We start from the raw sequence: 114,225 nt of genomic DNA, 5'->3' as shown, positions 1-114,225 counted from the left end.
GATTTGCAAATCCTGTTAAATTACGGTAAAAACTGGCAGCTGTGGTTGCCAGAAATACACTGTAAAAAATTCAGCATCCATGTTTCAGGCTTTATGGGATGTAATTTTGATGCCTTTATATTTTATGATGCAATACCGTCGTTTATGATAGTTTTATTATTAAATAATAAACTTGATATATTAACCTTCTTAAACAGTAAAAATCTACTTTTATCACCGTAGTAATTATAAAAGGGCAAATGATGACATATAGTTCATCAATACTGTAAATGATTAATAAACATGTAGAGTGTTCAGTGTCACTCACACAATGTGAAATTGAAATAATGCAATAAACATTAACTAAACTAAATTAACTGTTATTAAAAATAAGAAAAAGCATAACTATTCCCATAAAATATAATGAAATGATCTGGGTCAACAGGGAATTCTGGGAATGCCTGATTATTGTTTTTTACCATAATTTTAACGATAATATACTCTCTTGTTAAACATAATATAAATTTGTATTGTTAATTATACTGTCCTGTTAAATCATACTTTTCCATAAATAAATAAATAAATATATTGTGGCAGCGGGGGCGTGGTCAAGTGACCATCCGGGAGAGGAAGCGGTAAGGGCGCTTGCACCTGAGCTAAATTATGTCTAACACCTGTCTCTAATTTCAGTGAGCACGGGGAGAGCGGCATAAGAAATCAGCCACAGAGCCTCCAAGAGAGAGAGAGACAGACAGATATGTGTGAAGCTGAAGGCTCAGTGCTGTGTTGTATATCATTGAAGCTGTCTGTGTGACATTGTGAAAAACATTAAAAGTGACTGACCTGAACTGCCTTGTTAGAAGTTCTCTTAAACTGGTGCCGAAACCCGGGAAACGTTATCCCAGTCATGGAAGGTAACCGCCCCATAGAGTCCTCCCAGCTGGCGGAGGTCCTCCAGTCCCTCGCTGCGATGCATCAGAGCCACCAACAGTCCCTGCTTGAGCTCTGGCAGGACCAGGATCGTCGGTACTTTGAGAACATGCAGGCTCAAGCAGAGGATCGGCTTGCGATCCGGAGTCTTCTCAGCCAGGAGGCCGATCCAGCCACAGCCGCGACCCCCGCGCCTCTTTGCCCCCACCTGCGTTACAGAAGATGGGGGCGGCGGACGATCCAGAAGCGTTCCTCGACCTCTTTGAGTGCACCGCGGAGATTTGGGGCTGGCCGCACGACCAATGGGCAGCTCGCCTTGTTCCTGTGTTGTCCGGGGAATCCCAAGTAGCGGCTCAACAATTGCCGGCAACGAGCCTCCTGGCCTATGCTGACCTCAAGAGAGCCATCCTGCAACGGGTTGGTCAGAGCCCGGAAGAGAACCGTCAACTCTTCCGGGCTATGAAGCTGGAGAAGACCGACCGCCCATTCGCTTTTGCCCAACGGCTCCGGGACGCCTGCCGGAGGTGGCTGCAAGTGGGGGACCGTGAACGTCGAGGGACTCATCGACCAGGTAGTGCTGGAACAGTTCATCCAATGCCTGCCCAGGAGAATGGCGGAGTGGGTCCAGTGCCACCGCCCGGCGTCGCTGGAGGCTGCTGTCCGGCTCGCGGAGGACCACATGGCAGCGATCCCGAGGGCGGAGGAGCCCTCTCTCTCTCTCCCCCTTCCCCCTTCCCCTGTATTTTCCCCTGTTCCCTCCCCTTCCTCTCTGCCTTCTCGCTCTGCTCTCTCCCCAGGGCCTGTTCCTGCCCCACTTAGGCAAGGAGGATTCACGAGACCAGCTTCCCAGCCATGGGAAGCAACATATTCCCCTTCCCCAACCTTCAGCCGCCTTCCCCCTCAGGTGGGGGCGCCCACCGACGCAGGTACGGGCGTAGCGGCTGGGCCGGCGTGTTGGAGATGCGGAGACCCGGACCACTTCCGGGATTAATGTCCGCTGATGGAGGTGGGGATGGTGGTGTGGGTCTCCGATATCCAGCAGGCTGCCCCCAATCGGGCTGGAGCGTACCGGATTCCGGTAAGAATCAAGGGGGGTACTTACCAAGCATTGCTGGATACAGGTTGTAATCAGACCACCATCCACCAACGCTTGGTTCAACCCGGGGCTTTTGGCACAGCTAAACTGGTGAGGGTGAGGTGTGTGCATGGGGATGTTCACAAGTATCCTATGGTGACCTTGGTGATCAAATTTGTGGGGGAAAAACATAGAATGGAGCCAGCGGTTAGTTCCCGCCTCACTTATCCGCTGATTTTGGGGACCGATTGGCCGGGCTTTAGAAATGTATTAGAGGGAGTTTGCGCGGATGGGTCCTGCACTAAAATAAGGAGATGTGCGATGTGCGATGCGTTTGCATCGGAAGGACGAGGGAGGGGGCGGGGTTACCGCCCCTCCTCTCAGGGAATTCCCTGAGGGGGATTTCGCTTTGGAGCAGTCGAGGGACGAAACCATTAAGCATGCCTTTGACCAAGTGAGAGTAATCGATGGTCAACAACTCCGGCCGGGCATCGCCATTTCATACCCTTATTTTACCATTATAAATGACCGGTTATATAGAGTGACGCAGGATGCTCAAACAAAGGAAAATGTAACACAGCTGTTAATTCCACGGAGCCGCCGGAAAATGGTTTTCCAGGCAGCTCACTATAATACCATGGCGGGTCACCTAGGAGAAAGGAAGACACTGCTCCGTCTAATAGCCCATTTCTATTGGCCGGGCATTGGCGGTGACGTCCGCAGGTGGTGTGCGGCGTGCCGTGAATGTCAGCTGGTTAACCCAGCGTTCACCCCAAAAGCGCCATTGCGCCCCCTTCCACTGATCGAGATCCCCTTTGAAAGAATTGTAACGGACCTCGTCAGGCCATTAGAATGGACAGCACACGGACATGGCTTTGTATTAGTCCTGGTGGATTATGCAACGCGATATCTGGAAGCAGTGCCCCTAAGCAACATCTCAGCACGTAGTGTTGCAGGGGCACGCTTCAAGATAATCTCCCGGGTGGGGATTCCGAAAGAAATCCTCACCGTTCAGGGCACAACGTTTATGTCACGAACACTTCGCGAACTTTACGAACTGTTGGGCATTAAGTCGATTCGCACTAGCGTGTACCATCCGCAGACCGATGGCCTAGTGGAGCGATTTAATGAAACGCTCAAAAATATGATTCGTAAGTTCGTACACGAAGACGCTAGGAATTGGGATAAGTGGCTCGACCCAATGTTATTCACAGTACGAGAGGTCCCGCAAGCCTCCACTGGCTTCTCACCATTCGAGCTGCTGTATGGGCGGCGCCTGCGCGGAGTGCTTGATGTCATCCGCAAAGCGTGGGAGGAGGGACCTTCGAATAGTAAGCATGAAATTCAGTACGTTCTTGATCTTCGAGCAAAACTCCACACACTGGGGCAATTAACACAGGAGAATTTGCTCCAGGCTCAAGAACGCCAATGCCGGCTGTATGATGGGTACTCAGCTAAGGGAATTTGCACCGGGAGATAAGGTACTCGTATTGCTCCCAACATCGAGCTCTAAATTACTCGCCAAGTGGCAAGGACCCTTTGAGGTCACACGACGAGTTGGGGATCTCGATTATGAGGTTAAACGTACCGATGGGGGGGCGCGCGTCAAATATATCACCTCAACCTCCTGAAATTGTGGAGGGAGGAGGTCCCTGTGATGTTGGCCACAGTAGTTCCGGAGAGGGCGGAGCTCGGACCGGAGGTAAATAAAAAGCGTAATCATAGCACCCCGGTTACTTGCGGAGACCACCTCTCACCGCGTCAACTCACAGAGGTTTCTGAATTACAAAAGGAGTTTGCAGATGTGTTTTCCCCTCTACCGGGTCGTACGAACATCATCCAGCACCACATCGAGACCGAGCCGGGAGTGTAAAAGGCTCCCTCTGCACTCCTTCCCTCTACCGAATTTTATATAACTTTTATATAACCCTATAACTTATTTCCATTTTGTAGAAATGTTCTGATTTTCTATTCTATTCTATTCTATTCTATTCTATTCTATTCTATACAATGTATTTGATTCTGTCATGACAGCAGTGTTCATTCCACCCACAGCGGTGTTCATTCCAAATAAAGTGTTTGCTCAGGAACAGTGGACAGCTTTGTCTAACATTAAACATCATACATGTGTGCTTGCACAACACAATGAGACATTCCAAGAGTGACATAATTCACCACAATCCAAATCCACAAAACATCCACAGGATACAAGCATGAAAACTTTGCTTTGTCTCCACCCAACACACCCACTAATTCAGAACATTCACGATACACAATACACCCACAGAGAAGCAGATAATGTGAACTCACACTCATAATATTACACATGCTAAACATAGTGTATACTAAAGTGCTAGAATGTCACATGCAACATAATGTTCTGCATTTACTCAAGGCTCAGCACTACACCTCTAACACGTACTATCACATCCTTTACAGATCCAAGAGAGGGGGGTGGGTGTCTGTCAGTGATGGCAGAAATAATATAATGTAGAGTGTATGTTGGTCATGTTTAGCTTTCATTGTGGTGAGCAGCCAACGCTCCCAATGGTTTCTGTGAGGGTTAGGTTTAGGAATAGGTTTAGGTTTGAAAAATCTAATTTGCTCAGTATACAAAATCATTTAAGACAAGATGACAATGGAGCATGTAATAGTAAAATGCGTGTGTGCAGGTATATCTGCATTATGAGAACATCCAGAGTGTCCCCGTCTTTCAAACGGTTCAACATACTAAATATTTTGGAATGAAAATGTAAAAATGCACAAAAGGTTTTTGTGTGGGTGAGGTTCATTAGCTCACTAAAACAACTACTAGAAGTCAATAGAAAGTGAGACCATTGGTGATACAAAACATTACTCCTCAGGAATTTGATTAGACGTTGTGTGTGATGATATTGTTAATTGTTTATATGGCTGAAACAGTTTACGTCACTTAACTCTTTAGCTGGCAGGTTCAAAAGCCTGCAGTGTGTGTGTTTGTGAGGAGGTCATGCAGAATTCACTTTCTACTAACGTTATAAATAAATACCTGTTAAGAAACTGCCTACACTCATACCACATACCACAATGTTTATGTTGAAGGCATAATTTTAAAAAGATCATAATCCGATAATGATAATTTTCTGGATAATAATTTCAATTCATACACAGATCTTATACAGGGACAAAAGACTGACAAATATATTTATTTGACACATGCCTCCAATTCTTTAAAAATTAATATGAATGATATTTCACATTTGTGTTTGGTGTTAGCATCATTAATATTTCTGAGTGCTTACTATTACTTTTAGTTAAGCTGTTTCTTAACAGGCTAGCTTCCTTAGTCATTAATATAAGTCTATATTCAAAAAATTATTTAAAAAGCATCCTTTCTGGATTCCTTATATGCTGAAATCTTTCAAATTGTTTAAACCCAATGTCCTGCTTGACCTAATTTTATATTATACAAATCTCCCTACATGTGAAAACATTTTGAAAACTGAATGTTTACTCTATATATAATAAGTCTGGTTCATCATTGGGAGCCATTTACAAACATCTGAAGGTACAACGATCATCTGTACAAACAATGGTACGCAAGTATAAACACCATGCCATTTTATCACTCAGGAAGGAGATGCATTCTGTTTCTTAGAGATGAACGTAGCCAGATTACAGTTTGCAAGTGCACATGGGGAAAAATATCTTACTTTTTGGAGAAATGTCCTCTGGTCTGATTACTATTTGGCCATAATGACCATCGTTATATTTGGAGGAAAAAGGGTGAGGCTTGCAAGCCGAAGAACACCATCCCAAATTTGAAACATGAGGGTGTCAGCATCATGTTGTGGGGGTGCTTTTCTGCAGGAGGGACTGGTGCACTTCACAAAATAGATGGCATCATGAGGAATGAAAATTATGTGGGTATATTGAAGCAACATCTCAAGACATCAGCCAGGAAGTTAAAGCTCGTCGCAAATGGGTCTTTTAAATGGAAAATGACCCCAAGTATTCCTCCAAAGTTGTGGCAAATTGGACAACAAAGTCAAGGTGTTGGAGTGGCCATCACAAAGCCCTGACCTCAATCTGATAGAAAATGTATGGGCAGAACTGAAAAAGCATGTGCGAGCAAGGAGGTCTACAAACCAGATTCAGTTACACCAGTTCTGTCTGGAGGAAGGGGCCAAAATTCCAGCAAATTATTGTGAGAAGCTTGTGGAAGGCTCCCCAAAACGTTTGACCCAAGTTAAACAATTTAAAGGCAATGCTTCCAAATACTAACAAAGTGTATGTAAACTTCTGACCCACTGGGAATATGATGAAAGAAAGAAATGCTGAAATATATAATTCTCTCTACTATTATTCTGACATTTCACGTTCTTAAAATAGAGTAGTGAAACTAACTGACCTAAGACAGGGAATTTTTTCTATGATTAAATGTCAGGAATTGTGAAAAACTAAATGTACTTGTAATTGTAAACTTTTGACACAAACTATATATATATTTAAGATTTAAAGATTGAGTTGTTGGAAGGCTGAGACCATTCTTAGGTGGTCTAGAGACTCTGAAAATTAGTCAGGTTCTTTTTTGTTTGATTATCTGTCTTGGAAGTAAATTCATGGCAGAGAATATTATAAAAGCCTTAAGTTTCATTAATTTTAACACAGGTAAGGGATGTTCTTATCCACAACTCACTGCATGCTGTATCATCAGTGGAAAACTGGAAAGAAATGGAGGAAAAGAGACATGGTGAAATTATTGAGTTTGAGGCAGGACTATCGGCTTGTTTGATCAGCAGAAGACTAGAGGCCTGTACCATGAAGGTTGCTGAATGAACTCAGGTTTTCAGGATTGGTTTCAGGTTGACAAATCCAAACCAATCCAATCAGGGTTAATTGTTACCATGATGCAGCTCATCAACATTCTCTGTTCACTCAGGCTTCGACTCTGACATTAAGATTAGATTATACGCTCGTGCACATGAATGAGTGACTTTTGCAGCGCACAATCAATCGTGTGAGAGAAAGTGATTCACTTCTAGTGAGAAACTCAGCAGGATTTACCTCTCTGCTGAAAGCTGATGATTAGGAATTTAAATTAATTTAAACTGTGCAAAAGAGTGATGACTTAAAACACATGATTTACACAGTAAAGGGATAACTGTAAAATTATGAAACAAAGACATTCACACAACAAGAAGAGACAGCGGCTGCTAAGAGAGCTCAAGAGGACTGCTGCAAACTAAATCTTAATGTGATAATTTTTTAAAACAGCTAGCATATCAATGCATATCTAGGCTCACAACAAGAACACACAGGCTTATTCATTTTAAAAGCTTAAATTTAAAATACCCTGCCCTTCTGCCCCCCCTACCAGCAGGCTTTTCCCCGGCTCTCTAGGGATGGAGAGGTGGACAAAGGAAAAGCAAACCCCCCAAAAAAAGAGAAGAGGAGAGGCGGAGCAGTAAGACAGTAAGAGAGAGAGAGTGAGGAGAGACAGAGAGAGAGAAAAATGTGCTCGCTGGTTCCAAGACATGCCGTCGCCTGGTCCCAACCTCTGGCGGACGACAGCCGCTCCTCCCCAGAGACAGTCCTCCGACCCCCTGGCGGATGGAACGCCCCTCCGCATTTTGGTGGCCAGTAGGGAACTCCTCCGACCCCCTGGCGGATGGAACGCCCCTCCACATTTTGGCGGCCAATAGACAACTCCTCCGCCCCTGGCAGCAGCTCCACCGCTCCAGGCGTCTGGCAGCGAGCCCCCCCTCATGGACAGTGGCCGTTCCTCCGCGTCCAGGTGGCCAACATCAACTCCTCCATCCCCCGGCAGATGGCTGCGGCTGCTTCTTTGGGTGGATGGCTGGGTAGCGAGGACTCCACGACAGCGCATCCCCCCTCCTTGGTTTGGAAAGGAGGAGGCGGGAACTGGCTAAACAAACTTAAGCTTAAGCTCTTATTTGAAAGCATTTATGAATAGGTTTGAGCATATAGATATATGGAGGGTTAAAAATATAAATGATAAAGTGTACACATGGAGCAACAAAGACTCATCTAGGCTTTTGCGGATTGATTTTTAGTTAGTCTTGACAAAGATAATATTTGCATTGATATAACGGCAACTCCGTTAACAGGTCATAAGGCTGTTTTAAAATTGTACTTTCTCCTGAAGCTAGATACAACAGGATAGTTCATTAATGAATAGTTCATTACTTAAGTATAATGAGGTTAAGTTAGAGCTGAAAAGACTTATACATTTTTACTGGAATAAAGCTAAATATGAAAATCCATTCAGATGCAACAGGGAATTGTTAAAATTTGAAGTTGGGAAATACTTCATAATAATATTCAGTTCTAATTTGGCTAAATCAAAAAGTCTTGAAGAGATGAAAGTTGTAAGTGAAATTTCATCTATTACCAATACCTTACCTGATAATCTGTCAGATGGACAGAGCGTATTTAGCTGACCTGCAAATTAAGTTAGATGATTTGTATAAATTAAGAGCACAAGGTGCTTTCATTAGGTCAAGGCAAAGGTGGCTAGAATATGGAGAACAGATGTCTACCTATTTTTTTAACTTGAGAAAAATAGGGCTAAACACAATTCCATTTTTCAATAAAATATTGGGGTGGGGGGTCTGTCTCATAAAACTCCAAAGAAATTTCCCAATTTTGTCATAACTTTTATTTGAATTTGAATGTAGCTGATTTGGATATTTTCTGAAAGCACATTGGTACTGTTAATTCTATTACTGTTAGGGTTACCTTGTCTTGTTTTACCGTTGCCCCTTTGGTTTCCATTTTTGTCCCTTTTGTTTTCCATAGGTTCACTTTTGTCCCTTGTTTAGCTCCACTGTCTCACTAGTCTATTGTTTAAAGAACTACACTTCCCAGTATCCACCTGTCATCATCACTGCCATTTTGTGTCTTTGTTCACACCTGTTTATCATTTGTAATCATCCTGTCCTTGTGTATTTATATCCTGGTTTTTGGTTCAGTCTTTGTCTTTCGTTGAATGTTGTTAGCCCGGTGTGTGTGTTCCCTGCCTGTGTTTTCGGTGTTATGTTTATTTTTCCCATTGAGGGTTTTCCTTTGTGTTTTTGTGTTTGTAATAATAAAGTAAGCTGCACTTAGATCCGCTCTCCTCAGATCCGCTCTCCTCGTCTGCCTTTGCTGTCTGCATTCGTAATAGAACGAAAGAACACAAATGGATCTAGCAGCTTACCTCATGGAACTGACCCAGGCGGAGTTGACCATCCGTGAGTTCTCCCACTTCTTTTCCGCTGTTGCCCCCCACACCGGCTTCGACGACGCATCCCTAAAGACCATCTACCAGTTCGGGCTACCAACATACCAGCTGAGGGAATTGCCGAACTCCGGAGACCTCACGTGGAGGGAATATGTGAGTTTAGTCTTGGGAGAACTCGCTGCCGGGGAACCACCTCTCTCGATCCCGGTTTCCGCCTCTGGGCTTTCCGTGCCTGCCACGGCCAACGAGCCAGCGTTGCCAGCTTCGTCCGCCCGGCGGAGGAGGAGAAGAGGAAAGGCTTCTGCTCCCCAGTCTCCGCCTGCCACGGCCAGCGAGCCAGAGCCCACGCCTGCCACGGCCAGCGAGCCAGAGCCCACGCCTGCCACGGCCAGCGAGCCAGAGCCCACGCCTGCCACGGCCAGCGAGCCAGAGCCCACGCCTGCCACGGCCAGCGAGCCAGTAGCCTCCGACGTCAGTGAGCCAGCGCCTGTAGCCTCCGACGTCAGTGAGCCAGCGCCTGTAGCCTCCGACGTCAGTGAGCCAGCGCCTGTAGCCTCCGACGTCAGTGAGCCAGCGCCTGTAGCCTCCGACGTCAGTGAGCCAGCGCCTGTAGCCTCCGACGTCAGTGAGCCAACCCCTGTAGCCTCCGACGTCAGTGAGCCAGCGCCTGTAGCCTCGACCGTCCGTGAGCCAGCGCCTGTAGCCTCCGACGTCAGTGAGCCAACCCCTGTAGCCTCCGACGTCAGTGAGCCAGCGCCTGTAGCCTCCGACGTCAGTGAGCCAACCCCTGTAGCCTCCGACGTCAGTGAGCCAGCGCCTGTAGCCTCGACCGTCCCTGAGCCAGCGCCTGTGGTCTTGTCCGTCCCAGTGCCAGTAGCCATGACCGTCCAAGAGCCAGCGCCAGTAGCCATGACCGTCCAAAAGCCAGCGCCAGTGGTCGTGTCCGTCCAAGAGTCAGCCCCTCCCGAGCCTCCCGAGCTTTCCAGGGCTCCGCCTCCCGAGCTTTCCAGAGCTCCGCCTCCCGAGCTTTCCAGAGCTCCGCCTCCCGAGCTTTCCAGAGCTCCGCCTTCCGAGCCTCCCGAGCTTTCCAGAGCTCCACCTTCCGAGCTTTCCAGAGCTCCGCCTTTCAAGCTTTCCAGAGCTTCACCTCTCGAGCCTCCCAGGGCTCCGCCTCTCAAGCCTCTCAAGCCTTTCAGGGCTCCGCCTCTCAAGCCTCTTGAGCCTTCCAGGGCTCCGCCTCTCAAGCTTCCCGAGCCTCCCAGGGCTCTGTCTCTCAAGCTTCTTGAGCCTTTCAGAACTCCGCCTCTCGAGCCTTCCAGGGCTCCGCCTCTCAAGTCTCTCGAGCCTCCCAGGACTCCGCCCCTCAAGTCACTCGAGTCTTCTAGGGCTTTGCCCCTCAAGCCTCTCGAGCCTTCCAGGGCTCCGCCTCCCAAGCCTCCCGAGCCTTCCAGGGCTCCGCCTCCCGAGCCTCCTATGGCTCCGCCTCCCGAGCCTCCTACGGCTCTGCTCCCAGAGACTCCAGAGCTTTCTAGGGCTCCGCCTCTCGAGCCTCCTACGGCTCTGCTCCCAGAGACTCCAGAGCCTCCTACGGCACCGCCTCCCGAGCCTCCTACGGCACCGCCTCCCGAGCCTCCTACGGCTCTGCTCCCAGAGACTCCCGAGCCTTCTAGGGCTCCGCCTCTAGAGCGTCCTACGGCCCTGCCTCCTGAGCCTCCCTCAGCTCCGCCTCCAGAACCTCACGAGCCTCCTACGGCTCCGCCTCCAGAGCCTTCTACGGCTCCGTCACCAGAGCCTCCTGATCCTCCTATGGCTCTGCCTCCTGATCCTCCTATGGCTCCGCCTCCCGAGCCTCCTACGGCTCCGCCTCCAGCGCCTCCTACGGCTCCGCCCCCAAAGCCTCCTGAGCCTCCCACAGCTCCGCCTCCTGAGCCTCCAAAACTTCCCACGGCTCCGCCTCCAGAACCTCCCGAGCCTCCTACGGCTCCGCCTCCAGAGCCTCCTACGGCTCCGCCTCCTGAGCCTCCCACGGCTCCGCCCCAGAGCCTCCTGAGCCTCCTACGGCTCCGCCTCCTGAACCTCCTACGGCTCCGCCTCCTGAGCATCCTACGGCTCCGCCTCCAGAGCATCCAAAGGCTCCGCCCCCAAAGCCTCCTATGGCTCCGCCTCCAGAGCCTCCTACGGCTCAGGCCCCAGAGCCTCCTGAGCCTTCCTCGGCTCCGCCTCCTGAGCCTTCCTCAGTTCCGTCTCCTGAACCTTCCTCAGCTCCGTCCTCAGAGCCTCCCAGGCCTCCTGACCCGGCCCCTGTCCTGTGGCCTCCTCCCAGGGGCCCTGACCCTGTTCCTGACCTGTGGCCTCCTCCCAGGCCACCTGACCCGGCCCCTATCCTGTGGCCTCCTCCCAGGCCCCCTGACCCAGTTCCCGTCCTGTGGCCTCCTCCCAGGCCACCTGACCCGGCCCCTATCCTGTGGCCTCCTCCCAGGCCCCCTGACCCAGTTCCCGTCCTGTGGCCTCCTCCCAGGCCTCCTGACCCGGCCCCTGTCCTGTGGTCTGCCCCTCTTTGCCCCCCGGACTGCCTGTCTGCCCCTCGTTGCCCCCTGGACTGCCTGTCTGCCCCTTTGTGCCCCCCAGGACTTCCTGCTTGCCCTCTGTGCCCCTTGGACTTCCTGCCTGCCCTCTGTGCCCCATTGGACTTCCTGCCTGCCCTCTGTGCCCCATTGGACTTCCTGCCTGCCCTCTGTACCCCCGGTGCCATCATTTTGTTTTCTGTGGGTTCCTTTTTGTCTTTTGGTGTTTTTTCTTTTAGGATCGTCTGGGATCCGATCCTTGGGGGGGGGGGGCTATGTTAGTGTTACCTTGTCTTGTTTTACCGTTGCCCCTTTGGTTTCCATTTTTGTCCCTTTTGTTTTCCATAGGTTCACTTTTGTCCCTTGTTTAGCTCCACTGTCTCACTAGTCTATTGTTTAAAGAACTACACTTCCCAGTATCCACCTGTCATCATCACTGCCATTTTGTGTCTTTGTTCACACCTGTTTATCATTTGTAATCATCCTGTCCTTGTGTACTTATATCCTGGTTTTTGGTTCAGTCCTTGTCTTTCGTTGAATGTTGTTAGCCCGGTATGTGTTAGCCCGGTATGTGTGTTCCCTGCCTGTGTTTTCCCTGCCTGTGTTTTCGGTGTTGTGTTTATTTTCCCCATTGAGGGTTTTCCTTTGTGTTTTTGTGTTTGTAATAATAAAGTAAGCTGCACTTAGATCCGCTCTCCTCGTCTGCCTTTGCTGTCTGCATTCGTAACAATTACTCATGATGAAAAAAATATGTGTGACTCTCCAATTACTGTTGATGAAGTTTTCTCTCTTAAAAGATAATAAGTCACCTGGTAATGACGGGATAACGGCTGAATTTTATAAGCTTTTTCTGAACCCCTTTCCTTTTAAAAGTGTATTCAGAGAGCCTACATTGTTCTGAGCTCACAGCTAGTATGAAGCAAGGTGTCATTTGTTTAATACCTAAACCTAAAAAGGATCCTCTTTTCCGAGACAATTGGAAACCTATCAGCCTTCTTAATAATGTCTATAAATTGTTTGCCCTTATTTTCTCAAGTTGATTCAAGCTGGTTTTTAACTCCATTATGGATGAGAATCAGTCAGGCTTTATGAAAGCCGTCATATTTTTAGTAATATTAGATTATTGATTCCACAGATCTTATTCTGGATGATAGTTAAGTTTTAACTAGTTTTTTTTAAGTTTTTTGAGAGATTTTTGGTTTTGGGCCCTACTTTTGTAATGCTATAAAACTCTGCATACTGGAGGAAATAGTTCAGTGAAATTTGGACATGGTACAACACAGAGATTTGTTTTAGAAAGAGGAATTCGGCAAGGCTGCCCAGTCTCAGTATATCTCTTTCTTATTGTAGCTCAGACCTTTTGGCATGTTATTAAGGATAGTAAGTTAGAAGGAATTTATATTGCTGGTAGAAGAATTCTGATGAATAAACTAGCAGATGACACCGCCTTGTTTTAAAATAAACTCTTGCCAGTTTTATCAGGCAATAAAAACTATTCAATTATTTCTCCTCCCTTTTATCTGTGGATGGTATTCCTGTTAAAGAAGCTGTTAATTATTTAGCCGTTGTTGTCTTGAAAAGCAAACAAGATCATGCCATTGAAAAGATAAAAAACAAATGTAATCTTGGGTTATTATGGGACCTGCCCCATAGAGGTAGAGTTCTTTTGTCAAAAGCAGAAGGAGTTTCTAGACTGACCTATGTTGCTTCATCTATACACTTTATTGGCTTGGAAGCTGATCTACAAGCACAATTTTTCTCTGCAACGTTATTTTATTTGGAATAAACGTTTTTTTTTTTTTTTTTTTTAAAGCTGGTTTGATAGAGGTATAGTTTTAGTCCATCAGTTGTTTAACACTCAGGGATACCTTATGACCTATGATGAATTTCTTTTGCACTTTAATGTTCCTGTGACTCGCAGGGAATTCTCTCTTGTATTTTCTGCCATTAATTCTGGGGACATTTCTTTATGTAGAGAAGTAATAAAGCCTGCTGATATGCCCCTAATTAACCTAACTGACACAGCATGTGGTCAAGTTTGCTTTTTACAATCCAAAAACAACAACAACCTTCCTTGTTTTTAAAGGAGGTTGCCACCAAGTGTTACACTACTGCTTATTGAGCCAAATTTGTTAATGACCTTCATTGGGAAAGTGTTTGGTTATTGCCTCAGAAGTATTTTGTTACAAATAAGGCTTTAGGATAATGCAAAAATTCTACCCTGTTAAACATTTTCTTTGTAAGTTTAAGAAATACATTGATGTCAATGGCTCTTTTTGCTCTTTGTACTTGGAAACAGTGCCCCACATTTTCTGCCATTGTAGTTGTGTGAAAAAGATATGGAAAGATGTGTCTACATTTATTAATGAAAAGATACTCTTTAATTTAGTAATTTTTGGTTATTTAAAGTATGACAACAGTGTTAATAGTGAAGCTTATTTAATTAATCTGTTTATTTTATTAGTCTGAAATAATTTTAGTAGTAAAATTCACATTCATAAATGTATGTTTTTGAGCAAAAAAACCCTTTTTCAGTAGTTTTTAAAGAAATGTATATATTTTTTCATACTATTCAAAATAGTACTAATAGAAAAGCTTTAAAAACTGTTCACATGTGCTCTCTCTTCAAAATCTCTGAATAAATCAAAGGTCAAGTGTCTTTGTGAAAGTATGTACATTTTTTTATTTTTCCAAAGCAGGTTAGCCATGTATGTAGGTAAGTTGCTATGGCGATAAACACAGCTAAAAGCCAACCAACTTTCATGGTGCCTAAAACCTGGGGTTGAGGGACCAAACTAAAATAAAACTTACCTGGCCAATCACTGAACCAGCTTCATGGTACAGGCCTCAGGGATGTGTATTGTAACTGTTTTTAATATGTAGTTATCCGAGAGGTTTAACGAACAGTTATACATGTTTCAGCAAATGAGCTATAAGCCTATACATAGATCTTCAAATTATAAAATATCACATTATAGTCAATCAAAAATAATCAAAATGACTCTGTCTGTATATGCAGGCCAATGAGGACAATAATAATAATAATAATAATAATAATAATAATAATAATAATAAAAGAGATGCGAGGATACTGGAAAACTGGTGCTCTCTGATCCCCATCACACAATGAAGGAAACAGCTGTGGGACTTTTCTGCTACTGGTGGTAAGACATCACAAAGCTCCGTGTCCCAAGCTTGTTTGTGTAACATGTTCTTTTCTATACAGTAATGGACTTGTTTCTAATGAGTATGTGATGAGGAGGGTGCATGGCCAGCGCTGAATCAGACAATCAGAGGGAGAGTGAGATAAAGGGGAGCTGGAGATGCCAGTTCAGGAGAGAGAGGCATGTGGTAGCGCAGCATGAGTGTCCGTGTGTCCTTGTGTTTTATGTTGTTTAAGTTTGTGTTTTGACATTAAACTTACGTCGACTGTTCAGCCGGTTAGATGCTCTAACCCTGACTAGGAGTATCCATCCCAAACAACTGATACAATACCATGACATGGCAATGAGGATGTTCATGTACAACAAACTCAAGCAAAATGCAAGCACTCCAGTTGTAATGTTCAATTCCAGTATTTGTGTGTTAATACATGTACTCAAATGTATTGTCTTTTGTAATTGTATGCATTTTTGTAACCAAAAACAAGCATACCTTTTAGCGAACAGATTTGCTTTAGTGTTAAAAACAGACACTCTTTAAAACCTCTCTTTACATCAAAATGCCTTAATAGAACTCAATAAAAGATTTGTCAATTAAATGACAAAATATATCTGTCAAATTAGTTTATTTATATAAGTTAATTTATACTCATATTCATGTTGATCCAAGCTCAAACGACTGACTTTCCTCTGTGGGAACTCAAATGGAGATGTCAGGAATAATGATAGGGACTGACAGCCTCACTTTCTTTCAGCCTCATTAGCAGCATCTCCATTTTACAATGTATTCTCATATTCTGCAGAAGAAACTAAATAGTACACGTTTTCAAAAAACATGAGGGTAAGTACATGTACATAACCGAATTTTCATTTTTAGGTAAGTCAACCCAAAGACAATGTTATGTTTATTTAAATTTTATATTGCACTTTAATTTCAAGTCAATTATCACTGTCAGAACATGATGCTGTATTTATGAAGGGATCCCATTACAGAAACTCCTAAAACATGCACACAAAATTGCTCAAATGCAAAATTCTAATAAATATTACCTTACCACTGCTTTTATTAAATACATGAACATAATTTGAAACCAAATTATTGGCATAGCAGATCTTGTACACTGTGTAATATAGCGTATTCATTTATGGTTTGTGCTCCTAAGATCATCTAATATGATTCATGTTTTATAAAGGCACTATCTGTACTACTACTCTTTTGTAGTGTCTTGTAGTGTGTCTGTTTGGATCTGCCATGTGACATTAAGAGTAAAGGTTTTGACAACACATACATACCTTTTCCATTATGTAGCTAGGGGTTCCAGTCAAGAAAAAAAAAAGTTAAAATTAAAATAGCAGACTCATACAGTCAGCCAGGTTAGCTATAAAGCTAATAAGCAGAACACTCTACAAATGGGCAATTTTAACAAGACGCGTTTATAACTGAGAAAATGATACAAAACTTAAGTCACAGTATTTCTCTGATGACGTCTGTTTCTTTAAATGTTAGCAGCCTTGGAGCGTGTCTGAAAGCACTTGATTCCATACCCATGAGAGCTCTGTGACTCTGGTCCCACCCTGATAATAAAACAAAGCGTGATTGGTCAGAGTAATGTGGCCAATATCTGATTGGCTTTATTAGACGATTGGTGGAGTCCACCTATTTGTGGATTGTCCGCAGCTCTCGCCCAAGAAATGTTTCAGAATTCACAAATGTGAGCTGCAATCCACAATTGCACAGCAAGCGATCCACAAATAAATGCTGGACAGAGTTGTGTTTGTGAGTTTAAAAATTTTTTTATTTATTAGTGAATTCACTTAATGTTTGTGAATTTTTTCCATTGGTCTATGAATTAGAAACAATTCTAACTCCATAGAAAAACCTGAAATCATGTTAAATGCTGTCCTCTTTGCAACATAAAGGAATAAGTTTGACTTGCCCCACCTTTTCTTTAAAAAAAGACCAAAAATCTGGGTTCCATTTACAATGTAAGTCAATGGGGCTAATCTGTAAACATTAAAATACTGTTTCAAAAGTTTGTTATAAAATCACTTACAAACATTTTCTGTGTAAAATTATAGCAGAAACTATTTAGCAGAGACGGGCCACTTGTATTAAAATGAACAGGAGAAATTGGAACGCCCAACCAAGAAGCTCACACCAAATGGTCAACAGATGTAGAAAGGAAGTCCCGCCTTACAGGTAAAAGAACCAATCACCTTTTAGATACAGCAATAACCTGTCAATCAACTCGAGAATGCGCATGCACATTAGCTATACAAGCCTGGATAATTGTGCTAATTTTTTTTTAGCATAATCAGAGTTAAAGACACACAATTTATGATAGCAGTTTTGTCAGATTTTCCACCGATATAAAATATGTTCTTTGATTGTAAACTTCACCAATAATTTTTGAGATTTCGATGTTCCCCCATACAAGCAGATTTGAGCTGCACTTGCATGACTGGAAATAGTCTCCAGAGTGCATTCCAAAGAAGGCCGACAGTGGACTGACTTGCTAGAAAGACTTTTGTTATAACCAATTTTACAGCTTGGTTGCCATGACGATGTCATGATAATATCAGAAAACCCTAAAATGATTGTAAAAATGTCAATTTGAACAACTTTACAGATCAATTAATTCATGAGTTTCAACAATGTAAGTGTTTTTAAAATTATAAGCTTCATATTTCTGCTTTAAACAGTATAAAATTGGCCCCATTCACTTCCATTGTAAGTGTCTCACTGAAACTCGAAAAGGACGACTGAGTCGAAATAATTTTTTTTTGGTCATGAATATTTTGCCACAAATGCTGTTGAGCCTAACTTGTATTGAACCTGGAATATCCCTTTAAAAATCAGCACAACAAATGAAACACAAATTGAGAAAACTGACCCAAACCAGACGGTTTGTCGGCACTCGTCGAGTTCAGTTCGGGCTGAAGACTTCTATTGCACATGTAGAATAATCAAATAGTGATTTTGGCATTGAACAGTAAACCAAACCATGGTTTGGAGAAACCCTGTAGAAGCTGGGCGTATTCGGGAGGCTGTTTGAAATTATTATTTTTGCAATGCTGTTCTGTGGCGCAGAAATTACACAATTCAAGTATGGATGATTTTCATTTATTTAGAGAAAATTGGCATAAAAGGTAATGTTTTGAATTATCTACGTCAATATGCAAGTAGCCTTATAACAATGAAACTCAAAAATATTTCGAATTACATTTGAGGTCTAACTTCACACTAAAACATCCTGTCTTAAATCGAAATCTCTAATTAAATCATGTCTCTGAAGCTACATGAGTCTCTTGGGGTCGATCTTCTCCAGGTGCACCAGAGGTTTCAGCTGCTCTGCGAAGCTCCTCATGTCTTCAGAGACAGTGTCTTGTCCCGCAGGCGCCAGCACGCTCAGCTCAACCAGATAAGACAGAGACAGCGGCTCCGTGTTCTCAGTGTTTCCCGGCACCAGTACGCGGGACAGTTTGTTCACCACCACCTTCATGGCGCCCTTGCGGAACACCTGACCCTTGGCCACGAACTCGTGGTCCATGCGGAAGCCCATCTCGTTGAGAAATTCCGGCAAGCTGTGTGAGGCGGCCACGTCCACGCAGTTGCGCACCAGGGCGTGACGGCTCTTGTCGCCCACCTCAGGCTGGCCCAGGTAGCGCAGGTGCCAGGGTGCGGTGGGGTGAAGCAACGAGCGGCGGGCACGCAGGAGGAACGGGTTTCCCTGTTGACCCTTCAGGAGATACACAAGCTCATAATCAGCAAAGCTCTCGGGCTCCATGTTATCGCACAAACCTCTGAGTCGATGTAAGAGACTCTCCAGAGACTGGTCCAGTACACTGCCTGTAACAGAAAGAGGACATAAGTCAACAAAGTAAACATCAGAAAGTTACAATCAGATGTCTTAGGGTTACTGAAAAGTAAGGCTGAAAAATAATCTTTGCATTCATGTTGGTGTCATACATTTTTGAAAAAAGACTCATGACACATGAAAATGTCAAGAGTGAAAGTGTCCAATATCAAGACAGTTACTGAGATTGAACAAGTAGTATTCAGCAGGTCATGTGATTTTAAAATGGCAGCCCACATGAGGGCACCCCTGCCCCATGTAGAATAACGTATTGGTTACCTAACGTAACCTCGGTTCTCTCTAGATGAGGGAACAAGTATTGCGTAAGCTAGTTTACGCTATGAGCCCCAGGGAATTAAGGGGGGACCCGGGGGAGCCCTTATGAGTGGGGAAATAATATTTGGCCGGCAAGAATGCGGGTCATTGATTGTGTAATACATAAGCACATAGTGGGAGGGGAACAACAGAGCGGCGTTGCCGGTCTGTGTGGAATGTGACCCATCAGTGCAGCTCACCAGGGGAGCTGTAGCGTATTAAACCGCTAGTAGTTTTGCCTGCAGAGCGGGCACTTCCATATTGTAAAATCTGACAAAGGTGGAGGGGGAAGTCCATCCCGCTGCCACACATATGTCGTGAATGGAAATCCCGCTGGACCATGCCCACGAGGATGCCATGCCTCTAGTGGAGTGAGCCCTAATGTCCAACGGGCATGGCAGGTCTTTTGACGCGTATGCAGCAGCAATAGCGTCTACTATCCATCTAGATAGTGTCTGTTTCAAGGCGGCGAGACCTTTGGTGCGCCCTCCGAACGAAACAAAAATCTGCTCAGAGCGTCTGAAAGTGGCGGAGCGCGCAGTATACAATCTCAGTGCTCTGACCCGGCAAAGGAGATTGGCGTCGCGTTCACTATCGGGTGCTGGCAGCGCCGATAGGGAAATGACCTGTGCTCTGAAAGGAGTACCGATCACCTTGGGAACATAGCCGTGTCTAGGCTTTAAAATGACCTTGGAGTCACTTGGTCCAAACTCAAGACACGCAGCGCTGACAGACAGCGCGTGAAGGTCTCCCACACGTTTGACTGATGACAGGGCAGTCAGAAAAACGGTTTTGAGTGAAAGGTATTTCAAATCCACGGATTGTAGTGGTTCGAAAGGGGGGGCTTTCATAGTTTCGAGAGCTATAGAAAGATCCCAGATAGGAACCGATGGGGGGCGCGGGGGGTTCATCCTTCTAGCTCCCCTGAGGAAGCGGATGACCAGCTCGTTTTTACCCCATGACTGACCGTGCAGGGGTTCAGCAAACGCCGCAACGGCCGCCACATACACTTTGAGCGTGGATGGGGTTCTGCTCTTATCCAGCAGCTCTTGTAGGAATACGAGCAGCGACGACACCCCACATGTCCGTGGGTCCAGGTCTCTGTCGGTGCACCATTTTGAGAACACAGACCATTTTGACGCATAGAGTCTTCTCGTGGAAGGGGCTCTAGCGTGTATGATGGTGTTTATTACTCCTTCTGGCAGAGCGACGGGTAGTCGTTGATCACCCACGCATGCAGCGCCCAGCGCTCTGGGTGGGGATGCCAGATTGTGCCGCGAGCTTGAGAGAGGAGATCTGCTCTCACTGGGATGGGCCACGGCGCTGTCAGTGACAGCTGCATAAGCTCCGGGAACCATGTCTGATTCTCCCAACGCGGGCTATGAGGAGCACTGAGTGACGCGTTTCCCTGATCCTCTGCATTACCTGTGGCAATAGCGAGACGGGAGGGAAGGCGTAAAGCGGGCGTCTGGGCCAGTCCTGGGCCAGCACGTCCTCGCTTTTCGAGAAAAATATTGGGCAGAGAGAGTTCTCTTTGGACGCAAAGAGGTCTATCTCTGCTCTGCCGAATAGGTGCCATAATGTCTGGACTGTTTGAGCGTGCAGGGACCATTCCCCTGGGGGAATATTGTCTCTGGACAGTCCGTCCGGGCCGTCGTTCAGGTGGCCTGGCACGTGCGTCGCCTTCAGCGAGCGCAGGTGGCACTGGGACCAACTCAGTATGCGTTTCGTCAGATGGAAGAGGTTCCTGGATCTGACACCGCCCTGACGGTTTAGGTAGGATACCACAGATCTGTTGTCCGAACGGACCAGGACGTGGTGACCCTGAATGACCGGGAGAAAGCGCACAAGCGTGTACTCGACCGCTATCATTTCCAGACAATTTATGTGAAGGAGCTTTTCCTGAACTGACCATAGGCCGAAAACCGGAGAGCCCTCGCAGACTGCGCCCCAACCCGTGTTGGACGTGTCTGTCGAGATGACTTTTCGGCGAGATACAGCTCCCATTGTCACTCCCCGCTGATACCATTCGGCCACTGTCCAGGGCTGCAGAGCTGATATACAGGTCTGAGTCACCTTGATGGGCTGGCGGCCATGTAACCTAGCACTCTCTGGAATTTCTTCAGAGGCGTGAGGCTGTTCATCTGAAAAGATGCGCACTGTGTAGATAAGCGAGCCGTCATTGCCACGGAGTCTAGTTCTATTCCAAGGAAGGAAATTGTCTGACTGGGCTGTAGTGAGCTCTTGGTCCAATTGACTGCAAGACCCAAACTGTTCAGATGGCTGAGGAGAACTGCTCTGTGAGACAGAAGCTCCATATGTGACTGTGCCATAATCAGCCAGTCGTCCAAATAGTTCAAAATTCGCAAACCCTGACTCCACAGGGGTGCGAGCGCCGCATCCATGCACTTCGTGAAATTACGGGGTGCTAAGGACAGGCCGAACGGGAGGACGGTGTATTGATAAACCTGGCCATCGAGGCTGAATCTCAAGAATGGCCTGTGACGGGATTTATCTGAATCTGAAAGTATGCATCTTTCAGATCGAGAGAAATAAACCAGTCCCTCTGGCGCACATGCGCGAGGAGTTTCCTGATTGTAAGCATTTTGAACGGTCTTTTGCAAGCACCTTGTTCAAAACCCTGAGATCTAATATGGGTCTGAGGCCGCCGTCTTTCTTGGGAACAAGAAAATAACGGCTGTAAAGCCCCGACTCAGCTCAGAGAGGGTGGCACTTTCTCTATGGCCCTTTTGCACAGAAGGCTTGCTATTTCTGAACGAAGCATGCACGCTGCTTCCGTGTTCACAGTGGTTTCGAGCCATGCTCTGAAGCGAGGGGGGCGGCGATCGAACTGTAGCAAATAGCCCTGTTGTATTGTGCTTAACACCCACTTGGATATCCCTGGAATAGCTTCCCACGCTTTGAAGCGTAACGCTAGAGGGTGAATGGCCAATTCGCTCTGATTGCCGCACACAGAGCGCTGAACAAAATGTGTGAGTGCGTTTAGTGTGTTCATGCATGATTGCTCGCAGACAGCATGAACAGGCTGTTTTGTGAGTGACTTCCCGATTGGAATGAATGGGGAAAGAGTCACATCTGTTACGTGATGCGCAAGCATAGTCATGGGCACGGGACTTACACACAGAGGAATGTTTGCTGGCCGTGTAACAGAGCGGGCAGAGAATGGGCGCGCGCATGTATTCGTGGGCGCATTTATTGACTCTAGCGCTTGAGCGGTTCGTAACCACTTTATGTGAGCGTGCTCTGGTGGGGACACGAGACATGCAGTGCTTGTGTGCAGAAGTGAACACTGGATTGTGGGCACATTTTCTACACATAGGGCTGGTCGTGTGACAGAGCGGCCAGAGAATGGGCGCGCGCCTTCATTGACTCTGACGCTCGAGCGGTTCGTAACCGCTTTATGAGAGCGTGCTCTGATAGGGGCACGGGATGTGTTATGCTTGTGTGTAGCGGCGAACACTGGGTTGTGGGCACATTTTCTACACATAAGACATGTTTGCTCTTTACAAGATTTATTTGGGTCGCCGTGGAAACGGCGTTTGAGTGCAGGCAAGCGGGCAGTGTCACCGGCTTGTTGGCTGCTAAATTCACCACTGTAGTAGCCTGAGAGAAGGGGACTGACAGGGGGCAAAGCTTTGACGGTGGTCCGGCCGCGGCGGGACTGAGCCGTCGTTTGTTCAACAAAGTTAGGAAGACTTCGGTTGCTCTGGTTTCAGCGTTACCTGAAATCGAGGCCCGCGGGGGGGCGGCGGTCTGCGGCGGCTGTCTGAGCGCGATAGAGGGCGGCCGCCCTGTCGACGCTGAGAAGTCTGAGATTGTTGAGCTGGGCGCTGTGAAGAGGCTCGTGCAGGAGGCTGATCACGTGAGCGGCCTGCAGAGGAGCTAGCGCGACGAGGCAGAAAGAGATTCATGGCTTGTGTGGCTTTTTGGACCTCTGAAAACCGGTCAATGATACCACTCACCGCGGAGCCGAAGAGACCGGATGGAGAGAGCGGTGCGTTGAGGAACGTAGAGCGCTCTGCTTCTCCCATGTCGGCTAGCGTTAACCACAGATGTCTCTCGGTCACAGTCAGCGCGGCCATGCACTTCCCTATAGCTTGGGCTGCAGCTTTGGTAGTGCGGAGGGCGAGGTCCGTAGCACTCCGTATGTCTGCAACCGCCTCTGGATGCCTACTTTCCTCATCCCACTCCCGCAGAAGGTCCGCTTGGAGGATCTGTAGGACGGCCATAGAGTGCAGAGCAGATGCAGCTTGGCCGGTGGCGGAATAGGCGCGGCCAACACAGGCGGAAGTTGTTCTGCAGGCCTTAGACGGGAGCACTGGTTTAGACCGCCATCTCGCGGAGGGCGGGCAAAGGTGTGCTGCTACCGCATCCTCGACCGGAGGGATGGAAGCGTAGCCCTTCTCAGTGGCGCCGTCCACCGAAGCAAGAGAGGTGGAGACGTGGGATCGGACCCTGGCCGAGAAAGGCGCTGCTCCATAATTTGGAAAGCTCGGCGTGGAGTTCCGGCAGGAAGGGAGCGGCCCGGTAGCGGAGTGCTGCAGCGGCGGCTCTGTAGAAAGCAGCCGTCAAGTCTGTTGGGTGCCTGCTCAAGGGGCGGTGACCACTCGAGCCCGAAGCGGTCGACGGCCTGTGTGAGGAGGCGTGTTAGTTCCCCTTCGACTTCGGCACGGGTCCTGCTGGATTCCTGGGCCGAGGAGGAGGCGTGTGAGTCTTACCACTCCTCGCTGTCCGAAGCCATGATGGAACAGCCCTTATCCTCCGCTTCTTCGTCCGAGATGGCAGCAGAGCAGCCGCTCGGCGGCAACTGCGCGTCCCGGGTGGGCGGGGAGGGTGAAGGCGATGCTCGAGGGATGGGCTCCGGCGAGGCAATCGCTTCTACCATTGTTTCCGGCAGCCTTTGAGAGCGGCGCTTTTTACTGCGCGGCTGAACGGAAGGTGGCGCGGCGGCTTCGGTCCTGAGCGCTTCGAGTCGAGCCCGCAGGGTCGACATCGGCAGCTCCTCGCAGAGATCGCATCCACCTCCGCCTTCGGCGAGGGCGAGCTCTGCATGACCCAGTCCCAGGCAGAGAGCGCAGATGAGCATGAGAGTGGAGCGAGGCATCTTAAAAAAGACGCTCGTACTCTTTTGTGAAGTTCTTAAGAACTAGCTTGCTTTTAAAAAGGATACGTCGCCGGATGGCGTAGCTCGCAGTACGGCTGAAGGTGGCGAAGACGGCCGGCTTCTTCGAACGCTGTCCAGGCTTGCTTGATGCCCCTCGAACGGCGACGCGGCTTCCAGTTCAGTGATGCGAAGAGCTTCGCGGAAGAGATGAAAATCAGGGTTCCAGCCTACGAACTACGCTTATATGCACTCTAGTCACGCCCATTTTGGCGGGCTTTGATGCAGTGAGCGCGCGGACGCCTCTCATTGGATGCGAGTTCGCCCAAGCTCGTCTATAGGCTGCAGCAGTTGCCGCAGAGCAACCTATGAGCTCGCTAGATAGCCCGCTCAAGGTCTGCAGCTGCCGCACTGCGTTGACAATGGATACAAAAATTAAGGATAATTTTTTTGGCTTCAATATCTCAGAAAAGATTAATCTTTCCCGTAGCGTAAGCTAGCTTACGCAATACGAGAGAACCTCTCGTAAGAGAACACAGCTTTTATAAGGTTAATGAAATGACTAGAGTCTCATGTGAACAGTCACAATTGTATAAATTTGTTTAAAAATTTCTATTCATTTTGTTTAGGAGAAAAACTTTTTTAATGAGTAAAAATGACTGAATGCACCTTTAAATCTACTAAAATAGATTAAATCTATGAATAATAACAAGTTTTCAAGACTCATTTTACATCAAAGACATGTAAAAAATAATTTTTTACACAAATATGCTAATGTTTTGAGTCACAAAGAAAGACATTTTCTTGCCTTGTCATTAACTGTCAAAATATCTACATAAATGAATAAATACATAAATATGCCTTATGAACTCATCATGAGTGTCTAAATGGGAGCTGTCGGTTTTATGGTTTTCTTGACCCTCGACAACAAACTAACGCCACACTAACTTTGATTTGGTGGAAACATAAATGTTTTCAAATATTAATAATAGCTTACAATTAAACTGCTTCACTGTTTTTTAAAAAAAATAATAATAACTAAAAGGTCATGTAAAAACTTACCAATATTTATTTTTTTCACTAATATCAGCCTTTCTTAAAGGAATTGCCTAGAAACGGATCAATATTCAAGTCATTTTTTTTACTCTAAATCTCCACTTTCAAACAGCCCTTTTAAGTGGTCTTCTCTCCTTAAGAGTTCTTACGTTTATGGTGATTCACATTCTTCGTGCATATCACCACCTACAGGGCAGGGAGGAGAATTTATAGTAATAAAGTACATATTGATCAGTTTCTCACCCACACCAATCATATCACTTCTAAAGACATGGATTAAACCACTGGAGTCATATGTTTTGCTTTTATGCTGCCCTTATGTGCTTTTTGGAGATTCAAAAGTTTGGCACACATTCACTTGTATTGTGAGAATCTACAGAGCTGAAATATTCTCCTAAAAATCATAATTTGTGTTCTGCAGAAGAATTATTCATGAATACTGGACAATAATTTTTACAGGACAAAAAACAAAAATCATTTTATACAGGTTGCACGACTTACAAACAGCAATTTCTAACTTATGAATTATTTTACAGCTGAGGATGCCTAGAAAAAGTACAGCTGCTATATTACTATGACTTTTACTGGCCTGCAAATCTTAAAATTCCCTTTTATTTCCGGGGTTTCCATGACCGTAACGATACTGAATAATTACGTTTATTCATGTACCAAGGTATTTATATGGTACTCAAATGTAGATCAAAGATTACCATGGTAATTCTGTGGCACAGGTCCAAAAAACATGGTTCCATGCCCAAAATAAAGCATGGTACTTTAGCATATAAATTTTTTTAAGAGTGAGACGTCAAAGCTATGAATCCGAAATCTCCATAAATATATAAGCAGGTTGAGGTTTAAATGGTAGAGTGATGGCGTTTACCTTGCAGCAGATACTCCATCATATTGATGGTTCCACCCGTGACGGGCATCACGGTGACCGGCGGAGCCTCCATCACCCGATCACTCTCTGATCAAACTAAACTAAACCACAAACTGATCAACATGAACAACAAAAGACTTGTAAAGACTGTGAGAGTTTAACAGCAAAACACAGTATATCAATATAACAAAGACTGAATGGAATAATAGCAAAACCACATAATTTACTTGACATAAAAAGGCAAAAGTCAAATGAACACAGCTATTATGTTTGTGTAAAATACGTTCGCCTCTATGTGTAGACCGCGCATGCGCAGTTGCCCATGGCAGGTAGCGCACATGCGCAGAGTTTCTTCTGTTCATACACGAATGGTTGCAGTGTGACTATAGCGCCATCTACTGCCATCTCAACCTGTATCATAGGAAATAATTTATATAAAATTCAACATTCGTGTAAATGTTATTTGATTAAACTAAATGGACATGAAAATGTGTGTGTGTATGTGTGTGTGTGTGTGTGTACGATGGCGGCCAAAAGTTGGAATAATGTACAGATTTTGCTCTTATGGAAAGAAATTATTACTTGTATTCACCGAAGTGGCATTCAACTGATCACAATGAATAGTCAGGACATTAATAACGTGAAAAATTACAATTTGAAAAAAATGTTCAGAACTTCTTAAATTACTTCATAGAGTTCTCATCTTTTTGTCTTTCTGTTTCAAAAGTGGCATTTTCTTTGCAATTCTTCCCATAAGAATCAGAATCAGAATCAGCTTTATTGCCAAGTATGCTTACACATACAAGGAATTTGTCTTGGTGACAGGAGCTTCCAGTGTACATCAATACAAACAATACCAAAAACAGCAGCAAGACATAGGTAATTAAAAAAAAGAAAAAAAAAAAAGAAAAAGAAAAAGATACATATACGTACATACGTACCCACATACACACACATAGTGCAAATCTATTACAATCTGTTATATAAAGAACAAAAATACAGTATATTATGTACAGAGCAATGTAAGTAATGGCAGAAATGGATATGTTGGATAATATAAATAGACTTAAACTGTGTATTGCACATAATTATTGCTCAATGGGGCAATTTATTTGTTCATTAGATGGATAGCCTGAGGGAAAAAACTGTTTCTGTGTCTGATGGTTCTGGTGTTCAGAGCTCTGAAGCGCCGGCCAGAAGGCAACAGTTCAAAAAGGTAGTGGGCAGGGTGAGTAGGGTCCAGAGTGATTTTTACAGCCTTTTTCTTCACTCTGGATGTGTATAGTTCTTGAGGGGGTGCAGGGGGCAACCAATAATCCTCTCAGCAGACCGAACTGTCCTTTGTAGTCTTCTGATGTCTGATTTCGTAGCTGCACCAAACCAGACAGTTATTGAAGTGCAGAGGACAGACTCAATGACTGCTGAGTAGAACTGTTTCAGCAGCACCTGTGGCAGGTTGAACTTCCTCAGCTGGCAAAGGAAGTACAACCTCTGCTGGGCCTTTTTCACGATGGAGTCGATGTGTATCTCCCACTTCAGGTCCTGTGAGATGGTAGTGCCCAGGAACCTGAATGACTCCACTGCTGACAGTGCTGCATAAGTCCTGCACCCCTGAGTCTTCTCTTTACTGTTGTACATGAAACTGGTGTTGAGTGGGTAGAATTCAATGAAGCTGTCAGCTTAGGACATGTGAGGTGTCTATTTCTCAAACTAAAGACTCTGACGTACTTATTCTCTTGTTTAGTTGTACATCTGGCCTTCCACATCTCTTTCTGTCCTTTTTTTTTTTTTTTGGCAATTTCAAGCCTTCATTCCTCAAAACAATGACTGACTGATGAGTTTCTAGAGAAAGCATTTTTGATCTAATATTGACCTTCAGACATGCCAGTCTATTGCATACTGTGGCAACTAAAAAAAACAAACCCAAAGACAATGTTAAACTTCATTTAACGAACCAAATAGCTTTCAACTGTGTTTGATATAATTTTTCAAATAGTGATGGTGCTGTTTTAAAAAATTAAAAAATTAAAAATTAATTCAATTAAATAAGAAATTAACGGGATGAAACATATGTTTAGAAAGTAATTTAACTCTAGTCTAAATTCAAACCTTTTTGGAACTCAATGTATAATCAAATTGAATGGAAAGAGGTCTGGAGTTTACCCAGCAAATACTGTCTTACTAATAAAGTTAAAGAAGTTACATATAAGATTATTCACTTGATTTATCCAGTGAGACAAGTAGTCTCAAGATTTGTTAGAGACATGGAGACAACATGCATCTTTTGTAACACAGAAGAAGAATCAATAAAACATTTATTCTTTGAATGTGTATTTACCCAATTGTTTTGGACTGATGTTGAATATCTGATATTTAAATTCACAAAATTAAAGATTCGTCTTTCTGGTAAAGATATTTTTTTGTTATACAAAAATAAGAGTTTGGAGCAAAATTTGGTGATTAACTTAATAATTATGTGTGGAAAATACCATATTCACAAACAGAAATGGACCAATAATAAACCTAACATTATATTATTAAAAATTGAGCTTAAACATTATATTGAAGCCCTAAAAGATGCAAGAAATAAAAAAGCGAAACGGATATATAGAATTTTTGAATCCCTTTTTGTAATGTTTCCCCTGTATAGTTTATTTTTTTTTTATTTTTTTATTTTTTCTTGCTGTCTATTGTTTCTTTGATGCTATTATGAATGTAATAGATAATAATAATATGATGTGATCCTCTGTATGTGTATATTGTATATTGTTCTTGTTATGCAATAAAAAAAAATAAAAAAAATTCAATGGACTTTCATTTGGAGGTTATTGCCATCACAACGCTGAGATGCCTTGTGATCAGCGATCTTCTATACCTTTTACAACTTCGGCGTTTTTACCATCTGATAGAGTTTATCGATTAACTCGCGTGTCACGACAGTAAGTCACAGTTTGCGGATACGATACAATTGAATGGGAAGCGCCGTAAAGTAGTAACTGACTGTCGCAAAATTGTTGGTGTTTTCTCTTAAAAAACTAGTAAACTCCACACATAGTTCATTCCAAGAGTATTGTTTAGTGTAAAAAATATTGAAGATTAGTGGAATGTCAATGTGAGCTCAAAGCAATTTATTTAGCACCGCCGCGTAATGCTATTATAAGTTAAGCTTGTAGGCTCCAATTTATAGACGGGCTCTGCTGTATGTTATCGCTAGTGTGAAGATGAGCTCAACTGTTATGTTCGCTGTCGACGCCTAATAAATGTCATTTATTCATCTGCTTTGTGGCTGTTGTTCGTGTTCAGACGCAGGAGGTGATATGATTTGTAGGACATGGCGTTTTTTTTTTTTTATCGCTTTAAGGGTGTTTGTACGCGTCTAATAGTGTGCTATCAGTGCTAGCTATATTAACATGCATGTATATATTTATTTACAGCTTCATAAACATGAATATATTCCACAAATAATGTAACCGTGAGTTCAGTATTTCGTTTAGTCTGTCAGTGTTATCCTATTTTTCATAAATAGTTGAAATGCTGACAGTAGACTATTAGCAGAGATAATCTTTGACTTCATGAGAATCTGACGTTTATTGTTGATTCATATAATACTCATGATCTCTAGAAACACTCTATTATTGGTGCATTCAGTTATTTAGAATGTGTGTCTGTATTTCATAAAGCTCTTGAAGAGATATGAAACGAGTTCGTCTGCTGCTAATATTTGTGTTTATAGTTCATGTCAGTTCATTTCCTGTTTGTTACAGTAAGTGAAATAGTAAGAAGTTGGTTAAAAAAAAAATCATCTAGTGTAGATATTACCTAGATATGCCTATTTTTAGGCAGTAACAAATCCTTAGTTTCTCATTAATGTAATGCAGGAGTTTGCTGTATTAAAACAAATAGCCTAGTATAAAAAAAATAAAGCCTTTATATATAGATTAAATGTGTATCTCTGCTGTTTTGTGTTGTATTATATGTCTTATTTAAGTTTATACCAATTCATCTTGATATCCTGATCTTATGGGATTTCAGTGCTTTTAACACAATGCTCACTGTATCCTGAACAGATCAATAACTGAAGACAATATATGTGTCACCTGGAGAAAGGAGATCATGGCCGATGACAAGGATATCCTCCGAGATGTTTGGTTTGGAAGGATACCTGCCTGCTTCACATTGTCTCCAGAGGAGATCACGGAGAGAGAAGCAGAACCTTACTATGTAAGTTAACCCTTGTGTGTCAATAATAAAAAAAAGTTATTCAGAGGTCCTTAGAGTACAAAAATGTACACCTCAAAAAACTGCCGTAATAATTTATATATTAATATTACTTTCCACTTTCAATGACAATTTTATTTTTTATCAACATCAGTCATGACCATAACTACCAAATATTCATTCATTTTCAGGATCTTAACCCTTTAAATGCCAGTTTGTTTACATTATGCCACTGTTGTTTTACACACACACACACACACACACACACACACACACACACACACACACACACACACACACACACACACACACGTAGTGTTTCCATGTTTTATGGGGACTTTCCATAGACATAATGGTTTTTATACTGTACAAACTTTATATTCTATCCCCTAAACCTAACCCTACCCCTAAACCTAACCCTCACAGAAAACTTTCTGCATTTTTACATTTTCAAAAAACATAATTTAGTATGATTTATAAGCTGTTTTCCTCATGGGGACCGACAAAATGTCCCCACAAGGTCAAAAATTTCGGGTTTTACTATCCTTATGGGGACATTTGGTCCCCACAAAGTGATAAATACACGCTCACACACACACACACACACACACACACGGCACACACACACACACACACACACACACACACACACACACACACAATTTTAGCTGCATCATGTATTCAATTGGCCTGCAGTTCTCTTTAATACAGCAAACAGAAAATAGGAAAAAAGCATTTATTTGCTCCATAGGCTAAACTTGAGAAAAATGGCGTCTTCTGGTGGAATATATATCGTCATAAATTATAAATCATAAATCATTTTTATGATTTTTATCATTTTAATTTATAAATCATAATCATAAATTATATATATAATTTTATATAAATAAAATTTAAGACAGGGCTCCAGAATGAAAACATAATATTATAGAATTCATGATTGTAAGCTTTAATGGCTCTGGGATCTCAAATTGCAGTTTTAATAGGTTTCAATGTGGACATTTTTGTCCTGAATGTCCAGAGTGTGACTATTTTGTGTACACCGTGTATAGATGAATTATAGGAACTGAAGTTGAAACATAAAAATTCCCCCAAAAATACACACCTTTGGCAAAATGTATGCCATTGGCATTAACACAGCCAAAATGATCAAAAAAATTTAAAAGACAAAAATGTCCGGAAGGTCACACAAGGATTAAGACAATGGACACTTTCTTTCTTCTGTATAATGGTTTATTTGATGTCACCTGACCTGTTCTCCTCTCTTCTGTCAGCTGCTCCTCCCACGGGTCAGCTACCTGATGCTGGTCACTGATAAAGTCAAGAAACATTTTCTCAGAGTCATGAAGGCAGAAGACGTGGAGGAGATGTGGTTTGAATATGAAGGAACGCCTCTTAAATGGTGCGTTTTGGTGATAGTATGTCTGCTGCATGCTTTGTATGGTGAAAAATATGGTGTGTCAACATGTTTGATCCAAACATGAAAACGTTGCTCTAGGGTTTTTTTGTTGGTTCTTCTGGCGATGCAAGCCTTATTTACAATATTTCATTGTTAAAAATATATGTTTATTAATAGAGATGCACCGATTGCAATTTTCTTGGCCAATTCCGATTTCCGATTTTTTACAAGTGTGACCTGCCGATACTGATTTTTTCCGATTTTCTTTCTAAGAACTATTGTTGACCGCATATACAAACAAAATCTACCTTACTTCAATGCAAAATTTTATTTTCATAATAAAATAAATTATTAAACATTACAATTTCCCCCAAACTGCACTAAGTTACAGGATCTTCTCTCACTTAAACAACTCTCAAAATAAAGTGCTCTGTGACTGGAAAGAGGTAGAAATAACAATTAACTGCAAATGAGTTGCTTTATATAACAGATGTCATTTTCCACTATTTTTATAAATTGACCTTTTTCTCTTTATTACTCGTCTAACAAAACCATTCCAAAGATCTGAAAACCATACATGTCAACACTCCTGTTTTTCCCGGGAATCTCCCGTTTTGTTATTTCTCCCCAAAAAACTCCCGTAATTTGTATTAATTTGTAAACCACGTTATATGAATAATCACATCAATATATTATTCCAAGATGGTCCAGTTGCCAGATCTTGAATGAAACGCATCCTACTCACACAATCGACACATCATACAAATTACAAATCATTTATGACCTCAACCTGGCAACCAAAACCCATTTGCGCTGTTGATATCTGCGCAGGCAGTAGACGCGGGATGTTAAATCAAGCTTTACTGGTAGATGGGAGAAGAAGACTCAGCTGGTGCGCCGGTGGAAAAACAAAATATACATGTAAATTTAACAACAGCTGGATGGACGAATTTAATTTCATATCCCGAAGCCATATCAACAATGCCCACGCCTTTTGCAAAGTTTGTCTCACTGATTTTAATATCGGACACGGTGGGAAAAATTACGTTACTCAGCACATTAAATCACAACGGCACAATTTGTATGTATTTAGCCTGCCTCTGCCATCCAGCACCCCCCTTTCCCTCTTTCGGATTTGTGTACCCAAATGTTGACAGGTAACAGGCTGCATGTGTGACATGACACGAGATTAAACAACTCGGGCAACGTGAAGTAGGAAAAGTATCACCTACTCTGTATCGAGGAAATTTATGAGATTTCTGAACCCTCTGTCCTCAACTATGGAGAACAGCTGGTCATCCAGGGCCATGAATTCCATAATTTTCCTCATAATTGCTTTGGTCTTTTCGCTGCTCATTCCAAGGAATGATAGGAGAGGCTGCTGACTTGTGACTGGCTCTGAGCTCTGACTAGCTTTAGCCGCTTTCCCTTTTTAGCTTCTTTTTTAAAATGGGCATTTTCAGCTGGGTGATGTTGTTTTAGGTTTGTTGATCCGAAAGTTATTGTGGTGGTTCCCCCACGGCTTACTTTGGCCTTACAATTATTACAAATTGCGAACTTTATGTATTCTTCACTCACAGTGAAGATCTTCCACGCCAATGACATGTTTACGTGCGGCTGTGACGTTATTGCCTGCGCCGCTGGCAACAAAACGGACCGGCTTGGGATCGGAAAGACGTGAGGCTGACCGGCCGGTCACCGATCCGGGCGAGCATGCGGAAAATCGGCTAATTCCGGTCCCTGGCCGGTCGATCGGTGCATCTCTATTTATTATACAATCAATACATCTGATACAGTAATCCATCAATACAATTGATGCATTCATATGCTTATAATAAAAGTGCTGTAAGTGAATTTAGCTTTCAATTAGACAAACATCTGAATTTGACCACATTCATTTTCCAGAACCCAATAGACCCAAACACACAAGTTTCTGATTGGCTTAGAAAGTGTGGGCCACTCCCATTTTTTCTTTTGCCATTTAAAGAGTCTACTGCCACAGATCCCACTAGAGGACAAGGAGGGATTTTTTTTATATTCAGAAAAAAGTTTTGCATCTCCATAGCTTTATACATCCATTACGAAAATTAACAGTGGTTCCCCTTCTGTCGCTCTCTCCATGTTGTGTCGGAGAAGCGACACTAGGGGTCTCTCTTGAGCGCCGATATCTACCTCTGATCTATGAAAAAAGGCCAATGAGAGTTGGCAGCCGGTATTTGCATGTCCCGCCCCCGGACATACGGGTATTTAAGCGGCGCAAATATGGGAGTTCATTCAGAAAATTTCTTCGGAGCCGATGGTCTGTTTGCAGTCTGCTGCGAGAATACACACCACTTTAAACGTTCCTGTTTCCTCTGACGATCTGCATGCTGTTGGATCTTGACGGCGCACAACAGCGGCTTTCTCCTTCACATTGCACGGCGTGCATTGTTGCCCCTGAGCACTTCGACAGCGCAGACACACACACACATTGTGTATTTAAAAGAGTAAATTCCTATTAAAAGAGTAATTTCTCTAAAAGAGCAAAACACAGCGGCGTTGAACGTCCTTTTCAGGACGCGTCTTTTTCAAGATGCCCTTCCGCCCCTGTGTTGTTCCTGGATGCGGTAGAGTGCTCTCCGCTTCAGACGGCCACAGGCACTGTCTCGTGTGTTTGGGCCGCGATCACACCGAGGCGGCGTTTGTGGATGGCTCATGTTCTCACTGCGAGAACATGATCATGACCACGTTGCGGTTGCGGCTTGCTTTCAACAGAGAGCAAGCCACCCCAGCTGCACCCCGCATTGCTCCTTCTTCCCACGGGATTGAGGACGATGCGGTTGGCGCTGGGGGCGATTTGGGGGCGGCAGCGGGTGCAGTTTCGCCGGGTAGCCCCCCACGAACCTCCCGTTCCCCGACACGCTCGCTGGTCCCCGTCTACGCTCACGGTGATAGCGGCTCGCCTCACGGCCTGGTTGTCTATCCTCCCGAGCCCGAAACAGATGAGCTTGCCGCCGCATCGGAGAGTGTGATGTCTGATGCCGAGGACTCCCCTGGACTGTCGCCTTCGGGCCAGCAGGCCCAGGCTGAGGCCGACGCTCAGATGTCTGACATGCTTTCCCGGGCCGCCGTGAGCGTGGGGTTTGATTGGAACCCTCCATCCTCCCCACAGCCTTCACGGTTATATGACTGGTTCCTGGGGACAGCGCGCCATTCGCGGCCTCGCATCCCCCCGGTCCCGTTTTTCCCGGAGGTGCATGACGAGCTGACGTCTACGTGGAGAGCCCCCAGGTTGATAGGGCAATTGCGTACCATCTATGCCCCAGTAGCCCTACCTCCTGGCGTGGCCGCCCCGTACTCCCATCCAAGCCCTGTAGGACAACATCCTCGCTCAACGCGAAGGCCTACGGTGCGGCTGGACGCGCTGCCTCCGCCCTGCATGTGACGGCCCTCCTGCAAGTCCACCAGGCCAAAGCACTCAGAAGCATGCACGGGGGTGGACCTGATCCTGATGTGCTGCAGGAACTGCACTCAGCGACCGACCTCGCCCTGAGAGCGATGAAGGCCACAGCGCAGGCACTCGGACAGGCGATGGCCACCCTAGTGGTCCAGGAACGCCATCTCTGGCTCAATCTGGTCGAGATGCGTGAGGCTGACAAGAACCGCTTCCTGGACGCACCTGTCTCCCAGATTGGCCTTTTCGGCGACACCGTCGAGGACTTCGCCCAACAGTTCTCCGCGTTGAAGAAGCAGACGGAGGCCATCTCTCACATCATGCCCCGCCACACACCTGCTGCTATGGGCCCTGCCCCGTCTGCTCGCCGAGGGCGTCCCCCTGCGGCGAAGAAACCAGCTCCTGCTCCGCCCCAACCTGGGCCCAGCTCTCAGCCCCAGCGTCGAGCACCCCGCAGGCGGCATACGCCCCCTGTCTCACGAACCCCCTCTAGGACCCGAAAGGCTCCCAAGCGTTCCTGAGACAGTCGACCCAGAGCCGAAGACGTTAGCTCCGGAGGTGGTAAGACCGCTCCGTCCCCCGGTGGAGGGCCGGGTGGAGAATCCTTTGTTTTTTCATTTGCCACACCCCCTGACGGGGACTGTGGTACCCACATTCTCAATAAAAGAGCTATTTCATTTGCCTCTGGGTCACCTGGCCCGCAAATGCCATTCTCACGGCAATGTGCTTTCAGATTACGACAGTCCCGGTACACCGGACGCGGCGATCCCGCCTTCCGCCTGCCCACGACTGTCCCCCGGCCGACCGGTTCAGACGAGTCCAGAGGACGCCAACATCAGACCTCCTCCTCAGTCATGAACCCGCCCCCTGCCGGGCGCGCGGAGCAAGGTAAGTGCTTTGAGTCTATTCTCAGCACCTCAGCCTCAGGCCGCAACGAAACCGCCCGACGCTGCATTACCTGTTCCGCCCCGCTGCGAGGCCCCGCTGGGTATGTCCAAAATACTCGTCCCTTTGTTGCCCCTAGTGCAGAGCTGGGAAGCGTGGCTTCCGCTTCCCAACGCATCACGCTGGCTGCACCGGACCATTCGACTCGGTTACGCAATTCAGTTTGCCCGGCTCCCGCCCCCCGTCAGGGGCGTCCGCTTTTCCGCAGTATACGGCGAGCATGCCAGTTCCCTGCGCACGGAAATCGCGACCCTCTTAGCCAAGGGCGAGGTAGAGCCCGTCCCTCCAACCGAAATGAGGAAGGGTTTCTACAGCCCTTACTTCATTGTACCCAAGAAAGGCGGCGGCTTACGACCAATCCTGGACCTGCGAGTTTTCAATCGGGCCTTGTTAAAACTCCCGTTCAAGATGCTCACGAGTATTCTGGCTGGTGTTCAGCATCTAGATTGGTTCGCAGCGGTAGACCTGAAGGACGCGTACTTCCACGTCTCAATTCTGCCACGACAACGACCCTTCTGACGGTCCGTGTGCGACGGCCAGGCGTTTCAGTACAAAGTCCTCCCCTTCGGCCTGTCTCTGTCCCCTCACGTCTTCACGAAGGTCGCAGAGGCGGCCCTTGCCCCGCTACGAGTAGCCGGCATCCGCATTCTCAACTACCTCGACGACTGGCTCATCCTAGCACACTCTCGAGAGTTTCTATGCGCACACAGAGACCAGGTGCTCCGGCACCTCAGCCGCTTGGGGCTTCAGGTCAACTGGGAAAAGAGCAAGCTCACTCCGGTTCAGAGCATCTCTTTTCTTGGGTTGGAGTTAGACTCAGTCTCAATGACAGCACGTCTCACAAGCGAGCGTGCTCAGTCGGTGCTGGACTGCCTCGCTTCCTTCAAGCCAGGCACAGTGGTCCCGCTAAAACTTTTCCAGAGGCTCCTGGGGCATATGGCGTCCTCCGCGGCGGTCGCGCCGCTGGGGTTGATGCATATGAGACCACTCCAGCACTGGCTCCAGACTCGAGTCCCGAGACAAGCATGGCACCACGGCACGCATCGGGTTAGGATCACCCCCGCCTGCCTCAAAACACTCCGACCCTGGACAGACCTCTGCTTTTTACGGGCAGGAGTGCCCCTGCAGCAGGTGTCCCGACGCGTTCTGGTCACAACCGACGCCTCCCGGTCCGGGTGGGGTGCCGTGTGCAGCGGGCACGCAGCAGCGGGCCATTGGAAAGGGGCCCCACTGCGTTGGCACATCAACTGCCTGGAGTTGCTGACCGTCCTTCTTGCTCTCAGGAAGTTCCTCCCGTTAGTTCAGGACAAACACGTCCTCGTGAGATCGGACAGCACCACGGTGGTGGCGTACATAAATCGCCAAGGCGGCGTACGCTCCCGCCACATGTCACAACTCGCCCGCCGTCTCAAGTCGCTGCGTGCCACTCACATCCCGGCAAGCTCAACGTCGTAGCGGATGCGCTACCACGACAACGCCTGCCCGGCGGGGAGTGGAGGCTTCACCCCCAGTCGGTCCAGCTGATTTGGGAACGGTTTAGCAAGGCCCAGGTAGACCTGTTTGCCTCCCAGGAAACCTCCCACTGTCCTCTCTGGTACGCCCCAACAGAGGCTCCCCTCCGGACAGACGCGCTGGCACACAGCTGGCCCTCGGGGCTGCGCAAGTACGCATTTCCCCCAGTGAGCCTTCTTGCACCGGTGCTGTGCAAGGTCAGGGAGGACGAGGAGCAAGTCACTCTGGTGGCCCCCTACTGGCCCACTCGGACTTGGTTCTCGGAACTCAGACTTCTCGCGACAGCTCCTCCCTGGCAAATTCCCCTGAGAAAGGACCTCCTCTCTCAGGGACGGGGCACGCTCTGGCACCCGCGCCCAGACCTCTGGAACCTCCACGTCTGGTCCCTGGAGGGGATGCGGAAGAGCTAGCCGGCTTACCGGCGACCGTTGTGAATACAATCAACCAAGCCAGAGCCCCCTCTACCAGGCACCTTTACGCCCTAAATAGGCGCTTGTTCGCAGATTGGTGTTCTTCCCGAACTGAAGACCCGCAGAGATGCGCGATCAAGTCAGTGCTCCTGTTCCTACAGGAGAGGCTGGACAGGAGGCTGTCCCCGTCCTCCCTCAAGGTGTATGTTGCCGCCATTGCCGCCCACCACAATCCTGTAGACGGAAGTCTTTGGGTAAGCACGACCTGATCCTCAGGTTCCTGAGAGGCGCCCGGAGGTTGAATCCCTCCCGGCCAGGCCTAGTTCCCTCCTGGGGTCTCTCGGTAGTCTTGGCAGGACTCCAGAGACCCCCCTTCGAGCCACTTTAATCAATTGGACTCAGGGCCCTCTCTCTTAAGACGGCCCTGCTGATCGTGCTCGCCTCTATCAAGAGGGTCGGGGACCTGCAAGCGTTCTCTGTCAGCGACACTTGCCTGGAGTTCGGTCCGGCAGATACGTCTGTGATCCTAAGACCGCGACCGGGCTATGTGCCCAAGGTTCCTACCACACCCTTCCGAGATCAGGTAGTGAACCTGCAAGCGCTGCCCCAGGAGGAGGCAGACCCAGCCCTTTCGTTGCTATGTTCAGTGCGCGCCCTGCGCATTTACCTGGACCGCACACAGAGCACTAGACGCTCTGAGCAGCTCTTTGTCTGTTTTGGGGGACGGCAGAAAGGGAATGCCGTCTCCAAACAGAGGCTCGCCCACTGGGTTGTCGACGCCATCACACTGGCTTATCACACCCAGGCCGTGCCCCTACCCTTGCGGGTCCGAGCTCACTCAACAAGGGGTGTTGCGTCCTCGTGGGCACTGGCCAAGGGCACCTCCCTAGCAGACATCTGTAGAGCCGCGGGTTGGGCAACACCCAACACCTTCACGAGGTTTTACAACCTCCGCATTGAGTCGTTGCGTCTCGTGTTTTCTCAGGTCCGAGCCCGTAGAACTCGGTAACACGTAGACCGACCGGCCGGGTGGATCGCTTGCGCCCAGCGCCCTTTTCCTGACGTCAAGGTAAAGTAGTGCGCCTTCTTCCCAGGGCGCCCCACTCCGAGTCGGGACCCTGGTCGATTTCTCCCCAGCCCTCCGGGTCCGCGGTTCAGCGGAGGAACTCGCTGACCCAAGCCACTGCGGGTACCCTGATGGCTACCCTGTACTGGTATAGGTGCTCCACAGGTAAGGCCTCCTGCTCGGACTCCCCCTGTGTGTAATTCCACGGTTCTGTCCCCTTACGAGCGGACCCCCGTGTCTCCCTTAGGCAGTTACAGCTGCCCCGGTCGCCGTGCTGTAGCAACTCCCCCCTTTCGAGGCTGGATCTACCACCGCACCATACTTTCCACACGAGCCCTAAGACGGCCGTGTGACGTGTCTACCACTTTTCCTCCCCAAGAAAAAGGGCAGGTGTGGTCTCCGCAGGGTCTGGGTAAGACCCCCTTCCCTATATGCATGTAAGGGCCCTGGCCGTGATTGCTCTATGCGAGAAACATCGAGAGAAAAGAGGCCCAGCCAGGCTGGCTCGTTCCCATGTTGGCAAACATTGCCTTGTTCCCCTCCCAGGGTAACTAGAAGAATTCCGATGTTCTTATGGGGCATTGGGGAAGGGTACATGCAGCCAGGTACAGACGATGCGCGGTACTGGATGAAATCCCTGCCCGCCTCTGTATCGGCGGTTCACGTACACGGTTCAGCGCATGGCAAGATTGGATTGGGTCCCCTAGTGTCGCTTCTCCGACACAACGTGGAGAGAGCGACAGAAGGGGAACGTTTGGTTACGTATGTAACCGCCGTTCCCCGAGGGAGGGAACGACACGTTGTGTCTTTCCTCCGCCATGTCGCTGAACCGGCTCCTCAGAAAAATTTCCGGCTCCTCAGAAAAATCCTGAATGAACTCCCGTATTTGCGCCGCTTAAATACCCGTATGTCCGGGGGCGGGACATGCAAATACCGGCTGCCAACTCTCATTGGCCTTTTTTCATAGATCAGAGGTGGATATCGGCGCTCAAGAGAGACCCCTAGTGTCGCTTCTCCGACACAACGTGTCGTTCCCTCCCTCGGGGAACGGAGGTTACATACGTGTAACCAAACATTTTACTTCAGTTTTCAGCCACCCTGACATTATGTATCCTTTTTACGCCACACATAGTGCTGCATGTTCTTTCCAAAAAATTCAACCTTAGTTTTATTAGTCCACAAAACATTTTCCCAATAGGATTGTGGAGTATCCAGGTGGTCAACGTGGCAAGCTTCCGGCATGCAGCAATGTTTTTGTCAGAAAGCAGGGACTTCCTTCATGGTGTGCTGCCACGTTCACCATGCCTGTTTAATGTTAAACATCTTCCATATAGTAGACTCATGAACAGAGATGTTGAGCAGTTCCATTGATTCCTTAAATTCTTTAGCTGTCACTCTAGGGTTCTTTTTACCTCATTGAGCATTCTGCTGTGTCCCTTTTGAGTCATCTCGGCTGGACGGCCACTTCTTGGGAGAAGTACTAAATTATCTCTATTTATAGACAATTTGTCTAAATGGAAAGATGAATACCTAAGCTCTTAAAGATAACTTGTAAACCCTTTTTCAGCTTTATGCAAAGCAACTTAGATGAAGTTCAAACCAGATTTGAAGACAAAGTATATATAGTATTCCAAAGGGGTCACATTCTTTTTCATGCTACTTAAGTAAAAATATTTAAGCCATGATATTTGTAGTAAAACCATAGTAATAATACAGGAAAACCAAAACTGTGGTAATAAAAATGATATAAAATAAAAATACATACTGTATGTAATATATTATAATATATATATAACATTTATAATGAATTAAAAAATGACACCTTTTCTATATTAACACCATGGTTAATTTGTGGTACAAGTATGATTTTTATACACACACACACACACACACACACACACACACACACACACACACACACACACACACACACACACACACACACACACACACACAAACACTTGAAACAAAATCCCTCCTTGTCCTCTCAAGAGACTTCTTGTTGGTCTGTCACAGAGACGGGTGTTATAATTTAGATTAGTTAGTTGGGACATTTTATGCATGCTATTCCAAACATCATTAACAGCACCTTTAATTAGATGTAATTTATTACACACTCCAATCCTGACAGCTGTGTGTCTGTTGAGGATAGTGTGCAGTTCTAAGTTTGCATTAACCACAAGGTGGCAGGAGAGATCAAGACTTGTACAGCAGATGAGAACTTGCATTTGCCTGGATAACTGTCTATTTCAGCTATGCCAACCCTGAAAAACATCAACTGTTCAGTGGATCACTGTATGAACTATACATGTGTTGCAACAGTTATCTTCATTGTTTTATAGGCACTACCCTATTGGCGTGTTGTTTGACCTCCATGCTTCAAACTCAACTCTCCCCTGGAATGTCACTGTGCACTTTAAGGTGTCTAGCCCACTTGACTTATTTATCATTCATCATGCACTTATTAATGTGTCACAGTTGTAATTGACTTTGTTTTGTAGAACTTTCCAGAACAAGACTTACTTCACTGCCTGTCAAACTCTGTGATAGAAGCACATTTCATGTCGTGCATTAAAGAGGCAGATGCCCTCAAACACAAAAGTCAGGTCATCAACGACATGCAGAAGAAAGACCATAAGCAGCTGTGGATGGGCCTGCAAAATGGTAAGAACTGCCTTCATGTTCCCTTGTGTGATTGACCCTTCACCTGCATTCTTTATACCTACGGTTCTCCAACGCTTTTGCTTCAGGTTTAACTTTAGACATCAAGTGGTGGGCCAACACTGTACCAGTATGTGCTGTGTACATTAAAAAGGCTTTTACAAAAAGTGTATTACAAAAGATGCATTTAAGTTCATTTTAACATTTTGTATACAGCCATATGATAACAAAGTCTTTGTAATGTTATAAGAGTGCTATGGTTATTTGGCTTTTTTGGACTAATTTGAACCCTTGACCTTAACTTTATACACACTTTTGTGGCACTCTCTTCTCTCTACTATTTTTTTTAGTCCAATATTGTTTAAATAGAAATGTCCTTAAAATCAAACATTGAAGTGTATTATAATTGCCATGAACTGCATTAGCCCAACAAAATGCGAAACTAATAATACGACAGAGGAAACAAGAAAATAAAAAAATCCTAGACAGCAAAAAACTAAATAAAATATGAAAAGGTGTGATTTACACACATGGAACAAACACTGGACCAAATATTGTTCAAATACATGAAAATTTGTTTGTCATTAACTGAATATCTGGCAAGTGTTTTCTCCTTCCCTAGAAGTTGATAAGCCTATTTATTATGCTATCCTAAATATGCACAATCATTTGATTAATTGCATTTTTATTATGCATTCAGCAGTGTTTTTTTCCCCATGTTGTTCAGTCCCTGTCAGATCATACCTTTGAGAACCATTGCTTTATATGCATTATCTCGACTCTAGATTCTAGCTTTAAATAGAGCTGGGTATTGATACAGAGTTCCTGATTCGATTAGTTTCTTATACACACTCTCGATTTGATTCCGATTTTGATCCAATTCGATCTGATTCAGATTTGTTTGGGTATGTTTCAAATAAATTGTCAATTTTGCTTGCATATAAAATAAATTGTTCTTTCAGCTAATGTTAGTAATTATTCAGGGGACCTGTATAATAACAGGTCCCCTGTATATAACTTGCCACATTATAAAAAAATTGACATTTTTACTATTATTAGTTTTTACCATTTTGACCACATTTAAGCTTTTTATATGTTGTCTTGAAATTGCATATGATTTATTACATATACAGTATCCTGTGTGTCTGTGTGTGTGTGTGTGTGTGTGTGTGTGTGTGTGTATATATATCGTTTTTTGTTACATCACTGATTCTTGAGATAAGGCACAAAATATGTTTAAAAGCTGCACTATGTAAGATTTGTTTAGTTAAAAATTAAAACATTGACATTATTGATTGAGTACATAAACAATCAGTGTTCAAAACAATAATGTTCTTATCTTACCCCCGAATCTTTACGTTAAACCTATAAAAGTGATTTGTATTTGAAGCTGTCGGGTTCGATTTGGTGAGAAATCGCTGGTTTATGGTGTTCATCTTGGCGTCATTACGTCACGTCTGCACAATCGTGTTCTGGCAGGAGAAACTAACTACACCGTTCAGTCTCTCACACTCACACAGTTCAGGACAGCATCACAGCAGTCTAGATAAATGTTTATCTGTTTAATGAAGTTGTTTACCTGCTATAATGCTTGAGTATGTTTTCTGGTAGTGTTGTTGAAGTATATATTGCTTGTCATGCTTTTATGAATCAAATATTACTTGTGTGTTAAACGATCACGATGTGTCTGTGTCATCCGGTGAAGTTACTGTGTGACATGTTTAATATGGATGAAATTGACTTCTTGTAATTGTTATATTGCATTTTCAAGCATATTTTTTTTTTTACATTTAATAAAGTATATTTTATCCCCATAATTTTTTAATCCTTGTTTTATGTTTTTAGTTTACGGTGTCAGGGTTTCCCGCAGAAAATGTGTTAGTTAAGGTGGTGGGTGGTGGTGGTGTGTGTGGGGGGTGTATTTGGAATTGCATAACTCCTGACACAAATTAAGACAAATACTGAAACTTGAGTCATATCTTTTTAATGATGTATTAGTTTGTCAAGGTAATAACATTACATCTAATAGTCCGTCAAAATGTGCAAAGCTTATTACAATCACTGCTTATGGCAGAGCTGACACCTAGCATCGCTACAGGCTATCCTCCTTGGTTTAGAAAAAAAAATTCAAGGGCCCTTCGGTAATTGCACTCTTTTACGAGTGGACCATTTATGCATATTTTCATGCAGGCTGTCAGACTGTTCCCCTGCAGTCTGTTCTACAAGTCTGTCTTGATCTATACATGAAAAGTGAATGAAGCCTGCATTAGTAACAGTTAATTTTGTTATGGTATGAACTTAATCCTAGTAAAGGCAAAAAATATATAATACATTTGTAACGAAATCCAGGACTTTGTATACCAAATCCAAGGCTTTTAAGGCCTTAATTTGAGATTATTTTTCAATGCTTTTAAGATCCTGCGGGTACCCTGGTTAATGTGTCTTGTCCCCTCACAATGACAGTAAATTAATTATTAGGCTACATTACATCAGTCACGTCACATAGTGGTCTATTTTCAGTTCAAAATGGCGAAAATAGACAAAAGTTTATTAATTTGCCTGATTATTTTTGTGATTCGTTTAACATTTATGACCTAAAAAAACTGTCAAATAGCAAATGTTTAGTTTAGCAACTTACATCTTATCTCGCACTTGACCGACCGTAAACTGAAGCGCGTCGAGTCGCTCCTTTACTGTCGAGTCGCTCTGCTAAAATTCGCGCTGTGAACATAAAGCCCGCCTACTTTGATTTGATTGGTCATCTCAAATATTCTGACATTGACGAGCAGTGACAGACCAATGAGGCTCAGATGAACACACACACACGCTCGGCGCTGCTGCGGAAGAACGCGCTGATAACAAGACTGAAGCGAACACGAAGGCTTATCACATATTTAAAGATGGAAAGGGAGAAAACAGGACAGAGTAACACGGCGAATATCGCTCATATATATTTTTTTGACGACGTAGTTAAGGCGGCAGGCGTGTGTTGCTTAGGCGGCCGCCTTAGTTTCAAAGTGCTGCGGGAAACCCTGGGTGTTATTGTGTGCATTCATAGACGTGCTATTGTAGTAACTGATGCTGGACAAGTCTTCTATTGAACTTGTATCAGCCATACCATGAGTTTCACCCCTTAAATTGAAAATTGTAGTACAATTCAAACATTAATAGTAGGTAAAACACCTAATAATCATTATGATATACTGGTGGTGGCTGAGGAGCATGCCCTGTTCTCTATTTAAAAGTGCTTTAGTGTCAGAAAAGTGATTTAACTGTAAAATTAATCCAAAAATGTAAATAAGAGTGTTGTTTATCTTGAAAAGCAAACATGTAATATTTCTATTTTAAATATTTTATTGTAGTAACATAATATCAATGCAAAAATAGCACGTTATGACTCCAGCTCCAGTCATGGTCACACACAGGCGATGTCCAGATAAGCTCAATTTGGGAGATTCATCCGCCAGAAGAGCAGTGCCAGAACACGACTGATGTAATATATTCTTCCGCAAGTTGCTTGCAATTTAAAATTTTAACCACTGATGTCGCTAGAGAGCACAAAGTTACGTAGTTTTACGCAGTTACGCAGCTTTAAATCTGAGTTTCTATTTTTTATATAAAAAATTTAATTGAAATGGATAAATTTGTAGAGAAAGGTCTCAAAATTTACATTTATTCACTTCATAACTTGCATCTTACTTTATTTTGTGTAAACTCCATCTGACATGCTAAAAGCATGTTATTTTAATTTGATTTATCCAGCAAGAGTTTAAAATCTTTAATGATCTAATAATTATAATAATCATTAAAGGAATTCATTTTTCTGTTTTCACACTATTATGGAAAATCTGATGGAACTGACCAAATTGAATATTTTAACCATGTGTTGTACACTAGAGCCATTTAGTTTTTTCCTCAGTTAAAGCTGAGTAACCTAAAGTAAAATGACAAAATGTACCTATACTAACAGAAATTATCATAATAGGAATGAAGTTGCCATGTTGAAGCTGTGACTGCAGAGACTTAAACATTGTGTTATATATAACACAATATATATAAATCTTACCAGACCACGTGTCCTAAGGTTGCAGCTACTGTGAGCAGGAAGTGTTAAAGGGGTCCTCAGAGTTATAGCTGACCATGACATTGTCTGATTTATTCAGGATTATAAAAAAATCTGAGTTGACACAAAGTGAGAACACAACTTTGATAGGCAGTAGAGTTGACTTTATGTACTGTTTGATATCTTACAGATCCCTACATTTCATTTGAAATTTATATGAATGAATTTGTTGCATTTTTAAACACTTTTTTTCGCAGTTTAACATTGTGACCACGCTGAGGACAGGTGAAGGTACATGTTTCCAAGTATAGAGCATGCATTTAAAAAATCCTAATTAAAATATTAAAACAATTGAGTAACACATGCCCTGAATATACACATTGCCTTTAGATTGATCTTTTCCAGTATTTTTATGAATTTCTTGATTTTTTTTATATAAGGATGACCTTTTTATGTAAGACATGTTTTGTCCCTTATCACAAGAATCAGTGACATGTTTATCGTTTACATGCATACTTTGTACTATTTACAAGAATTTCCACTGATATATAGAACACGTGCTAAAACAGTACTGTCACTTTAAGAACAGTGGCAGTTCAGCAAGCATCTCACAGAAGTGTTTTGAGCACATATTAATGAGAGTGGAGTCAAAAGGCAATTAAATGTTTATTTTTTTGTTGCTTTTGATCAACAGCTCACTGTAAAGAACAGAAAGGGTATTTAAAGAGACATTATTCAATGACAAATGGATTGTGTGGATCTTGTCTTTGGACACACAGTACACGGAACGAGTCAATCCAAATTTTTACTCTCAACATGCAGTGAAAGAATCTCACTGCTGAACTTCTATGCTATACCTATTCTATGCTCACTTCTGTGTGAAATCTGAACATTTGAAATGAGGTCGCATATGCAAATTAATTACTCACATTTTAATGTTAAAGATCGATCTTAGTATTTTATATCAGGATTGTTCAAATAAAGATTGCATTTAATAGGAAAATCTATATTTTTAGCTAGACCTGGTTTTAAACATGATACCCTCTGGACCTTCAAAATCATCTGTTCTTGTTTGTAATGAGAGACAGAATTGTGTGAGTTGAGTGGTTTCAGTAGTTAATTTGAAGGTGAAAGCATGAAGTTGTGGAGATAACCTTTAAGAGGTGTGAGTTTCAGTAGTCAGTATGTTTTGATGGTAACACAGTTGTCCTCTGCTCTGATTAGAGTCTGAGAGGAGAGAAAGGAACAGTTTCTAAGCAGATCTTGATTTTCAGCTGCAGTAACAGAACATACACATAAGTTACCTCTCATGCATGTGTCTCTTCTACTCTGCCCGACTTCAAGCTATTATTTTCGATAAAATTTTAACTTTGACATACTGTGTTCAGTATGCACATTTTCTGTACACCGTGGTGACCTTCTAGATTTTCCAAAATGTGCAGTACTTTATACAACAGAGCACACTGTGTGGAATAGTGTGAATTTCGCATTGCAGTGCACATGCAATACAGTTTTCATCATCTCTTTCTTGACTCATTCTTGACATTTACATTTTACACAAAGTTGGATAAAAAAGTCAAAATTACCACTCCATTTGATATGAATGCTGAGTTACTGTCACTAAGTCAATTTCTTTCTTTCTTCAGATAAGTTTGACCAGTTCTGGGCCATGAACCGGAAACTCATGGAGTATCCCACAGAAGAGGAAGGTTTTCGATATATTCCCTTTAGAATATATCAGGTATTTCATCATTTATTCATCTTTATGTATGTACTCAATAAAGTAATGTATTATAGACAATAGATCACAAGCAGCTTGTCAAAATAAATCAGGGTTCCCTCAGGTCCTTAAAAAGTCTTAAAGTGTCATGAATTTAGTTTTCTAAAATGTATGGTCACAATCTTGCATTTCTTTAGTGGTATAATAAAAGTCTTAATTATCATTTGAGAGGTCTTAAATTTGGGGATGGAAAACAGGAATCACAATATGGCCAAAAATGATTATTAAACTTCAAAAGGCTACAAACAAATTATTATATATATATATATATATATATATATATATATATATATATATATATATATATATATATATATATATATGTACTAAAGAAAAGCTGCCAATAAATGCTCGACATAGATGGGAACTCCTTCAATACTGTTTAAAAAGCATCTCAGGGTGATTCCTCAAGAAGTTGCTTGAGAAAATGTCAAGAGTACATGTCTGAAAATTCTAGACAAAGGGTGACTACGTTGAAGATGCTAAAATATAACACAGATTTGATTTATTTTTTTAACATAATTCCCATAGTTCTGTTTCTGTTATTCCATAGTTTTGATGACTTTACTATTGTTCTAAAATGTGAAGAAAAACAAATTCAATATAGAATAAGTGACCCTAAACTTTTGACTGGTAGTGCATACAGTATGCGTGTGCTGCATGCTTCAAAGTAAAGATGCGGCACTTTTGCACATTCTTCAATTACACGGGGGGCTCATAATTTAGCAGCGTACTATCTAGCAAAAAAATATATATTTGCATTTTCTTTATTTAGTGTAAATTTATAACATTATAATTTGTAATATATTATCCTGGGATAAAAAACAAACAAACAAACAAACAAAAAATATCACAGCTGTGATGTTTCTAATATAGCTGCTGAGGGAGTGACCGAACATTTGGTCTCTTGCTCTATTCTGTCTGCTTAATCAACCACTCTCTGTTTTTGTCTTCTTTTGGAAAGCTGTGAAAGTGTAGTATTTATAATTTTTATTTTGCTGTTGGAGCAAACGGGTAAGCAAAAATTATATATTCAACTCTCTTATTCAAAAAAGGTTTACCCTGTTAACATTCCAAACTCGGATATGGAAAAAGGGTCCGTTTTGACTCTTGTATCTTCTATCTGGGGTGGCCAAGACATATCTCATAGTGCATGTTAATTGATGTTGTAATACTGACTAATTGACTTTATCCAGTTGTCTCTTAATGAAATGTATACTTTCCAAAAATGATATATAAAAAAAAAAGGGAATTTTGGACACCTTAATAAATGACCATTTATTCAAATATATTTGAAAGTTCAAAGTACATTTAAATTAGCATTTGAATATTTGTCTAAATATTCCAATTTACAGTTTGAATATTTTAATTGTCTGTTTAAAAACTTGAATTGCTAGTTTGACTATTTAAGTATTTGAATAACAGTCTGACTACTTGAACTTGAGTATTTTAACTGAACATTTGAACATTTATCAAAGTACTTAAATTGACAGTTTGAACATTTTTCTGAACATTTAAATTGACAGTTTATTGTTTGAAACGTAGTTTAAATATTGTTCTAAATATCCGAAATTCAAATTTTTCTGAATTTTTGTTTCAAATATTCTAATGTTTTAATTATTAATTTAAATATGCAGACAAAATTCAGTATTATTTATGTATTTATTTTTGAATATTTTAATAGTAGAAATATGTGAAAATGTTCACAGTTATAATATTTGTCTATATATTGTTTAAGTATTTGAATTGACAGTTTGGTTATTTTTGTTCAATTTAATAAATACATATTTGAATAATAGTTTGAACATTTGTCTGATTATTATAATTGACAGTTTAATATTTTTTATTTCTAATTTGAATTTTTCAGTTGATAATTGAAATATTAAAAAAAAATTTTTTTAAATACTGCAAATTCAAATATTGAAATCTTAAATATCAAATAATTCAATTTTAAATTGCCGGTTTCAATATCTGTTTAAATGTTTGAATTTATTTAATGTGAAGTGTACACATTTGAATTGACAGTTTTTAATATTTGTCTGAATATTTGAATTGCCGGTATGAATATTTCTTGGAATATTTAAATTATAGTTTGAATGTTTATCTGAATATTTAAACTTGCATATGAATTGAAAGTTTAATATTTTTTTTGTACATATTTGGATCAAAATTTTGGAGTATTTGTTTTGAATCGCAGTTGCAACTCATCTCCTTTTTTCTTGCATCATTGTCTGCATTTAGAAGAAGAAATTGCTGGATTAAGACCAGGCTCTGGGGTATTGCCTGTGTTGAGTGATTGATTTTGTGTTTTACACCTTGTTTTTGCTGAAAGAACCTACAATTATCTCCATCCAGTAAAGAGCAGAGACAGCCTGTGATCATAAGCTGAGACCTGAGAGTGTCTATTTTCTCTGGCCTCTTGCTTTTGGTGAAAGGCTAATGATGCCTGTCCTGTGGTTCATGTGCTGCTCTGCCAGCTAGAGTGTCAGGGGAGTTGAAAAGAAAGTGTCGACACCCAGAGTATCACACTTCTCATCAGAATCAGCAGCCTTTTGGATAATGCGTGCTTCAATATTTCATGCTGCCTTTAAAAAATGCAACGAAGTAGCTGTCACTTCAAACACTCTCTCCTCTGTGACTCCAGAGATAATCCTGTAGCCAGTGAGCAGTGAGTCAGTTTTTCTGGTAACCCGATCGTGACTGTACCATCCTGAGACACCTTCTCTTCCTGAGACCTGAAGGTGTCGGTGTCAGCTGCTCTACTTGAGCCGTTGTGTCACCAGCTTCCTTTTCACAGAACCAAGATTGACTCCTATTGTTTTTCAGGACACTGTTTGTCACCATGGGTCCAGATCTTAAAGAACGATATCCTCTGTCACCAACCGCATACAAGTTGTGTGTGAATACTGGATCCTTTCCAGCATTCGACACCTTGACCTGCTCGCTCAAGGCCGAAGGAAAGACTACGCCGTGACTGCCGGCTGTTAATCCACCTAATATCTCATTCAGCAAAAACTCTGGCTTCATTACCAACAAGTGTAACTATAAAACAGCTGCTAAATGATAAGATATTTTTTGTTGTTAGCTATATCCATGAAGTGAAAACTGGATAGAAGTTGTACTGTGATATGACATAGTTACTAAGAGACAAGTCAGTTAGGTTTTAGTGAAGCTGTCAGTGTTTCCTTATTTTGGTAACATATTTGGTTGTTTGCAGAAAAGAAATAGAGCAGTCATGAGGAAAAGTGTAGTCACTGAGTGGTCAATGTATTAGTGTGGACATGTCTGCGTCACAGGCTAAATCAGTGTTTCCCAAACTGGGGTACGTGAGGTGTCAATGGGGGTACGCAAATTACATTCTGAGATTTACCATTCTTTCAATGACATCACAATCTAAAATAACATTCAAACCCAGCGCATGTATTTCTCACTGGCAAAAATTATTTTGTGTGCCCTCTAGTGTAGAAACACCAAAATGTTTGTGTCATAAAGGTCAGAGAAATATTATATGAAATAACCCAATATTTTGCAGTTAAAAAGCGTCACACAAGTATCTTTTTTTGCCAGCACAGCCCAGTGCTAGGTGACGTAGCTTAGTGATAGCATAAGTGAAAATCATATTTAATCAAACTAAACAATGATCACTCTAAGACTTTATAGATATTACAGTTTCATTTTTGTTAATGCATGATTTCCTGTAAAGCTGCTTTGAAGCGGTGTGTGTTGTGAAAAGCGCTATACAAATATAAACGACTTGACTTGTTCATCATATTTAATATGTGGACAATCCAGTTGTGGTCTGATTAAAGTGTCTTTATGTTGGACAAAGTCAAGCTACAATCACAATTATTTTGGTCTGTTAGTCCTACTTTGCAATTATTGTTTTAGTCCGACTGAAATGTAACTTATAAAGTGCTTGTGAACATACTGTGACGATCATTCTAATAGGTTCCTGTCTCATTTTAGACAATGAGTGACAGACCATTCTTCCAGAAGCTCTTCCGCCCCCTTTCTCCTGAGGGCCACACGCTCACACTGGGAGACCTACTGAAGGAGCTGTTTCCTGCTGCCATATGCGTGGAGGGTAAGCTGTGACCCACAAACACACCTGAAAGAAAATTATTTGGTGAGAAAGCAGATTTATGTCTCACTGGAGGTAGAACTCAAAGATGAGATCAAAAGACATCTTTTACATCTAAAGATTAACAGAAGAGATGAGAAAAGGAAAGGAAGAAAGAAAGAGAAAGGGAGAGAAAAAAGTAATCAGGGTTGCATGAATGAAATCCACAGCCAAAACAGAAAGGTTTGGGTCTGTCCTGAGAGGAAGTAGATAAGCAAACAATAGCAGTTACAAACAGAGCACCTGCATAACAGAGCACATGTGTGCTGCTTTCAGGCTGAATCAAGACCTGCCTGCTTTGTCTGAACAACTGGTAGTATGCTTCAAGAGAAAGTGGCACTTTGTCCTCATCCTGTTTGTTATTATTCTGCCTTTTCCCGATGAGATGTGCTTTTGATAAAGCAGGAAAGCAAAGTTTATTCATATAACTCAAAACAACTTCCAATTAATACTGTCTATCTTAATAAATGTATTCAAGGATATGTGATTTGGAGAGTGGCGTCATGCAAGGTTCGGACGTGTGAATGGTGAGCTCTGTGCACTTTGCTAGTTTTAAAGGTCCCCTGACATGAATTTTCACTTTCTGAGGTTTTTTAACATTAATATTAGTTCCCCTAGCCTGTATTTGGTCCCCTCGTGTCTAGAAATTTCAGTCGGTGTAAACCGAGTTTTGGCTATCTTTCTCTGCCTGTGAGAAAATGAGATCTCAGATGGGCTGATCTTGAATCTCCCCCTATATGACGTCATATAGGGGGAGGTTACCTCCCCCTTCTCTGCTTTGCCCGCCCAGAGAATTTGACCCGCCAATGAGAAAACGAGCTAGGAAGTACGAACGTGCGCGCGATTTTAGTTTATCCTCGAGAGATATCATGGCGTGTGACCGATCGAAGCACAAAAGTTGCTCAATAATTGAATGCACAAATGATCACAAAGTCTTTTTTTACTTCCTTCATCCAATCCCCAGAAGGATCAATGGATAAATTTCATTTACTCGGTCACAGTAGAGCGAAGTTGTGGAGGGCTTTCTCGGTTACCATGGATTTCTAAAAGCTATTGACTGCGTTCGCAGCTCTTTGACTGAACGTAGGCTATTTGTAAGAGAAATCCCACCACTTTGAAGGAAAACGACCATCGCGCGAAACATTGCGCGAAACATTGCGCTGACAGTTCTCATACGCACTGAATAACAGCTCACGCGCTGCGGTGTTCGCACTTCACGTACGAAATCACTACGGCAGCGACGCGAACAACTCCGGAAGGTAGGTAATTTTTCTTTCTTTTTTTAGGAGAGGTAAAGGTTTTACTGTTGATGTTTCTTTAAAGATGTAGATATTAACACTTTAATATCGTCTTATGGTGTGAATGAGTGTGAAAAGATGCGTTCGCAACATCTGAACGACTGCGTGTCTAAGTGCCATTGCAATATATCCAATGTAAACACCCACACTACACCTTGCCCCACCTTTCTCCTCCTCATTATCATTTAAAGCTACAGACACCGAAACGGCACGTCTGAAGGAAAGCTCATTATGGGTTGGCTTGTAGTGGCTATAATTCTGTACCAAGGCTGAATTTTGTAAAAGAGATTTCAGATACAGTACTAGGGACCACTAAGGCCTATATCAAAGCCTACAAAAAGAAGCATGTCAGGGGACCTTTAATACATTTTGTGACATAAACCAGTGAGATTCCATACACCCTGTTCCAAGTGTGTCTGTTTGTTGGCAAGTTCACAGTAGTTTAATTTACTACTTATTCAAATTCTGGTCAAATGCTCCTCTGGTGCCATTCTAAATGCATATTATTTGTGAACCGAACTATTGAGCATATACATCTGAGATGTTGTTTGTGATTAGCACACAAATATTGCGCACCGCTGTGAAGGCTAAAAATAGCCGTGAGTGTGTGCGTAAACAGAGCAGCACCATTCACTGAGGCTATGGCACTGTGCATACTATGTATATACTTATTAAACACAGCTTTAATGGTGTTTTAATGGTTCTTTTGTCATTTTTGGAGCTTTACAGTAACGAACATGACTAACACACAGTATCGGATTTGGATCGGGCTTGTCGAACCGATACCCTATCCGTTTAAAAGCTTCAGTATGGGAGCTGATACCGATACAGGTATCGAATTGGTGCATCCCTACATCTTAGTGTCAGATCACGCCCTGGTGAGTTTAGAAGTGTTGCCACATACAGAGAAAAAGAAATCATATAGTTGGCGCTTTAATGTATCCCTTTTGCAAAATTCTGAATTCCAACAAATGTTCCCCCCAAAGTGGTAGATACTCTGGGAGAGGTGATAACTGCTTTTGTAAAAGGTCATGAGGCACGTGTGTGCGAGTCTGCGTGTGTGCGAGTCTGCGTGTTTGCGTGTGTGTGTGTGTGACCACAGGGGTGTTCGTTGGGGGTCAGGTTGGGGTTGATGATTGGGGAGGGGTATTAATAGAGGTTAAATGTTGATTCGATGTATATGTGTTGTTTTATACATATATATGTATATTTTTGTTGTGTATTTATGAATCAATATAAAATTTTAATTGGAAGAATATTTGAATTCACAGTTTAAATATTTGAATATTTCTTTGAATCTTTAAATTTCCAGCTTGAATATATGTCTAAATATTTGAATTCCAAGTCTGAAAATATATATTTACAGTTTGAATATTTGAACTGGCAGTTTAAATGTTTAAATATTTGAATTTATAGTTTGAATATTTGAATTGCCAGCTTTAATATTTATCTAAATATTTGAATTCCAAGTCTGAAAATATATATTTACAGTTTGAATATTTGAGCTGGCAGTTTAAATATCTGAATGGCTAGTTTAAATATGTGTCTGAATATTTCAATTGGAAGTTTCTTTTTTTTAATTACAAGTATGAATAATTGTTTGAATGTCTTAAATGACAGTTAAACAAAACCTGGTAAATAAAAAAAATTCTGTCTCAGGATGATCTCAAATGATCCGTGTTGGCTTGATCAATGATTTATCAATGAAACATGCAGTTTATGACTTTGGATTTCAAAATGTCATATTTTATGAGCAGATGAGTTTTTCTGTCTATGAAGTTCATGAAAAGGCTTTGATGGTGTTGTCATGGATGACTTACAGTAATCTTACATTTGTAATAAAATGGGGATTCCCACAAATAAAATACAAAATGTACGCATCCAAGAATGCTTTACTCAGATTTGTGGAACGTCATCATCATGTTGTAGCCATCTGCATGTCTCAGATGCCAAGTGGAATCTGTCTGCTGTTTTTTTGGCCCTTTTTCTTGAAAAATGGAGACTGATCAAGTTGTGCGGTATCTCCTACGCTTTTCACAATAAGATAAAGATTTTATATATCGAAACGGCAATAAACCATACTCTAAAATTTCCCCATGTTAAGCTTTAGAAGTCTGTCTGAATATCGAGAGGTTTTATAGTGAATAAGAGGGTGTGTGGTGGTATTATTTCAAATAAATGAATTACATAGAAAACCCCCGCCTATCAGCCCTTCATGTCAACCCACGCCAGGAGGGGGGAAACCTCTTGCCCACACACATCCACCAGCACCAGCGCGTCTCACTTCTCAACTCTGTGTGAGCTCACTTTCAGTGGTCTTCTTAAACTGTGAAAGTGGGAAAAGGGGGTCAGTGACTCAATTATGATTAAACTCTTCTTACAGATTGATTTTGAATTTAGAACTAGGGCATTTTTGTATTAGAATTTGTGCTTGAATCTATTTTGTAGATTGTGTTTGATTTGTGATATATAGAGGCATAGAGGCATTATTTCTGCATGTTTCTAATCTTACCTGGAACTCATAAAAAGCACTCAGACAAACATTTGTGCCCCGTTAAACTGGGGTTGCCCAAACACCGTTTTAACTTTGTTTGGGTCTTATTTAAATAGAACTACATTAATGAAATGAAGAACAGTGTTACTCTCTTACTGGACATAATCTCTGTTGAGTTACTTCATACAACTCTCAGCCAAGAAAATCTGGTGGAAACATAGGATTTGTATTTGAATATATTTGTAAAATGTAGAATTATTAAACTGCTTGAGCAAGAAGAGTCAATTTTAGAATGTCTATAGAGCAATTCTTAACCGCTGCATGATGTTTTATTTTAGAGGACAGTTTGTTTGTTTCTAGCACACATAACTATTTCAATTGTATAGAGAAGTGCAGTGTTTTCTACAGAATTCAGCTTCTAAAGCTTCTATACTTAATAATAGTTATTCTTTTTAGAAAATTAAAATTACAGAAATATATTGCAGTTGTATAATAATAATAACAACAACAATAATTATTATTATTATTTTAATAACTACCCTCAACCTACTTTTATTTTGGTGGAAAACTGCAAGTTTCTGTGTAAAGTTGAGTTGACAGTCTTTGATTGTGCGCGCCATTCCAAATGTTATTTTATCAGTTTTGTTTAATTTCCAAATTCCATTACATTTTTTATCCAAATTTCATTTCCATTTAATTTTATTTCTGAACTCTGTTTTAAAGTTTAATAAAAAATTTCATCAAAAAACTGTCTAATTAAAAGAATTCATAGAACTTGAATGAATTGAAAAACAGAAGAATTACTTTTCAGCATACCATTGCATTATTTTTATCAAACGAAGTGCTTCTCTACTGATCCTCACAGCACAACATTGAAGTTATATTTTGTCAGCAAAGCATCACAGTGCTAATGAAAACTTGCACAGTACAACGGCATGCTTCTCAGATATTGCTTAAAAATGTGAAAAAGAAATGTAATTATTATTATTATTTCTACATTGAATATTACATTTCACTCTACAGCAGTACTATATTTCTGTTGCTATTTCTTTCATTTTACATAAAAAATAGAGCTTTTGTTTTGTCGGGAAACCGAATGAAGCACTTCCAGTTTGTATGTTTTTGTCGACTGCTACTTCAGTATAAGCAGTATTCTATATGGCTTAATTGTAACGGTGTTGACAAAACAGGCAGAGACGATGATGAAGAAGAACCCAAGTGCAGTTTATTTCTTCAAATGTTAAACCAGAATCCCGAAATATATATGTGAAAGGAAACAAAAACAAGAAACCATGGACCTAACTAAACCTGACAAAACTAGACTTCATATAACATGACATAACTTGACTATGTCTACGACTAAGACTAAAGCAAAACAAAACAACAAGGTTACATGTACACAGTGTTCACACATTCACATGCAAACTGTTTATTAATTGAATTAAGTCTCAGACTTTTGTGGTTTAATGTTCACCCTAGGACATATCACAATATGAATTTGATTAATTGTGCTTTTATTCATTCATTTGATCTCATATGTCAAATTCCGTGACATTCCGCATTTTGTAGGTGATTCAGTTCACAGACTGGATTCTGTGAATCTTTCTGTGTGTTCTGTATCATGGAAATCATAGGGTGGAACAAATTAAATTAAAACACTCATCTCCACTTCTGTCCACAAAAATGCCTTAAGCTGTGTAAGCATACTTTAGGATAAATTTTAGCTTTATACATGAGGTCACAGGTTTGGGTTTTATCTTAATAGAGACAACTTTTTCAAAGTTATTTTACAATGTTGCATATGTATCATGTTAAATCATTACTGAAATCCATGTGTCTATACGTGTTACAGTGTTACAGAGTAGTAAATATAGAGAGCAAATCACATTTATGTCTTTTAAAGTTTGCCACCGAAATCTAAACACCAATTGATGGCTATTTGTGCAAGATGCCATTTAAATCCCCTTTCAATACAGATCGATTTCTCAACAGGCATTATCAATAAGTATAAATGCCAAGAGATTCACAGGTCACAGATATCAATCGTTCTGCACTTCCTCAGAAGTGGTTATAGTACTCAGTTGGTTTGGGTATATATATGAAAAAATGAACGTGTTGAAAAAATGTACGCACTTTAATTGCAATGCTTAACTGAGAAATTCAAGCTTGTAGTACCACCTTTTTACTCCAGAGGGCAGTAATTTAAATTTCAGCTGTGTGAGCAACACACAGTTTACACAGTGAAGAAACAATTTCTTGCGTTCAAAATACTTGATGGAGAGCAAATGCGATCTTTAAGGGATCTTAAGATGTGTTTAAAGATTGAGTATTAAACTATATTTAACTCGACACAGTGACGTAAACATTTTATTTTTATGACGCAACACACCCGAGACGCGACACAAGCATGTCTGACACAGGTCGTACGGTCTTTACCTCATACATATTTAATTACCAATGAGGTTAAGGATATGTCCTTTAAACTGTTACACCGTTTTTACCCAGTCAATCTTTGTTTAAGAAACATGCTCCCTGAAATAGATCCACTTTGCTCCTGTAATGCTGTAGATGAAAAGTTTGTTTGATTGTACGTACCTCTATTTTAACTAGTTTTTCTTTGCTTTATAAAGACGTTATATTTGGTTTTCACAGATTTGATAAGTTAATATTTTCTGATTAATCTGTTTATTTTTCTTGCCAAGTTTTTAATACATAAGTGTAAATTTATGTCTATAAAGCCTCTATTTGCACTTTTTGGTAAAGACTTGAAATATTATTTAAATACTCTTTGTACCTCCAACAACTCCAAAGCATTGAAAACCATTACACTATGTAATGAATATAATGTCTTGACATTATTGTAAAATATATCTGTAGTATTGTGTACCATGTATACCCCTGGCTTGTTTAAAAAAAAAAAAAAAAAAAAATGTCTAACGCAGGTGTAAATTGACGGGTCCCTAAACAAGCCCTCAAAATTCACTTGTGAAATGGATTGCTGTGAACTGTATGTCAATGATTGACTTATGATCAATAATATGGTAGTAAACAATACATTGCATTCTAAAGCCACTTTATATTGTCTTATCAATGATGAACTCTTCTGCCACAATAATGTAATGCATTTTAATTATCTGAATATTTGTTTATTATATATATATATATATAATATATATATGTATTATTTTTTAATATTTAAAGATAACTATGTATAATTATTTCATCGTTATATATTTAATTATTGTTATATGAGGGGCTTTCTCAGCAAATATTTGTATATGCGATTAAATCACGATGAATTAATAGGGACACCATGTAATTAATTCGATTAAAAAATGTTATTGATTGACAGCCCTAATACAGTGTGTGTGTGTGTGTATATATATATATATATATATATATATATATATATATATATATATATATATATATATATATATATATATATATATATATTATACACTCACCTAATGGATTATTAGGAACACCATACTAATACTGTGTTTGACCCCTTTCAGCCTTCAGAACTGCCTTAATTCTACATGGCATTGATTCAATAAGGTGCTGAAAGCATTCTTTAGAAATGTTGGCCCATATTGATAGGATAGCATCTTGCAGTTGATGGAGATTTGTGGGATGCACATGCAGGGCACGAAGCTCCCGTTCCACCACATCCGAAAGATGCTCTATTGGGTTGAGATCTGGTGACTGTGGGGGCCATTTTAGTACAGTGAACTCATTGTCATGTTCAAGAAACCAATTTGAAATGATTCGAGCTTTGTGACATGGTGCATTATCCTGCTGGAAGTAGCCATCAGAGGATGGGTACATGGTGGCCATAAAGGGATGGACATGGTCAGAAACAATGCTCAGGTAGGCCGTGGCATTTAAACGATGCCCAATTGGCACTAAGGGGCCTAAAGTGTGCCAAGAAAACATCCCCCACACCATTACACCACCACCACCAGCCTGCACAGTGGTAACAAGGCATGATGGATCCATGTTCTCATTCTGTTTACGCCAAATTCTGACTCTACCATCTGAATGTCTCAACAGAAATCGAGACTCATCAGACCAGGCAACATTTTTCCAGTCTTCAACTGTCCAATTTTGGTGAGCTCTTGCAAATTGTAGCCTCTTTTTCCTATTTGTAGTGGAGATGAGTGGTACCCGGTGGGGTCTTCTGCTGTTGTAGCCCATCCGCCTCAAGGTTGTGTGTGTTGTGGCTTCACAAATGCTTTGCTGCATACCTCGGTTGTAACGAGTGGTTATTTCAGGCAAAGTTGCTCTTCTATCAGCTTGAATCAGTCGGCCCATTCTCCTCTGACCTCTAGCATCAACAAGGCATTTTCAGCCCACAGGACTGCCGCATACTGGATGTTTTTCCCTTTTCACACCATTCTTTGTAAACCCTAGAAATGGTTGTGCGTGAAAATCCCAGTAACTGAGCAGATTGTGAAATACTCAGACTGGCCCGTCTGGCACCAACAACCATGCCACGCTCAAAATTGCTTAAATCACCTTTCTTTCCCATTCTGACATTCAGTTTGGAGTTCTGGAGATTGTCTTGACCAGGACCACACCCCTAAATGCATTGAAGCAACTGCCATGTGATTGGTTGATTAGATAATTGCATTAATGAGAAATTGAACAGGTGTTCCTAATAATCCTTTGATTATTATTAGATTATTGTGAGTGTATATATATAAATATAAATATACATTTAGCGCATCGTAGAATATGTGATAACTTTAAGATTGACAAAATATGTATTTTCTATTACCATTACCACCTTTAAAATGTTTGGCCATTTTTTATTGCACAATAAGAAAAATACTCGAGCAGCAGATGTCCAGATCTGACCCGTGCCGTGGGTGTTCGTCATAACTGCCTCGACTTCTACACAATAACACACGTAGTCGTATAACAACACTACTGTACGAGTTTGTGTTGTTTGAATTCCCCTTGTATCATACTGAGAGTGACACCGGGGACGCACCCACGTTACACCCTGACAGGCTCCACGGGGGCAGATACACACACAGAGAACTTCAAGGAATGAGTTACCTCCTTCTGCTCAAAACACCACCAGTCCTCTCTTTCAGTCAGCTTTTGTCCAGTTTGACTGTTAATTTTGCATCCATTAAACTCGGGGCTCTAGAAATCACAATATACTTTAATATAACTAAACTTCAATTCAGTTTAAACAGTCTTTTAAATGCCTCTCCTGTTATTACGTGGACGTCTTATTCATGAAAGTGTGTGTGCTTGTGTTTGGATGGAATGGTCAGTGTGGTTAGTCATTCACCAGGTTTGATTGCTGCTCCTGTGTTCTTGGTATTTGTAGGAGTTGAGTACACATGGGTTGCACTTTTTCCTGTTGAGCAAAAGACCAACTTAGCCGAAGAAATAATCGCATTTACAATTAACACCTGCCAAAAGGCTTGTTTGTTTCCCGTTAAGTTAATTTTATTCAAAGGGAGTTATAAAGAGACTATTTTCTTCAGTGATACGGTTCATGGAAACTTTCTGCATTCAATGTTTTTTTGTTTTGTTTTTTCTTCATGAAAACCAACCAGCACTACCAAACTGTGGGGGCATAATCTATTTTTATCAGCAATTGGTAATATAAAAAAAGAAAATGCTATTAAAAACAGAACCTCTAACAACAAAAAGCACAGAATAGACAGCCATAGAGTGGAATGGCTTGAATATGATGATCTGAAATAAAAATACATAGAAATAGTGTCAACGTGTTCTGCAATTTACAAGTATTGTTATGCAAATGTTGGGAAATGCTGGATGCAAATAAAATGTGCACTAAAAACGTATACGCTTGCTTGAAGTGGATTAAACTTTTATTCAATAAGAAGACATGCTCATAAACTCAATGGAAACTCATTTACTGAATATAATTCCTATAGAATTTATGTAGACATATGAATTCATGTCAAAAATGTCATGTGACTTTGTTTCAGCAAGCCATGTGAAAACACAATTTGCATAGAAAATATAATCAATATCAACACCTGGAATCTCATATGAAATGCCGGACACGAAGCGTCTCAGACATAAGATCTGTCACTGAACACTAGAACACTGAACAAACATGATTTTCATCAGAGTGTTTTGTCTGTGCAAGTCATTTACTACATTTAATAAAAGAGCCACAGTGACTTCAACTTCCATTTTCATTTACATGTTACGCCAGTTTCCCGGGCGTGATGATTTTGTTCTCTTGAACACAAGGGATGATAACGCTGTTTTATTTTGAAAATTGTTTTTGCGATATTCTGATTTTGCGCATAAATTAAACTTGTAACTTGGATGGAATCATGACAAATATGACGGATAGTGACAGATATGCCTATTGAAAGCACAAATGGTGTATGAATCTTGTTAAAGATAATGAAGCTGACAGAGGGCAAAGGGAATGCTGAGGTCATGCCTTTCTGACCACTCATTTAATAAACAAAAGAATGCATTATTATGTGAAGTTCTTTCCTGCGCCCACATTATCTGTTTCCCATACCTCTCCAGCCCTGAGCTACAACTCATCACACTCATGATGAATGGAGTAAGTTGAATGAACATGATGAATTGAGTGTGTTTCAGAGAGAGAGGGAGAGAGAGAGAGCGAGCGAGCATTTGCTTGTGCTGTCCATATATAACTCCTCTTCCTCTGAAGTTGATCAGTGATGTGAGATGTTTAGTGTTGTGTGTCTTTCTCTTAAGGGCTTGGCAGCTTTTATTTGCTGTATCTCTGTTCATTTGTAAATGATGCGGCAGGTCAGGATATAGTTCAGGAGTGTGAAAAGGTCAAGCAGCGCCCATGCTGATGCCTGAATCATCGTTTGCTGTCAAACTGAAACTGCATTAGTCATTTAAGCTCAACAGGTCAACAGGGTAATGTTACGGCCTCTAGCATTTCCATCAATTTTTCAGTCGTGTGCAGATACGGGTCAGGAGCTTCAGTTAATGTTCACATCAACCATCAGAATGCAGAATGTGATCTCAGTGATTTGGAGCATTGCATGATTGTTGGTGCCAGATGGGCTGGTTTGAGTATTTCTGTAACTGCTGATCTCCTGGGATTTTCACACTCCCACAGTGTCTAGAATTTACCCCGAATGGTGCCAAAAACAAAAAAACATCCAGTGAGTGGCAGTTCTGTGGACAGTAATGTCTTGTTGATGAGAGAGGTCAACAGAGAATGGCCAGACTGGTTTGAACTGACAAAGTCTACGGTAACTCAGATAACCACTCTGTACAATTGTGCTGAGAGGAATATTATCTCTGAATGCTATTTTGAGATGAAGGTTGATGCTGTTTTGGTGGCACAAGGGGGACCTGCACAATATTAGGCAGGTGGTTTTAATGTTGTGGCTGATTGGTGTATATGTACAGTATACTGTGTGAATATTTATATATATATATATAAACAGTATACATCCTCCTAAGACCCGAGGGTGACCGCTGTGTGATTTCCATTTCACTTTTTACTTTGTAACTAGTAGCATCTATTAAAATTTTTTTTTTTTTACTTTGGCAACAATATCTCAATGTTCTCTCTTTGCTCTGTCAAACAAACAAGTGATAGTCAGTGCTGAATAATTTTACTAATCAGAAATGAACAATTCATTCTGATTTAAATAATGGTCAGCATCATCCAATCACTGCCAAATTTAGCATTATAAATTCTAAATTTAAATTAAAGTATGCATAGCTTTTAGCAAAGCCAAACACACAGTTTATCCATGATGACGTGGGGTTGCATGAAGATACACATATCATTTGAATATACTTGTAAAAATAAAATTTTTATTTTTTGTAATATCTACACTGGCAGCCAAAAGTTTGGAATAATGTACAGATTTTGCTGTTTTGGAAGGGAATTGGAACTTTAATTCACCAAAGTGGTATTCAACTGATTACAAAGTGTATTCAGGACATTACTGATGTAAAAAAACAGCACTATCACTTTTTGAAAAAATAGACAGGCCCCATTTCCAGCAGCCATCATTCCAACACCTTATCCTTGAGTAATCATGCTAAATTGATAATTTGGTACTAGAAAAACACTTGCCATTATATCAAACATATACTATATGATAATTGGAAAAGAGTGTTATGGATCTTAACCCCATTGAGATTTTGTGGGATCAGCTAGACTGTAAGGTGCGTGAGAAGTGCCCAACAAGACAGCCACATCTATGGCAAGTGCTACAGGAAGTGTGGGGTGAAATGTCACCTGAGTATCTGGACAAACCGTCAGCTAGAATGACAAGAATCTACAAAGCTGTAATTGCTGCACGTGGAGGATTTTTTTGTTGTCAAAGTCTTTTTATTTGTATTGCGCCTTTCACAACACCCATCGTTTCAAAGCAGCTTTACAGAAAATCAGACATTAACAGAAGATAAAACTGTAATATCTATAATGTCTATGAGTCAACATTGATGACTTGAGAGCTCTTTGGAGTAGTTTAAGAAATTCTGAAAAAAAAAATTCAAACTGTAATAGTAATTTTTCATGTTATTAATGTTCTGACTATATATTGTGATCAGTTGAATGCCACTTTGGTGAATAAAAGTACCAATTTCTTTTCATAAGAGCAAAATCTGTACATTATTCCAAACTTGTGTGTGTGCGTGCATTTAATAATTCAATGTCTGGCATTGGTATGAGCTACTGAATTTAAAAAATTAGAACTGCACATCATAAAGAAAGTCATAGTTGTTGATTATTTCCATTGACATTGTAGTCATGATTATTATTATTTTTATTATTGATGACATCAACATTATGTGAGGGACTTATGCATGTCATATTCTTGATGTACACATTTAAAGCTAGCTGAGAACTGTGTTCCTGAATTACTTTATTGAAATGGTCAACTTTACATTGGTCTTCCAAACAGCATCAAATCAAGCAGTTATTCAAACAACGCAACAAACCCAGAATGCTCCCATTATAATTAGCAAAGCTATCTACACTGCCAAATTGAGTGCAACAGTCTTTCCAGAAGTAAAAATCCCATTCATTTTCTCCATAGGCAAATTGATTTTTAATAATAACATATAAACCTTTAAAGACAGACCTACTGTGAGCAATATATATATATTGCAATATAAAAGTAAAGTAGAAGCTTTTTAGTGACATAAGTGACTTCTGATCTCCAACCGTGTCCTCTTTTCTCTTTCTTTCACACTCAGACAAGCCAAAGAGATACCAGGTCATGATTCACGGCATTGAGCCCCTGCTCGAGACGCCCATCCAGTGGTTGAGTGAACACTTGAGCCACCCAGACAATTTCCTCCACATCAGCATCATCCCAGCACCTATTGACTGATCCCAGACGTTCCTCTGGAACGGTGATGGAGAATTCTGAATGAAAGATCTGCTGAGATGTTCTGATAGCCCTTCTATTCTTCCTGTTCTCTCGTTATCATGCTGCAGTGGCCTTATCAAGCAGAGGTCAACTAACAACATAATCCTGTGCTCTTCACACGAAGAAGACACTCCCAAACCTACTTCGAGCACTCTTATGGGCGTACTGAGTACTTGCAGCCTTGAAATTCTCACATACATACATTTCCACAAGCTTGATATGATTGTACTCCCACATTAACTCCTTCACACGCCCGTTCCCACCCTCTAATTTGTGAGTAGCGTACGCTTAGACTCTCAGATCTCAGTAGGAATCTTGTTTGGCGTTTAATGAGCACACTAAATGGTTGTACGTACAAGTTGATTGCCAGGGGGCTTGATTTTCAACATGGTTTATGGAGGCACTCATGGGCAGCTGAGGTCGCAAATCAAGAACGAGGAGGACTTTTGGATTTTAGGAATATATATCGGTGATATCATATAGACACACATTGTGTTTGATGTGTCAGAGTGTATGGTTTTGTCTTGTAGGGGATGCGACTAGCTGATTACTCATAGTCCCATTCAAACATGTTTGTCTGAAATTGGTAGATAGCACAAACGAAAGAGATCGTTTCAAGGCGCCATTGAGGGTAAAGGGTTTCACTCTTTCTAATGTATTTTTCCATCTGCTTGGAGAATCACAGTTTTCATTCATTTAGTGGCAAAATTTGATCTTTAAAATGGACATTTATTGTATAAATATTCAGTCCCAGGCCATACAAACATCTTCACATTTCAATTTTTTTTCCATCAAATGAACCTTACAGTATTTTGTTTACTGTATAAATTTACGACCTGTAGCAGACGGTTTGTCTGTGTTTAGTGTGTTTGGGGGGATGTGGGAGCTGAACAGCAGTGCTGTAGATGAAACGCAGCTGAGAGTGATTATTCGTTTAGGGGAATCAGTGAGTGTTTTGCCCCAGAAGTGAGACAGCGGGGGAAACCGCAGGGCTTACTCCACCACCAGGACACTTCTCGGCAGACTGTTCCTCAAACAATGCTGTTTGTGTACTAACTCTCAGATGTCTGTGTCGTTCGCTGCACGAATCTGAACAACTTACAGAAATAAAGATGCTGCAGAAACTTCTAATAACACGGTTAAGTGAATAATAACGTGGTTCAAATGTGCATTTTCTTGATTTATTTTCATGCAGTGATTGCTTTACTGTCTTTGCTAGATTACCTTATAATGCATTTAAATAAAACTATATTTTACAGATATTAAGTCTTTCTGTAATTTGTGTGTTCATTAACTGATATCAGCTCTCTCGTAGTATCTCATTAATTATGTCAGAGATGTGGCTTTAAAGAAAAGGCTGTGTTCAGAATGGATAACTAGCATACTGCACAGTATAAACTGTAAATTGTATTTTTTTTTTACTAATAGTATGTAACACACTGTGCCACATGCAATTGTGTTGCATGTGGCAAAAAAAAAAAAAACACTTTACATTAGGGTTACATTGGTTAACATTAGTCAGTGCATTAGGTATCATGAGTGAACAATGAACAATATATTTTTACAGCATTTATTAAACTTAGTTAATGTTAGTTAATAAAAATACAAATGTTCAATGTTACTTCATTGTGCATTAGTGTTAACTTATACAAATTTTGATTTTAAAATGTATTAGTATATGTTAAACATTAACCAAGCTTAATAAATGCTGTAATAGTATTGTTATATAACTACGTTTCCATCTAAGGATTTCTTGCGAAAAAGTTTTAGCACATCAAAATAAAGTGGATGGAAACGCAAATTATCGCTAAAATTACACAAGTGTCAACATAATATTTTTCCATTTAACTCTAGCCCATAAACTTGTGCTAAAGTGACGTGTGTCAGATGGCAGGAAAAACTGGTTTGGAAACAGTTTTTGTCAAGAAAATTGGCATTAATGCAAAAATGTAGTGTCATGGATGATACATTATAGAGTTTGCCCCAATCATTAGCCTGTGTTAATCATGATGACAAAGTATACATCTTTGAAAGCCAGTTTATTGTACGTGATTATGGATTGATCTTAATAGCATATAGATCTGTTGCTGCAAACGTGACACTTCCAGGAGTGCCAACACAAATATCTCGTGCACATTGAACAAATGAATGGCCACGGTTTGTGATTAGTTTAATCCATCCGTTTATTTATAAAAGTTTCTTTTCCACACCATTCAAAATAATAGATGAATATAATATAGAATATAATAGATAGAATAGCCCACAAAACATACAACATATCATTTCTGTGCACAAAGGTTTTTTAAATTAAAAATAAATACACAATACTAGGAGAAAAGAATCAGTGCTTCTTTTTTTTTTTTTTTTTTTTTTTAACACTTACAGCCCAATTCTATTAAATTATTGTTTAGCTTCTGAAATTTGCCGGCAAAATCCCCTGTTCAATTAAATAAATTACCAAATGAAAAATTTAATATTTTTAGACCTAGATATGCCTTTTCTTTACACAAACTGGACATTTCAAAATATTTCAATATTTTAAATCTAACCCTCTTTACCTCGGATCTCATTTGCTGCGATTCTTCAGAAAATGTCAATTGCATTATGATGCTGAAATCAGATGATTGTTCAATATAGTCTATTGAACATCAGGAATGTATCATATGTAAACACTGCATCAAGGTTTCTTTAATATCTGTACACACATCATATACACATCGATGGATGATCCTTACACTGAGACAGAAAGTTTCCGACACTACTTTTAGTTCCTGTTAAATAATGTTGTTAACTAATGTTAACAAATGGAACCTTATTGTAAAGTGTTACCAATATCCTGTTAAATTAACAGTAAAATATTGGCTGTGGTTGCCAGAAATTCACTGTAAAAAAAAAATACATTGACCATAGTTCTGGCATTATGGAGTGTCATTTTGCCTTCATTAAAGGTGAAGTGTGCCATTTCTGTGCTAATGTCACAAAGCAGAATTGTAACAATGTTGTCAAACAGGTTTCATGAACATTCCCCACGTCTGCCATTGGTCAGAGTAAGTACCACCCCAAACTTACACCATTGCTAGAGCCAGAGTTGATGTGTCTGCAGTGTTCATTTTCACACAGTTTCACAGTAGTCATCATTTTTGTCTTTTGACAAACGTGTCCTTGAATTATAGTCAATATTTTATCTTGCCATATTCATACATTTTTGTCAATTTTACTTCGACTTAAAAAAAGAAAAGAAATAGTTGACAATAATGTGCAAAATTACAAAAATGGATCAAACTGTAACCCAACATTAACTGAATATTCAAATATTTCTAATTTTTTTAAACTACTTACAACTAATTAAATACAGTATGTATTAAACAAATGAAAGATTAAACAACATGAGACATTTATGATGAAAAGCTGAATTCCTGAAATAATAAAATATAATGAATAAACTGAAGTATGAGCTACTTTTACAAGTGACTGTTGAGAATAACTCACGTTTAGACAGTTTAGGATATTGGGAAACACTTTATTTTAATGGCCCCCCTACAGATATTCAATTGACTATAAGTGACTTACCAACTGACTTGCTATAGCTAGTAAACAGTGTTTCTACAAACATTCAGGTCCATAAATATTGGGACATCAACACAATTCTAATCTTTTTGGCTCTATACACCACCACAATGGATTTGAAATGAAACGAACAAGATGTGCTTTAACTGCAGACTTTCAGCTTTAATTTGAGGGTATTTACATCCAAATCAGGTGAACGGTGTAGGAATTACAACAGTTTGTATGTGCCTCCCACTATTTAAGGGACCAAAAGTAATGGGACAATTGGCTGCTCAGCTGTTCCATGGCCAGGTGTGTGTTATTCCCTCATTATCCCATTTACAAGGAGCAGATAAAAGGTCCAGAGTTCATTTCAAGTGTGCTATTCAGCCTAATGATGGCTTGCTTCATTATCATTGAAGCAAGCCATCATTAGGCTGAAAAATCAAAACAAACCCATCAGAGAGATAGCAAAAACATTAGGTGTGGCCAAATCAACTGTTTGGAACATTCTTAAAAAGAAAGAACGCACCGGTGATCTCAGCAACACCAAAAGACCCGGAAGACCACGGAAAACAACTGTGGTGGATGACCAAAGAATTCTTTCCCTGGTGAAGAACACTCTATAGGAGGTAGGTGTGTCAAAGTCAACAATCAAGCGAAGACTTCACCAGAGTGAATACAGAGGGTTCACCACAAGATGTAAACCATTGGTGAGCCTCAAAAACAGGAAGGCCAGATTAGAGTTTGCCAAACAACATCTAAAAAAGCCTTCACATTTCTGGAACAACATCCTATGGACATATGAGACAAAGATCAACTTGTACCAGAGTGATGGGAAGAGAAGTGTATGGAGAAGGAAAGGAACTGCTCATGATCCAAAGCATACCACCTCATCAGTGAAGCATGGTGGTGGTAGTGTCATGGCGTGGGAATGTATGGCTGCCAATGGAACTGGTTCTCTTGTATTTATTGATGATGTGACTGCTGACAAAAGCAGCAGGATGAATTCTGAAGAGTTTCGGGCAATATTATCTGCTCATATTCAGTCAAATGCTTCAGAACTCATTGGACGGCGCTTCACAGTACAGATGGACAATGACCCGAAGCATACTGCGAAAGCAACCAAAGAGTTTTTTAAGGGAAAGAAGTGGAATGTTATGCAATGGCCAAGTCAATCACCTGACCTGAATCCGATTGAGCATGCATTTCACTTGCTGAAGACAAAACTGAAGGGAAAATGCCCCAAGAACAAGCAGGAACTGAAGACAGTTGTAGTAGAGGCCTGGCAGAGCATCACCAGGGATGAAACCCAGCGTCTGGTGATGTCTATGCGTTCCAGACTTCAGGCTGTAATTGACTGCAAAGGATTTGCAACCAAGTATTAAAAAGTGAAAGTTTGATTTATGATTGTTAATCTGTCCCACAAACCCCTTATCTAAACGTATCCAATCAGTAGAGTGTGTAAACATGACAGGAAGCTGTTGTTTGAGACTGAAGCAAGTAATTGTCACGTATTAGATGGAAACGATGTCCAGCGACATCATTGGCTGTAGTGAAAGTCGTACAAATTCATTCACACGATATCATACGAATTAGCCAAATTTAGAAAAGTTGCCTTAATCCTGACTATTTCACCGTGAGAGTGCGTTGCAGCGGGACCATCAAAATAAAGTGTTACCGGATATTGCATTATGTGTAGCGCGTGTGTAGGACCATTTGTTTTGTCTGCCACAGGAAGAGGGCTGAGGGGCCGGTCTCTCTTGTGTGGTGGAGTGGACATCAAAGTAAAGGCAAACTCTCTTCATGTGTTCATTAAATAAAGAGCTATCCTCAGCCTGCTCTGATTCCAGTAAAGCCCTCACTAAAAGATCACGGGAGCCATTCTCCTCTTCCTCTGTCATAACACATTTGTTCTGATGCATGCCGTACGCGCACTCCATTTCTTTGCTTTCCTCCATGGGAAGTAGGTGAAGACGTGGCCATTTTAAGCAGCAAACACTCTTTGAAGTTAATTTAATGAGGAAGAGGTTGTTAATGTCTTAGGGTTAATGTCTCCTTCGGCTTTGTTGTGTGTATTTTTCACCCAGTTTTACAGACTTTATCCACATTACTCTTGCGTTGTCCACTCTCTGATGCTTGCTGATTGGGATATAAAAGTAAAACGTGAAGGCTGTAACTCAGCAGAGGCCTGTTAATTTATATGAGATGTCAGAAGACAACTTTCCCCTCTGTCCGATGTGCAACGACCCTCTTGTACCCCAGTACACCTGGAAATGAGTGGCGGGGGGTTGGTGGATCGCTTTGAGGAACAAACAACAAAACTCTCTCTTCTCCTGCTTGAGGTGCCCTCTCATTTTCCCCATCCCCCCTCCACCCTCTCTCGCAGATAGAGCCAACCTGTCATTAACTTCGGCCTCTAATGGACAGGTGCTGAGGGACCCTGAGGTGCTGTGGTCATTTACGGGACAATAATGATGTCCCCATCCCCCATTTCTATTTCCATTTGTCTTGCATCTCTATTTATAACTTTTTCTTTACTTTAATTTTTATAGTTTTCTTTAATTTCCCTTTTATTTTTTCCCTTCAAACATCTGTGACTTAGCAGTGACTGTACTTCACACAGACAGGATGTATTTACAGCAGGCCTGGTTTGTGATAAAGGTCCACACTGGTCGAGTAAATAGAAACATGATGATATGTTGTACCAATGACTTTTTTAATATTTTGTTGACATATATACATTTTTTTTTAATAAAAATCCATGTGTACAGATCATTGAAACTGCATAGGGTACAGCAGGGCTAAAGCCGCCTCAGGGTAAAAGTCACTTTTGATTAGATTTTTTACCAAAACACTAAATAGCAAAATTGCTAAATTATCCTGATTCACGAGGTCATCATGTGCAAAGTAATAATTGGATCTAAAGAGTTGAATATTAACGTAACTAATAATCTCTGAAATTATCACATACTCTCTCTCTCTCTCTCTCTCTCTCTCTCTCTCTCTCTCTCTCTCTCTCTCTCTCTCTGTACCCTATGCAGTTTCACTGATCTCTACACCTGGATTTTTATTAAAAAAATGTATGTATGTCAACAAAATATTAAAAAAGTCATTGGTACAACATATCATCATGTTTCTCTTTACTCGACCAGTGTGGACCTTTATCACAAACCAGGCCTGCTGTAAATACATCCTGTCTGTGTGAAGTACAGTCACTGCTAAGTCACAGATGTTTGAAGGGAAAAAAAAAAGATATATTGGTGATTAAATCAATATTTTTTCAATAACTGTCCAATAAGTGAAAGGACAGTATTTGGGATAAAAGCCCCCCTGTTGCAGGGGCTAAAGGCCCCTATAAAACACACTAGTTGTCCTTTACAAGTGGTTTGATATGAAGAATGTTCAAAAAGGGCTCACATCGACTGATTCAATCACAATGGAGATTAATTTGTTTATAGAATACTTGAGATGTAATGAAATGTCAAACGTAGTCTCGTAGAATGAACTTTACTATAACTAAATGTTTGCATATGCAGTGCAGCGTTCTACATTTCGTTTCAGTTTCCTGGTGAACTGAACACTAAAGGTGCTATAAAAACTGTGTTTTATTCACTTTCACACAAATCACGAGTACAACAGCTGATTGTGACTTTATAAACATTTAGTTTTCGCTGTAATGCCATGAGACCGAAACTTTTACTCTAACGCAGCACTTTAACGCTTATATTTCAGACTCACCTACATATACACACAAATTCCAACATGATTAGCTTACGCGGTATCTCACCTAATAGAGTGTTGGACTCTGAACTCAAAAGACAGCGGTCAAGTGAGACGAAAGTGTCATAGAAGTGACAAAAAATGATGATGTTGCTTCGTAAAATGGGCTTTTCCTGTTCCATTTGCTTTGTGGACACTATTGGCTCAGTTTAGGTGTTGGTTAAGGGTAAGGATGTCTGTTTTGTGTCTACCTCTCATTTGCTTTTAGGACTATCGGTCAGGTTTAAGTAACAATTTTAGGTTAGGAAGGTATGTTTTACTCATCCCTGTAATTTCACTCGCTTTTGGTGCCCCTCGCTGGACATTTCACTGGGAAACTGCAGTGAAATGTGTGATAAGGCATGTAATTTCATTTTGCAGAAATGTTGCCATGATCACGTAGTATTCAAGAGAACATGCTGAAAATGCCTCAAAATGATTGAAATCAAAATGATTGAAGTGCTCATTTTGAGTCTTAATTTGTTACTCAAAATAGCATCTTGTTGTCTCAAAAAGACTTTGTATAAGTTGACAAATTTGTCATACCAATTGATTATACCAATATAACTATAATTACAAAAATGAGCTTTAATCAAAACAACTTTTCATTATTATTTCTTTTCACACAAATAATGTTGCTTCATTAATATTCAATAAAAAGCTATAGATTTACTGTATATCTTGATCTATATCTTTGCACAGGACTCAAGATACTCTATGCATTTTTAACATATGGATATTATTTCACTTTTGAACAATCACAGATCTTTACACTCATACAGACTGATAAAGTCTGACTCTGTCTGAAGATTCTTATTTGTTTTTGGAATACACATTTGTTTCTGTAACTGTGTATTTTCTTAAACGATTCAGACATCATGAAGGAAATTAACAAAGTGAATTATCATCCATAATCCAAATGCTGACAAGGGGCCCAAATGTACAATTTGTGACGACCTGAAAGGAATTCCTTGTGCTGCAGTCACTGTTCTCAGAACACATGTGCCAGAACTGCTTAAATAAAACAATAAATATACATTGAATCATCAAAATTTCCCATGATCCTATTTTCACAGCCAACACTTTATTCTTTCTATCCAATTGTATGTATCACTGGATTTCGTAAAATGTTTCTAGTATGTGTGGTGACAGCTAGACACATGATTCTTGTCATTCATAGTTCTGGTACATTGGTTTTGATTAAATGGGTGAGTATGGACAGAATGTGTAGTAGTTGAAGGGTTTGGCTGTTGTAACTTGACTGGTGTCCTTGTTAGATGAGGATTAGACCAGTGGTTCTCAACTGATGGGCTGTAGTTCTGTTCTGATAGGGTCGTAGACAGCTTATATAAAAAACAATACTGAATGCAAATAATAATATTGAATAACTATGCATAGATATGGATTTCTAAATACATAAGCTTACCGTTTTTTGAGAAGGAGGATAAAATGCTTCCTATATCTTATGTTGTTTATGCTTAAGGCTGTGTATGGAGTGGTGGTGGCGTGGGGGATTGTCCCTGTAATAATTGCACTGTAAGTCACTTTGGATAAAAGCGTCTGCCAAATGCATAAATGTAAATGTAAATGATAAATGTGTCAAATCAAACTAGAGTATTTTGGCACAAATTCATCCGTCACTTAGTTAAAAGCTAGCCAAACTAGACTAGTCCCAATATGGACATGTTGTGTGACATGCCCTAGTCCAAAAACCATGAACAAAACAATGCCAATAAAAGAAAAAAGTTCAGACTCTGTTAAATACAGTTTAGATGTGGTCACCACTTGGATGTTCAATGTACTATAAAGTCTGAAGCAAAACCGGTACTGTGAGTGGTATTAAAAGTTTTTTCCCTGGGTCATGATTTTAATTGGCTGGGATGTATTTCATGGTTATAGTGATGTAAGCATGTATTTATATCATGTGACGTATTTATAGGCCTGTTGTGGCGTTATTACTAACAGTGTGATGACTTGTGCAGAGTGGAATTTTACACTTTGGATTTGATGACTGTTTGTTTTTATTGTCTGCCTAGTCATGAATCTATTCATCAGAAGTGCAAATGAAGCATCTCATAATTGTATGGTTGCCATTTGTGGAAAACGCTAAAACTATGGACAAATCCAATTATTGCATTTAATAGTATATTGTTTTTGTGATATTATATTTATTTAGGTATTCTTTTTATCAGGCCTAATCTTTCATTTAAAATATACCATAAAAGATGCCTCATAAAAGAAATATGCCATAATGAATAATGAGAATTTTAACAAAATCTTTGAGGAAAAAAATAAATAAAAGAGAGATCTGATGAGTTTGTCAAATATTTTGTAACAGAAAATATTTTCTATTTTCTATATATTCAACTATTTGGCCTGAATGCAAGCAAGTGCAGTGTCTGGCAAGTGGCAACAACAAGTTAAAGCTAAGTAGGATACCTGTCTAGTACAAATATTTTGGTGGAATTACCTAAAAAGTAATTACAGGGGTGTGTTACGTATGGAACTGCAACCAAATAATTATCAAAGACAGCACACAAGTGACAAAAATGCATTTGATCAGTGAAGATTTATATTATAATTTACATTTTTCAAGATGTACTTAAATAGCTAAGTAAACCAGTATGTAAACAAAGACAGTATTTTTATGTATTTTTTTTTTTATTTAAATCTGAAGATGAGGGACTTTGGTCAAACTTTAAGAACAGAAAGTGTATGAGATGCTACAACCACATGTTGATTTATTGTCCCACTATATCGCTGGACAAAATATTTTATGAACAAAAATAAAGTACAAACATAAGACAAATAGAACCAGTGCATACAAAGGCCAGGGTGATGTGTGTCTACAAACATCACAACAGACTCACAGAACAGATGTACTGTACACTGCATCTGCACACATCTCTGTGTAATTTACACAGTCTGAAAACAAACAAGAGAGATCACTTTGGTAACCAGCCCCATATTCTCAATTCTTTATCATTTTGGTATCAGTAACGTGCCACATATAAGTGAGAAAATGCTCAGTCAGTGTCAATCGCACAGCCAGTGTGTGACAGCCAGACTTTTAACTGCTGTTCTTTGGACCACATGTAGATCTGCACATTGGGACATTTGGTTTCCTCTTCAAGTAGTAAAATAAATATCACATATGCCTCTGACACAACACACACACACACATGCGCGCACACACACATGCGCACACACACACACACACACACAAACAAACACACACATTTTGAGGTAAGAGTTGTTGGTAATATATAATATGCCCTTTTGTGTTCATTATATTTTGTGTAGAGCTCAAAGATAATAAATGTTATGTAAAACATGTACACATAGATATGTATCCTCTGACCTCTCCTCTTCCCCCTCTTTAGGAGTACAAAACGCCTTCAACAAAAAGGTCTACGTCTGACCTCAGCCCATAATAAAAATAAACCTGAATGTGGTAAGCTCGTTGCAGTCACACATGAAATCACAGTCAACCGGGACACTATCTACACTTAGAAACTATCCACAAAAGAATGGCAATATAGTAGGAAAAATATATAAAAATTACAATGAATTAACCAGTCATTGTAAACATTATTTTCATGTATTGCTTTAGAAGGATGACATGTGAACAATAAATTAAATAGGTTACATAAACTGAAGTAAACGCAAAGAAGAGGAAATAATATTAAGAAAAAATACTATTAATAAAAGAATATGATTGTCTTTATCATTTGTGTAGGACATACTGGACCACTGATGAACAAGATCAATGTCTTTTAGCCCTGAGCAGTTCAAGTCCCTGAACGTAAAGGCCAAAGCCTGATATCTTTGTGAAGAATTATATACACTTGTGGCTGTCCATTATCTGGCCTAGAGCAAGGCTGTAGTTGGCTAGGTTTCCATGGCCTCCTCTGTCTCCTTTTTAACCTTGATAGGTAGGAGCGGGAGCGGGCTACTACAATGCACCTTGATGACAGAGGCCTCACTGCCAGACTCGCTCAGACAGTATGCAGATAATGGCGGTGATGGGGAGTGGAGGTCTCTTCTAGTGCTACCTTTGTGGTAAGAGGCCTTAAAATCTATCTCCTGCCAAAGCAGCCCAAAAATCTTCTTCTCTGCCATGCTCTCTACATCAAATCCCTCCATTTCTTCTAGCCTGTCAGCATTATCGCTGATGTCGAAATGCTCGATCTCCTCGTTGACACGATTGAGTTCGTCCAGGCTGCAGTTGGGAGAAGGAGAGTTTGCTAAGCAGTAGCCTTTGATGTGGAGCCGCAGGCTGCTGAGGTGGATGTAGTTACGGTGACAATGCGGGCACTGGTGCGGACGGTCTTGCGTGTGCAGGCGTTTGTGCAGCTTGAGATGGACAAACTGAGTAAACTTGGCTGGGCAGATCTTGCATTGGTAGGGCTTTTCACCAGAGTGCAGTCGTAAATGGGTTTTCAAGTTGCTGGTGCTACTGAAGCGCTTATGACACACCTGTGAATTAAAAGCAGAGCTTTAGCATTTGAACAGGGAACTCACTGATCTTTACGGATGGTTCTAGACTGCTTATTACTAAAGGGAGGCTTATTACCTGGCATTCGTGGGGTTTCTCTCCTGTGTGGACCAAATAGTGTTTCTGCAGGTGGGCAAGCTGGGTGAAACCTTTATTGCAGGTCTGACACTTAAAGGGTCGCTCACCGCTATGGACTCGGAGGTGCACCTGAAAATAAAGGCAGGTAAGCAAGGAACAACTAGCTGTTCTTATACTGATATGTAGTACATGCATTTTATGACATGGGAAAAAGAAGTTTCATGGTTCTCCTGCATACTTTGAGATTGGACAGTTGACCAAATGTCTTGCTGCAGACATTACACTCATATTTGATCTTCCCGTTCTGTTTTTTCAATGGGTAATCTAGGCTTTTGTAGCCTGTGGAGCCTCGGTTAATCTTGCTGAGGTCGATAGCCTCATCCTCTGAGCGAATGGTACCCAAAAGAGCTGAGGTAGGCTTAATAGGAAGACGACCTGTAGAGGCTGCAGAACCAGCTGTTGGGGAGCCACCGGCAGCAGCATAGGGTTGCCCATGTCCATGAAGTGGTTTGGCTTTCAGAGAAGTAGCCGCAGAGAAGGCACTGGTGGCCGCTGGGAGCAGGATGTCTCTGGGAGCCGGAGAATCTGGTAGTGGAAACTGTCGGCCACCCTCAGATGGAAGCATTCCAGGTGGGAAGGGTACATGTGGGGGTACCAAGCTGCTGTAAAAGGGGTACATGTGTGGGAACATACCCCCCAAAGAAGGTGACCCAGCTAAACTACTAACAGGGTAGTGGGGCATGAGGTAGCGTGAATAGTGCGGGTTGGAGTAGAATGACATCCGGCCTGCTGGTGAGTAGCCAGGGTAGTGGCCCAGGCCACGACTGTAGAGAGCTGGAGAGAAGGAGAGCAGGGTGTCTCTTTGTTCAAGGGATGCTGATGTAGGACTGCTTTCAGGACTGCTCACAGGACTGCTGTGCACTGAGGGACATGGCGTCAATGAAAACTGTCTGTGAGAGCGTGTCGGGAGGCCGAACGCTGTGCTACTCTTCAAGAGATCCTCGTTCAGGGGGAGACGGAGTGGGTAGACAGCACTTGGGTAAAGAGGGCGATCTGGGATGTTGGGGCAACTGGGACAAGTGGGAAGGGGTCTGCTGGGTTCTTGCAGGACGTCCTTCAAAATCTCAGAAACGCTGTGATCTCTTTTAACTGGGTTCTTCACTTCAGTTGCTTGCTGCTTGGCTTCAATCAGGCTCTGTTCTGTCAACAAACAATAAAACAACATCAGGGATTTCCTCATTGCCTTACATTTATTTCTACTGGTCTCGCTGTTTGTGATTTGTTTTAGATTTATTTCTTGTCAAGGAGCACAAATACATCCAATTCCAGTCCAATTTTTATTTTGAGGTACATAGCAGGTATATTGTCCCAGAGCACATAGCTCTCCTCAAACCAAGTTCCAACAAAGCACCCCAGTGGTTCAATTAGTGTGACAGTTTGACAAATTATCTTGTGTTAGGGTCTACAGACAGGATGTGAGGCCTGACAGCCGCCCCGGTCAGGGTGGGATGGATGCACTGATACTATCTAATGGGGTTCACTGAGTGGCTGTGGAGGGACTGATGGTGTCCTGCTAATAGGACCTTACAAATGCCAAGAGTAAGTTTGGAGCACAAGAAATAGAAATAAACCTTGTGTAAATTGTCAGCTTTATGCTAAGATAAAATGCTATTTTTTTATGTTACCAGACGCGATCATATTTTTTATCAAGAAAATTCACGGATGGATCATAATTGATTTTTTCTATTAAGATCTTTGATATTAGGGCAGAAATCATATTCTTTATAATAATTTTGATATTGTTTTCCTGTAAAAATATCTAATAATCCTTAAAAGAAGATGAGTTTGATTGATCTTGTTTTAGAACAACACTGCATACAATATTTATGTTTTTCAGAGAATGTATTTTTAACATTTGTAGGCTATTTTGTCTTACTGTACTGGCAGATTTTTTATAGTCAAAACAAGTGAAAAATCTTCCAGTGCTGAAGAAGTAATCCAAAGTATTTAGAATATGTTACAAATTAAATTTACAGCATGTATTCTATAATCTGTAGTGGAATACATTTCAAAAGCAACCCTCCCAACCCTGAATATACCCATAATTCAATCCTACCCCCACCCTCCCACCCACATTTGATGAAAAGTGGAAAGCTAATTACAAAATTACTTTCCCATATACAGTATCTTAAATACTTCACTGTTAATCTCCTTAAAAAGGATGTAAACAATTAAATAACTTCCTGCTTCCTGTTCACTGAATGTTCACAGGGTTAATTGTGTAGAATTCAAGTGTGAGTACAAGTGTGCGCATGAAAGGTATCCCTCAAAGATCTACCATACACTCTACTCCCCTATCCTTCTGTCCCAGCAGCTACGTGTAAACACACCGAGAGGTTATCAGTTCTCCCTTCCCACCTCTCTTCCACAGATAGTACCAGCTCTGTTCCTCCCCAGGGAGCTTGCCAAAAACAAACAGCCAGCGATCACAGAGATATCAATCTGTCAGCACAGCCCTGCTGCCAGGAAGTTCAGCTAGTCAATGGAGATGCTATTTCTTTCTTTAGTTTTTTGTTCTTACTAGCCTCTGCTCTCTCTTGAAGTGGCAAACAAATAAACAATTTTTCCAAAAAACTAAACTAAACAAAAAACCTCCAATACTTTCTGAGGCAGCATGACAAAGGAACGAAGGGACTCAAAATATATTTTGGCTGAATTGTGCTGTCAATTTACCCAATAAAAAAAAAGATTCCTGCCTAAGCTTTTCTAAATAAATCTCATGTGGGAGGTTGTTTGAGTCATATCAGCACATTCTATTAGATTGAGTCATCCACTTGGTTTCTTTGGGACTGCTCCTGTTCTGCTTTGAGACACAGGGGCAGCTCAACCTCCCTCTGGTTGTAGGTAGATGGATTGAAGTCATGAGTCAGTAGGTGTAATTACAGACTTGTCTCTCTCTCTCTCTCTGTGTGTGTGTGTGTTGAGCTCAAGGGGTCGGCTGCATCCAGTGGCCCCAGGGCATGCGCATGACACTAGGGCGAGGAGTCACACTGGCTGGACTGTTCACCTACCTATAATCTCCCCCTCTCCTCCGTATCAATCTTTCCCTCTGTCTCGTCACTTTAGCTTTGAGACTTTTATTGCAGGTTTAGTATGTTGGGCAAAACAAACCTTTGCCTAGGCTTTCATGTTTAAAGAGCCTCTTCAACTGTAACAGTGAATCCTATTCTTTGTAATTAGTCTGAACAAAAACACGGCAGAGGAAGAGTGGCTTAAAGAATGCCGATCATAGTAGAGATGAAAGAGAAGTGGCTGTTGTGTTTGAACATAGCTTACAGGTTCTATCTCTAGTGGGCATGTTTTTCCTTGACTTTAACTGAGATAAGACAAAAGAGGAAATCTGTCCAAGTCTATGACATCCACACATAGAGAGACATCAAATATTTATATTTCTGTGAACTTACTGAGTTTCTGCATCATAATCTCGCCTGAGGCAGGGTAGTTGAGACGGTGAGCGAATTCAGGGCAGTACCACACCAGCAGCTCCTGTTCTGCAGGAATGGCCTTCACCGTGTAGAAATAGATGTTCATGCCGTTTTGGCAGGCAGCAAGGTTCTGTTCCTGCTGGGAGTGAGCTGGATTTACATAACGCATCCAGTTGCTCTTCTCCTCATCAAGACCATCCACAAAATGATGGAACTCTCCATTTGAGTATATCTGCAAAATAAATAAAGAAGATGTCTTTATTACAATGATCTTTTCTCGAGTCCTCCAGTTTGGTTCTTATGTCTCAGACAAGTACGTTTTGCTCTTATAAAGTCACACACTGAGTCAGAAAACACACCCACACTAATATTCACAGCTTCAGAGTATCCATCCTGTCAACTAAAACCCATGTCTCGTTATGAGCTCTCTGATGCAGTCTGAAGTGTTGTCTTAGGTTTGTTAGGGGGACGCCTGTCTCGGTGAGTTGTTTACACTAAGCTCGCAAGTTCCATGAACACTTTCAAGACGTCACAAACCAGGTTTCCCTCTGATATGTCAATACCATGCTTCCGCTACTGTCTGAACTCTCGCCAATGACTCTGCAATCATCTGTCGAGCAACATGTGGTAAGAGACTGATGGTACTACAGGAAAGTATGATCATCAATGCTGCAATTAATTGGTAATGATCAGAATTGTTCCACTTGGGAATCTTTGATTCAGCAGCAATATGGAAGTGACAGAAAATAAGTAAATTGAAAACTAGAGCTGGTTGACTTTGCACTTTCTCCTTGACGACAGCTGCAGGTGACAGCTGGGGTTCGAGCGAGAGAATGCATCCTGTGATGTGGCCCTCTGTGTGATTGCTGATAGGAACTGTTTTGAGGCTTGGCACCAGTGAATGAGGCAAAAAACGCCTGGAATTTTTTTGGAAAAATGTAAATAGTTTTGGTTCTGTAGAAGTTACAATGTTTATTCCTGTGCTCCAGGACTCCAAAGACATGAACAAACTGTTTTCCAGAGGAAATTTGCTTAGCTTTTATTTATTTGTGTGTGATTTCAATAAATATTTGAGTGATTCAATTTCCGTTTTATTTTTTCATTTGTCTTTATGGTCCCATAACTTATTTTACATTCAGGTGACATCAATGCAACACAAATATGCTGAAAGTCCAATTTGTCTTGAAAAAAAAAGAGGTGTGTCAATTGTCTGTGCACAACAGGGTTGATGTTTTACAAGCTTTTTTAGTAAATAAAACCAGACGGAAAATGAATTGTAAAAATGCCCTTAGGTCTTAAAGGGTTAATGGTAGTGACACATGTAATGCCTTAATGTGATACTTTTCTCTTTTCAAACACTCTGACCTGTATATTCACGGCAGCAGAACTGCAGAGTCATTCAGGACTTCCTGTCACACACACTCAGAGCACTGCACAGTCAAATACAGATGACGCTTCATGGAACGAATCTCTGCACTCTTAAGTCATTCAGCACCCATGCAGCAATGCAGTTCCCAAAACAGCAGATCTTTACTCAGCAGTTTCTGTGTGTAAACTCACATAACCTTCTACCCCATGATGTCACACAGGAAGTCAGTCAGTGGAACAGGAAGTGACACCATATTTGTTTCTTCTTTTTCTTTTCTACTCCCACTTTATTGAAAGCTTCTGAAACAAAACAACTCACCCGCCAGAAGTACTTTCTGTTAGCTTCTTTAGGGACGTCTTCTGCAGTGTAATTTTCTCCCACTAGGGGGCCAAAGCGAGTGCCTTTGGGGATGTATTCTCTGCTTACTACTCCAATAACCTGCTTAAAATAGAGGAAAAACAGATTGTAAGGAAGTTTACTGTGCATAAGTTTGCTCTTTCTCATCTGAGGTTCAGATTTAGGTGGATAAACATTATGTTCTTAATTGAAAATTACATTAGTAAGTGTCTGAGAGAGAATTGCATGTTAGTTAGCCAGATGTGCACACTTGAAAGGCATGGAGCCATGCCTTTCTTCACCCATCACCTCTCTTGACAACCACAGGAAGTCAAAGGTCATCAAGGTCACATCCTAAGGCTGAGAGAGACTACTCGTTTGTCCTGCCTCACCTCTCATTAACCACACAGACACTACTGAAGTTATTGGCAAACATCAAATCATACAGGTGCTTTCTTTGAGATAACCTTAATATAGACTTATTTGTTTACATTTTCTGTGCCAATTTTTGGGGAAATTTGTGGCATTCTGCAGAGTGGATCTGACTTCACCCTAAAATTTCTCTTTTATCTCACGGTAACAAACATCCCTCTACACAAGCTCTCACAAAGAGTGATTACAAGCACTTATTAAGCACTTCCTATCAATGCGCTCTCATCATCATAATCTTCCTCTGCATGCACATGACTTAACTCACTCTCATCCTGTTTTAACCTTAGGTGCTTCTTGAAGAAAGAGCCTAAACTCTTTATCACCTCATAAATACGTGCTCATAAAGGGGGCTCTCTTTTTTCTCACAGGAAGAGATAAGACGGACAGAGCAACTGATGAGAAAATCTATAAACCTGTTCCAATTGATCTAGAAACACTTTCAAAATAAGAGGCTAATCCTATGCAAAGCGCTGACCGTCATTAGCGCAGGAAAGGTGGAAAGTAGTGTGTTTGTGGATTGTCTTGGGCACAGACACAGCAGTCTGCTGCAGATAAAACGCTTGTGATAGATGGCAAAGTGCTCGCCTCTCAACTTTTGCACTCTAGTGCTTGAGGTGCTTGTCATGTGGCGCTCTGATGTATGGATGTTTGCGTTAGCCTAGTAACAATGTGACTAGAGCTTATTAAACACACTCACACAGAGAGAGACAGACAGGAACTCTTTTCAAGAAAACAACTTTAAAAAGCTCTGCTGACAGCATAGATAAAAAAGATTAATACCACTTGTGTGATGAGTAGGTGCGGCTTTATGGAGACACTGTTTAAACACAAATTACAACCAACTCTCTCTTCTAAAGTCGATACTTTAAGGTGGGCTTGCAGATTTACTGGACATGGAGTTTTTATTAGCAGATGGCACACACAACTGCAGTTGTAATATGCAAGTGGCGCATTTAAAAAAGGATGCCTTCAGGCCATGAGTGTCGTACCTCTTTGGAGTCCTGCGGGTGTTTGAAGGCCAGGTTTCTGGGTAACGACTCCTCAGCCCGGGTGAGGTCCACACTCTCTGGGGGATCCTCCCAGGTGTGGTCCTTCACAATGTATGTGCATTTCTCCTCAAACTCTGCCTCCGTCCATTTTGTCATGTCTACATCTTGTATGTCCATCTTGAGCTCCTCATTGTCAGTGGTGTAGGTTGCTCCCTCCGTAGTCAACATGGCCGAGCTGTGATCAGAGGCAGCCTGAAAAAAGAAAATGAATCAGGGTTAGATGTGTTGAATGATCAGATGGTGTATGAGAACTAGGGAACTCAACATTATCAATTTTTGCCACTACAAATGATATTAGCAGCATGGAGTTGAACAATTTGAGTACAAATGATCTATGTTATTGCAGCATGATTTGAGAATTTTCTACTTGTGTGCTTTAATGGGAGCAAGAAAAATCGGACCTTTAGTTTATGTGCTTAATGTCACAGATCGGCTAATTTAATTAATTTGATAGTGACCTAGAAATAGTGGGAATCTGAAATATTTCTTAAGTTCACATCATAACATATCGTTGTTTACATTTAAATAAAGAAATGTAAAACTGCCTTGTTAATTACATGTTAAGAATAGATTTTGTGTCACAGAATTTCAGTGTGGACAATGTGAACTCATATAATCCAAAAATCGTCCATTTCAAAACATAGAATTATGAATTACTAAACATATAATACCTGAATACCTTTGCCTAAATTATTCCTGGATTGTTCAGATAACAATAAAACAGAGGAAAGCAAACTATTTCTATGTAGAGCAGCTGAAGTGCTCTTAAAAGTAAATAAAAGACAACAGCCATCCCGTTCATAAGGTCAGGACAGATCCCAATCTCTCTCTCTCTCTCTTCTCATTGCCCTAATCTCTCGTAGCTCTTCCCCTCTCCCTGTTTTCTCCCGTGTGGAAAAAAGTCACAAACAGAGGAAAACGGAGGAAGGAAGTTCCGTCTGCATCTGAATGTAGCTAAAATTGGAATCAGAGTGGCAGAGTAACGGAACCATTCATCCCAGAGAATGTGTGTGTGTGTGTGTGCGTGTGTGTGAGCGTGTATTTATCACTTTGTGGGGACCAAATGTCCCCATAAGGATAGTAAAACTCGAAATTTTTGACCTTGTGGGGACATTTTGTCGGTCCCCATGAGGAAAACAGCTTATAAATCATACTAAATTATGTTTTTTGAAAATGTAAAAATGCAGAAAGTTTTCTGTGAGGGTTAGGTTTAGGGGATAGAATATAAAGTTTGTACAGTATAAAAACCATTATGTCTATGGAAAGTCCCCATAAAACATGGAAACACTACGTGTGTGTGTGTGTGTGTGTGATTAAGAGCAACAAAAGGCAAGTCATTTTTATTTGTATAGCAGTTTTCACAACACAAAACGCTTCAAAGCAGCTTTACAGGAAATCATGCATTAACAAAAATGAAACTGTAATATCTATTAAGTCTTAGAGTGATCATTATGTAGTTTGATTAAATATGATTTTAAATTGAGTATAAAAATATATAGTACCCCTGTGAGCAAGCTGAAGGCGACTGTGGCAAGAAACACAAAACTCCATAAGATCTTGGTTAATGGAGAAAAATAATCTTGGGAGAAACCAGACTCAATGTGGGGGCCAGTTCCACTCTGACTAAACAACATGAATATAATGCCAATATTAGTTATTTATGTGCAAGTCATGTTTTAAAATTAGTAAACTTATTAAGTGTGAAGGGTCAGGGTTTAAACATCGATTTTGTATGAATTGTAAAATGAATGACTTTGAAGTTCATCCTGGATTAACTGCAGAAGTTCACATAGATGCAATTGTCCTTGTTAATTGGCCTTTCTTCTGGGATAAACTTTTTCCATTTGGACTTGAAGTAACAAAACCAAACATCAAACATACCAAAAGCATAACTTGTAGGTGACCTATCATATCTGAAACTATTCTGCTCAGAGAATGTTCATCTGAACATGCTAAACTGATCAAACGTATAATCGTTTCAAGCTAATATAAAGATACATAGACACACTTCTTCTGTTGGTTCTTATAGCGACAAATGATCTTAATTTATTTCATTCATTTTAAGCCACACTGAATGAATAAGATTTCAGACCGTGTATTAAAAATGAAATATTTGAGTTTTATAAGGTCTTTTTAAACAAAATATTAAAAAAGAAAAACATAAGACGTGTCCTAAACTAACCTACTAACTCAAATAAACAATAAGATCTTATTTCAATAACTATAAAGCTCACAGACTGTATTCAAAATGTTTTGATAAAGAATAATTGAAAAGAATAGCTTTAAAAGAAATAAAACTATAACAGTATTTTTATTTATTAATTTTTATTAAAAAAAGGTATTTGTTTTTTTGTGATAAATACGTTTTTGCATAGAACAGCTGTCGATCAGAAAAAAAAATTCTGAAACATAAAAACTCAACATTAACAAAAAGGGAAAAATATTTTATAAACAAAAACATTATTCAAAAATCAAATGTATAGATGCTTCAGTCCATCTATTGAAAACATAATACTTAACAATATTATATTTACTGAAAGGATAAAGATGAATTTCTATTAAAAAAAAAGTTATATATATATGGCTACAAAGTGGCATCTGAAAATTATAATAATTTGCATACAAATAATGAGATTAATTAGAACGCACAAATTAAACTGTTGTTCCTTACAACAGCAAACCACCACAGCATAATTAAAGACAGCTTTTCTGTAATATTACATTTTACATAAATAAATCAATCATAATAATAAAAAAATCTATTAATTCCAATGTAGCAAAGTAAAAATATTTGACATGTTTGACACAGAAAAAAAAGCATGAAATCACAGAAACTGCTACAGACCAAAATTCAGAAAAATAAGTCTTACCAGGAGGTTCTGGTCCCAGCCACACATAAAGGCTGTGTGTGATCTCTCCCCTGAGTGTGTGTGTGTCTGTGTGTATGGGACAGGTGCAGTTCACAGTTCTTCTGTCCCACTGCTAGTCCAGATGGTAAGTGACTCTCCTATGAGTGCCTGAGATTGACTGACTGCCTGAGCATGTTTGTCTGACTTGTTGAAGGCAGTCTGGCTCCTCCCACTTTTACGTCACTAACTCCACCCTCACAGTACAATGATCTAACAATTGCTCCACTGCTTCACTCATTCAGTGTCTCACTGACACACAAACACACACACATTCTGAAACACTAAATTACAATTCAAATGCAGCAGAACTCGAAACAATCTCTGTTGTACACTTTATAAGCATTTTTTTTGCTTTTATTGATTAAAATGGCATATCTACTTTATTTCTACATTATCCTTATTTCCAAAAAATTCCACCCTGTTTTCCTTTTCCAGAGTTATTTGTAATTCTATTCACAGAAACTCACTTGTAATTTGCATGCTACATTTTACTACCATTTACTTTTACATAAAAAAGCAAGGACTAACAGTTACACTAAACTACCAATAGTCAGACCTCCCAGACTGGAATTTGTTTAGAACACAGACTCCTCACACAAGAAATAAATTGTCCAAAATGGTCCTTGGAATATTGAGACACACAAAACCATGCTATTTTGACACAAAGCCCCAGAGGTGAGGTCTTGTTTGAAGAGGAAAGTGAACATGTTGATCCGTCTTCCCCTCGCTTGCTCTCTTCCTGTGAAGGAAGGATGTCCTGTGACGGTGACTCAATGACTAGTGCTGTTTACTGGGAGCTGGGTGACGTCTCTGTTCCTCTTGTGACCCCCTTTCACAGCCCTTCCCGCCACACCTGCACTCTCTGGTGCATTTTTCAACCCAAACAGCACTCCTGCAAAGTCATATGAACATCACTGCCGAGTAAGATCTTCACTGTGTTAATGCATGTTGATCAACCTAAAAATTATAGAATCATCTCCATAAACAATAATACAAAAACAGTGGCCATAAGAAACTGAATAATGGAAAAAGTTGAAACTGTGGCTCTGTGCCACTTTCAGCACAAGCTCATGACAAATCGTAAAAATTTGTATGAGATGGTGAAATCATAAAATATTGTACGAATTGTCTCATACAAAAAATTTACAACTTTTAATAAACGTTGATTTGTTTATTTTTCTTTAGGGGTTTAAAGGCATACTGTATGTTTTTGAACAAGCCAACAGGTCTGCTGTTTGAGCTTTACAGTCAACAACAACCATTGCAGCAACAGCTAGCTTGAGTTTAGTTTAGGAATACCTGGTGGAAGACAAAGCGAGTGTTTGGAAAATCATTATTTTAGAAATTCCATTTGGTGGCTCTAGTGGTGCAGAAATTCCACTTTTCAGTTGTAACGTGAAAATAAAGAAGTAACGATGAAAAGCAAAGGATTTTCACCTGTCCCTCAGCAAACATACGGCAAAACACTCATTACACACACACATAGAAGAAACACTCTCACCCACCCGAAATGAGCTGGTGACAAAGAGCTGACCACATCAGTCGCAGCCTACTATTTCCTGGCAGAAGATTGTTCTAGCCCCAAGGGCTGCCCAGAACCCACTCAGAAACCCACCACAATCTGGTCCACAGCTGCTTAGATGAAACTAGTCAAATAAGATGGCCAGGAAGGACCAGCACCAAAACAAAGAAATTCACCTTTAAACAAACAGTTAGAATTGGACAGCTGTGAGCAACCTAGATATGAGAGAAGACAGTTTGTCTGGGCCAAGGCCATCACTGGCCATCACTGCTGAGATCCTAAGAGCCTTAGAGCCCATAAAAGGGCTGAACCCTCCAGGGCTTGATCAGTCACCTTCTCTTTCTCTGGAAAAGTTGAGGCCAGGGGGTAGGGAGGACTCTCTCCACGCTGAAGTCAAATTTAAATGGACCTTTTTACTGTCCATATAAAGGGTTTAATGTGGCCTGAAAGAAAACCAGCAAAACAATAGTGGGCAGAGGAACATCAACAGCACTGTTAGTTTTACAGAGAGCTCAGAACATGCCTACACCATAGAGGAAGAGAGGAGAAGTGATAGGGGGGGCTTCTTCAACTTTGGGCCATTTCTTATCCCAGGGGTTGATTTACATCCAAAAAAAAATATTTCAACCTTTTTCCTTTTGATATATGAGAGTTTTATAAAAAAAAACTGATTTGGAAACTTTTAATCAGGTCTTTGGTACTTTTTAAATGCCATTTATTTCTAGATTTGGCTGTTTTAGCATTGTTTCAGATCCAGACTTTCAATATTAAACTATGAAAATATATTATACAAATATAAATGACTGCATGCTTTAAAATATTATAATCTAAATAAAGAGTGAATTAAACATTTGAATATTTATTGTGTAAAAATGATTTCTATAATTTTTTCAGAAATGTGTGCTGACTCACAGCCATCATTTCCACCACACCAAACAATTTTGCCTCTGATATTTTTTTGTAAGCGTACTTGTTAACCAAGTCAACAAACGTGTCAGTGAAGAGCATGCTTGAGATAAAATATGCAATGAAAAAACGAAATATCAACTGTGAGTAAAGTATTTTTATTTTGGACATCATTTCCAATTGTCATTTTGGCAAATGAATTGGTGTGTATTTAGGATACATAAAGTTTGGCTATGAAATTATCCATATGTAGACAAAGGAGTCAATATAACAATATTATTTATAAAAAAAAAAAAAAAAACAGAAAAAAAAAAACATCTCAGTTCAGTTGGTCCTTAAAATGCAAGTGGATGGTGATTCAACATTTGAACCTCCAAAAATCACAGACAGTCAGTATAAACAAAATCCATACGACTCCAGCTGTTAAAGTAATGTCTTCTAAAGTGTCACGATCACTTTTGCTGCAAAATAGATAAATATTTAAGTACTTCTTAACTATAATCCAACACTTAGTGTAAGCTCCATGCAAGGGTGGAGTTCACATGGTCTCTCGTGTGACGTGTGCATGTTGGCATGATACAGACATAATCTCACCCTCTCCACTCGTATGGGACATCCAGGATAAGCACCCTTACGAAAATCGAGAGTTCATGGCAAATTTGCCGCAGACTTGACGCAAATTCGCCACTGATAATATTCATATGCAAATGAGCTTTGCGACAAACTTGCGGCGAATTGTCCATTGTTTCCAAAGCTTTGTCGGAGGTTCTCTATTAACGATGAAGAGCTGCATATTTCTGGCAAACATTTGCGGCGAATCAAAAGCTCATTTGCATGTGAAAATAACAAATGGCAAATTTGCGACATAAATTCACAATTGTATAGCACAATCTTGGAATTGCAGTAATAAAGTTGCAATTGTACGAAGTAAAGTCACAATTGTGAGATAAACTCTACAGTCAGAATTACCTTTTTATTTTTTTATTCTGACTAAAGACAGAGACTGTCTTTGAGGACATATACATGAAGTTGAAGTCAGAAGTTTACATACACTTAGGTTGAAGTCATTACAACTAATTTTTTAACCACTCCACATATTTAATATTAGCAAACTATAGTTTTGGCAAGTCATTTAGGACATCTACATTGTGCATGACACTAGTAATTTTTCCAACAATAGTTTACAGACAGATTGTTTCACATTTAATTGACTATATCACAATTCCAGTGGGTCAGAAATTTACATACACTAAGTTAACTGTGCCTTTAAGCAGCTTGGAAAATTCCAGAAAAGTCTTTAGACAATCAGCTTCTGATAGGAGGTGTACTGAATTGGAGGTGTTCCTGTGGATATATTTTAAGCCCTACCTTAAAGCTCAGTGCCTCTTTGCTTGACAACATGGCAAAATCAAAAGAAATCAGACAAGACCTCAGAAAAACAATTGTGGACCTGGTCTGGTTCATCCTTAGGAGCAATTTCCAAATGCCTGAATGTACCATGTTCATCTGTACAAAAAATCAATCAATCAATCAATCAATCAATCAATCTATCTATCTATCTATCTATCTATCTATCTATCTATCTATCTATCTATCTATCTATCTATCTATCTATCTATCTATCTATCTATCTATCAGTGACGTGCGGTGATGTCTTAAAGAGGCTAGGCACTGAGTTATGAAAGCCAGATTACCTGATTGTTTAATATAATAATAATACGTAATAACAGTGAACGTTAAGCACAAGCGCAGCATATCAACAAATGTACAAATCAGGATGTATATAGTGTGTACTCTCTCTCTCTCTCTCTCACACACACACACGCGCGTAAACAGTGAACGTTACGCACAAGCGCGGCATATCAAGAAATGTACAAATCAGGATGTATATCGTGAATTCTCTCTCTCTCTCTCTCTCTCTCTCTCTCTCTCTCTCTCTCTCTCTCTCTCTCACACACACACACACACAAGCGCACAGCCACATATCCAATCTTTTCTTACATACCAATCAGTTTGAAATGATCGGATAAGTTGTGGGCCCTTTTGCTGTACTAGTCCATCTAAGGCTGGCGTAGACCTCCCTCTTGCAATTAACTCCTATTTGGAATTAAAATCGAGCTTGGAAAAATTTCTTAATTCCGTGATTACGGCTGGTGCTGTCATTTTGAATTTTGCGGGGATTAGGCATGGCTACGCTAGCTGTGGTGTAATGACGTTAGCTACGCAAATGTCCAGGAATATCTTGATTTTAATTGGTCCATGTCTGATACGTAACGGAGATGATTACGGGCATAACATATTTACGTCAAAAGGCACAGCAGATTTGTGCTTTTTGCCGTACGTGATAAAGAATACAGGATCGAAGTGCGCATGCGCAACATGGGTTTTCCGCTTGTCGTCTGCAATGAATGGACCGTAAAAGCACTGCTTATTCTACCATTTGTTTTTAGTTGATTATGCGTAACTGCTACATTTGTCATCATAACGTCTAAACAATTGGAATAACACACATATTGCATATATAAATCACAAGAATAAAAAGTAAAAATATAAATACAAGTTTATTATTTAATAAACATTTTATTTTTGAATTTTGGCAGGGTAGGCAGTGCCTAGTTTGCCTACCCAGACCGCACGTCAGTGCTATCTATCTATCTATCTATCTATCTATCTATCTATCTATCTATCTATCTATCTATCTATCTATCTATCTATCTATCTATCTATCTATCTATCTATCTATCTATCTATCTATCTATCTATCTATCGTTCGTATATATATATACTGTATATGTATATCCCTTTGGAGGATCTATATATTGATAATAATTAGGTTTGAATAAAATTATTGCAAATCTATAGTTTGTACTTATTTAGATAGCTAAATAAACATCACCACAAGTATAAAAACCTGAAATATTATACATCATGCAAGCTGTCCCATGAGAAAACATCTTAACAAACATAAACAGTTTCTTAATGAAAATGTAAAGGTTTCTATGAGGGTTAGGTTTAGGTCCATAGAAAATATTATTAGGTCAGTCTAAAACATAGAACAGAGGAAATGGCTGTTAGTACAAGCACACCCCAGAATGGTTTCAATATTTGGAAAATCACTTAATTTATGCTGAGCCCTGGCACCTGGAGTGAACTGTTTGAGTGTAAGGGTTTGAGCATATGTGTGTGTGTCCACACGTGCTGCAGAGAAACTGATCTACATGTGTTCAGCACGTTCTACAGATGACACCCCCCACCAGTGCTTTTCATGTGGGGTAACGGGGCAACAGAGCTCCTAATCCCTCCGCTTTAACTCCACTTCCTCAAAACAGCCATCTGGAGCTAGAACTGTCTGTCTCCTTAGATCATCCACCACAGAGGGTGATTAATACTATGACCAAATGCATAATGTCCAAATTAGTTACCCCCAGTGTTAAATTTGAGATTATTAATCAACTGTTGATATAAATGATGAACATGAGTGGGACATCAAGCTCCATCTAGATTAAATGAACTGCTGACCCATATTATGATCAGTGACAGTGGCCTGACATTTCTACTTTTTGAACCACTGAAGACTTTAACAAGTTAATTATTATTGATCTAAAGCATTAACCCTTTAAAATGTTTGCCTCAGTGCAGAATACATTCAGAAATGATTAAATCAAAATGGACAAATGGCGTGCTTACATGAAAGGTTTATATTTGCTAAATTAAATGATACATTTGTCAAGGAATATAGTTTGAAAAGGATATTAAATTGATTATTCAGCTTCATTTTTGCTGTTTTACAAACTTCAGCTCTGCGCCATCAATGTATAAAGATTTGTGCTTGTGCTACATTACATTCACCAAAATATTTATTATAAGAAGAGATGCTACAGATATTATTCACAACTGCATGCTATATTACAAAATTACAGGTAATGTAATGTTCAAAAATCACAAGTATCCTATTCTTTGTATATTCATTTACACGTATTACAGAAAAATAAGAAAATGAGGACAGTTTTTAGTGGAACACTGGAAATTTGAACAAAATGTCGTATATGAACAGGAAAACTATTACACTGTAATTGTAGAGGCTGATGCATTTGTGTAATTGTACAAAAACAGTTTATAAAAGAGATTTATCAGTCAGAATGACATGAAGAACCATTACACAAAGTACTACATTAAACATTTAAATTACATATAACATATTACATATTACTATATAACATGACTTACTGAAGTTTACTTGATTGTTTATTGACTAAAACGAATCATTTGTGGTGCACTAATGGTTAATGGTATAGTACAGTTATAATTTATGAAAAGCTATTTGTTCTACCACCCCTCCCTCCCCACCCCCCTCCACACACACACACACACACACACACACACACACACACACACACACACACACACACACTCACACACACACACACTCTCTCTCTCACACACACACACACACACACACACACACACACACACACACGATTAGGATTAACTGAAGTCATTATCAAAGCAAACAGGTCAACAGGGACAAAAATCCTGGAATCTGGAAAGCTGGAAATTAAAGACGTTAAAAAAACATTACACCCTAACATCCCATTGACAATCAGAGTAAACAATCCTCAACATTTAATCTCATCAATGTCATCATCAGTGCTCTGATCAACAGGAGTGATACTTATCTGGATTTTAGGGATAGGGATCACAGTTCAAACATTTTAACAGCATGATTAACATTTACTTTGGCTAAAAGTGTGTTATTCTATTGGTTTAATCTATTACTGTATTTCCCATTACAGGATTTTGCATATTTAAGATAGTATCTTTTCTTTTTCATTCCATAAACTGAACTCAAAACTGCATCTGTAACAGTTGCTGATGTTAAAATCGGTCATGTTTTCTGCCTGCAGGGCATATTTTGACTCATTTTCCTACAGAAGGAGACAACTCTACAAGAACTCTCTTCTACAGGAAGAGACAGTATATAGATTTTTACATCATTCTGTTTTTATTTTTAATTTTGCATGATATTTCAGTGGCTTACAGTTGTTATAACAGTCTCAATGCACTTGTGCACAAATAAGTGAAATAAAAAGTTGCATTTAAACACGAGCTGCAGTGTTTAAGATCTTTACATGAAACACACACACACAAACACACACACTCACACACACACACACTCACAAACACACACACACACACAGCGAGTAGGGAAGCCCTGTGCCATGTGTGTGTGTGTGTGTGTGTGTGTGTGTGTGTGTGTGTGTGTGTGTGTGTGCGCAACTTGAGGAAATATTTAGTTTGGATCTCTGCCACAAAACACTTGTGAAAAGCTGCCAAAAGTCTCAGCACCAGCAACATGCCACCAGATCCTTCCCGTGTGTGTTGCAGCATTCACACAATACCCAAAACACAACACGTAGCCCTTTTCCACCGACCTGGTTCGGGAGCGGGTTCCTGGGCCGGTGCGAATTCTAGAACTGTTCCACACATTTCCACCAAAGAAAAGGCCATTCCGGGGCTGAAAACCTGGTTCGACACCAGCCCCAAAAGCTTGCTGTTGTCATCTTATTTTGAGCAATGTTTTGTTCTGTAAGGGGATTTTGGAAAGTCTCTGTACAATGATCAGAGCAATATTAGCTTCATAATGACACCTTGCCAACATCATGGACAAATATGAAACCATTAGCATACTTAGTGAAGTAAGTGTATGTGTGTGTGGTTGCATGACAAGGAGGGCATCAGATAAGCCATTTGGGGCAAGGTGGAGCTTTAATAAAACAATTTCACTTAAAAGATTCAAGGTCAGTACCTGTTTATTGTAGCTGTTAGATAAATAGATCCGTGTGTGAGAAAACAGCCACTGTGTACCCAATCACTTCACCTGTAATAGAGATCGAGTTGCAGAATTCTCATGAGGAATAATATGAATTATGCACAGTGTGGCTATAGGTCTGATTAGCCTACAGTTATTAATATCATATGTAAAGCACAGTCATGCAATCAGTGTCATAGACAAGGGTGGGCCGGTTAGACCAGGGCCCATTCAGAATATTAGAGATTAATGCACTGCTTCTCTGTTTTTAAGGAAGATTTGTTTAAAATATTTTTTTGGTGAAAACTTGGCCCATCCATTTTTATTGAGGTCCACCCAAAAGTAATTTCCTGACTATGCCCTTGTATGCAATATGTTGCTCTGAGGATCCATGCTGAAAAGAGTATATAATTTTAACAAGTGAAGTGGGGTGCAAAAGGTGAAAATGCTTATAACTTACAGTACTTTTGCATTATTGAAGAAAAATCACAAATTATATTATCAGTTGACTTGAATTTCAAATTTTCTTAGTATTTGGGATGTCGCCCTTATGCTTTAATGACAACATGCACTGGAGCTTGCATGAACAAAACTTGACGATCATGTTATCCAGCATGATTTGAGAATGAGAGTTTCTTGTGTGTCTGTATAAAGAGTTCACATGATCAATGTCACTCATTTTATTCATTCATCTTTTCCTTTTTATCTCTGTTTAACCTGTTACAGTAGCATGACACATTGGATGCTTGTTTGATTACATGCACATATGTTGAAATGGAATTATTAGAAAGTGTTTTATTTGTAGACACATTAAGCAGCAGACAGTTGCTGGCTGCGTGTTGCTAAAAGTGTCTTTTTAAGACTGTAACTCTCTTAGTGCAGATAGTATGTGACTGGTCTTCAGGGGTGTGCAGCGTAGCCATTATCAGTATCTGTATTTGTTCATATGACAAAATTATCTGTATCTGTCTCTATATTCGGATAGAACCAGGTGTGGGCGGGGCTTTAACCAGAAGTGTGTTAAAACTAGGGTGACCAGACTCCTGCTTGTGAAAACGAGACACCCCCCTCCCAGCAAAAATGAAATTGATGTATCCGCACCTAGACACACTCAATTCAAAGTAGAGTGTGCATCTGCATCTGTAACAGTTGTCACCTTGTACTTTTCACTGACAGCTATTTTTCTCAGTGTGCGCTTGTCTTTCGAGAGTTTATCATGAAATGCAGAGCAGTCCAGTCCAAAATTAAGACGTATGAAAAGCAATGCCTTCATGACTGTTACACTGTCATGAGTTGAATTGAGATTTATCCGGTGTCCATGCTGCGTTCATTAATAAGAACACATGCTCCACAGATGCAGATGTCCCAGGCAGGCATAAAACAAAATCCACGACCTTGGCTAAGTTGATGGTCTTGCTCTCCATCTCACCAAAAATGTCTGTCCATCTCTCAGACACGGCCGTCATGTCCATGTTCCACTCAGTGATGCGATGAGTGAAAATGTTTTTCACGCAAGCCCACTCATCAAAGAGTATGGTTTTGCCAATCAAACTGAGAGCGGGGATTCTGGAGTAGAAGTGTTCGAGGCTGCTCTGAATGTCTTTCCACTCTGGGATGTCTCTCAGTAGGGTCCACTCAAGTTTTTCTGTGTTCTCCAATGAGCGTCTCCAATGTTGGACATAATCCACCGATGCTGAATAAAAGTTTCTCAATGCACAAATTAAATCATCTGCTCGCATTTCATCAGCTTCAACCAGGGCATCCAACTACTTTTTAATGTCAGAGGGTATGAATGATTCCTCCAGCCTGGCGTGCAAGACTTTTCTCAGGTCATGAATGTGCAAAGCTATGGCCGTGCACAACAGAATGATAAGCAAAAGGTCCTTCACTGGCATGCACCTTGTCATATTCGGAACATCATTACACAAAAATATCTAACACTTGGTGTGGCGCACGTAATTTTAGCAGCTTTTTTGTATGAGCATGCTGCATGATGTCGGTGTGGCCTCCATGGGCAATGGAAATGGGATAGAGAAATGTTTTATTTTTTAGAATAAGTCGGGACACTAGAAAAAGTGCTTCAATACGGGACTGTTCCGGGAAAAACGGTATGTCTGGCCACCCTAGTTAAAACTAAATGAAACAACCATTTTTAAATGTTACTCTTAAATTTACTGTATAGTTTCTATTAATAAATTATGCCTTGTACCTTTTCATATTAATTATGATTCATTATTATTATTATTTTACAATTATTGGTACACTCTATAATAACTACATGGTATAAAGTATTTGTAAAGCATTAGTTTGTAGTTAATTGATCGTTTATAAATTATTGTTCCTACATTATTAATACATTAATAAGCTATATATAAATAGTATGTTATTTGTTTCTCTTCACTTTAGCAAATCATTTATTACTGTTTAATACTTCATATATAGGAAGTTTGATAATGTTTTTGTATGTAACATTAAGAAAGCATGAATTCATAGTTAATAAAGATATTAAATATGTAATTGTGGGGAGTCTGGGTACCTCAGGGGACACTGACTATCACCCCTGGAGTCGTGAGTTTGAATCCAGGGTGTGCTGAGTGACTCCAGCCAGGTCTAATAAGCAACCAAATCGACCTGGTTACTAGGGAGGGTAGAGTCACATGGGGTAACCTCCTCGTGGTCGCGATTAGGGTTAAGTTGTTCATGGATCATGGAGAGTAGCATGAGTCTCCAAGTTCTGCGGTTTCCACTGTTCAAGTGAGTCACATTGATTGCCAACAAAATTGAAATTTACGCTTTTCAGCATAAATAACACACTCTGTAAACTGGACACACAGTCTCTGGTGTGTGTCACACTCTCTCTCTTTTTTTTGGTAATTAGTAACAATTCATCTAATGTGGAACTCCTTACCACTTACTCTCGCTCTCCAGACAGGTGCTCGACCACGCCCACACCTCCATGTCAATGTATTTGATACACATTTCTGCCTAATTAATGTGTGTATTAATGTTTTAGGAACACTTACTATTACATCAATTAATGCTCAATAAAGGTAGTAATAAAGCACTTACTAATGGCTAGCTAAGCACTTTGCATGACCTAATCTAAAGTGAGAACTATATATGGTTCAACAGTAAGTATGGCCAGCTGGCCCGGGACCAGTGTAGATTTTCGCCCTTTCGGGCCAGTACTGCATTGTCACAAAATCTTCCGTTGATCTTGTAAATGTGTTGTACGTGTGTCCTAGTCTGATTACTAAACCACAGCAGCCTGTGACCTGAATTTTTAGGCCACATTAATTGTGGTTTCTCCTGGTATTTCTGATATTAATACAGTCTGTTCATGTAAAACAACATTATTCTGGAGGCAGGAGGTGTTAGCAAAATTTTAAATGACAAGCAAATATTTTGCAGTGAATAATAAATACAAATTCAAGCATTAAAGGAAACATAATAAATCAATATAGCCTAAAAAAAACATGTGAAAGTCCCATAAGTCTATCAGGAATTTGTATGATAGGACACCATTATTTAGTTAAAATTAATAATGTTAAATTTATATAGTGCCTTTAACACTTAACACTTTAACACTTAACATTCTCAAATGTAGCACAGTTTAAAGAAGAAGTGGATGTCATTTTTCAATTTCTTTGTTTTACATAATGAATAATATTCCTAATAGATAATTACTCTATGGAGCATTTAAACCTTTATGGAGCATTTTAACTTTTACCAGAATAAAGTTTTAACCAAATAATTGCTTGTGTGGATATAAATGTGGTCCACTTTATTCATTTGGCAGATGCCTTAATCCAAAGCGACTTACAAAAGAGGAAAACATAAGAGAATCAACTTAAGGAGACATTTGTACGAAAAGTGCCATACTACAAAGTTTCACTAGCATCAGAATAGCATTCACAACAGATTTAAGTGCAATAAGAATTTCTATTTTTTTTTTTTTGTGACTGGTGAAGAATTGGGAAGGTCATTCCACTAATGACTGAGCACATACTCTCAGTATGTTGAAACTGAGAGTCCGGGAAAGTGTTTTGGTGCCTCTTTGTGTTGGTACAACAAGGTGACGTTCCTTAGCCAACCGCAGGCTTCTGGCGGGAGTGTAGATCTGCATAAATGATTTTAGGTATGCTGGAGCAGACCTAGTGACTGTTTTGTATGCCAGCATCAGAGCCTTGAATTTAATGCGTGCATCAACCAGCAGCCAGTGGAGAGAGACAAAGAGTGGTGTAACATGCACTCTCTTTGGTTCATTAAAGACCAGATGTGCTGCTGCATTCTGGATCATTTGCAGAGGTCTAGTTGCACATGCAGGAAGCATGAGAGAGTTACAGTAGTCCAGTCTAGTTATGACAAGTGACTGAACAAGCAGTTGTGTGGAATGTTCAGAGAGGAAAGGTCTTATTTTTCTGATATTGTAGAGTGTAAATCTACATGATCTTGCAGTCTTTGAGATGTGGTCTGTGAGAATGTGCTTGTTATCGATGGTTACCCCTAGATTTCTGACCGTTTTGGAAGGTGATACTGTAGTTGAACCCAGCTGCACGGTGATGCTGTGTTCAACAGCAGGGTTGGCTGGAAAGACAAGGAGTTCGGTCATGGCTGGGTTGAGTTGCAGGTGGTGTTCCTTCATCCAGGTCGAGATGTCTGCCAGACAGATGGTGTCGTTGAGCTGGAAAGACAATTATAGATGCGTGTCATCAGCGCAGCAGCAGTAAGAGAAACCATGTGACTGAATGATGGGTCCCAGTGATGCTGTGTATATGGAGAAGAGAAGTTTCCCAAGCACTGATCCCTGAGGTATCCCAGTAAGTAACTGATGTGGCTTGGATGCCTCACCTCTCCAGGCTACCTTGAAGGACCTATCTGAGAGATAGGAGTTCAAACAGTCAAGCACAGTTCCTCTGATGCCCAGAGTAGAGAGGATGGAGAGAAGGATCTGATGGTTGACTGTGTCAAAGGCTTCAGAAAGGTCCAGCAGAATCAGAACAGATGATCTGGATTCAGCTTTTGCCTGTCTCAGCGACTCCATGACAGACAACAGGGCAGTCTCGGTAGAGGTTCCACTTTTGAAGCCTGACTGATTGTCATCCAGCAGCTTGTTCTGTGAGAGATAGGCAGAGATCTGATTGAAAACTGCCCTTTAAAATGTTTTTGCCATGAATGGGATGAGAGAGACTGGTCTGTAGTGTTCTATCTGTGTGGGGTTAAGTGCAGGTTTTTTCAGCAGTGGGGTTATTCGAGCCTGCTTAAATGTAGTAGGAAAAGTGCCTGTAAGTAGAGATTTTTTTAATGATGTGTGTAAGTGCAGGTAGGATGGATGGATAGATGAGCTCCTATGTGAAAGTATCTCTCAGGTGAGGAATTTAACATCGCACTCAGGTTTAGGCTATACATAAATACATGGGAATCATTAGGTGCAAATCATGGGACACAATAACATAGACATTTCAAGAAGTGGAACGTCTATATGATGCATCTTAACTAATGTTACACTTGACAAGCTCCAGACATGCACAATTAATGGAGACCACAATCTGTGTCGAGACCGCGCCCATCTGATCTGAAATCACAATGTGCACATTTTCATTCATAAGGTTTACACTTTAGACATATTGGTTGCACAGATTCATAAAAATGTTGATTTATCCTTATGCTTCTTGGATAATCAGTCAAACAAATATTTTTTTGTATTATTCGGATGAATCTGTTATTAATTTTGAAGTCATTATTAGTACCATTCAGAATAAAATATTCGGCCCCTGGCACATCCCCACTGGTCATAGTATTAATCAAACCAGACATATGATGAGTGTTTTGGATCAGAGCTGCATTTTTGTGATGAAATGAGAGATGGATATGACAGGTGTGTATGTGTGTGTGCGTGCGTGGTCTGTACAGTCAGAACAATGGGTCTATGTAAGCCACTAAAGGCCCCTAATGAGTGATCACTCACTCAATGCTCAGACACAAACACACATGTGCTGCATGTCCGATCATTAACATTGATTAATGATTTATTCAATAACAAATTGAAGTTACCAATACAATGAATTTGTTTGTTTCTGGGGAGGATAAATACATACAGTATTGATGAAATACAACATGTGACTTTCAGTATATCATGAACTGTGTGTCAAGTTTGATTAGGCAAATGTTTTTTGGGTTGTAAAGGAGTGCATAATAATAAAAATAAGTTGTCTTTGCTCAAAATGGGTGATTTCACTCTACAACACCCTCTCTTTGGGTAGAATGGAGCTCTTGTGATTTTGTCATTTGATTGGAGCTTGTGTAGTAAATATTTAGATGACATGGAAAGAAACTCTCCTGTCAGCAAAGAGACAGACAGGTGCTATCCATCAGCGTGTGATGCTGTCTTGATTGGGTGGTCATTGAGGGTCTCTCTTAGTGCTGTGTGGGAGGGGTTGATTTACCCCATCCACCTCTGGGTGCCCTCTCTTTATGACCCAACAGGTCACCCGCAATTATAAGCATCTTGCGGGCAATGACAGGAAGAGAGTTCACTGATACACACACACTCAAACTTATGTCTGTGTTCTTGATCTGACCCCAAATGTTTGGCAGAAATATTCAGTTAGATAGATAGATAGATAGACAGACAGACAGACAGACAGACCGCTGCATGTACGGTCTGAAACACAATTGTCCTCGTGTTCCGTCACCGAACACCAGCTCCGATTTAACTTCCCTTCCCCTTTGAAGGAATGCAATGTGAAGGTTGTACAAAGTGACATTTATTTTTTAACAACGCTATCAAAGTGAGTATCAGGCACAACAGTGCCGCATCTTGATTGTTTTGGTTGGATAGATCACATGACATCCGAATCACACCTGACACTGATTATGCTAATGCCATTAATTCCTGGTTTAAACACAGGATCCGAACCCGGGTCTCCCACACTGCTGACACAACATGCTCTGGGTCGCACCATTATGGAAGGAAAACATAAATGAGCCAGCAGGCAAAAATGTCTGATGAAAGATGCCTCTAGTCATTGAGTCGACATAATGTGGCCGATCCTAGTGAATTCTGAAGTGAAAACTAACAAAGTCTTTAGTTTTTTTGTTGTTGTTTTTTTTCAGTTAAGGCTAGAGATATTATACAAGTATCACTGACAGGGTAATAATGATGTTACATTTCTTATGAATCATACAGTTAAAGAAGCGGAATGTGTAATGTGAACGTTTTCTGTAACATCAGACATAATTCTTAAAGAACTGTCAGTTCTTTATTAGAACTGACAGTTCTTTAAGAATTATGGCTGATGTTACAGAAAACGTTCACATTACACATTCCGCTTCTTTAACTGTTGATTAGTGATGTTGAGATGACTTTCACGAGTGACTGGAATGTTTGGATGATTATTGTTCCCCCTTGAGAATTTTGCCTCTTCAGTGTGGGGCATGATGCAATTAATTCGGGACTTTCCTCTGTCTATCCATGGCGGGAACAATAAGTATCATATGGGACGTGGAAATTTTGGAAAAAATACAGATGTCCCTACTAATACAGGACAGTTGGTAACCCTAGTTGCATGGGACATAAGACATTAAGACAGTACTACATATTAGATCTTAGGAGACACAAGCAAAACTATTTTCCTTGTAAATCTTTTGTAAAACCACTCAATTTAAATATTTTCTCAAAAGATTTTAAACATTTCTCCAAACCATAGTCAATGCTATCAGAACAATTCACACAGCTGATGAAACTGCATAATGAATCAATGTATTAGTTTCTGTTATAACACGGGTCTGTTGAATACTTGATTCTGATTGGTTGACAGACAAAATCCAGGTTTTGAAATGAACTTTTTCACTCACCAGAGTACAAACTAACTGTTTTTGGTTGTCTCAAGTTTGTGTAAATACACTTGGGGTTCAAAGTATTTTTCTGTTTTCACATTGGGCCTCATTCATGAAACGTAAATATATCAGTAAATACAGAGTAATTTGCTCATAAAATGGACCTTCCTGAAAACTTTCTGCCAGATTCACAAACGCTTCGTACTCTCCAGATTTGTTAGTAAAATGTTTTAAATGTTAGTGAATTCCAAACATTCGTAAAGAGGGCATGTGCATGTTCATTCACAATTATCATAATCCACACCCATGACAACGGCATATAAGGAAAGCTTCAGACTTGCTAGTAAATGAGAATAGGACGCTTTTAACATCTATGTGAACAGTAATAAAAGTTATTTATTTACTTTTTCAAAATGGAATGCATTTATGTTAAATATTAATTCAGCAAACACACATGTTTGTTCTAAAAAGAAAGTGAGGAACTTACACTCATCACATGCTTTCATTGGAGGTTCTTTTGTCAATTCAACAGTCCAAGAGGTCAATGAAAATGGTTTGAAATTAAGCTTTAGTGCAGAAGAAAATTCAGTTCACGTCGGAAGGAGATTGTCCACCACCATTAATTTCTCTGGTTCAGTCGAACGCATCGCCAGCGTCATTGGCAAAACTTCTCGGGTAAATCATGATGTAACAGTGATATTTCCCAAGCAACAGGAAAAATCTTTGACCTTCTCACAGATTTGCAAGCTAAACAACAATGTGTGGGCTATTTATCTCCCCCCCTAAACCTGAACGTACCTGCCCGCGATGTGTTCATTAATAGGTTTAACAGTATTATACCACTGACCATACGTTATCAACTGAATTTAATCGATGCTGAGTTCATATCAAATAAAACTAATAGCCAGTCAAGTTAGAAGAAGTTCCTGTTTGGAACTATTGGAACTGAGATTGGCCGCATCCCCCAAAGGTGTCCTGCGCCAATCAGAAGTGACTTTTCAGAGCCACAGGGTTAACTGTGCTGTCTTTTCCGACAGTTGAGTTATGGTCCTTTATTTCAGACTCTTAAAAATGTCCCGCTCAAAAATAGTGCATATTTAATCATGAGCTTTATATCTTGCAAATGGTACAAGAGACATGATATTCATTGTCATCAGATGTTCTTCATACACAAACAAATGTTTACATACTAAACATGACATTGTTTATGATGTTATACGTGTAGGTAATAAAACTCAGTTACTGACTCAAAAAAAAGTAACCAGAAAATCTCTGGTTACAAAATCACATTGGTTTTACACATCATTTTTGTAGGTAATAAAACCTACAAAAACCTACAGGTTGTAGCTAATAAAACATGAAAATCTCTGGTTACAAAATCATATTGGTTTTACACATCATTGTATTTTATCAAGTTAAACCTTATAGTTGCCATTCTTAGTAGAATTAGATAAATTATACAGAATTAAAGATGATATTTATCAGTTATAGGTGATTGTACATCGCTACACACATTTTAAAGAGGTACATCAGGCTATAATCATTAATTTGTCAGCGTAACGCAGTCAATGGAAAGGAGGAGGCGAGAACCGGCTTGATAATATAAATTATATTTTAATAATAAACTTAAACAAAAGACAAACACACACACACACGACGGACATGTCCGTAAACGATCTCTCTCGTCGCACCACCTTCTGCCATCAGCCTTTATCCCTCTCAGAGGCTTAATTAGCCTGATAAGGGACCAGGTGTGTATAATCACGACCCGGCCCCGCCCTCCGCCCTGCCACAACTTTTTAACTACAAATGTTAACTTCCGTACATCTCTGTGATGATCAAAGTTAGATGCTGAATCCATGGTAGAAGAAAGTATTTCCTCTCATAAGAGTGTTTTAGGGATTAAAACCTGAAAATATTTTGAGATGTCTTAAGGTGTGGTAACTGTGTTATCTGCAGAATAATTGACTCTGGCCTGTTGAATTCTTGAAAAATAAGGCACACCCGAGGTATAACACCCACTCCGCTGTGCATCTTGGCCACATTACAACTTCGGAATGTGCATTATTGTGTGCATTATTATTTCTTACATAATGCGTTTATTTATTTATAGATTTTATAGATTTTTTTTAAGGATTTTCTTCCCTTTTCTCCCCAATTTGGAATGGCCAATTTCCAATGTGCTCCAAGTCCTCGTGGTGATGTAGCAACTCGGCTCAATACGGGTGGCGGAGGATGAATCTCAGTTGCCTCTGTGTCTGAGACCGTCAATCCACGCATCTTATCACGTAGCTTGTTGAGTGCGTTACCGCAGAGCACATGTGGAGGCATGTCATGCTATTCACTGCCGCATCTGAGAATATTACTTTTATTCAGTTGTCTGTGTTAACTGTTTTGAAAATAGGGCTGCAACTAACGATTATTTAGATAATCGACTAATCTATCGATTATTAGAACAATTATTCAGCTTGTGTCCAGGCTTAAAAGGTTGTATTAAATGTGCTAACTAACAATAAACAGGACAAAATCATCTTTTAAAATTATCTCTAAATGACATCCACGGTATTAAAGGGAAAAAAATGCTTTTTATTACGTTTAATTCAATAAAGAAATTCACTTTTAAAAAAAAATTATATTGTTATCAAGTGTTTTTGTCTTGTTTTCCATTTTTGTCTAAAATCCTTAAAACAAGACACATTTAATTGAGAAGCAACATATAAGATATTTAGACTTGTTAAGAGAATGTATCTTAAATATAAGAGTATTTTATATATACACGTGTCATTTTTTCACTTGGTTATAATTCTGTGAGTGAAGTAAACACAACATATACTTCTATTCAAGATCTATTCTCTAAAAGCAAGTCTAAATATCTTATATGCTGCTTCTCAGTTGAATGCATCTTTTCTAAAAGGATTTTTAGATATGGTAAAATATTTGTATTTTTAATATTATATTCAACATTCTCAGAGAACAATTTTTTCTTCTGCTTTACAATTTTTTTACATTGTTTTAAATGAGTCTTAGATATTTATATGGTAAAACAAGCCAAAACAAAAACATATTTTGTTGCAGTGTATAATGGGGCGAAGACTACCCTCTTTCTGTCCATCTTTAGCTCGCAAAAAACAAACTCTCTCTTATTAATAAAGCTGCGTATTGGCAAGTTTCTTCACGATAAGAAATGCACAGTGACATCGATTATGATTCAATAAGTCGAAAGTCATCATGTTATAATCTAGCTGCATTATGAATGTGTGCTCGAGGGATGAGCGTCCCATGATGGAGTGTGTCTCAGCCGGATGCAGTTTCAATCTCTCCCCCTTATATCGGGACATTCACACAACTTATAGAAGAGGCGCTGACCGCACAGAGAAATGCCCGTTTCGGAGTTTGTAGTTATTTACATGATCTGCTGCCATATTATTTGAACTTTAATAAAGTTATAACACATTAAATATAACTGCATTAAAGATGTAATGCCGGGGTGTTTCCTTTAAAGAGCTCCGACTGCACTTATTCCACAACAAGAGTGCTTCTGTATTTACTTTAGTATTTTTGTATAATTCCCTTGTACTTTGTGATGTAAATCATCTGAAGCTGTTTGGAAAGTTTAGAGTACATCTGTGATCTGTGTAATTCTTCCTCTCATCAGTCAGTCATGAGCTGCAGTGCTGCTCTCATCATTACAGTTTAATGTGATCCCATGTTACGTTAAATGATATCAAACAACAATGACAATTTTTTTTTATTGTCGACGTTATCAATAATGTTGACAAATTGTTTTAGCCCTATTTAAAAGCATGAATTTTGGATTAGAGAAATTTAATTGTAGAGTTTTGAGAAAATTATGAAAATCAAAAAAAAAATTACAATTTGTTTAGGACAATTACAAAGGGTTAAATGTCTGTTTTAATTATTTTGAGAGCAGTGACCTTACTTTGGAGGAATGTGTAAAAATGATAAAAAAAAAAAAAACCTGTAATACAGTACAAAACTTTACATAAGGATGGATGTATGAATGAACACAGGAATTTGTTTTTCTCATGTTTCTTGACTGAGGCTTTGAGGGAGAGACGTTCAGCCCATTTAGTGGGCCTAAATGTTATTCAAGTCAAATTAAATTGTGGGTAACATTTTACATTAATGTTCTTTGTTAGGGGTTTATAAAGAGGTTCATTTATGACTATTAACTCATTTACAAATGCATTATAAATTACTGACATGCAGTTATAACAACATGCTTAAACATTTTTGCATTTATTTAGCATTTATAACAAGTACTTTGAAGTGCTCACTTTTTGGCAAGTATGTCATGTAAGTCAACCCTTTTATTCATGTTGTTATAGCAGAATATCAATGAATAAAAATGTATTAGTAAATTACTTATAAGTCATTAATAAACCCCTTTATAAACCCTTAACAATGGGTCATTAATGTAAAGTGTTACCAAATTGTGTTTAGTCTGACTAATGTCCTTTGAAGTATATTATAGGAACATGTAATTTTTCATTATTAATAAACCATATGAGCGGAACTATTGAAGTAAATCTATGCTGCACAACAGAAACTAGCATTTCACTTTATAACAAGTAAATCTCTCTTTTGTTTTTGGATTTGTAAAGAACTGCTCAATGCACACTTCATTTATGAAAACATTTGGACTCGAGAATATACCATCGACTCTGTAGTTAAAAATATCCGTTAGTGTGTAAGCAGAAATGTGCGTGACTATATGTGTGTATGTGTTTGAGAGAGACTACGATCCCCGTAATTTGTTGCAGATTGACATTAGACCTGTAATTACAGAAGAACACACGGCCAATGTGTATGTCACTGTCCCTCGCAAACTCAATTATCCCAACAAACTCAACATCAGTACGCAGGAGAAAACTTCAAGCACATTGCAAACACACACCCAGCACTCTTAAACATGAGGACAACAGTGCATGAACTCACAGTCACAGCGAGAGGCCTATAGTTAAAGAGGAGTGTGAGTGGAAGAGTGTTGAATGTATTGTTGAAGGACAGCCTTTGATAAACACATGGAGACTGTTTGACTGGCCGCTCAATCTCCCCTGTGTTTAACAAATCCCTCTACCTGAATGAGTCACACCTTACCTGAGCGGCCGAGTGACGCCACACATCTGAGACAACATGATGACTTACACACACACACACACACACAAACACACACACAAACATGCAGATTGTTGGCAGCATTCTTGCCGCAATCTAATTACACAGGAAGTCATAGGAGCAAAACCTGTAATCATTAACACAAGTGCTTACAACAGAGAACAGAGGAGCCACTGACCTCTGAGACAATAACACACACACAATCTCAACCTGCAACCAGTCGAAAACAAAAAAGATACCTGTTTTTATTGGATGTGAGTCAGTAACTGAGATCTACAGCAACTTGACTCATAAAAGCCTGATAAAACGCACAAACATTCGTACAAAGTTCTCTGGATGGAAACAGAAAGTATGAGGGATTAACCAAATGACACATAAATACGGTTTATACAGGGTGACCTTTGACCTGACAGCTGTACTGGGCACATATTGATTATGCATTATTGCTGGTTCTGTGCAAATAAACTTTTACCTGTTCACAGTGTGAAGAAAAAAGGTCTGTCAAGGCCTGCCATGAAACTGGACAAACACTGGGACAGGAGTACCAGAAATAAAATTAAATTAAACATACTGTAAATATTTGTGTAAATAGTGCAACATACTTTTATTTATATACATATTTTTTTCCAACTTTCTTATTTATGTTACCAATGTAAAATAATAACTATTAAATGGCAATGTTTGTTGTTAAGTGTGTAGAATGATAAATCCCACAAAGTTCAGGTGATATTTCACCCCACATTATATATATATATATATATATATATATATATATATATATATATATATATATATATATATATTGCATAAAGATAATGAAGGCTATTGCAAGGACTGTAAATATTTATTGCATTGTGACATTATTTTCATGACATTTAAGCGCATTGAATCACACACACACACACACACACACACACATATATATATATATATATATATATATATATATATATATATATATATATATATATATGTATATATATATATATATCACTATGATGTATATTTACAAATGTTTTCTTTTTATTTTGAGGTTACTCAGATATGTTTTCAGTTACAGTTTTCATGAGATTCACCCTTAAATATGATATGTGATATGATATAATATAAAATAATATAACAGAGTATAAAATAATATAATATTGTATAAAATAATATTATAAAGTATGAAATAATATAATAGAGTATAAAATAATATTATATAGTATAAAATAATATAATCTAATATAGTATAATATAATACAGTATAAAATAATATAATATAATATAGTATAAAATAATGTAATATAATGTAGTATATAATAATATAATCTAATATAGTATAATATAATACAGTATAAAATAATATAATATAATATAGTATAAAATAATATAATATATTATAAAATAATATAATATAATATAGTATATAATAATATAATCTAATAGAGTATAAAATAATATAATATAGTATAAAATAATATAATATATTATAAAATAATATAATATAATATAGTACAAAATAATATAATATATTATAAAATAATATAATATAGTATAAAATAATATAATCTAATATAATATATAATAATATAATCTAATATAGTATAAAATAATATAGTATAATATAATGCAATATAAAATAATATAATATAAAATAATATAGTATGAAATAATATTATATAGTATAAAATAATATAGTATGAAATAATATAAAATAATCTAATATAGTACAAAATAATCTAATATATTATAAAATAATATAATATATTATGAAATAATATAAAATAATATAATCTAATATAGTATAAAATGATATAATATAAAATAATATAGTATGAAATAATATAAAATAATATAATATAGTATGAAATAATGACAAGGAGTGGGATCTAAATGCGGGTTTTATTGAGAACAGAGTGAAAACAAACAAACAGGAACAAAAGAAACATCCACGATGGGAAAACTGAAACTAAAACAAGAAAACCTCGAAGGAACACGGACTGGGGAAACACGGCATAAACATGAACAGCGAAACATTAAACGCGAGAGAAACATCCATAACATTCATCAATGTACAACGATCGACAAGGGAATGGAGAACAAACAGGGTTTATATACACAGACACAGGATGATCACAAACGACAATCAGGTGAAAACAATGAGTGAATGGTGGCAGTGGTGAGGGCAGGGAACTATGGGAAATGTAGTGCATGACAGTGACATGTGAAACGCGGGGCAGACAACAGGGAATCGTAACAATTGCACACTATGAAATCATTGTTTTTTTATATCTCAGAATATATATAAATTACATCAATGAACCATGCTGTTAAACAATTTTATTACACTAAATATTCGTGTCACAGACTTTACACCATCTGCCATATTACATAATCTAATAGAATTGTCACACAATGTTGCTGTAACAAACACATTTAAACAATTCATTATAACATAATAATAATAAATATGACTTTAAATGTTTCAATGTGAAGTTCACTCACTAACAAATTTAGAATTGTATTTTTTTGATTGGTAAAAAAATCTATGAAAAATTGCTTTTATTAAGAGCAAAAACGTCTCGGGTTATGACTATAACCCTTGTTCCCTGAGAAGGGAACGAGACACTGCGTCGTTGAAAACGACTCTTTGGGGAACGCTCCTTAGCGTGCGCCTCTGAAGTATGAATGAAACTATTCCAATCTTGATTGGTGTTGCGTCATGACGTAACATGTGACGGCATAACCGGATGCATAAAAGTGACGCCGGCACACACACACATTAGCCTAGCGATGAAGCAAGCCGCTCTCAGGCCTTGAGGGGCGTGGCAGGACGACGCAGTGTATCGTTCCTTCTCAGGGAACAAGGGTTATAGTCATAACCCGAGACGTTCCCTTCCGAGGGAACTCGCGACTGCGCCGTTGAAAACGACTCTTTGGGAACGAATGCCCACTAGGCCACGCACCGAAAAAAGGCCTGCCCTAGGGTGAAACTGAACTCAGGCACTCAGCTAGGACGAGAGCACACGTGCGCCAGGCGTACTAGGGAGGTGCAGACTATAAAACCTGATGAAAGTGTGCGGGGTAGCCCAACCGGCTGCCTCACAGATCTCCTGGAGGGTACTCCCGATAAGAGAGCCCTAGAGGACGCCATGCCTCTAGTTGAATGAGCCCTTACGGCCAAAGGTGAAGGCAAATTGCGCACCTTGTAGGCCGAGATAATAGCCTGAACAATCCAATTACTAATGGTTTGTTTCGAGGCAGGGAGCCCCTTCCTAGGTGACCCAAAACACACTAACAGTTGGTCCGACCTCCTCCAGGAAGAGGACCTCTCGAGGTAAATGCTCAAAGCTCTGACAGGGCAGAGCAAATGGAGCATCTCTTCTTCTGCCGACACATGAGGTGGAGGATGAAATGTCTGCAGGACCGTAGACCGTGCCGTGTTAGACGGCACCTTAGGCACATAGCCAGGTCTCGGGTGAAAAATGGCTTTAACTCCGCCAGGGGCAAACTCCAAGCAAGCTGGCGTCACTGCCAGGGCTTGAAGATCACCCACCCTCTTTAGAGAGGTAATAGCTAAGAGAAAAGCCATCTTGAATGTCAGGTCCTTGGGCGAAGCCGACTGAAGGGGTTAGAAGGGGGCCAGGGATAACCCTTCGAGAACCACCGTCAGGTCCCAGGCAGGAACCCTGGACCTGGTTGCCAGTCTCATCCTCCATGTACCATGGAGAAAACGAATGACCAGCTTGTGCCTCCCCAGAGGCCCATCACTCAGTGGTGCATGGAACGCCGAAATGGCAGCCACGTACACCTTAAGTGTGGAAGGGGAGAGACCCGCAGAGAAACGATCTTGAAGAAACTCCAGCACTGAAGCCACCGGGCAGTTAACTGGATCTAATTCATGTTCTCTACACCAAGTGGAGAACACATTCCACTTGAGGCCATATAATCTCCTAGTAGAAGGAGCCCTAGAGCTAAGTATGGTTTCAACCACCCCCGCTGATAGACCAGCATTTAGGTACTGAACCCCCTCAGGGGCCAGACCCACAGTTTCCACAGCTCTGGACGAGGGTGGAAGACTGTGCCCTCTGCCTGAGACAACAGATCCCTCCTCAGAGGAATCTGCCATGGCGGAGCTATCAGGAGTGAAATTATGTCTGAGAACCATACTTGGGCCGGCCACATCGGGGCAACCAGAAGAAGACTGATGCCCTCTTGGCGGACCCTTTCCAGGACTCCCGGGAGCAGAGCGATCGGGGGAAATGCGTACAGGCGAAGCCTCGGCCAAGCCTGTACCATGGCGTCCAACCCCAGTGGGGCTGGATGTGAGAGGGAGAACCAAAGTGGACAGTGGGACGTCTCTCGAGACGCGAATAGATCCACTTCACCACCTCTGGATGAAGTCTCCATTCCCCGGGCCTCAGCCCCTGCCTCGACAGGATGTCTGCTCCCTGATTCTGAACCCCCGGAATATATATTGCTCTGATAGACAGTATTTTCCCTTGGGACCAAAGAATTATCTGATGCGCCAGTCTGCACAGAGGGCGCGATCTGAGTCCTCCTTGTCGGTTCAGATAAGCTACCACTGATGTATTGTCCGAACGTACTAGGACATGGTAACCTGTGATGTCTGGAAGGAAGCTCCTCAGAGCCCTGAACACAGCCAACATCTCTAGACAGTTTATGTGCCTAGAATAATGATGGTCCTGCCACAGACCCCTGGCAAAGCGGCTGTCCATGACCGCGCCCCAGCCAGTGAGGGAGCCCCGAAAGCGAACCTCAGGAACCTCCTGTGACATGGAAGGATGGATACATGAAAATAGGCGTCCTTTAGATCTATCGTGACAAACCAGTCCTCGGATCTGATCTGACTCACGATGACAGGAATAGTAAGCATTTTGAACCTGAACCTCCTCAGAGACCGGTTCAAAACTCTGAGATCTAAAATCGGCCTCAACCCACCATCCTTTTTTGGAACTATAAAGTACCGGCTGTAAAAACCGGACTCCCTGTCTGAATGAGGAACACGTTCTATGGCCTCCTTCAGCAGCAGAGATTGCACTTCTTGTTCCATCACCTGAGCCTGCCCCGGAACCACTGTAGTCTGCACCACCCCAGAGAATTTGGGGGGGGGGGGGCGGTGCCCGAACTGCAGTCTGTACCCTGATTTTATTATATGCAGGACCCATGCAGATATGTTGGGAAGATGATTCCATGCCTCTACAAAATCTACTAAGGGAACCAGCCTCTCGGGTCTCGGGTGTTTTTCGCGCACTGTTCTCGACCTCCTGAAGCGGGATACCGGCAGGATTTGGTCGATACAGTTCTTGTGACCACAATTGATGTGTTTTTTATCTTTTGACGCGAACGGCACGGTGTGCGTTCGCTGGAAATCACCGATTTCCTGAGGGCTCCGCTGCGAGAACAACCTCGGTTGCTCTGCAGCGGGGGGAGGGGCAGCCCTCCGAGGTTCTACCACCCCGGTTAGGACCTCTTCCCCGAAGCCCTCCTAGCCTTAAGGACGTCCCTCAGGTCGGCCCCCTGGCTGGAGGGCTTCCGCTGGGAGCGTTTCCTCTGTTGCCAAGCTCCTGGAGGAGGGGCTCTAGAGGAAACGCTCTCCTTTTGCTCTGCGCGGTGCGGGGAGCTGACTGAAGGCTGGGGCTGATCTGTTTGCCCCACCCTACTTGATTTAGACTTGGATTTACGGGGGAGAAACTGCTTGAACGCCGCAGATTGTTTCCTCGCCTCCTGAAACCTGTCGACGACCAATGTAACGGCGTTGCCGAACAGGCCAGAGGGCGAGAGCGGGGCATCAAGCAAAAAAGCTCTGTCTTTTTCTTTTATTCCCGACAAATTTAGCCACAGATGCCTCTCTGTGGTCACCATAGCTGCCATAGAGCGGCCAATAGCGCGGGCCGTCTCTTTAGTGGCCCGGAGAGACAGATCTGCGGCTCTGCGCAACTCCACGATATCTTCGGGAGTTGGCCCCTCCCCCTCGTCTAAATATTTCAGGAGATCGGCCTGGTACGCCTGCAAAATCGCCATTGAGTGCAGGCATGAACCAGCCCGACCTGCCGCCATGTAAGCCCTGCTTATTAATGCAGATGTATCTCTGCAGGGCTTACTAGGCAGCGCCGGGGTTTTAAGGGAAGATGCCGACTCAGGAGAGAGGTAACCGGCTAAAGCCTCCTCCACACCAGGCATCTTCCCATAGCCTATATCCCGTGCCCCTAAAACATAGCTGTAATCGACCACACTGGGGGTGGAGACACGGGACGAATGTGGTTTATCCCACGATCTCGAGATCTCTTTGTGGAGATCGGGAAAAAACGGCAAACCCCGGCACTGGGGTTGTGACGTGTGCTGCAGGAAACGCTCGTCTAATTTGCTTCCGACGTGCGTTCCTGCTCATTTTGTGGCCAGCTAATTTTAAGTCTGGCCACAGCACGCCACAACCTGAACCAGCTCCTCATAAGCCTGGCCGAAACCCAGCGTGCTTGGCTCACGGTCGTCCACATCAATGCTGAGCATTTCCACTTCCTCGGAAGCAGAGAGCTCGAGCATTGGGACCTGATCGTGGGCAGAAGAAGCCGCGACGCGGGCTTCTGCACC

General features: G+C 40.6%; 3 protein-coding genes across 6 annotated transcripts; 1 reads left to right on the top strand and 2 right to left on the bottom strand.

Annotated features, from left to right (window-relative positions):
* Window positions 1-16,774: 16,774 nt before the first annotated feature.
* Window positions 16,775-26,476, bottom strand: LOC127658131 (mediator of RNA polymerase II transcription subunit 18). Its single transcript, XM_052147245.1, has 2 exons — window positions 26,165-26,476; window positions 16,775-18,784 (listed from the first exon to the last, which is right to left on the bottom strand). Exons 1-2 carry the CDS (start codon window positions 26,235-26,237, stop codon window positions 18,231-18,233), a joined length of 627 nt encoding a protein of 208 aa, XP_052003205.1. The 5' UTR covers window positions 26,238-26,476; the 3' UTR covers window positions 16,775-18,230.
* A 2,733-nt stretch (window positions 26,477-29,209) lies between these two features.
* On the top strand, window positions 29,210-66,208 carry LOC127658195 (autophagy protein 5-like). 2 transcript variants are annotated; one of them, XM_052147344.1, is made up of 8 exons: window positions 29,210-29,276; window positions 30,232-30,385; window positions 31,657-31,784; window positions 41,490-41,568; window positions 41,649-41,811; window positions 47,518-47,612; window positions 51,618-51,735; window positions 64,777-66,208. In XM_052147344.1, exons 1-8 carry the CDS (start codon window positions 29,269-29,271, stop codon window positions 64,911-64,913), a joined length of 882 nt encoding a protein of 293 aa, XP_052003304.1. In that variant the 5' UTR covers window positions 29,210-29,268; the 3' UTR covers window positions 64,914-66,208. The 2 variants fall into 2 exon arrangements, with proteins under 2 accessions (XP_052003304.1, XP_052003305.1); XM_052147345.1 differs by lacking the exon at window positions 29,210-29,276 and adding an exon at window positions 29,300-29,476.
* An 8,736-nt stretch (window positions 66,209-74,944) lies between these two features.
* LOC127658014 (PR domain zinc finger protein 1-like) lies at window positions 74,945-86,526 on the bottom strand. Of its 3 annotated transcripts, none has more exons than XM_052147076.1 (7): window positions 86,378-86,526; window positions 83,448-83,699; window positions 82,009-82,131; window positions 80,301-80,553; window positions 77,075-78,036; window positions 76,837-76,965; window positions 74,945-76,739 (listed from the first exon to the last, which is right to left on the bottom strand). In XM_052147076.1, exons 1-7 carry the CDS (start codon window positions 86,402-86,404, stop codon window positions 76,152-76,154), a joined length of 2,334 nt encoding a protein of 777 aa, XP_052003036.1. In that variant the 5' UTR covers window positions 86,405-86,526; the 3' UTR covers window positions 74,945-76,151. The 3 variants fall into 3 exon arrangements, with proteins under 3 accessions (XP_052003036.1, XP_052003037.1, XP_052003038.1); XM_052147077.1 differs by having other exon boundaries at window positions 82,009-82,128; XM_052147078.1 differs by lacking the exons at window positions 82,009-82,131; window positions 83,448-83,699; window positions 86,378-86,526 and adding an exon at window positions 81,687-81,820.
* Window positions 86,527-114,225: the final 27,699 nt, after the last annotated feature.

This window comes from Xyrauchen texanus, chromosome 17 (genome assembly GCF_025860055.1).
Source record: "Xyrauchen texanus isolate HMW12.3.18 chromosome 17, RBS_HiC_50CHRs, whole genome shotgun sequence".
Taxonomy (NCBI): Eukaryota; Metazoa; Chordata; class Actinopteri; order Cypriniformes; family Catostomidae; genus Xyrauchen; species Xyrauchen texanus.
Note: the sequence above shows the minus strand (reverse complement) of the source record. Positions and strands in the feature narration are given on the sequence as shown.

Bases quoted from the DNA above. Each gene is read 5' to 3' on its own strand.
- LOC127658131 (XM_052147245.1), bottom strand. From the start codon at position 26,237: ATGGAGGCTCCGCCGGTCACCGTGATGCCCGTCACGGGTGGAACCATC. The intron at 18,785-26,164 runs GTAAACGCCATC...TTTCTGTTACAG, and splicing joins GATGGAGTATCTGCTGCAAG to GCAGTGTACTGGACCAGTCT.
- LOC127658195 (XM_052147344.1), top strand. The intron at 30,386-31,656 runs GTAAGTTAACCC...CTCTTCTGTCAG, and splicing joins GAGAAGCAGAACCTTACTAT to CTGCTCCTCCCACGGGTCAG. The intron at 41,569-41,648 runs GTGTCTAGCCCA...TTTGTTTTGTAG, and splicing joins ATGTCACTGTGCACTTTAAG to AACTTTCCAGAACAAGACTT.
- LOC127658014 (XM_052147076.1), bottom strand. From the start codon at position 86,404: ATGTGTGGCTGGGACCAGAACCTCCTG. The intron at 82,132-83,447 runs GTACGACACTCA...CTCTATTTTAAG, and splicing joins ACCCGCAGGACTCCAAAGAG to CAGGTTATTGGAGTAGTAAG. The intron at 80,554-82,008 runs GTGAGTTGTTTT...TTTATTTTGCAG, and splicing joins ACAGAAAGTACTTCTGGCGG to ATATACTCAAATGGAGAGTT.